This window comes from Chanos chanos, chromosome 6 (assembly GCF_902362185.1).
Source record: "Chanos chanos chromosome 6, fChaCha1.1, whole genome shotgun sequence".
NCBI classification, from domain to species: Eukaryota; Metazoa; Chordata; class Actinopteri; order Gonorynchiformes; family Chanidae; genus Chanos; species Chanos chanos.
Window position 1 is genome coordinate 26,346,980 of NC_044500.1, and position 122,578 is coordinate 26,469,557.

The 122,578-nt window shown below is 41.2% G+C and overlaps 5 protein-coding genes across 5 annotated transcripts; 1 reads left to right on the top strand and 4 right to left on the bottom strand.

The window, feature by feature from the left end:
• Positions 1 to 17,512: 17,512 nt before the first annotated feature.
• tgm5l (transglutaminase 5, like) lies at positions 17,513 to 23,511 on the bottom strand. Its single transcript, XM_030778198.1, has 13 exons — positions 23,505 to 23,511; positions 22,727 to 22,906; positions 22,326 to 22,562; positions 22,018 to 22,136; positions 21,670 to 21,798; positions 21,322 to 21,499; positions 21,005 to 21,140; positions 20,773 to 20,876; positions 20,312 to 20,551; positions 19,660 to 19,923; positions 18,920 to 19,077; positions 18,372 to 18,508; positions 17,513 to 17,666 (listed from the first exon to the last, which is right to left on the bottom strand). Exons 1-13 carry the CDS (start codon positions 23,509 to 23,511, stop codon positions 17,513 to 17,515), a joined length of 2,043 nt encoding a protein of 680 aa, XP_030634058.1.
• Positions 23,512 to 27,865: 4,354 nt separating this feature from the next.
• pxmp4 (peroxisomal membrane protein 4) lies at positions 27,866 to 32,428 on the bottom strand. Its single transcript, XM_030777287.1, has 4 exons — positions 32,272 to 32,428; positions 31,792 to 31,854; positions 30,942 to 31,140; positions 27,866 to 29,524 (listed from the first exon to the last, which is right to left on the bottom strand). The coding sequence occupies exons 1-4, from the start codon at positions 32,382 to 32,384 to the stop codon at positions 29,255 to 29,257; spliced, it is 645 nt and encodes a 214-aa protein (XP_030633147.1). The 5' UTR covers positions 32,385 to 32,428; the 3' UTR covers positions 27,866 to 29,254.
• Positions 32,429 to 33,734: 1,306 nt separating this feature from the next.
• On the bottom strand, positions 33,735 to 55,636 carry itcha (itchy E3 ubiquitin protein ligase a). The gene is made up of 24 exons (XM_030776094.1): positions 55,523 to 55,636; positions 51,168 to 51,214; positions 50,771 to 50,912; positions 50,398 to 50,522; positions 49,331 to 49,462; positions 49,184 to 49,232; positions 48,079 to 48,254; positions 47,552 to 47,750; positions 43,467 to 43,562; positions 41,892 to 42,066; positions 41,334 to 41,403; positions 40,826 to 40,910; positions 39,666 to 39,794; positions 39,397 to 39,469; positions 39,140 to 39,211; positions 38,765 to 38,853; positions 38,131 to 38,290; positions 37,758 to 37,891; positions 37,459 to 37,599; positions 37,126 to 37,246; positions 36,725 to 36,829; positions 36,374 to 36,470; positions 36,162 to 36,234; positions 33,735 to 35,672 (listed from the first exon to the last, which is right to left on the bottom strand). The coding sequence occupies exons 2-24, from the start codon at positions 51,190 to 51,192 to the stop codon at positions 35,573 to 35,575; spliced, it is 2,568 nt and encodes an 855-aa protein (XP_030631954.1). The 5' UTR covers positions 51,193 to 51,214; positions 55,523 to 55,636; the 3' UTR covers positions 33,735 to 35,572.
• A 1,720-nt stretch (positions 55,637 to 57,356) lies between these two features.
• Positions 57,357 to 100,120, top strand: necab3 (N-terminal EF-hand calcium binding protein 3). The gene is made up of 13 exons (XM_030778575.1): positions 57,357 to 57,497; positions 66,902 to 66,926; positions 74,456 to 74,564; positions 77,220 to 77,245; positions 77,857 to 77,954; positions 89,575 to 89,711; positions 90,204 to 90,325; positions 90,532 to 90,611; positions 90,965 to 91,018; positions 97,017 to 97,129; positions 98,687 to 98,764; positions 99,366 to 99,457; positions 100,092 to 100,120. The coding sequence occupies exons 1-13, from the start codon at positions 57,372 to 57,374 to the stop codon at positions 100,118 to 100,120; spliced, it is 1,089 nt and encodes a 362-aa protein (XP_030634435.1). The 5' UTR covers positions 57,357 to 57,371.
• A 12,902-nt stretch (positions 100,121 to 113,022) lies between these two features.
• Positions 113,023 to 121,315, bottom strand: cbfa2t2 (CBFA2/RUNX1 partner transcriptional co-repressor 2). Its single transcript, XM_030777487.1, has 10 exons — positions 121,171 to 121,315; positions 120,675 to 120,916; positions 120,320 to 120,409; positions 117,296 to 117,477; positions 116,527 to 116,774; positions 115,548 to 115,633; positions 114,805 to 115,012; positions 114,210 to 114,278; positions 113,800 to 113,990; positions 113,023 to 113,318 (listed from the first exon to the last, which is right to left on the bottom strand). The coding sequence occupies exons 1-10, from the start codon at positions 121,286 to 121,288 to the stop codon at positions 113,028 to 113,030; spliced, it is 1,725 nt and encodes a 574-aa protein (XP_030633347.1). The 5' UTR covers positions 121,289 to 121,315; the 3' UTR covers positions 113,023 to 113,027.
• Between the last annotated feature and the right edge of the window lie 1,263 nt (positions 121,316 to 122,578).

Sequence of the window (122,578 nt, forward strand, 5' to 3'; positions counted from 1 at the left end):
AAATGAAAGAAACCAGTGCCAAAAATAATACAGGGTTAGTATGAACTATGTTTGAGTACACTGAACAGACAAGGGGACTCTTACAGAGTCCGAGGCAGGGAGAGAGAGAGAGAGAGAGAGTGTTTCTCAAAATTACATAGACAAGACCATTTTGGCTCAACCATTTCCTTCCTCAAATGAGGCAACGTTGTATGGTTTTGATAGCTGAATAGACTGAGAAAGTTTACACATCAACAGCATCAGTTTATTCATTTTGCTTCACTTGCACTGTCCATCATGACACATTTGGAAATGAGGATATCCTCATTAGATACTATTATGAGGATAGATCTTTAAAAGAAAAAAAAAGTGTGCATACGAGTATATGAGTTTTCTTTGCAATGAAATTCAAGCTCACCAGAATACTGGTGACTTAAATAACATACTTCAAAATAGACCAAACAAATGAAGAATTTAGGGCACTATACTGAAATCAGCATGAGAGAATTCACTTCCCCAAACCCCGATAAGAGTAGCTCCACTGTTTTAACCAGGGAGTATTTCCATGTAGCAGATTGGAGATTCTCTCCATTCTAGTTGTGTGTGAGTAACATGGCACGGCCAAAAGGCGTCGGTTCAGGTCACAGCCATAACAGTATCTGGTTGTCTTGTGTGTGGTGAGAAAGTGTGAGTTTCGTTTCAATTTACAATTTACAATTTAGTTATTTGGCAGACGCTTTTTACCAAAGCGACTTACAATTAGTGCATCACTCAGAGTCAGATTTCTAATACCTTGTGAGCAGAGATCATAATAAGACCGAGCGTAAAATTGCCCCTTCGTAATGCGCCCCTGGAATACTTTGACATACTTTGACAAACGCAGATACAAGACAAAGGTTTTTTTTTTTTGTTTTGTTTTTGTTTTGGGAAAGGAAGGTTAGGCATTGGGGGACAGGTGGGTTTTAAAGAGGTGGGTTTTCAGTTTCCTGCGGAAGACGGTAAGAGATTCCGCAGTCTTGACTGCATGGGGGAGGTCATTCCACCACCTTGGGGTAATGGCGGAGAAGAGGCGTGGTCGGGAGGAGCGGTTGCCGGGTTCCCGAAGTGAGGGGACCGTCAGTTGTCCAGACGTCATGGAGCGGAGGGTCCTAGTTGGGGTGTATGGAGTTATAAGAGCCTGAAGGTATGATGGGGCAGAGCCTCTAGTGGCCTGGTAGGCCAGCACCAGTGTCTTGAACTGGATGCGGGCTGCTACCGGAAGCCAGTGGAGTGCAGTAAGCAGTGGAGTGACAACTGAGATTGTGGTGCTTTATCATGGCTGCTGACGGTCCCCAGTAAATTAACCTTTGTCCAGCAGACAAAACAACATAGTTGTCACCCAAATATTAATAAAACTGCTGTCGTGCTCATATTAGATAGAAATATTTCTTTCAAATTCAGACCCAATAGTGTGATTGAATTTGAGATTATGTCATATGTTTTACATTTCCAGTCACAGGAAGAAAAACGCGTACTTCAGAGACAATAAACGGAGACTGCATTCTGTCAGAGAGTGAGCAGGAAGTCGACATCACTGGACACCCTGGAGGGTCTGTACTCCTGCCCTGTTCCTGCACTGACTTACAGACTAAACCTGAGAGATTCAAGTGGACTCAATGTGATCACACTGGGAAAGTGTTATTCTCCACGGAAAACCATGAAAAGCTGTATGATCAGAACAGACACAGAGTTAAGACGTTTAATGAGAATTCTCCAGGAAATCTCTCTCTACTTCTATCAAACCTGATTAAAGGGGACCAGGGAATGTATGATTGCCGGATCAACAGTGAGAATTACAAACGTTTAAATCTTATGATCAAAGGTTAAAGACAGACCACTACACTAATGTTGATGATAATCAGAAGGACATCTGTAAAAGCATCTTCAATATATAAATATAGAGTCTCGATGATCGAGTAACAACTTTCCAACTATAAAAATGCAGGACAGTTCTCATGGCTTACATCATGAAATTTAACCCTCAGAGCCACACACACACACACACACACACACACACACACACACACACACACACACACACACACACACACACACAGCTCTTATATTGTTAGTCACTCTCGGTATCAGCTGACCGAAGGTCTATTTATTTATTTATTTATTTATTTATTTATTTATTTATTTTCTGAATTCAGTAACTGGGTCTTCAGTTTTCTAAATTCCAGTGTGGTTTGGATTTGTGATTTTAACCAAACATAAATTTAGAGCTGTTTAGAGCATACCAGTGTGGAGCCGACTGTTCTACCATCCACATGCAGTAACAGAGTGTAAATGCACTAAATCATCTGCTCTAAGGCAGGGTTCATCCAGAGTGTACAGATCTGACTGTTCCTGACATCTGGCCCTTCTTTCTTTCTTTTTTTATTCATTTTTTGAGGGGGGGGGTGATGACATTTGTCTTTTTTTGGTACACAGGTGTTTCGACGGTGCTGTTTTAGCAGACGGAGATGAAGTCAAAAGTTAACTTCTGTATCTCTCAGAACAAGACCTGAGTCTGCATCCTGTTCCACCAGAATCTCTAACCCACTACTGTAGAAACTGAGTCTTCAGTCTTGTTTGTAGTGTTCAGTCTCTTTTTAATGCAAAGAAATGTGGACTGTTCCAGATTATTGCTTATTTTCTGTTTATAATAATGTCACTTTAACATATAATTCACCCTCCACAGCTTTGGAGAGCACAATGATTTCAGCCTTTTTTTATGTTTGTTTCATCAAAAAGCATCAAAAGTGTTGAAGTCACTAAAAAATAGTAAATATTTTTCTATTTTTAGTTTGGCAGACACGTTTTAATAATTAGGATGTGCAAGTGGTTTACATGGTTAGTTGTGTGATGTATGTGTGTGTGTTTGTGTGTGTGAGTGTTTGTGTTTACGTGTGTTTGTGTTTATGAGTTGTCCTTTTCACAGAGGTTTGACTGTATTGTCGAGTCGTCTCCACACTGTGTGGTCTGTTTTGCTAACTTTGAGAATTGTTGTGAGTTTTGCCCTGCCTATCATTTCAGTGTGACTGTCAGTGTTGTGTGTGTGTGTGTGTGTGTGTGGTTTGACTTTGCGCTGTTCCACACTTCCCTATTGAATTGCATTTTCGTGTTTATTCTCACCTTGTCATCTACGTATGTGCCCAAAATGTTTCAGTTGAAAGTGAGACATTATTGTGAGTAGCGGCTGCTGTGTTCTTGTGATCAGACCAGACAACCTTCAGCATTTTATGCAATGTCCACACTTTGAATGCCTCTAACTTCTCTTGAGTGATGATTCAGATGTGATGATTTGAAAAACAACAACACCAAAAAACAACAACAACAACAACAACAGTGTGACGTTCAAATTACTGTATTCAGTACAATGTCACTGTTTAGGACACAGCTGAAGACCCTCCCCAGGCTCCGCCTCCATCAGTGTCCTCTGACAGGTCAGAAAGGTAGGCAGAGTTTAACCGAGTCATTTTAGAGAATGTAGAGTCATTTGTGCTTTACACTCAGCTATGTGTTTTTTATTTCTGACGCTCTTAACAGCACAGTCTCTAACTTTCAGAAATGTAATTTTTTTACTCTACTGTAAGTGTGTTGCGATAAGTTCTTCATCATAGGTTCAACTGTCTGTATTTTATCTCTTGTTATATTATAATTAAAATTAGTCATTTAATCTCCTTGTTAAGATTCTCAGAATTTTTTTTCTCTCAATTTTGCCTGGACGATAACTGTTGCTTTGTCCTGCTCAAGTCATTAAACATGATTTTGTTTGACAAAGAGTTTTCCACAGTTTTTTCTTTTTCTTCAATTCTGAAACTTCTTTTTGCAGTATGCAAGAAAGCCCCTGCATTTTAAATGTACCCTACTCATTTTGTGAGAGTCTGTGTGCCAAGATGTATGGGGCTCAGGTTTACTGAGGGAAATATGGCTCTCTATATCTTGCTTTTTTAATATTTAATATTTCATTTGAATTTTTAGAGCTGAACATTAAACATTCTGTCTCACTTTAAATCTTCAGGATGGCAGAGTTTTTAAAGGCTCATTCTAATCCTTGTAGAACCTGCAGCTACTGTTGCTCCTCTCTCTCTCTCTCTCAGTCTCTCTCTTAAGGAGCTGACCCACTCTAGTATAGTGTGCAATCATTCAGGGACACCAGCAGATGTAGTAGACACTAGACACACAACAGATCACAGCATTATTAAGGCAATCTCTCTCTTTCTCAGACACACACGCGCGCACGCACACACGCACAGACACACACACACGCACGCACACACACACATACATGATTATAAACCATTTGAATAGAGTATTATTGTCACTGACCAAAGGAGACCTTAGTGTAGCCTGATGTTTCTGGTTGTTTCGTTCTTGAAGATCATCAAATCTTTTTCTGTTTAGTAGTTATTGTCTGAGAACTATGTCCAGTGTGTGTTTGAGTGAGAAATGAATGTTGTCCACTAAAGAGAAACCATACTCCAAGAAATTCACTAATTTTAAGAAGGGAAACCTATTAAGTTGTTGTAGTTTGTTCCCAGGAGCTGTGAAAAGACCACTATGATATCATCACTATAATAATAATAATAATAATAATAATAATAATAATAATAATGATGATGATAATAATAATAATAAAAGCTTTTTTGCTTTGAAATTAGAGAAACAGCCTGAAGTTTGAGATCTCTAACAATTAGATCAGTTCGGTTGTCATGGAGAAGAACACAGTCTGTGAGATGCTTTCAGTCTGTGAGACACTTTCAGACAGTCTGTGAGAAGCTTTCAGAGTCTTTGAAACACTTTCAGACAGTCTGTGAGACACTTTCAGACAGTCTGTAAGACACTTTCAGCAGTGTGGAGTGGAGTCCAGTGGAGTCAAAGTCCTAATCAGGTGGGTCAGACCCCCCCAAACCCCCCCGTAATTTGAATCCTGACTTTCAGACAGTCTGCGAGACACTTTCAGACAGTCTTGTGACACTTTCAGACAGTCTGAGAGACAGTTTCAGACCTGAACCTGGATGAGAAGATTAGCCATGCTATTATGAAAGCCGTCGTACTGAAAGACAGACAGACAGAGTGCAGCTCTGAGCATCATCTATCACCTCGTCTGTAAATGTTTGAGTTTTTTTATGGCCAAATGAAATAGAGTTCAACCCTTAAGGAATACAAGATTTTACACACTCCAATAATGTTCCACTTACTCTTTTAAGAAAGATATCTACTGTTCAGTTTAGCCTTTGTTTTATATTATTGTTTTCCAGTAAGCACAACAAGAATCATGATGGATTTATTATGTCCAGTGAACAACTTAACATAATTATGGTTCTCTTAATTATGAATCTCTTACACTAAGACAACGCTTTATAATTCAGCACACAGTTCTGTAGTTTAACCACTAACACACTGACAGGCAGATCCATGGTCACATGACACTAGGGGAACATGCATGTTTTTGTTAACTAAGATTACTTTGTTTTCAATTAAGAAAGAAAGAAAGAAAGACCTTTCTGACCAGTAAGTTTTGTGTTTGAGAGTAGTGTAGTCATCTCAGTCAGATAAAATACTTTTATTTTTTTTTAGTGTGATCACATTTTGTACCCTGTATGACTAGATTTGCCAGTATAATGAGGAGTATGCTATATTTAAACACTGTAGATTTCACATAATAATTCTCATGACGACCAACAGCGGACAGTGGACCATAACTCGTAGAGATGACTGGATGTTGAGAACAGGAGTGGACTGGGAGGGAAATTCATGAATGGCTTAGTGAATTGGTTTCTAGATAGAGAGTGAACATCTGTTTCAGGGGGCATTTGTACTGTTAATCTCTTGGTGGCCTATGATTCAAATACAGTCTATCCTCAGCCTCTCACTCTATAGTCATGCGTACAGCAGAGCTGGGTTCATTTCTCAGACTTCATATCCAAGGCAACTGAGAGAGGTGTCAGGACCAGGTCTGTCCCTCCTCCCCACTCAGTGACCTCTCCACTTCCTCAACCACATTCATTCATCACTCCTATCATAACTAACATCAAATCTGACATGGCACAATCTGTCAAAACTCTGCCCTCCACAACACCTTCTACCTGTAAGCAATGCATCACAACACCACACAGCGCTCTGTGTGTGTGTGTGTGTGAGAGAGAGAGACAGAGACAGAGACAGAGAGAGAGAAAGGGTGAGAGGGGTGTGTTTGCAAGAGAACGAGAGAGTGTGTGTGTGTGAGAAAGAGAGAGAGAGAGAGAGTTTATTATATATATATATATATATATATATATATATATATATATATATATATATATATATATATATATATATACGTGTGTGTGTGTATTTTATCTGAGTTCACCAGCTGTGTCCCAGTTGCTGTAGTCAGAGAGGGTCTGACTGGGGCGATTTAGTTCATGGTGTTTAAAATTAGCCGCGGCATCGATCATTTCCGCGTGGTAAGCTGGGTTTGTGCCGGCTTGAAGCTTGGGCCATCCGTCACCTAGCGCCCGTCTGTGCCACGACGACGCATCATCAGTCAGACCCACGACCCTGTCACCAAGCGACAAAGGAGCGCCCGCAGGGGAGACGTATCACCACGGGAACAAGCACAAACACTGCCGCAACTCATATTCAGCCAGGAAGAGCGGAATAACAGGCGCGCAGGCACTCACAGACACAACGGACGGACACATACACCGTATGCATTACATTACCATACTCTAATACGACCCACAAACACTGCAAGTTCTTTTTTCATAGCTGTAAAATAAAGGTTTCAGAAACTATACACACAAATTCATTTCAGGATGGATGTATGTACACACACATACACACACACACACACACACACACAAGCATGCATGCACTCATAAGCATGCACGCGCGCACACACCACACACACACATACACACACACACACACGTACACATACACACACAAGACAAATGCGGAAGGTGATGGATGATAAGATTCAACACTGCACATAAACCATGTGTGCAAGTGTGTGCGCACACAACACTCACACACAAAAAAATTCTCTCTCTAACACAATGCTCTCTTTCTCACTCTCTCTCTCTCTCTCTCTCTCTCTCTCTCTCAAAGTTTGTTGATTTTATTGGGTTAAATGCATTAAGTTTAAAAGAGAATGACCTCCATTAACACAAATACGTGAGAAATGACCAATAAAAGGAGTCCGCATCCCTAGTGTTCAGTAACCTGAGCACCATTAACATGCAGAAGGTCATTACGACTTCCCCTGGGAGGCTGGTTTGATGAAGTACACTGAATATTTTGTCATTACCAAGTCAAGCATCCATACACAGGGGTAGCAGGTAAACAAAACAATTCATATTCTTCAGCTTTTAGCCTGCTCAAAGCTTGGATTCAGCCCATATTACCCGACAATGATACATCAAGAAGAACTTTAGTGGGTGTCCACTCTCAAAGTGTCTGTGTAGTCAGCCAAGTCACTTAGCAACCAATCTCAGTCCACAGTACATTACAAAATCAACTTCTCTGTCCTCCATCTCAAGGCAAGTCTGGTCAATATGAGGTTTGTGTGTGTGTGTGTGTGTGTGTGTGTGTGTGTGTGTGTCTGCGTGTGTCTGTGTTTGTGTCTGTGTGTATGTGTGAGAGAGGGAGAGAGAGAAAGAGAGAGAGCAAAACTGCAGGAACCACTGTCACCCAGCCAGGTCCTCTCTCAATCAGTAAGTGCATCTCTTAGCAGTGGAGGAGCTGAAGATGAGAAGATATTGATCTGAGGAGCTGACTGGGGGAGACAGGCAAACACTTTGCTGAGCTAGAAAGAGACCTAACACATTACAGAGATATACGTCTCAAAACGTTTAAAATCTATCATTCAAGCAGAGTGAGAGATTTCTCTAGCAAGCAAATGAGTCCTTGGGGTATGCTTTCCTCCAATTCCTACCTTACCAAATGTGAACACAGGGGTAAACGAAATTCTTCATTTAAACCTATGGTCACATCAGTGAAAAAAATCATTATACACATATGAGGTTAAGCCTACTGTGAACAGGCTATAGCCCTAGTCCTTAGCACAACCTGATCAATATGTTTCAAGCATGTTGCAAGCATGTGTGACATCATCGATGGTAACAAGCTTTTATAGCTCAAGCTTTGTAACCGTGGCAACTGTCAACACTAATCTAGTCAAACAGAATAAAATCCCCTCTATAACAAAATCCCCTCTATACTTTGGGCAGTACCATCAGACCAATTTATTATATAAATATATACATACATACATACATTCCTATATATATATATATATATATATATATATATATATATATACACACACACACACACACACACACACACGTATGTATATATGTATATATGTGTATGTGTGTGTGTGTGTGTGTGTATATATATATATATATACATATATATATAAATGACAGCACAAATAGATGGACCACTGCTACAGCTCACTGACGGTCTGCTAATAGTCACTGTTTAGGATATAAACTCTTCTTTGCTTAAAGTACTCTGACCACGACTATCTAAATATGTTTTAGAAAATGAAAAAGGTTAGCTGGGATTATAAACTAATGAATACTGTGAACACTTTTCTTTTTCATGTCTTTCAGCTTTAACCAGTAAAAAATCTATAGGCTGAGTGGTGAAACAGTTACCTTCATTTCAGCACTGCTTAATGATAAAGTTCTAGCTCTAAAGTCATTTTGGGACAGTGAAGACGAACCACACTAATACCTTTAGTTTGTCCAATTACTGGCTCAAATATAACGGCACAGAGTGGTTGGATTCTCACCCTTGGGGGTGGGGGGGGGGGGGGGGGGGGGGGGGGGGGGGGGTTGTCATCGATCCAAGTGTCGAAAGTTTGCTGAAGGTGTAATGTCTGTCGATGGGAGAGACGGCAAAGGGTTAAAAGAAGGGTCAGTCTTTTCAATCACAACCTAAGGTTTCCTGCAGCCCCTGTAAGCAGCTGAATCAATACCTCATTACAGGGTGCTCTCTCTCTCTCCCTCTCTCTTTCCCTCTCTCTCTCTCTCTCTCTCTCGTACACACACGCAAACACACGGAAACAATGCTTATCTTAGCATCAAAAGTTGACCTTTTGAAATGGAGTGACATCGCTGAAACACGGTGATGGAAAATCAGGCTATCAGGCTATTTAATCAGGCTGAAGTTTACACATCCTCTTGAGACAGTGGTTAACATCACCTCTTAATGAACTTGTTGTGACAAAACCCTGTTCTACTCTGTACGCCAGACGTCTGCATATGATAACAGATATGACAGAAGCTGATCTACGCTGTCACATTACAGCAGGAATGTTGCACTGCACCATTTCTATTCACAGAGGGTTTATCTGTTGATATCAGTTCATGAGGTCAGCACTAACAATTCTTTTTGTAAAAAACAGAACATATCTAACCTGTGCTTTTACTGCCAAAACTACTATGTTCTGAGTGCTGAAAAGATGACAAAACTAATGATAATATCTTTATTTATTTCTATCTATCTACCTATTAATTAATTAATTAATTAATTTATTTATTTATTTATATTTTATTTTTGAAAGCTATGAGACTATATTTGGCTATGCTATGTTCACATGGGAATAGGAATGAATAAACCTTACCTATTGTACCTCACAATCTTCACAAAATCAATGATATTTTATTTATACAAACCATGCCTCGCACATTGCATTTCTAACCCAGCGTGAGAGGGGGAAACAGTCCCTCCTGACATGTGAAGAGTGAGGAAAGAGCTTTATTAAAAGTCACAGGAGCGTCTGCACACCCGACATTACAGCCAATTAAACAGCAGTACTGGAATACTGCTGTCGGACTGAAATATTCCCAGTATAAAACTGGTGTTAGACGTATAGAAAAGCCTGCAGAAGAGAAAATGAGTGACATTCAAGAAGAGAAGAAAGGGAAAAGAGAGAGCGAGAATATGTAGAGAGTGTCAGGAGAACTGAGATTCGCTGAATGACTGTATTCATTTCTCACTGTCAGGTTGAAGATTGTATTTAAGCTTTTACCACAAACTGGTCAGTTTGAGGCATATATTTTTGAACTGAAACAGTATCATTCAACTGGACAGCTAGTTTGGACAGGTGAGATGAAGCGCGAAGGTAATTGGATAGTTACATTCTGAAGACACGTTGAAGGTACGTTTTATTAAAATGTTCTTAAAAGAGGGAAATTTCATCATGTGCATTCCACAATATATTTCTATAACTTCAAATTAAACGGAATATTTTTAGCTTTAAAAAATGTGGCTGACGTTGTATTTGGATCATTGGACACCAATTCTCTTCCATACAAAACAATAAATCATCCAAATTTGAATTTCCCCATTTTAGTTTTATGCATTGTATTGTGTGTGTGTGTGTGTGTGTGTGTGTGTGTGTGTGTGTGAGAGAGAGAGAGAGAGAGAGAGAGAGAGGTTGGTCTTGAAAAAGGTGCAGAATAGCAATGTATCTTTGACATTGTTCTGAGACATTAACTGCAAGCTTTTATGCCACCAGCATTGTGGGGACACACTCAGTCAGTCATGTTAATGTAGCAGTAGCCTTACCCTGCAACTGCAACACTAATGCTATATGAGCACGAGCAATAGAACAGAACAAATGGAGCGGGAAAAAACATGACAACACCATTAGCCAAAGACGAACGATCTCTTTCCTTTTGTTGACTGCATTCCAACTGCAGCATATGTATGTGTGTGTGTGCATGTGTGTGTGTGTGTGTGTGTTTGTGTTTGTGTGTTTGTGAAGCGTGGCATGTAGAACATGTTAATATGAAAGCCAACAGTGAGCACACATTTAGCTAAAGGCTGGATTTATGGCACGTGTCAAGTCATATTTGTATAATAGATTCATGAGACACATATAGCCTCTGTTGCCTGGCCTAACACACACACAACACACACACACACACAGAGGCAAATGGCAGTAATGGATAATGCCTTCATATTGCAGCTGATTTTCATCAGGTATAAAATATGAGACAGTGCATGTGTGCAGTATAAACAGCCAAGAGCAGCCACACACACAAGCAGAGTCAGCTGGCCAAACAATCAGTGTGGCGCTGTCTTTGCTTTGGTACAGTGTGTGAAAGGATACAGTTTGGAGACCAGTGTTGGTTTGGGAAAATGGAAAGTGCACTGTTTGTTAAAAGAGCACAGCATTAGACTGCATTGTTAACCTAATCTGCTTCTGTATTATAATCTTTGGGATCTTAGAAAACATCATCATAATTAAGTTGCTGTTTCGACACAACATCTGTTCAGACGTTCTGGGAAGCGGTGTGCACTGAGGAGAGGTAGCAGCGTTCCCAAATGACAGCTAGCAATGTTCCAGATCACAGGAAATCCACCCTCTTAACACCAGTCTTCAAGGCTTTAGATCCAGCTGATGGGTCGTCTTACCAGCCTGTCTGCATCCTCCCAGCTGTATCCAAACTTAGCAGCAGAAATGGCTTTAGCCAGTTCACTAACAGTTCACTGACGCACCTGTCAAGTTCCTCTCTCTCCACTGGAGTTCAGTGTCCGATGACAGCATTGTTTTTCGTATGTCTTTCTGTTTCTGTCCCTCTGTCTGTCTGTCTGTCTGACTGCCTGTCTTTTTTTTGTTTGAAGGGATATAAGCCAGCCTTGATAAACAGGGAATTATGGGGGTTTAGTTTCCTGGACTTCAACAAAGTGAATCACAATGTGTTTCTGTCCTGACTGTTAACCCACAACCTGTGAGAACCTGTTAGGTATGATGGAATTGTGCCTGTGAAACACAAACCATACATCTGCATGAACTGATCATCACTCACTGACTATCATTCTGAGCTCCTTTAATCAGAATACTTTTCTTTTCTTTTTTTTTTCTTTTTTTTTTAGTACATACATTAGTGACTCCCTGTCTGAGTATTAAAATGTAGAGTTAACAATGTACGCACCAAGACAAAATCAGATAACTCCTAACTTTACAATAGCAACTAGAAAAATGTTTACTGTTTCAAAAACTGCTGGAAAACACTGAGGGTACAGGTAGCTGTCATAGCTGAGTAGTTCATACTTCTCATTTATTACAGTAAAGCTAAGTGGCTTTTATATCATATTTTATTCATTTACTTATTTTTGTCCACTACTTTCAGGTTCAAGTTAAGTAACAAGTGATTGTTTAGCACTGAACAATTTCACACTATTATCAGGTTGGCTCTGAATCTGTGGCTGACGAGCTGGATGGAAGTAACCCTACATTAGCAGGCTAAGGCTTCCAAAAACACTCGCAAAAAAAAATTGCAAAAATAGTAAAAAGCAGTTTACCTCAGCCTAGCACCAGCCATACAGAGATGTCATCATAGGCAAAGGGAACACCAGACGGCCTGTATGTATCTATTCTGCCTTTTTTGTTTGTTTGTTTGTTTTTGTAGTTTTGATTTTTGTGTGTGTGTGTCAGTGTCTGTAAAGTAACTATAAAACGGAAAGTTATTTGTTTTTACCAGAGATTATTTTCTATTTAAAAGTAACTTTACTTTTTCATTGTCAGAGTGCTATCAGCAGAACACAGAAAGATAACAGCAGGTAACTTCAGTAGCACCTGTGCCATAAACAAACAATGCTATCAGATATTTCCTTATTACTTTAAAGCCATCATTTGTGAGGATCCGGCTTTTTGTGACCTTTCACAAATTATGTTGCCTGTGCGTTTGTGGCATTTCTGGCGTTGGACGATAAAATTCCATGCCCCCCCCCCCCCCAATTCATTTAGCGAATGTCTCAGCCAGTCAGAGCGAGATGACTGCTCGGTCATTCCTCTTATTTAGTTAGTTAAACCTTCAGTCATTTTTCTCCTTCCCTGTATATGGGTTATATGTAATCAATGAATTATAAGGGCAAAGTATAAAATACGATAACAGTCGCATGCAAACACGCGCTCAGCACTCCAACAAACACAGAGTACTCAGAACACCTGTCCTGCACTGTTGTTCTTGCTTTGTTTCTCACTATTGATTTTCTACAAACAAGCCCCAACTCTGATTATACAGACAAGGAGAAAGTTCTACATCCTCCACACAGTACTTTGTTAATGTCTTATGCAGTACCTGTGCTGGTTTCATTTGTTCAGTATGTGGAGTTATTGCAAACGTAAATAAAAAAGTTATTCGCAGAGGAGAGAGTTTATTCAGAGGTAACAGCGAATTATCACCTAGATCAAGCTAAATCTATTTTGACTTTGTTTTCGTTGTTTTCAACGGTGCATGGGTAATCCTTTTTTCCTCTTCTTCTTCTTCCTCTTCTCCTTTAAAGACAGTCATTTGGCACCAAAGTTGAAGCCGAGAAGAGTGGCTTGTATGGGCGAATTTGAAAACTGGCAGGGAGGGGTTGGGAGACCCCATGTCGACATTGAGCTGTTCCCTGCTCATTACCCATCCATTAAGACAGGTCAATATCAACAGCCTCTGAAGCAAATAGATCAGGACAAACTTATTCACACTGATTCGCCATTACTCACTCAGAAAACAGAGAGTATCGCATCGTCATCGTTTTCAAATGTCAGATCTTTGATCAATTGGTAACTGGGTTTGATGGTCATGATTAAGATTGAAAGGTTCGGACTACTTCAGTGTATGTCAAGACCCTGTCATTGGCTCAACAGACGTCAACAGAATCATCACCTTTTCATGTCAGATGTGACTAGTGCATTGAATGATGAGAGGCTACAAGGCATATTCTGCTTCCTACAGATAAGCTGTATACAGATACAGAGGCCAAAACATTCTAGTGATAAGCAAAAGAGGGAGAGAAAAAACTGCTTGAGTCAACGTTAACGCCACCTGACATCGCAAAAGTGTTTTGCCACATTGCCTACTGCCATTCGAGTAGCTTGGGATATTACTAGTCTTTTTTAACGGCATTTCCTCAGATGCCAGGTTTCACTCATTGTTTGCACTGCTTTGACAGTCGTGCGAATTATCTTTGAACACAGCACTGAAATATTCATGAGGAAATTATTTTTCCCCCCGGTTTTCCTCGATTGCTTGTACCAGCTGAACCCGAGGTTCATTGAGTTTCAGTCTATACCCCAACATTATTAAAGCAGTGATGTTTCCAACACTGCATTAAGGCATTCGTTTTTTGTTTTTACTCAAATTCCAAAATGATGACAGCCTGCTCTCAGAAAAGTTAGAGCTATCTTGGCAGCATTTCTGCTTAGCCAGTTAACATATAAGTTTTCCTCCGTAGAAAAGATAGTGAAACACGTAGGCTGCTCAGTTCGAGGGACATACATATGCAACAGCATTTTACAGTCCGTTGACTCTATTGCCCATCTCAGTGTTACTAATGACCAGGAGATGACGCCAATGAGACGTATGTGGAGCGTTCCAAGACAATCACTCCATTCGACTGTGTCAGTGCTTCAGAAATACTCGTTTGTGTCGTCACAAGTATTTGACTTTATTCTGATAACAATTGTATAAATTCCTGTCCGCCACGATAGATTTCTTATACACACTGACATATTCAATGTTTCTTCTGCGTTTATATCAGATTAACATTTTTATGATCGTATATTTTCTGCTGTACAGGACAAGTGAGCACCTTTAATTTCTTCACATGATCCGACACCGAGCTAGCAGTGGCAGACAGACTTGGATAGGACAGAAGGTCACAGACGAGAAGATCACCACTTGAGCAGCAATGTTACGTTTCTTAAACCATCAGCTAGCATCCCCTATGCTAATATTCACAAGTGAGCGTTTCACCCGTTCTCGGAATCACCAATTGCTTTCCGATAGCTTTTTTTTTTCTTTTTTCTTTTACCTCGCCCCAAATTCCTCTAGCAACCCTACAACATATCTACTTCATGCACCAGTACCTCACTGGACACGTAAACCTTCAAGCATTACATTAACTGTGTAGAAGCAATTATGTAATCAGAACTATTGACCCTATGTTCCCGAAACATGATCGTATTTTATGGTCAGAGCTTCTTCATGGTACAATAGTTTGGTATTGTTCTACCCATGGCAGTTCAACATAAATTTAATTTTGCTGACACTGGAGAATTTATAGAAGAAAGGGCCAGTTATTACTAAATTTCCAGATTTCTGATTCATGCGGTTTACGTCTCATCATGACACGTCACCTTTTTCATATTTGTTTTAAACCGTCCCCATATCACTACGAAACACAATGTACTTAAAATGTGCTTAAACCTACCTTAATTTATCTTTGAAAATATACCAAACCGCTTAATTTAATTAAGTGGGCCATAATTTGTGAATCGGGCTCCTTAATTTTACCATAAAATGTTATTACATATTTAAAATGTAATTTAATTTAAGGAGTTCATTAAGGGGTTTCCTTTGTTTGTTGTGATTAAGGACATTCTTAAGGACATTCTTAGTCTTAATTTCATTTTGAAGGTGTTAATTCAGGGGATGATCATGGCTGTTAAGATTAAGGGGTAATTAAAGACATTTTAGGTAGTCTTAGTTTTATTTTAAGGTGTTATTTCAGGGGTTGCTTGTGTTTGTTAACATTCGGGGCATTTTGTGCAGTTCATATTTGCAGACGGCTACTTGCTCAAGCTGTACCATAAAATATGCTTACTGCATATTTTTGATCACTGGACTGTTGTGTTAGCGATTGTGAAAATGAGAATTCTGTTTAGAGAAACGAGTTTAAGCATTGAAGAAAATTTGCAAACTCACTGAACTCTTGAACCCGTAAAACGAATCCAGACACGATACAGCAATCTAGAACAAACACCATACTGCCCTCTGGTGGCAAAATGTATACTCTGCTTTGGACGAAATGTGACGGAAGGGAGCGGCCGAGACAGCGATAAACTGAGATCACTACTTACGTCAAACATTGACGTTGCCATGAAAGAATGTTATGACGTTTTAAATTGATTCAGCTATTAAGCGCATTATGTATGATGCAGTTACTATGGAATATCTGGAACCAGCAAGCCGACAATCTTTGTCCAGTTCTGCTGGGATGTACACAGGTGGAGTAACATAATTGCGGGTGTAGTAAAATAATTGTTCTCCCATGTAGGGGCCTAAGCATGATTTGTAACAGGAGACGCCCAAACTACAAAAATAAAATAAAATGTTTTTTTCTTACAAGCTGGGAAGACACCATATCTTATTTCAATTCCATTTAACTATTTAAGCTATCAAACTAACTATTAACTATTTGTATAATACTTATTTACAAAGGACATTGTCACAAAGCAGCTTTGCAGGATGCTAGGCACGATACCTAAGTGTAATGCCAGGGCGACAGTGGAAAGAAAAGGCCGAGACAAGAAGAGGAGGGAGGAGACAAGACTCAAGCAGGGGAGCCCATCCTCCTCTGGCTGGCCCAGGATGGGTAGATTAATTAACAGAGTTACATAAAAATCATGTGAAGCAAGCATGATCTGTAAAAGTTAGGGTCATTAGATACTAGAAATGTCAGCAAAATTTTTAATAAACTAATTGTAGAGTTAGATTACTAAACTAAAACTAAAATAATAAGTTGTTAATTTAAAAAAATGCTCTGATATCAAATTTTCAAATTTCTATCAATATCTGGAATTCCGGTGCTTTTCGCAGTATTTGCTGTTGCAATAGATGAAATTCCCGCTAAAGTAGTTGGTCTATGGAGAGATGTAAATCACTAATCAAAGGTCCCTCGTCCATAATGTTATATTAGTCAAAATTACAGCTTTGTCAGAAATATTGTTGTGGATTGTGCATCCCAGCTGTGAAGATCCACATGAAGAGCTCTGGATCATAAGTTAGACAGACAGATTTAGACTTAGATAGCATCTGCAGGGCTGCACATACACACACACACACATGCAAAAACACACACTGCTTTTTTTTTCAGTTCACACATTGCCTGATTTCACTCCAGGAAACTGGCATTCAGACATTTTCTGATTTGTTTGTTTTATTTCTTACTCCCAGTCATTTACAGATTTCACCCTCTTAAACTGTCCTCTTTCTTTCTCTCTCTCTCTCTATCACACACAAACACACACACAATATAGTATCAGAATATTTGCATCGTAAAGGTTCTTAGGTTAAATAAAAAAACAAGTCCTTCATTTGAGATTTTTCATTATTTATTGAGATATTAAGTTTTTATATATATATATATGAAAAATGCAAAAATGTACAAACCAATACTTTCCAAGGCATAAAGCAGAGCATGTAACTTCACACTGACAAATAGAACAATACAGAGGGAACACTAAGTCAGAAATATCTTAGCACACAAATACTTTAAGTTAGACGTTTTTGTCATTGAAGATGTAGGCTGAATATTTAACTGGTAACGAGATAAGATTTTTCAACTGTTGAAAAAGTAACCCTGCAATAGATACAAATACATAAATATATAAATAAATAAAATTACATCAAAGTTTCATATTTTCAAGGTTACACATTTTGTCACATACTAACAGGAATACTGTTAACTGGTAGGTGCGTGTCGCTGTTTGGTTTGGAAGTGGCAGTGATTAGGCTGGCCTCACTGTGATGGTTTTATATCCGTGGATGACGGCCGGATTATTCTTCAGCGCCAGTCTGGCCTGCAGCATTTTCACGCCAGGCATCTTGGGAAGGAAGTGCACAGCTGTCTCCATGGTGGCTCCAGGCTGGAGCAGCAGAATCCTGGTAGACCAGACAGGAGGAACAGACAGGTTAAAGAACCAGGGTCAACTACTGTAACTGAGGTTACAGCACACACAGTTTCACTGCTGTCATTTGTGCAAGAGGGCAAGGGGCAGCAGATAAGTGTACAACTGAATGTTTAAGTAACTGGAGATGTAAGGAAAATTAGTTTATTTCAGACTTTCTAGGGGTGGGAGAGGGGCAGTGGGGGGTTTGTGAAATGTATGTTTGCCGTAATGTGCACGGACTAGTGCAGCCCAGCCGTTCAGCTGTTGTAACTATATAAACCATCTTTAAAGAAGTTATAAATCGTACAACTTCTCACGCTTTTCACTGCTTAAACTTTTGACATTTTGCCATGCTACATTTTTTCAACACCTGCCAACATAAACAACCAGAGCTATGAGGGCTATTCCTGCTGACCTAAATGAAAACTTAACAACACTGACAAAAAGGAAGAAGAAAATAAAAGTTGTATTCCAAACCGATGATAAACGAAGGTGAAGGTTCAAGAGGAGTTACGGAATGTAAATTGACTGCGTTCCCCAGTCTCAGACGTTCTTTACAGTCAGAGTGAATGGAATCTGAAGTGAGAACACCTCGTATGTGGACGCCTGTCTGAGGTATGTGAAGCGGCGGTGACAGACAGGTGAGTCAGGAGGAGACGAGAAGTTGGTAAATAAAAAAAGGTATGCGGACTCATACCTGGACTGAACTTTGTTCTCCAGCAGTCCCGCTCCTGCCATGGTGAGGATGCCCATGATGGGCATCGTGAAAGGGTTGGTGAATGTTACCGTGGCAACGTGCTCTCTGTTAGCCACGATGGCTCCTTCATTGTCGACCTGGAAAAGATAAAAACCAACATATCATGAGAGCTTTGAACTATTCGCTACCTCGTTATCTTTTACACATCAACTCTTTTCTTCACTTGGTATTTTTTCTATCTGTCTGTCTGTCTTTGATACTGCTCTCTTCTTTTCTCTCCTTTATTTTCTTCCTTTCTTCAGGGCAGGGTGATTTATTGTGCAAACAAAGGGGTGGCTGGTTTGATTAGGATTCTTGAATAAATCATCTTAGAATAACAGAAACAGATGGCCTGATTCCTTTGACAAAAGAATTTATCTTTATCCTTCAAAGGGAACCAAAGCTCTGCTCCCTCCCATTAAATCTATTCTTAAAACACAGTTTCCTGTTTACACAATAGATGTTACACCCCTTTCACGTCGTATTTCGCCCCTTACTGGGAGCCGTACCTCTATTTGGATCTGTGGGCTGGCGATGTTGAACTCCTCGTAGTCCAGATCTCTCTCGTGCGTGGCCACATCCTCCACAACCACAGCCAGGTTAACCAGGTTCTCATTGGCCAGAGTCATGTACTGACTATACGGGATCTGATGCTCCAACACGGTCTCTGGGAGAGGAAAAAAAAGAAAAGGAACAATCAATAAACCATCAGCTCCACATGACAGTACACTGCAACCTCAATACTGATGGACACTTCATAGTTTCTGCGTTGGTGTCTCTGTTGTTTATTAGTGCAGGTCACCATACTGCTACTACTATTACTAATAATAATGATAATAATAATTAATACTGATGATCTAGTCTGTCACTATGGTTAGTGTGAGGTCATCTCTCTCAGATTGTGTGAGATAAATGATCTCCATAGGGTGGGTACAGGAGCGAGGGAATGTGTGTTTCACCCAAACAGGCTCTGACACACCTGAAAAACATGACATCATCTATCAGCCAAGCACTCAAGTTCTCACAAGATGAAAGTGTTTGGGAGAAACTCTCACTGTCCCTCACATCGAGAAGAGCTCCACCCTTATCCTGTACCCCTGACTTTTGGGTCTTCACCTCTAACTGGATTACGTCACACAATGCCTCAAAAGTACTCTCATTAACCCTCCAAAATAAGTACGCTGAAAGATACACATACACACACACACACACAGACATGCAGCCAGACACGATGAATGAAGGAGCATACCTGAGAATGGAGCCAGTTGAACCATGTTATGGACTTCCCAGAACGTGTCAGTGGGACTGTGGTTGTATTCTTTAGCCTGGGCATTTACATGCTCCTTCACTGTTCTCAGAGCATTACTCCTGTTAGCAATAGTGACGGAGAACGAGATGTTCTCCCCCACTGCGGGGACTTTGTAAAGGTGTAGAGACACAGACAGGCCCTGACTGGATCCTTTAGAGAGAGCCAGAGAGAGAGAGAGAGTTATATATATATATGATTTTATGACTGGCAGTCACAAATATGAAAGAGGTGTAATTAGAGTGGGAAAAAAAAAACGTACTTGCGCTGCGTGCTAGAGGGGCTGAAACTGAAAAAAAAAAGGGCAACAACATGATTGGTAAGTACAATATGTTTGAGAGGATGAATATCTATACTATATAAAGTGTGTTATTGGGTTTTTTTCAGTAAGAAAAAAATATTTCTTTGCTCTGTAATGAAAAATAAATACAATGAAGAGAGACTTATAATAACTTACATGCATTTCCAGATCTGGGCATGGTTCCAGTCCCTGCAAAGTCAGAAAGGTAGAGTAATGTGAGTGAATTGGTCACGTATAAATTTAAACAAACTAAATCAGATTTAAAAAAAAAAATATATGTTCCTCAAAACTTACTTTTGACGAGCTTGTAATTGCCAGTGATGTTGTCTAGTCCATTGGACCCCACGCTCTTAGTGCAGATGAGCGCGCCCACTCTTTCCGTGTCAGTGTGTTTACGTAGAATCTGTCCCTGAGTAACGATGATCGTTTGGACGTCCGCGTTCACTGCAGCGTACACAAATGGAATGTCGTACACCAGGTCAATACGCCTGTCTAGAATGGCTTTCACTGGAGCAGGCCCACACCGGAATAGTCCTACACGAGACAAAGTTGGACAGCAGATTTTAGATTTTAGAATAAAGGGCACAAATACAGTTAATTTCTCATATACTGCATCTCTGTGCAGTAATATATGATTTGTGCATAGTTTTCTACAGCTTCCATAATTCTAACAATTATCGGCACTGCCTAATATTGAGTCACTTTGAGCCCACATACATTTATTGCTCAGAGAACTTATATTCATCAGAACTGACCTCCACTCCTTTCCTGTGGTGTTGGGTCCAAAACTTGCCAACCATCAAATCCCACCTCTAGATCGGGGCGGTTCATCCAACACTCAACCCACACGTGGAAATTCCTGAAGGAAGGAGGAGCACATTAGAATATGTAAATTGTATCTGATGGAAGGCACTTCATTTACCCATCACGTGTGAGACAGACTTACGATTTAATATTATTAGAAACTGAGTTGAAAGCTAAACTGACCAGATGCTGTCGCGGCTGACTGAAAGCTTCTGCCCAGTCTCTGAGTAATACTCTTCAATAACCAGATTCCCGTTTGTGTCGTGGGCGGAGTTAAAGTTGGTAATGACGCGACATGGAATGCCAAGGGTCCTCATGACTACCAAAATCAAAGTAGTAGTTTTTGTTAAGTGCAACAGAAAAGAATCAGTCATTTTTTAAAGTGACAAAAATGATGACACAAATTCATTGTAGATGTCAGTTGCATGCCAACAAAATGAATACTGTTCGTCATTCAGTCTTAAGACATACGTAGGAAAAAAAATGTTGTTTTATCCTACCTGTGCACATGACCGCGGCAAACACCCAGCATTGTCCGTATTTGACTGGGTTGAAATTGCTCCCAGCCCACTGTTTCAAAATGTCCCCGCTTCCTGTCCATTCAGAGGGATGAACACCGTTGCAGTAGTCTTCTGACCAGTTCCCGAGAAGAACGCCTCGGTCGTCTTGGCTGTTTATCTATTTAAAAAAAAAAAAGGGTTAAGCGACAGAACAGGGGGAAATAGGGTAAGAGCAGAACAGATAAGAGAAATAAGTGAATAGGAATTGAAAAAATAGCGGGAGGAGTACGTGAAAAGAAAAAAAACCACAATGGGAAAATGAATGGTTGAAAAGGAAAATGGACTCACCATGGCTGAGATGACCCGGCTTATGTAAATAGGGCTGGTTCGATTCAAATAATCTTTCCTCCAGTCCTGCAAATGCTGAGGGCTGACTTGTAGGATCTTCATACAAATCTCCAATATACTGCTCTCATACTACAAATACAACACAATATGTATGTGTTACAATATATCAATACCATTCTGACCATATAGTACAATTAGTAATCCTAATTGTGGGGTTTATATATACATGTATTGCGTTTTGAAGTGCAAACACAGTATGAAAATTATAAACTGCTACTTGCTATATAGTGTATCCCCCCTTCAACTTCCCCTGCCTATTTTCTGTTGTTACATCATTGTTTCGCTCACCTGGTCAAAGGACCAAGGTCTGGCACTGATGTTTTTAGGTGTGCCCATATAAAGAAGTCCAAAGTCATTCCTTACAAACTCCTCTCTCTCACTCTCATTGGGCATGAAGACTGAGTCAGCTGAAACACACGCACACAAACATCAGTTACAAGCTTACCGAAGTTACAAGCTCCTGCTTCTAGTCCTCTGTCTATGAATGTAATGCTTTCATAACACTGCATAACACAAAGAGTGAAATTCACAAGCCACATGAAGTTCCATTCTTTTTTTTTTTTTTTGCAAAGACTCGTCTCAGAGCCTGAGCTTACCTGGGCACCACGGGTTACAGAGCAGGGCAAATTCACCTACATTGTAGGCGTGTTGGCTGGTCTGACTAAACAGCAGCAGCTGGAGATGGTACATCCCCACAGGAGCAGTGACGGGGGCACACATGACAACCGTTGTGGTTAAGGAGGAACCATATGGGTCCTGCTGGAAATAGGCAACCCATCGCGACTTCGAGGAGTATCTATAGGAGGTGACAGGGAGCTCCACGTACAGACGTCCTGTGAGGAGACAATGGGAGAGACAAACATGTAACAAAGTCAGTGTGTTAAATCCAGACAGACTCTTATCCAAACACAGACGCTTAGACAATAGGCCCATACACACACACGACCTTTTGAGCATCTCTTGGTTAAACACGCATAAATATACAATCAAGCTGTACCTAGCTTTACTTTTAGGACCACGCCGTCCCGGGATGGGTTGTATGGTCTGCCCTTGAAGAGCAGAGTGAGTCTGAAAGGTTGTCCTCTCCTCACCACCAGAGTCTGAGAACTCAGTCCCTCAGTCCTGTGGAGTTCATGATTCTGGGCTTGCTCCAAATTAAAATACTGGACTCTTAAATCTGTACACACACACACAGACACACACACACAGACACACACACAGAGCAGACAACACCAGCTATATGTCAGATTATGGTAAAAAAAAAAAAAAAAAGAAAAGAAAGCAAAAGACACACACAGTTCCTCTTCTGAAAGAGAGCCAAAAGTGGGACAGGACTGCACACACATGTACTACATTATGAAATTAAGATTCTGTAACCCTCAGGACCTGTGTGTGTTTGTTTCATCTGAGTTTGATTGCAGTAATAAAAGAGAAAGAAATGGAGTGTTTTATGCTGAATTGTGTATGCACTGAAATGAACTGGAAACACATCACCAGTTCAAATCCCACTGAACTAGAAACTGTAAACTGTTTCTATAACTGTTTACTCAGTGTTCTTCAAATATATTTCTTTTACTTTGTATAAGTAGTATTGGAGCATACACAATCTAATCTTTTATATATATATATATATACACACACACACACATACATAGATATACATATACATATACATATGAATGATTAACAGATTTAGCTATATGAGGACTATTTAAAGGGATAAAAAAACAACTGAAATTAAAAATAATATATACTCAGAGGAAAAAATTACTCACCTTCCATTAGTTTGTGTGTTGTTCTTTGCTTGTTGTCTGTCTGTTGATATCTGCGTTCCGCTTCTCACCATCCCTATTTAAACACTCTGACACTCCCTCTCTCTGCCAATCCTTTCTCGGAGAAAAAGGGAGTGGAAAGTTATCCGACCGGTTCCTTTTAACGACACTATCAAAACGCAAATGCTGTAAATGTGACTCTCTTTTTTACAAAGGCCCCAGGCAAGAGGTCTGTCATCTGGGGTTTGTCTTTTGGTGGTATCACATTGGTTTGTCTTTAATATCCCCTGTCTGCATGTATGCACATGTATGCACACTAAGACATATTAAGGCACACACACACACGCACACATACAGACTTGCTTAAAACCTTTTCTGATCCAGGGAACACAGTATTAACAATATCTGATGACTGTAATATACTGACAAATAAAAAAAAAAGGAAGAAGAAAAAAATTCATATTATCCATTATTTATTATCATTTACTATCTTGTTTATTTTTTATTTGTATATGTGTGTGTGTTTTTGCTGCACAGTGTTTTCTGTTGTGCTGTATCTCAGGTAACTTAGAATTAATACATACTCTGGGTTGTGCTGTTTTGCCTCGCATGCTGTGTCCTGTGTTTGAAACACAGACATGTACATCACAGCAAATACCTGGTGCACACACATTTGGCAGCAAAGTTGAATCTGATTCTCACACACACACACACACACACACACACACACACACACACACACACACACACACACTGTGAGGTGATACTGACATACCATGGACTCTACTAATAACTAAATATCACAAACATGATCTGTAACAATGGATACTGCATGTAAATGAGATTTAAAGTGTATGAGGTGTTTTTGTGTTGTTATTTTTATTTTTAAACTTTTCTATGGCAACACTTATTATTTATTGTCTAAGTTTAAGTTTCAAGTTTATTTAGAGCCAAATATCACTGTTTGCAGTCTCAAAGGGCTTTAGATGCCCACAACAACAAAAAAACAGGATGTGTTAGACTAGACAATAGTTTATGGGAGAATTGTCAATCATAAATCACTACTGAGCAAATAAACTGACGGTGCTGTACAAACACCTTTTTGAAACAGTAAGTGGTTACGGGTTACTGATAAGAAGAAGGTTATGTTTGATTATTACATTTATGCATTAGGGGGACAAAATGCACAACTGTTTAACTGTAGCTTAGTTATCTTAACAAACTGGTTTTACACCAGCAAAACACACAGTTACAAGTGTTCACAATTCATTTCTGTAGAAGAACTCTCCAAAACTGTGCAAATGTAGCTTAAACACATCAGCTGAAAAATGCAGTGCTTTTTGCTTTGAGATATGAGAGAGAGAGAGAGAGCTGGTCTTACTGTACACTGCACTAAACAAACAGAAACAACATAATACCTGAATATGCACAACCGTAATGTCATTTTTGTATATATTCTATGTCTCAGTTTAAAAAGCACATTAAAAACACCCTGCCTCTCTCAGAAATGGTATGAATATTGTACAATGCATTGGGCAAACCAGGGAACCGCACAAGCAAGATGCAGTATGAAGGTAAAAGTAAGGAGATACGGTGGTTGTATGCCTGTGACAGGTATATACCTGAGTGATATCTACATTTCAGTTGCTCACAGGAGCATCCTTGGCATCTAACTACATATTTCCACACCTCTCCTAACCACGCAGAGGAAGGACAACTGCTAAAACTGCTAATCACAGTGAGACAGATACAAAGTTCAGTTTAGTTCACAGAGACGCCACTTGTTATGAATTGCGATCAGTCTGGAATGGCCAAAATAAGGAGTGCAAGAATCTTGTATGCGCTCATATGACCTGGCGAACATATTTACCCCTGAGATTATCATATTTTCACATAAGCATACCACAATGTTCAGAAATTTTACAAAACAAGATACTTCAGCAGGTTGCTTTCAACCCATTCTTTTCCATCTAAATAACAATGATAATGATAATAATAATTAAGTTCAAGTTCAAATTCAAGTTTATTTAGAGCCCAATATCACTGTTTACAGTCTCAAAGGGCTTTACAGGCAGTCAAATCAAAACAGGATGGCACCCCCTGACTTAATCCTCATGGCGGGCAAGAAAAAACTCCCCAAAAACCCAAAAGGGAAATGGGAAAATGGGAGAAATCTTGAGAAGGACCGCAGAGAGAGGAGACCCCTCCTTGGCCAGACAGGTGTGCAATAGGTGCCGACCACGTGGGCAGTTACAATTGAAAGTAAATTGGGGCATGAACAAAGGGGATGGCGATGCAGACAGGAGGCTGACATGGGGATGAAAGATGATAACACCAGGATGGATCGGTCCACAGGGCGGGAGGAGTCAGGATCACTGGTATCTCAGGAGTAGTATGTGTGGCTTGACAGAGAGAGAGAGAGAGAGAGAAAGAGAGATAGAGTGAGAGAGAGAGACACATTGTCAGATGTTCATTTCCACATAATGGTTAAGGGAAAATGTACATCGTGTGCCGAGTGCAGGCAGAGACTCCAGCAAGACTAGCTAGTACAGCATAGTTAAAAGGGAGAGCTAGAAGGTAATACGGACATGATGGCACTCTGGGACACAAGGCGGCTACCCACTCCACCGTCAACAAACCTGAGTGAACATGTTAGAGTGGGGGGGCGACAGCATCCAAACATCCCAGTTCACCAAACATTCTATGCCCGAGAACCCTCCAGATCTGCTCCTTTGCCTAGTAAAGAGCTGTTAGCAAAAGGCTTGGCTAAACAAATAAGTTTTCAGCCTTGACTTAAACATAGAGACTGTGTCTGAGTCTCGAACATTAATTGGGAGGCTATTCCATAACTGTGGGGCTCTGTAAGAGAAGGCTCTGCCCCCTGTTGTAGCCATCATGACTCGAGGTACCAACAAATAGCCTGCACCTTTTGATCTAAGTAGGCGTGGTGGATCATAAAAGACCAGGAGTTCGCTCAGGTACTGTGGCGCAAGACCATTTAGTGCTCTATAGGTTAATAGTAAGATTTTATAATCAATACGAGATTTGACTGGGAGCCAGTGCAGTGTGGATAAGATAGGGGTGATGTGATCAGATCTTTTGGTCCTAGTAAGAACTCTGGCTGTTACTGGTATTCTTTTTCACAACACATAGGTTATTAAGGTTTGGTGTAACGGACTTAGCTGAATGGTGCCCATATGGTGAGGCTTATTTAGTAAACACTTTGTAGATGGTGACAGAGTAGTAACGGTTATTTGGTAAATGTTCTATGGATGATGACGTTCATTTGGTCAATGCTCTGTGGATGGTGACAGTCATTTGGTAAATGTTCTGTGGATGCTGACAGTCATTCAGTAAATGCTTTGTAGATGGTATAGTAGTAGTGGTAGTAGTAGTGGTAGCACTAGCAGTAGTAATAGCATCATTATCATTATTATTGTTGTTGTTGTTGTTATTTGATTTCAGGGTACCTGGAAAACACAATAGAGAGTGTCTTATGGTATTAGTGAACTACAAAGTTTTTAATGATATCCTGCTTACATACAATGTGAGTGAAATTCTGTTTGCTCACAGTATGCAGCTTCTAGTGAAATCGTGCTTAACTACAATATGAGGCTTCTAGTGAAATCCTGTTTTGTATTTTATGAGGATGTGAGGAAGGACAAACAAAAATTAGTTCTAAATTTCTATGTCGTCTGCCCCTTTACACTGAGGAAAAACAAATCGAACCAAGCCCTTCTCGGTGCAGAGCCAAGCCTCAAAGTTGGGGAAAGGGTGAGGCTGTTTGGTGTTGACAAACAGGGTTTTCCCTGTAGCTATAGTCGAGGAATGCAGTACATGCATTGCCGTAACACAGGTCCTTTTATATTTTTATAAAATGATCAAAGAGTACATTTTTCTGTCCTAAAATTGCTCTGCAACTATGCACACAGGCAGAGTTTTTCAGTACTCTCACCATTTTTTCCTCTTCTGCTATTGTCCTAAACTTTGTGCCTAACAAACGTTGAACGAGCATTTTAAAGATAAAAATCCACAAAACCACATTTCATTATTTCAAATCAGTTACTCTACTCAAGTGGAATTTTCTAGAATAATAATAATAAAAACACACACACACACACTTTACAGCCTAATTTTTTTTTCTGTTTGAGCCTTGTTTATATTTAAAACCAAAAACATACTAAAAAAAAAAATCACACTGTACAAATATTACTTTTCTCTGTATGCTATTAGGACTAACATCTCTATCTGAAGACTGCTTATGCAGCATTGTTAAATAGCATTGTTTGTTATTATTATTATTCTTGTTTCGATTACACAATTTCAGGGTACTTGGAATAAACAAAAACAAGGACATTATTCAGTTCAGTTATTCAATATCATCATTTATTGAGTTACATCGTATATTCAAATACAATTTCCGAAAAGAAAAAACAAAACAAAAACAAATAAAAAACACACACACACACACAAACAGATTCAATCGTGAACAATTTACATTTACATTCTAAAATATAAAAGTTACTTTATTTTATTGCTTTTCCTCTTGCCTAATTGACATTTTACATGCTTTCAGACACACGTTTAGAGAGGAGATCAGTGCGTGATCTTTTGAAATGAGGAATGCTGATTGGTACACAGAAAAGATCCTGGCTCTAAGGACCCGTGATTCAAAAAAATTATCCAGTAATTATCAAGTAATGCCAAAAACATGCAAAACCTGTTGTCATGCCAACCACCACTCATTCTGTCTCACCCTACCTCAACCTTAATGTCAGGTTGCTCGACATACGTGGCATTCGCTAAACCTTGGCAAAGAACACCTTTTCAAACACAAGTATCATCGTCATCATCATTAGGCTCTCCACTGAAATATGGCTAGCATTTCCATAGCTTTTTAGAAAAATCACAGAGATCAGCTATATCTTCTCCTTCTTCAGATACCTGAAGACCATTGGAGATTTTCTGTGAAAAATTTTGTTAATGAAATCTGTGACAACATATTGAGACATTTTCCACTATTGCTGTCCACACACACACACACACACACACACACACACACACACACACACACACACAGAGTGCGGACTGGACAAAAAGCCAATCCCATTACTAAAGAGCCCACACTGACACTATAATTCCATCATTTTTACCTGTATATGAATCAGCTATGCAGAATGTGGATTAATAAGGGTTTGGTACAAAGGACTGGAAAAGTCAGATGTGGAATGAACACACCCACACAAACAGAGGGAGAAACACTGACACAGCAATCAAGTCAGTACTGCAACCAACGTTTCAGAGACACAAAAAGGATTCAGCTTTATAAAAACACCACGAAACATTAGGGTCACTCACTCTGCCAGGGGAGACAAACATGTCAAAAGAAAATTCATATGAACTAAGGCAGGAGTTTCCAACTTACAACTCTGCTACAGTGTTCTTTCAAGACCTCTCTTCAGTGCACTCTGAACAGGAACAAGATGGACAGAATCAAAACTGCATCAGTTCTTTCCAAATGCTTGTTCACATAGCTTTTTTTTTTTTTTTTAATTTTTTTTATTACGGAGCACTGTAAAACGAGGAAGACGAAGCCGAGTGACACAGACTTGTGAAGGAATTAAAAACTGGCTTAAACATGCTTTAAGGCAACCATTCTGAATTATGATTCCAAAAAGAACCGCTGGGCTGGGACACAGAGGGTTTAGTGTTAAGAGCGCGGGGGGGGGTGGGGTGGGGTGGGGGGGGGGGCTTCACTTAGCCGCTGTTGTTTTGGGTTTGTTGTAAATGAGAAAGTCTGAGATATCGTGCCACACGTTGCTGTCATGGTACAGGTAGCTCATGGAGCTTTGGAGCGAGGGCTGTAGCGTGTGTGGGTAATACTCAAACAGCCACAGGACGATACCCCAAACCAGAGTGGCAAACAGGGGGAAAGGGTCCCTTTTGGGTTGTGGGATATAGCCCTTTTCCACAGCCAGACGAGACAGGGCGAACAGGATACGAGACAATAAGTACATGTTGATCTGTGAAACAGAAGACAAACAATGGTGTTAGCTTTCCCCACCTTTCATTCAGTTCAACCATTCATCCAAGATTCATACACATTTTTATCAATAAATTTCCATGACTTTTCCATGCCTTTGAGGCAAAATTTCATGACCATACATTTTCTGAAACGTCTGTGTACACATGAAAAATAAGGATAAAAATCCATGTCAAAATTTACCACAGCATATTTTAACTAAAATTAACGACACACTGTGCAGTTTGAAGCCAGACATGATTAAATCGCCATTTTCTTGGCATTGCATGAATTTACATTTCGTTAAGTACAAGCTGCAACACAGGTCGGAGTTGGATGTTACCCCACACAGAGAACAAGGTAAAGTGACGTGACTGATCTGCCCGAATATTGAAGCATTGTTTAACCAATGATAGATTTTTCTCTGTCGATCTTAACTGTACCATATGATGATTAGGATGGGTGTTTGGTTGCAGTTTTAAGGTTACTGCTGCTGTAATACAAGAAATTTAGATGTCAAAGTGGCCTACTTTTATTATCATTTAACATAAACAATTTTGCCGGTAAACAGATTTGCATTTTTTGAATTTCAGTAACGTTTGTTTGTGATTCTCAGTCCTGGACCAGAAAAAAGCCAAAAAAACCCTGGTTTGGAAGCATTATAAGCTTACTGATGATGAAAAAGAAAAAAAAAGCAGAGTGGCAGATAAAACTCATGTACCCTCACTCAACAACAAATCTGGGAAACTATCTGAAAAGTGTAAGTTTACTTCTGATTTTGTAAAATGGCTATCTTAGTAAATTACGGTCTACAATAAGTTTAGTTTAGCCTACTGCATAGATAATCACTGTATTATTTGTGAATAAAGGTGTGTCCTCAGCCATGGAAGGAATGCCAACCGTTGACACCGCAAAGACATTGAACTCTGGATCCAGTGATGTAAATAATGTCTATTAAAGAGTGTCAAACTTAAAAAAAAAATGTGACTTGCAGTTTCTTATATTCATCATCTCTTTATTCGTATTACTGAGTATTCTGAAACAACAGCCCAAAACGATGACGTAACATCACAGACATTCGAAGCTTCGCTCAAAAAAGGCTGGCTAAAAATCAATTGGCAAAAAGTGGCATTTGATACATGATGACTTTTCCAAAACTGTCTGGGTTTATTTATTTTTCCAAAACTTTTCCAGGCCTGGAAATTGCTATTTTCAAATTCCATGACTTTTCCAGGTTTTTCATGACCGCACGAAACCTGTAAATCATCAGCCCATCCATTCAGCCCTCGATCTGTCCATTACTGTCTCTTTTAAAACATATTTTTCTGTCCTGTCAATCATTCGTTCACTCATTCATTCATTCAGTGCTGTACACTGTAATCCTTAATGGATGTAAGTTAAGACAGGACTCTGCTAACCTGGCTGTTTATATGGTTGTTGTCTCCAAACACCAGCCAACCGCCCAGACATGCTGCCAGGAAGGCCTGGGACTGGAGACTTTTCCCCTGGATGTGCTGCTGGAGTGCTTGCAGGCCTTTGTATGTGAACACGAAGCAGGCCAGGTTCCTGGAATGTGTGTACGTGGCTTGGGCTATAGCTCTCAGTTTGTCCTTTAAGCTGATAGGGTATGGATGCCATGAAAAATATGAAATGGAAAAACATTACATGAAACATGAGAAAGACACAAATAGGACAGGTTAAATTACAGTGTATGCTTCTTTGAGAGGGCTATGACTCAAAGAAATGAACTGAGTCCTCAAATGTTTGGTCTATAGGACAACTTAATACTAAATAACACATACGCCATAAGATTCTGAATTGTTCACCACATAATGATTTAATTCTGTGAAATACTTAAGATTAAATCTGTTAGAGTGGTAATCAGTGTTCCCACATCACCTTTCACATCCACTGCAAGGACTTTTCACAAGAATATCTCCATTGATTCAAAAACTTTAAGGGGCTTATCTGTCTGTTAAATCGCACCCTTAAATTCACAGATGTTTTAACCAAGCATTGACATTGCTGATTTGGCGGAGTAGTTCAACATTAGGCACTGGAGCACGGCCAGAATAAGAGGAGTTCAGGAAACCGGGTCCTCGAGGAGCATTGTGCAAGCCGCTTCATTAAGGTGCCTTCACAATAGCTTACGCTTGAAAAGCTTATTTAAGCACGTTTTGGACGTTTATGTCACATTTGCATCATCCTGCTGAGTCACACTTCGACAATTCACTTTTAAAATGCAGGGTGTCACAGCCTATTATTTACCTCCCACTCCGGAAGAGAAACGTCATCACTAGGGCATGGGGCGCGCGGATTTTTGCTCCATATCTAAGGCGCAAGTGGGGGAAAAAATCATTAACATTACATATTTATAGAAAATACGTCATATGGATTTCATGAGTATTACTGCAATTGAGATGTCTTCATTATACACAGTTTTTGGAAAACAAATAAAACAAGCTAAACATTTCCTCTTAGTCCACTGTTAGAATTCAAATAGCGTAATGAGTCAAATTGGCTTGGGTGCAGTTAGTTAAAACTCAACAAAAGTTCATTTTTAACAACATTCATACTTAAGTTCCACCTGATAATAATCGTCAGATTGCGGCCACAGTGGTTCAGCTTGTTCGCTTCCACTGCACTTTGTATCCACGGCAAAGTGACACTGACTGAGCAGCCTAACATGCTAGCCGGGTAAGAATACAACACAGATGACATGACCGAACCTATCTGAGAGACACTTACACGGCTCCATTTCTGAATCCTTTGACAACTGCAAGGGCAGCCTTGTACTTTTCTTGCTGAAGCAAAGTGTTGACTGTGTACAGCACAGTTTTCAACAAATCCGACCCTGCCATGGCTCTAATATCCTTTAGTAGGGGACTTTTACTACTGTGACACAAGTGTGCGACTGTAGCCGTTGATCGAGGCAAAAGAACCTATGGTCTGAAGGTTCCTCCGGCGTGTGACGGAATATCGTTCGATCTGGTCATTTAACTGTTTTTTCTATTTCTTATGGATTTGCGCCAATGCGTCTTCAGAATGACATTTAAATATTTCGTCACTTAATGTGAAAAGTAAGATGCAACAGAAGAATGCCCAAGACACAGTAACCTTTATTTTCCTCCTCAATTCTAAGTAAACTTTTCTTTTACATTAACCATCCATCTGTACATATACACATAGAAAAAAAATAAATATTACTGAAACAATTAATTCCATTTATTAAAACATGTTTTATATTATGAGCTAATCATTACATGATTTACAATATGTTTGTTAAATAGGAAAATAAAGATAAAACTCATTCTTTTTCTTTTTTACTTACATTTTCATAAATTTTAAGACATGACAATAGGAAGGGAAAAATACATTGGGAACAAGTCAGCTTTCAAAGTGACATCAATAACAGTGAGCAGATGTCCTTAAAAGAAAACAAAAGACCTTTTTTCTTTATTTTTTATACATGTGCATATAACTTCCTCTATCTACATTACAGCAATCTGAAAGAAAAGGTGCATTGCTATGTGGACTGCATGGACAGAACCTTATTTCCAGTGATGCAGCTGACAGGTGTTTGTGGGTCAGCGATAACGAGCCAAGTTCTCCAGTTATTATTAAAGTGAAGCAGAGAAACGGAGCGATGATCCAATCTACCATAGCTGGATTGAAAACGTGCTACTCTTCCTCGAACGATGTCCAAAAGTTCTTTTTCTGGCTCTGATCAGTTCATCACTGATCACGTTATATAGGTCAGTATAAGAAACAGCAGGGCTCCAGTGCATTTCTATGCTCTGATATGTTGGTTTTGCTGTGGATGCAGTAGTTTAAATGCAGGCTTGACAAAACACTGAGTAAAGACGATATCTAAGGTTGAGTGCTCATGTACTCTCACTCCTCTGAATGCTTTGGAAAAGGGTTTTATAGTGAAGGGAGAACGAGCATGTTTATGGGCATGTGAATGATGATTAAAAACCCTTGCTTAAAAGCTCACAGAAGGAGTTCTCTCATGATATCAGTTCCTCAAATTTCTCACTGTCAATGTCAACGACCCAACCCAACCAGAAATGACGAGATTACCACAAGAAAGAATGTCATTCTGCAGCACTGGGAAATGATGACTTAAGTATGTTAAAAAAAACAAAAAACAAAATAAACCTCACAGCACTCTGAAAGCTTTGTTTCTCACACACACACACACACACACACACACACACACACACACACACACACACACACACACACACACACACACAATTCTGGAAAACTTTAACTTTATATCACAGCAAAAAAGAAACAAAAGAGCAAAATCAACTAAAATAAGCGTTGTAATTCACAGTAGTTTTGGAAAACAAAAGATGGCCTCAGTCAAAAGAAAAAAAAAAAAGAAGCTTGAGGCAATCATCTGATATTTTGCATGGAAATACTTTTGTACAGTCACTGCATATTCATAAAAGAGCTCCCTAGAGTAGTCAAACAATGGTCAACTCATTCTGCCCCTACCTCAGTATCAACTCACACACGTCTGATGTTTTTCTATGTCCATTACACTAATGAAGCCAGCTATCACCCTCAGGGTTAGAGGCCAGGAGACAATCTTTGGATATATCAGGTTTTTTTTAATGTGAGGTTCATTTATCCTGTACTGATGTGAATTTTCACAACACTGACTATGCTATCCGTAGACTGAGACTAAAAACCTGGATCAAACTGAACGGTCTTGGTTCGGTAGTCAAAATGCACAAAAATGTGACTGTTTTTGTTGTTGTTGTTTAATTAAGTACCACTCAGTGGGAGTAATAAGCAAACGCTGCAGTTATCATGGGTTAACTCCTCCCACATCATCAGGACTTTAAGGGGAAAAAAAAAAACCTGACCACCTCCTGGAGTGATCATGTGAAATTCAGGTTTAGATGCAGAAACTACAAAGTGACAAGTGCGTTTTCAAACTAACAAGAGTAGGCCAATGTCTTAGCAATATAAACCTGCTCTAACCTACCTGCCTGTCTAAGTGCAGCATGTCTCTCTCACACTCACACACACACACACACACACACACACACACACACACACACACACACACACAGAGATTAAGGATTTTCTTTTCTTTTTTTTCTGCAGACAACCAGTCACAGTTTGAAACCTCTGCTCATTAGCCCAGTCCTGGCTCTAAATAAACAGCCTTTACTGAAGCCGTAAAAACAATTTCACACTCTCACAAGATTCTGTACCCCTGCTCCATACAAGCAGGGAATTCCAGTTTTAAGCACAGCCACTCCAAAGACCTGGTCAATTAACACAGAATTTGTTAACTGGTCTTACAGCACTGGTGAGCTCAAGCATCGCGGCATAATAAAATGTCCCAGTTCATGAACCCATTACCCATATGTTTCACAATTAGTTTGAGTTATTTCACATGGACTCTGTGCAAATCACACTGACTCTTCACATCTCGTGGTACACTTCACAAAAAAAAAAGAGAGAGGGAAAGAAGGAAAGAAAGAGAGAGAGAGAGAGAGAGAGAGAGAGAGAGAGAGAGAGAGAGAGAGAGAAATCAGTCTGTAAACAAACTACGAGTGTGTTAAAGGTAAAACAGTTAAGCAGTTCCACACGTTGATCTGGCCAACCAGGAGAGCAGGTTGCATAACCTGAGCAGTGATGTTCATTGGTTCAGTATTGAGCCAGTATGACTCATTCAGCATTGTATGGGCAAAAAAGTCTCTGATGTCTTTGTCCAATTTCTCACATAGTGCATCAGAAAGAAAGGGAGACAAAAGAAGAGATGGGGCTTGCATTCGACAGTCTGAACAAAAAGGATGAAGGATTGAATCTGCCTTTTTCTTGTCATTCTTTGATCCAGCCCCCTCCATGCAGGTGATACCCACAGACGATCCCTGCTGCTACGAAGACACACCACTGATGATGCTGTGTGCTGCTGCTCTATGTGTGTTTTGTGTGTGAATGAGTGTGCGTATGTGTGTACCTGTGTGTGTGTGTGTGTGTGTGTGTGTGTTTGTGTGTTTGTGTGTGTGTGTGCACACGTATGTCACTCTTGGCCAAAACCCTCTGTCTCTTCAATTGCAAACATCAGTTTTTCCTTGAGTTGCTCGTAGCTCTTGTAAGGAGGCAGATCCAAACGATTAAAGCTGTTTCAAAGGGTAAAACATACAAACATATGAGTCTCAATGCTGCACATTACTCCAGTCAAAGCACTAAGCATCAGAGATATGCTAAAGCATGGGGAAAAAATACAATAATACAGAAACTACAATGTTTCAAATTACAACATTAGAAATTACAATGTTTCAAATAAGAATGTTAGAAATTACAATTTTATAGTGGATCACTACTGGAAAAGCTATGCTGGATCACGGGTGCTCAGGTCTGGTCTTGGAGGGCCTGCTGATACTTGGACCTCACCACATAATCAGGGTCTGAATTCTTACCCAGCCAATCAGAAACATGTGGTGGTTGGTAGAAACCAAATTCCGACAGGACTTAAAAGACTCAAGCGCCTCTGCTGTGCACCCCTATCCTACATATACGTGTAATCTATAATCTGTAAACTGTGAGAGGAATGTGAGTTAAAGCTGAGTGTAGCCCTAATGCAGTAATCTCAAACTGCCTAATCTCACCATGTGTGGCTTCTGGGGAGCCAGTTCTCCTTCCCCACTTTCTCTATACAGAACTTCTGTGGCCCATTGCTCCCTGTGGACAGAAAAAAAAGACCAGTCATGAGAAATACCTCAGACAGACATCACTCTGTGTGTGTGTGTGTGTGTGTGTGCGTGTGTGTGTGTGAAAGAGAGAGTGTTTGACTTCAGAGAGTGAGCATGCCATTCCTTACCCATGAGGTCAGTGAAGCCCCCCACAGGAAGTCGGCAGGTCCCAGTCACAAACTGCAGAAGTCTCATCCGTTTCTCGTTGTCCATCTCTCTGACAAACTGTAGGCAAACACACTAAATTAGCAACATGAGTGCTGTCTGCAGCTATCAGTCTTCATCTACAAATATGTAGAGAAATGAAGGATCTCAGCCAATCATCCACTGTGTAATCTCATGACTGTTCTCAGTGTCTCAACAGTAGTTTTGAGTCTCTTTAAATACAATAGGGAACTGCTGAGTCTAAGTTGTTGCACAGGTAATTAAAATCATGAAGAAAAGTTTGATGTATGAGCCCTGGGGAGGGTGGGCCAGACCTGCCAGAACCAGACGATCTGTTTGCTGCTCCGGGCGTAATGTCTGTAGATAGTGTTTCTCTGCCAGTCAGCCAGGTCTATCTCCTGCATCCCACACAACATCACCTGTCCAGCACAGACACACGCTTAACCATGACTCATTAAAGAAACCAGTATGGAAGAGTGGGTTCAGTTAGTCATGGCTTAGAGTGACACAGATAGCCTTAACACGTTAAAGAAACTGGCACAGAAGAGTGTTGAGTTAGCTGCAGAGGAGAGTGACACAGTTAGCCTTAACATATTAAAGATGCTGGTCTTGAGTTGTGTATTGGGTTAGTCATGGAATAGAGTGACAGAATTAGCTTTAATGTTATATAACACTGAGAGAGAGGGGAAACTGTGGAGTGTGGAAGTTACGCTACCTCTAGTTCCTTAGCATCAAAGTACTGTAGGTACTGCTGGGGCAGGACTTCATTAAAGCCTTCAAAGAAAGCTTGAGTCTGTTCCTCCACCCCTCGGGACAACCTCCACTCTGCCACCAACCTGCAGGAGGTGCACATAACACACGCACGCACATATACACATGCATATGCACGCAGGCACGCACACACACACGCGCGCGCACACGCACACACACACACACAAACAAACACCCCGAATGCATGACAATCTTTTTCTCCAGCTTCAAACACAGCTTTGTTTGTTGGGAGTGTGTTGTCTAAATAGAGATGTTTGTAGTGTGTTCAGATTTCTACCTGATATATTCTTCTTTATTCTCCTCTGTGACCTGGATGTTCCCTCCATCAGGTTTGAGTTCATGAGTGGTGACTTCACCCAGAATCTCCTTATCCACAGAGAAGTACATCTCCAAACCGCACTCCTCTATGTTATTCTCCCTACCAGACACACACAGAAATCCTCCATTCATCAAGTCCTCACAACCGTCTTCCAGATCATTCTCTCTTTGAGCAATACTGTACTTCACACAACATCAACATCATCATCTCTCTATGCCATATTTCTGGGTTGTCCACTCCCTGTCTCCCAGACATACTTGATCCAGATGAGGGAGTTGTAGAATTCTGGGTCGATGGACTCCAGGTCTTTCAGAGCAAGCGGTTTGTTGAGGATGCGTTTGTAGAATGGCAGAGAGAATCCAGTGTCAATGAACTTGCCGTGGAACAGGGCCTGAACAAACAGAGAAAGGCAAAAACAGAAAAAAAAAATACAGTGTATGTTTCAAGTACTCCATAACCATAATCATGATCATGGTGATAAAATGCTGATATATGAGACATCTGAAGATAAACCTGGTGTGTCTTGGATGCCCACCTGCCAAAATGCATGATTTTTCTGCTCAGGTGCACATTATAGCAACTTAACTCACAGGTATGAGTGCATGTCAGCTGATTTTAAATTGTCTTTACCATGGCGATGAATCGTCCAATGAACCTGAAGTATTTGAGGTGGTCTGGGTTGATGGAGGAGGCAGGGTTGATCTGGAGACAGTAGTTATCTTTGCCAGCGTACTCAAACAGACAGTACATGGGATTCAGCACCTCGTGAGAGAGCAGGAAAAACCATTCCCTGTGACACACATACATGTGCATGTGCGCGCGCGCGCACACACACACACACACACAGTCATTACAACTGTTCATAGCACTGCTTTCCCTGCTTTCACGCATACTCATCTTTCATTTCCTCTAAACTTGTCTAAAAGAGAGAGGCTGTTATTTCTGGGAAAGAACACAGCTATGACTATGCAAAGTAAGGCATTATGCTGAAATCAGATTAAACACAAACAAACAAAAAAGCTCTTTAATACTCAAAGACAGGAGTCAGGGCTGCATTCCTGAATGCTTCTAGACTGAGCACGCTCAGACAAATGTGTGGCAACATCTAACATTAGCGTGTCTCTCCAGACCCTCCACCGCCATGTCACAGGTCTCAGTCAGCATAACTCACACACCCAGTGACTGGTCAAGCAGACACTGGACAGACTGGAATGAAGAGACAGTAGGATGTGTGGATCAGATTAGATTATGGCATAAAACGCACCTGGCAACTCCTCCGTAATCCAGGCCTTCCTCTCCAGGGAATATAATCCATAATCTCCGTCTCAGGTCCTGAGGATGGAAACTCATGATCTGAAACGAACGGGGAAAGACACATCAGAGTTTAACATCTTAAGGTATTCAACCATTCAAAGGCAAAGGCAGATAACACACTTTAACGGAAAAAAAAATCAAAGTACAGAGGTCATGACAACAAAGCAAATACTGATTAAGATTACGATTTTGACTCATAAAATGACTAAACAAAAGAAAATATCAAAACGCTTATGTAATGTGTTTATAATGTCAAGAACTGAATCCTGGGTAATGTTTTGTAAATGAAAACAGAAGAGAGGGGACAAAAGTATGTCACACTGACCTGCTGAAAGGAATCCTCAAATAGCGTCTTACGGTTGACGTGGATCTTAATGTGCTGTGGCATTGACAGTTGCTGTAATGGCAGAAATTCAGGTTCAAACATGTGAATATCACAGCTAATATACAATTCTGTTCTATTGTTTATATTATTCCATGCTATGCTATTCCGTTCCATTCTAGAACAGGCCTGTCTGTGAGAGTGAGGAACAGGACCCCACACAGATAAATCCTGAACAGTGAAAGTTGTGGAGACAGTACCTGACACCAGAAGCGGAAGTAGTGCACCTTGGCCTTGAAGTCCCGCACATAGGTAATGTGAGGACCGTTCTCCCTGCAGGAGAAAGCACAGATGCGACAAACCATGACAAACGATTTTTTTCATTTACAGGAGACGACCGACAGACAAGGGCAGTGAAACAAAACAGAGCAGGTTTCTGAGGGGTTCTTTACATCTGGGGAGAAAAGAATGAGATACCGCAGAATGTTCTGGTGTGTTTGTGAGGTGTGTGTTCAGGAGTAGGACTCACAGGGAGGATTTGCCGGTACGAGGATCGATGTAAGTGGTGGTTCTCCTGTTATGGTCCACGAAGTATGGGATTCCATCCACAGTAAACCTCATCTCCCAACCCTCAGGCAAAGGCTTCTCGTTCAGCAGCCTGAAACACACACACACACACATAATGACTGTTAGACAAGCTTCTCATGCGACACTGCTTCACTACGTATTCAGATGATCTCTTCACACTCCAGAGACTGGATTAGAGATATGGATTTAAGAGATATAATTCAAAACTGCAGTGGCATAGAATTGCAACTAATGATTATTTTTGATAATTGATTAATCTATTGGCTATTTTTCCAAGAAGTTGACTAATTTAGTGTTTATCTTCCTGATTCGTATGTCCAGACGTCATACTGGCTACTTCCTTAGCATTAAAATGAACAGGCCAAAATATGCCCTGGCTAAAAAAGACTTACCCTTATGTTTAATGGTCTTTTGTTTGAAGAATGCAAAGTAGAGAGATTAAGTATTTGAATGGAAATACCGCAGTATTTCATTAATTTTGACTTCACTGAACCTAACATCACTGAAATATCAAGCCCAACATTCTGTTCTCCGCTGTGCAGAGTAACCCTATGATAAAGAGGTAAACATTAACCAGTTAGTGGCTGGTTAACGCACTATCAGCAGGATCAGGAGGCATGATGTTACACATTCTTTTACATTTGCATCCATGCATCACTGGTGAGCTGCTGTGAAAAGCCATCTCCGTTTTTGCATATGCTATGCTATACCAAGATGTTACTTCAACGGGAGAAAAACTCCCAAACACACCTTGGACATTCTGGGTCTCGCTTTCTTTGGCACCTCCCCCTCTGACATCATCACTCCCTCTCATGGTACAAAGAAAACAGACGCGATATTGCTCCCAGTGGTTCCTGTACTGTACTTTTTTCTTTTTCTTTGTTTTTTGGACACTAAAAATCAACAATAAAAATCCATGGCGATGATTTTTCGTAGTCGAAATCGATGATTTTGTCGACTAGATGTTGCAGCCTTACCTCTCATACTACTGACAAACCGACAGAGAAGAGCCAGAGAGGGAGTGTTTCAGAGTGTAAAGGGAGTGAAATAAATGCAGTAAGGATTGGCTGTGTGTTTGTTTGTGTCTAAAGTGAGACACACCCCTGTGTGCGAGGATCCTCCCATTGCGTGCTGCGAGTTGGGTGGTGTACAAAATACATCCTGCCATTGGTATCTGTCCGCTTCTCTGTGGAGAGTACACACACACACACACATGCGCACGCGCACATGTACACACACACACACACACACACACACACACACACACACACACACAAGCATGTGCAGAACATGCACACACACACACACGCACAAACACACGAGCGCACGCACACACATACACGCACAAACTCACTAAAAGAGAAAACACACAATACACCCTGCCCAACTGAACTTATGAGTAATCTGTTCCAATGAATTACCACAGTATAAATGTGACTCCTTGTGATTACGTAAATGATGAATCAGACAGTCACGTAAACTCCAAACACCACAGTTTCTGAGTGAGCCCTGAGTAAGCTGTGTATATGCGTGTGCATGTGTGTGTGCATGTGTGTGTGCGCGTGTGTGATACTGCTGACCATCTGTGATCTCATGTCCAATGTCTTACCCCATCCCTGTGGTAGAGGACCCAATGGGTCAAATTCTTTATTAGCTGTGGGCTGGAGCTGGTCCTGCAACTACACACGGAGAAAAAAAAAGAGAGAGAGAGAGAGAGAGTGAGAGAGACAGAGATAGAGACAGAGACATCTTACCAATCATGATACTGAGCCAAACTGTGAGCAGTCAGATTAACAAAGCCATGGAAACGAGGCGACAAGGCGCGTGTGTGTGTATATATGTGTGTGAATTTTTGCAAACTGACTTTGTAAATGCATTTGCTTAAGCTGTCACATGGCTCCTCTAAATGTCTGTCAGTGTGTGAGTGTGAGACTGTGTGCACGCAACCTACAAATAAACGTCTGGTGAAAATAAAGCATGGATCCTTTCAGAAGCTGTGTGTGTGAGTGTGCGTGTACGTGAGTGAGTGTGTTTCCATGTGTGGGTGTGGGTGTATACACAGGAGTTAGCCAGTATACACAGGAGTTTGCAAGTCCTAAAATTCTAGTGAAAATGATACACGGATCCTTTCAGAGGCTGAGTGTGCTCGTGGGGTGCATATACACACCTCGTAGATGAATCTCTGGTTAAACTGTTGCATGGCTCCTTGAAGCTGCCGTTGCTGGTTTTGCCACTCCTGGTAGTTACGTACAGACTCCACCGTGGGCCTTTGCCAAGTGGTGCTGCGACTGATGTGGTCCACATAATACACTCTACCCATAGGGTCCACACGGCGTTCCCACCTACAACACACACAGATACATCAACTCATTAAAAAAAACACATCATATGCTCTACCTACAAGGTCCACACACCACTCCCACCTACAACGCACACACACACGCACACACAATCAGCTCATTAACAAAACTAAACACAAAATACGCTATGCCCATAGGGTGTACACGTGGCTGATACCTACAACACACCCACACACACAAACTCTGTAGCACACAAAACACATGATACACTCTCCCCATAGGGTCCATAAACCACTCCCACCTAAAACACACACACATTTACTATTTACTACCAAAGAAAACACACAATGCACTCTGCCTATGAGATCCACGTACCACCATACTCATTCCCAAATAAAACTATACACACTAGGGGCGACCCCAAATAGTCGACTATTCGACGGTTCAATCTAAGGGGCCTGATTCAACTGCCAATCTCGCAGTCGAATCATCGCAAAATGTGGTTATGAAACAAGAATCATTTCATTCTGGCTATATGGAGTGGCTGAATGTCTGATAAAATAAATTCTTATGCTAAGTGTCACTAGAATAAGGGGCAGGCTGTAGTGAGAGAGTTGGGGGCACTCATGAGGAGTGTGGACAAAAGTGTTGATGTAGATGGGGCGGCTGTGTTGGGAAGGTCGAGGGAGAAGTAGTAGTTGTAGTAGAGCCGCGACTGAAAAAGTGGCATGTTTTCACTGTTCCTGTTGGGAAAGGAAATGAAGGCAATAAAAGCTGCCATACTGCACTCCTGTTCCCTCAGTCTCATCACCTACAGTGGGAAGACCCATGTTGTATGTGGGCTATTACCTCCAGAGCCACCGGCATGTTTGTTTTGAAATTTAACACATCAGATAATGAGCCAGCCGGTAGTCTAAGTCCAAGCAAAGAGGCAAAAAGTAACACAAGTCAAGAAGACAAACTGTTTAACTGCATGTTTCAGCTCTTTGGCTGGTGTGGAAAAAATGGAAGCCAAATGAGAATATGAAAAAAACAAACAAAAAAAACAAAAAACAAAAAAACAAACAAAAAAAACATGATTCAATGATGAGTCGACGATAGGCAAGACTTGACAAACAAATTCTTAGTTGGGGACACCCCTAAAACACACCATTCCTGACCTCAACACACACTTAACACACAGCAACTACAATACACAAACAAATTCATTCACACTCTCAAAACTATATTAGCCATTCCCATCTACAACATCCTCATGTCAGCCAACAACACACACACCGACACATTCAAACACACAAAACTATATATGCTGATCCCAACTACAACACACATCAACTCACTCAAACACAACACATAATACAGTACTCAATTAATTAGGGAAGAAGTTAAAAATATTATCTAATCATATGATCATATGAAGTTAGTTAGAAGCACTACGTTACCCAGGAGGCAATGGTTCCGGTCTTTCCCATGTGGTTCTCTTCTCTATGTGGTCGACGTAATACACTCGGCCGTTCTGGTCCACTCTCTGTTCCCAGCTACACACACACACACACACACACACACACACACACACACACACACACACACACACACAAAGCAAACCATTAGCCACTCATGATTTTTCTCGTTCATTCATTCGCTCATTTACTCTTCACAGAGAAGCAGCTGCAGTCAGTAATGCTGATAATGATGATGATGATGACGACGATGGCTAACCCTGATCATTAAGCAAAGGTCAGGTTTTTGAAATAAATGTGCGGTTTATGAGTCTTGAATGAGGCAGTTTGGCTTGGGTCAATGTTTTATCTGTTTCACTTTATCTGAACTCTCAGTCATTACTCTCTCTCTCTCAGAAGGAGACTGTGCACTTAGCCGATGGAAAACTCTTATGGAAGGGTGGAAGTCCTCCGCTGGCACACTGTCCTGCCAAAACCGTTATGTTCAGTTTCATCAGCTGACTGGCACACTGTCGTGTCATAATCCTTGTGTTCAGTTTCATCAGCTGACTGGCACACTGTCGTGTCATAACCATTATGTTCAGTTTCATCAGCTGACTGGCACACTGTCCTGTCATAACCATTATGTTCAGTGCCATTAGCTGATAGCTCTAAAGAGACCATGTCCTAAAGAGGGTTTTAGCCACTGTTATAAACCACATCAAGTACTTAAGCTTCTGTCCCACTTCAACTGACCTTGAACCTGTTTCTCCCAGTTATTTCAACAACTTTATCCAGAGTGCTCTTCTTATTTTTCCTCTAAAAATGCAAGGAGCAAGGCTTTTGTTATTTTTTTTTCTCTTTTCCAGACAAATTCTTTTCAGTGGCAGCAGGCCCATGTATACTGCAGTGCGCGCACGCGCGTACACACACACACACACACACACACACACACACACACACACACACACACACACACACACACACAAAAGACAAGAAAAGATTTCTCTCTTCCATTTTCACATCCATTGGCTAGTCCTGAAGACATTCTCCTGGTTTATCCCCCCACCATACAACCCATACACATCCTCTTTTGTCCAAGCCACGCCTAAAGACGGCCCTCTGCCCAACCATCAGCCACTGCACTGGTGTCTTATTCAAATGTACACACTGATGTCTTCCTGTTTACATCAGCGACCAATCCTGTGTTGAGTCCTCGGCTCCTTTACATTAAACAGAAATCAGACTGGACATTCCATACGATGACACAGGCTGCAATAATTTCATAATTACAATTACATTTGACAGTTTCAGGACACACACACACAGAGGATGTGTGTTGCCAGAAGGGTGTGTGAAATAGCACATCCAGAAGATAAGGGCAAAGCTGTTTTCATTTGCAACAGGGAGGGAATGTCATGGGAATCTCACAGGATGGTGCCTGAGGCCATCTATACCCTCTTCATGTCCTTCCTGTTAAAACCATAACATCATCTATACCCTCTTCATGTCCTTCCTGTTAAAACCATAACATCATCTATACCCTCTTCATGTCCTTCCTGTTAAAACCATAACATCATCTATACCCTCTTCATGTCCTTCCTGTTAAAACCATAACATCATCTATACCCTCTTCATGTCCTTCCTGTTAAAACCATAACATCATCTATACCCTCTTCATGTCCTTCCTGTTAAAACCATAACATCATCTATACCCTCTTCATGTCCTTCCTGTTAAAACCATAACATCATCTATACCCTCTTCATGTCCTTCCTGTTAAAACCATAACATCATCTATACCCACTTCATTTCCATCCTGTTAAAACCATAATGTTATTTATACCCTCTTCATTTCCATCCTGTTAAAACCATAATGTTATTTATACCCTCTACTTGTCCGTCCTGTTAAAACCAAAACATAATCTATACCGACTTCATTTCCATTCTTTTAAAACCATAATGTTATCTATACCCTCTTCATGGCCATCCTGTTATTACATAATGTCATCTATATGTCATCTATAATGTGTCGTCTATCATAATGAACACATTCTAATAAACCACTTGGCAGCACAAACAAAACAAACTAACAAAAGAAATTAAAACAATAAGACACAAAATGTCTAGACATAATGTGATTTCAGTTGACTGGATTGACGCTGTTCTTGTTGTTGATTGGTGGAGTACAGGATGAGGCTGTTCTTGTTGTTGAGTGGTGGAGTACAGGATGAGGCTGATCTTGTTGCTGAGTGGTGGAGTACAGGATGAGGCTGATCTTGTTGCTGAGTGGTGGAGTACAGGATGAGGCTGATCTTGTTGCTGAGTGGTGGAGTACAGGATGAGGCTGTTCTTGTTGCTGAGTGGTGGAGTACAGGATGAGGCTGATCTTGTTGCTGAGTGGTGGAGTACAGGATGAGGCTGTTCTTGTTGTTGAGTGGTGGAGTACAGGATGAGGCTGTTCTTGTTGTTGAGTGGTGGAGTACAGGATGAGGCTGTTCTTGTTGTTGAGTGGTGGAGTACAGGATGAGGCTGTTCTTGTTGTTGAGTGGTGGAGTACAGGATGAGGCTGATCTTGTTGCTGAGTGGTGGAGTACAGGATGAGGCTGTTCTTGTTGTTGAGTGGTGGAGTACAGGATGAGGCTGTTCTTGTTGTTGAGTGGTGGAGTACAGGATGAGGCTGATCTTGTTGTTGAGTGGTGGAGTACAGGATGAGGCTGTTCTTGTTGTTGAGTGGTGGAATACAGGATGAGGCTGTTCTTGTTGTTGAGTGGTGGAGTACAGGATGAGGCTGTTCTTGTTGTTGAGTGGTGGAGTACAGGATGAGGCTGTTCTTGTTGTTGAGTGGTGGAGTACAGGATGAGGCTGTTCTTGTTGTTGAGTGGTGGAGTACAGGATGAGGCTGTTCTTGTTGTTGAGTGGTGGAGTACAGGATGAGGCTGATCTTGTTGCTGAGTGGTGGAGTACAGGATGAGGCTGTTCTTGTTGATTGGTGGAGTACAGGATGAGGCTGTTCTTGTTGTTGAGTGGTGGAGTACAGGATGAGGCTGTTCTTGTTGTTGAGTGGTGGAGTACAGGATGAGGCTGATCTTGTTGCTGAGTGGTGGAGTACAGGATGAGGCTGTTCTTGTTGTTGAGTGGTGGAGTACAGGATGAGGCTGTTCTTGTTGTTGAGTGGTGGAGTACAGGATGAGGCTGTTCTTGTTGTTGAGTGGTGGAGTACAGGATGAATTGAATGAGGAAATATGTCTTTATCTTTACTTCCTGGACATTCAGTAGCTGTGTCCGCAAAGCCAAGGTGAGTTTTCGGAGCATAAAGCATACAATTATGAGTGATCAGATAGCGGAACAGTTTTGTTCAGTAACGCTCCTGTTACTTTCTCACCTGTTCTGATCACTATATGTTTATTTAGATTGGAATACAGAGCACTGATATACTTTGATCATATTCTTATCAAACACTTAAAAATAAATCTGTCCTCAGATGCAGGTCAGCCCGTGCTGGAGCTGATGTTAGCACTGCATGGCCTCAGTAATGCTACCCAGGTCTACACTCTCTAACCATTTCAGTACCAAACAAAAGGATCAGAGTGACAACATCTGGCTAACCTTAATAAACACCATCATAGCTTTTAAATAAAATGAGACTAAATGTACTCTGTGTCCTTCTGTCTGGGCAGCCTTCACGAGGCCATGGTTTTCTGTGAGAGATGTTGTGGCAGAGGTTTGGATCTGACCTGTGAGCTGTGTTTTTGCTTTGAGTCACTGTCCTTGTTAACATTTCAAACTTTCACCAGTTAAACACTGCAAATGATTCATACACTCATGCCCAAAATGAACTCATTAGGACTGTTTTCCAAAACAAAAAAACAAAAAAAAAAAAAGAAAGAAAAGAAAAAAGAGAAGTGGCAAAATAACAGATTGTACCTCACCACAAGTGGATTTGAATACAAATTTGCCTTCCTGCGACCGGAGTCACTTTTTGACTCAACTTTTAAACTGAGGAGAAGAAGCTTGTGTTTTGGCACACAGAGACGGCGGTGAGAAGAGAACCTGTGAGTGAGAAAGGCATGGGAGAGAGCAGACCTACCCGGGGGGCAGCGGGCCGTTGCTGATGGGAGACACTCTGGGGGGTGTGGGGCTTACACTGGGGGTCTGGCTTGACCCCGATCTTGACCCTGCTCTAGAGTCCTGACTCCCTGCGTCTCCTCCATTCACAGATACACGAGGAGATGTTTCTGGACTCGGAGCAGCACTGCCGTGAGACGGAGTGGATCCTGCAGAGGAAGCTGCAGTGTGTGTGTGTGTGTGAGTGTGTGTGTGTGTGTGTGTGAAAGAGTGAGAGAGAGAGAGAGAGAAAATGAGAAAGAGTAAACTGAGAGCTCTGTAGAGATTACAAATCTCTCATAAGCAGCATGTGGGCTGTTTATTTAAACATGAGGGAAGTTTCTGGAAGACTGCTTGTGAACTCCTTCTATTTAAGGGCTTACTTCTTCCTGGGAAAATGTTTGTTTACTTCAGTCTCAGACAGAAATATTAACCAGCAGGAATTCTGGGAATAAACAGTCCATCTGTGGAGTTCTATGGTAAAAGAAGACTGTGGGTATTTAACCATACCTGTGGAGGAGGCAGGTTTTTGTGGAGAGGCGGGGGGTGCGCGCTGAGGTCTTGGAGGACGTGGTGGTCTCAGAGAGTCCCCAGACAGTGAGGGAGACCCTGTACTGCCCCCCGCCAGGCCGTTGGACAGCGATGCGTCATCAGTGACATCCTGTGAGGGAGAAGACTCTCTAGACCTTATAAAGAGAGAGAGAGAGCGAGAGAGAGAGTGAATGAGTGAAAAATATTGAGTGCAAAATTGGGTCCAGGGATAAAGTATGGATGGGGTACTTATCACAGAGAAAGAGCCCCATTCTGGGATTAGGCAAGTCCATTTCACTGACCACACAGAACAGAACAGCAGAATTATATAATTCCCAGCTTGAAGAGTGATAATCTGCCACCTAAACCTGCAAATATTCCCCGTCATCGTAGACATTCTTTCTTGCAGATTTGTTATCAAAATAAACTTGCTAATTTGCATACAATCAGGGGATTATGGTAGGGAACCCGCAGTGCTATGACATACTGAGATTAGGGAACTACTGTAAAGAACCCACAGTGCTATGACATACTGAGATTAGAGGACTACAGTAAAGAACCCACAGTGCTATGACACACTGAGATTAGTAAACTACTGTAAAGAACCCACAGTGCTATGACATACTGAGATTAGAGGACTACAGTAAAGAACCCACAGTGCTATGACATAGATTAGGGGACTACTGTAAAGAACCCACAGTGTTCTGACATACTGAGATTAGGGGACTACTGTAAAGAACCCACAGTGTTCTGACATACTGAGATTAGGGGACTACTGTAAAGAATCCACAGTGTTCTGACATACTGAGATTAGGGGACTACTGTAAAGAACCCACGGTGTTCTGACATACTGAGATTAGGGGACTACTGTAAAGAACCCACAGTGCTATGACATACTGAGATTAGGGGACTACTGTAAAGAACCCACAGTGCTATGACATACTGAGTTATTTCTCACTGAAATGCAATATGACAAAAGGTTGGCCCTCATGAAAAGAGGCTTTTTTTCTTATACGCAAACCCAGTTTAAGTGGTAAATGAAGGTATTAAAACAAAACTGGACATAAATGCACAAAAATCTCACCTTGCAGAGACGTCTCCGTTCAGTTTGGGCTCCCCGTTGGCAAGGGCCTCTGTGTTCATGAAAGGAACCAAAAACGCTGATCAGACAAAGGCTGGTGTAATGATTGAGTTAAAAGTGTGATACTGAGCTGTACTGAGGGTCTCTCACTGTGCTTTCTCTCCTCTGCCGCGAATGTCTCAGGGTCCACCTGCATACCGTCCAAACACACAGACAGATCCCCCACCACCTCACACCGGTCACGATCTGAACTCAACTGCAGCGTCTGCACCACCTCACAGACTGACAGACAGAGAGAGAGAGAGACAGTGAGTTACACATATACACACACACTCACACATTTTCTCTCTCTCTCTCCCCATCACAGACACACATACTTACATATACACATACGCTCTCTATGACAAACATATGCACACAAACACACACATTCAAGCGCACACACAAACACACACACACTTTTTTCCCCCTGCAATGACACTGTGTGGAGCATCACCAAAAGAAACAAACAGTAATACAAAGAAATACATGGCGATACAAAGAAATAAACTGCAATACAGAGAAACCAACAGTACTACAAAGAGACATACTGTAAAACAGACAAATGTTCAGTAATAAAAGGTATTCAACAAATTGACAGAACAAAACAAAGCAACGCACTGCTCTGCAGTATGCTCACTCATCCATAAACACAGGCTTTGCAATTAGACAGGTCATTTCACCCTCATACTCTCACTGTCACACTGTGACTGTCCACCAGACAAAGGTAAAATAATACAGACATCTAACCATGAGAGGCGACTGTTATTTGGCATAAGTTTGTGCAATGCATGTGTGTGTGTGTGCCCTATCTGTGTTTCTCTAATGCAAGTCACTCTAAAGGGTGTTTGATCACGTGGCTGGAATTTCTCAAAAGAGTCTTTGTATGAGGAATGAATCTGTTCTCCTGCCTCTCTCAAAGGCAAATCTCTCTTTCTCTCTCTCTCCACACACACACACACACACACACACACATACAGTCGGGCTCAATGATGAAGGAGACAATACGCATCTATGGGAAAGCAGAAATGTCTCTATTTCACCTCTATCTCTGCTCCAAACTCCCTGTTCTCATTTTTATCTTGACTTTGAAACTGCGATATTCTCACATGCACACACACACACACACACACAAACACACAAACAAAATGAAGGTCAAATGAAAAAGCGTGACTCACTCTTCATATCGTTGGCTTTCAGCGTTTCACTGACGTCCACCGATGCCATTCCTAACAACATATCCGCCTTCAGCGTCTGGTAACTCCAAACTCGGAAAATTAACTTGCTGAACGGGGTGACAATCCTACACAGAACAACAATATCAGCACAACACAGCACGGTTTTCCAAAAGTACAGACAAGACCACAGACAAAATGACACCATGATGAATGTTTATAAACCCAACAGCAATGCATTCAACTGGCCAACATTTCAATCAATATCTATAAAAGATTATCAAAACACAACCAGGCATCTCTGATGAAAGATAAGGGTTTAATGACTCAGAATGGGAATGTCAGGCAAGACACACACAGACACACACAGACTTACACAGTGAGCGGTTGTTTCCATTTGGGGCTGTGTGTGTTGACACATTTTTCTGTCTTTTTAGACTGGCCGTCCACTGACACTTCCACATAGGGACTTGGGCCAAACCAGTTCTTTTTATTCTCCTTCAGCTTGGCAGAGAGCACTGTCAGAGAACCGTCCAAAAAAGTTCAGATATTCAGTCCACAAACACAGACAGTCTTAATCAATCAAATACTCAAACAAAACAAAACACAGGTTTACATCCACATTGGTGTTAATGATTCACTTTTCACTGTCCGATCTTAGTGTGGATTATGGACTTTTCACCTTTCAAAACTTTTCACCTTTCACTTTTCACCTGTTTCAAAAGCAATGCTAACTCCAGTTTAGTCCAGTTTCTGTTTAAGGCCTGACTTACCGATTATCTGTAACTGGGCCTTCATGGTGTAGCCATAGACAGTGAAACTGAAACAAACAAGAGACAGTGGGCATTATTTATCATTAAGACTATTTAAAAAATGTGAAACTGTGACATCATAGAGGTTAATAACGATGCAAAGATCCTTTGCTGATGGATAAAAAGCTTATGTCTATAGAACGGCAGGGAACGGCAAAAGAGCTGTTAACATATCCACAGTCTGCCAGAAAATCAGAGCTGTTTATATAACTACAGTCTACCAGAAAATCATCGTGTCTGTCTGTGGAACGGCAGGGTAAAGAGCTGTTAACATATCCACAGTCTGCCAGAAAATCAGAGCTGTTAATATAACTACAGTCGACCAGAAAATCATTGTGTCTGTCCGTGGAACAGCAGGGAAAAGAGCTGTTAACATATCCACAGTCTGCCAGAAAATCAGAGCTGTTAATATAACTACAGTCTACCAGAAAATCATCATGTCTGTCTGTGGAACGGCAGGGTAAAGAGCTGTTAACATATCCACAGTCTGCCAGAAAATCAGAGCTGTTAATATAACTACAGTCTACCAGAAAATTATCGTGTCTGTCTGTGGAACAGCAGGGAAAAGAGCTGTTAACATATCCACAGTCTGCCAGAAAATCAGAGCTGTTAATATAACCACAGTCTACCAGAAAATCATCATGTCTGTCTGTGGAACAGCAGGGTAAAGAGCTGTTAACATATCCACAGTCTACCAGAAAATCAGAGCTGTTAATATAACCACAGTCTACCAGAAATAAACGTGTCTGTCTGTGGAACGGCAGGGAAGAGAGCTGTTAACATATCCACAGTCTGCCAGAAAATCAACATGCACACTAGCACTGATAACAAGCAATACTGGATTATGTCCTTGGGTTTTGCATGTTTGTTTAGGGATTAAAAATATACTCATGTATTGACAGTGGAGTTATGAGAGTCTTATTGACAGTCTCATTTACTGAAGAAAAGTCAGGAGCCTGGCACTGGTATGGTCCTTATTATTAATGTTAGGGTGTATTAGTAAAGATTAGTCCACACAATTATGAAGTACACTCTAAGCCCTCTAACATCTGACAACATCTGAGCTCACCAGCCTGATTGGGGGGGGGGGGGGGGGGGGGGGGGGGGGGGAATTACGCAAAAAAGAAAAAAACCCTGAAAGCTGCAGCTGTTTGCTGCCTAGGCTCACACAAATGTCAGGAGAGAGAGAAAAAAAGAAAAAAGAAAGGCAAATGTATGAAAAGCACTTGATGCTAGCACAAGTGAGAAGCGTGACAAAGCTGCTTCACAGACTGTGATGGCAGATCAGTGTTTGGATTCCACAGACTAGCAGTGAGTTGACTTGTGTCAATAGCAGGTGCTTCTCTGAAATGGATTCAGTTGTACATGATCCTTGCACCTCTGCTGAGCCAGTGTGTTTTGCTGCGAAATGAAATGACTGTTTCTGAAAGAGCGGCTGCAAGCATGCTGACCAAACATCAGGTTAAGGGACCAATCTGGGAGGAGGTTGTCCTTAGAAACTGTTCAGTGAACGGCTCAACCTGTTTGCTCTTCTAATACAACAAAAACATTAGAAAACATATGCCTGGGGGTGGGGGAGGGAGGGAGGGAGGGAGGGAGGGAGAGAGAGAGAGAGAGAGAGAGAGAGAGAGAGAGAGAGAGAGAGAGAGGAGCGAACAGGCTGTTCGCAGAGAAGTTTAAAGAGGCCTCGTGAACTCTTCCTGAGAGATCATGTCACTTTCTCTGTTGCTGCGAGTGAAGCTCATCCAAGTCAGACAAGCCAGGCTAATGGCTAATCTACAGACACGAGAAAAGGTTATTTTTAATCCTTCCCAGATTAGCCATGATGTAAACCCCACATGGGACAATGAGAGTCTTTTTTGACATCACGGAGTTGAAAATACAAAACCAAATACAACTCACAGACAGTACCATAACAAACAAGAGACAGAACTCACAGACAATAACATCACAAACAAGAGACAGAACTCACAGACAGTAACATCACAAACAAGAGACAGAACTCACAAACAGTAACATCACAAACAAGAGACGGAACTCACAGACAGTAACATCACAAACAAGAGACAGAACTCACAAACAGTAACATCACAAACAAGAGACGGAACTCACAGACAGTAACATCACAAACAAGAGACAGAACTCACAGACAGTAACATCACAAACAAGAGACAGAACTCACAGACAGTAACATCATAAACAAGTAAAGGAACTAAAAGACAGTAGCATCACAGCCAAGTGACAGAACTCAGACAGTAGCATCACAACCAAGTGACAGAACTCACAGACAGTAGCATCACAAACAAGTGACAGAACTCAGACAGTAGCATCACAACCAAGTGACAGAACTCACAGACAGTAGCATCACAAACAAGTGACAGAACTCACAGACAGTAGCATCACAAACAAGTGACAGAACTCACAGACAGCAGCATCACAAACAAGTGACAAAGTGTTGTGCCCACAGGACAGTACTCCGCATCTACAAAATATAAAATAACACGCAGCTATCTTAACTATATATTATAGTTTATTAACTATTGCCAAATCAGATTCCACCCCACTATTTTTAAAGTTATCTCATCAGCTGGTAGACATTGGCTGCCGCGGCTCCTTTGGTTCTGCCAGACTGTTTCCTAACTGTTCTGGTGCTTTCAAGAAGGTTAATAATTTATTGTTGCTTCGTCAAAACAGCTAGGCAAAGGGCATCTTCAGTATTGCAATAAACAGGGATGAGCTCTGCATGCTGCCAACAGCCTTTCCACTCCTCAGGCTGACGGTTACTAAAGCATAAGTCTTGTTGTCTGGTGGTTTGATATCAGAACATGGCTCTGGTGGGTTATCCCTGGTCCTTCATAACCCATATGTCACAGCCTCACTGAGGCCAGGAACCAAAGTCTGTTCATCAGATGTTTATATAGGTAACAGTACTAGAACGAGACGTTAAATTAAAGTCTAAGACCGAACATCAACACATTATCCAGCGGTGGAGATAAGAGAACAAGAAAGGCTGCGTCGTTTCATACACGCAACCACACTCATTACTACTGTGCCACATTAATAACGCCCATTAAACAACTTTTGTTGTGACTTTTGAACTGTACGGTTTCACCCTCATCTCTGGATGCTCGCTAGAGTAAACATAGGACATGAACCATTCAGAGAAAGCTAACTGTAATGCATTACCACGGTTACCTGAGGCCTAAAGCCAGTGGATAAATGACTGCCTGACCCACTGCTATTTCTAGAGAAGCTTTACATCCAGTCAAACAACTGGTGCTTGTGTAAATCCAGAACCTACTCTATACAAAGCTTAAAGAGACTCAGTAAACAGCATGTGGAAAAAGGTTTAAAAAAAAAAAAAGCCTACTGACCACCAACCGTCATGCAAACTCTGAAAATCTGACCCTGAAAGATGTTTTTCTTTTATGCAGTTATTTACCTCAGTATATGTGTTCCACAGTTGGTCTCATGTAAAAAAGATGCAATGCTGAACAATTACATCATTGACCTCGGTGTAGCTAAATCTACCTTGACGTGCCATAACCAACACTAGACTTATCTAACGCGTATAAGTCTCAGTGTAAATGTGAAAAAGTGTGACTGACGTGGTAGTTTGTCACACTAGGTAAAACAGCGGTTGTTAGAACATACTTCTTGGAGTATGGTAGTGGTATGTGCTAAGAGTCACGTTACAGATACAGCCTCAAGTAGTGATAAAGGGTATGTAAACTTGTAGAAAAACACGTAATTCTCTAACTTGTACAAACAGGTCATGACTAAAATTACGCTGGTGCTGTGATAATGTACCAAACGATTCAATACGTGATACGTAACATTTTAAGTGCCGTGTCAGCCTAATACAAGTAAGTCGTACAAACGTCAAACGTACGACGATAACTAGGGAAGGTAAATTAGCGTACCGGAAGGTGCCAAGCTAAAGCCTAACCCAGTAGCTAAATAACTTTTAATGAGCTCGTTAAAACGTTGTTGTTCTTGTTACAAAAAATTATCAGAATGTTTAAGAGAAAGTTGAAGTCCTTATACTGCTTAAATGATAGCCCGTTTAAAATAACAAACTAGCCATTAGCCGACTAGCGTTGGTCGTATCAGATAAGGAAAAGGGAAGAGGCTAACTCGCTAGCTAACGCGGGGTGACAAACAGGCTGAGTTGTGCGTGCTGTCAAACTCCTCTTCGATTAGGACTACCACTCAGCCAGAACCAGTTACGCTAGCTGTGCGTCAGGTGCAGTGAACATACACCACACATCGTTACTTACTGCATTATTGTCTTGATTACTTTCATAATGGCTTACCGATATTTGACGGCTGTGTGTGTTTCTGAATCGTTACGTCTTAATCATACAAGGGAAAGTTTCCAGCCTTTGGCAGAATATTCATTCCATTTCACTCCGCTGAGCAGGGATCCTCCACCATCTTCATTAGAAATTTAATCATGTGACTGGCTGACCCCATGGTAGCGCCGTGACGTAAGACAGAGCTACGTTCAGTAGACGTTACATAACTCGATTTAGGGGTATAATCAAGGATACGAATCATATTCGAGGTTATTTTTGAGGACCACGGCCCTGTTCAGCTAAAACGAACTCTCTCTTTAGACTTTGGGGAAAATGTACGTGCTCCACTTTCTAACTAGGTTTTCTCTTGCTCTGAATCAGACAAGGCAACAATTTCATCCCTGTGAAAATGTCATCCTAACATGCAATACAGTGAAGAGCTTTCGTTCCACCTTTTCCCTTAGTAACAATACGTATTAGCGGTAGTCGCAATTTCTGCAGTTGTTTCAGAAGACAGTGTACAGTATAGTTTAACGCCAATAACTGCTTTACCATAAAAATCCACCAGATGGCAATATTGGCATAAGAGTTTAACGTTTGTGGTATAACAATGTTTTTCAGTCACTCCAGTCTGTGACCAGACCGGCTTACTCCCCTGTGGTAATATGCTGTTGGTCAAAAAAAGGGAAATTAACGCTATTACCTTTTGGACGAATATTTTCACAAAGATTATTTATTTATTCATGTATTTTTTACCTTATCCGATTCAGGACAGGAAGACCCAGATCACATGTGCAGTTTAGATTGTTAAATAACTGTGATAGCCTAAGAAATAAACTGCAGATGGAATCAAAAAGTTAGAGAGCATCCAGAGTGTTTTGACAGATAGCTGTATTTATCTTCATGTTCAAATAGTCGCATAAAGTTCATTTAAGATATAATATTGAGATTGCTACCTGGTTGGAACTAGACCCCTTCTGAGTAAGAAAAAAGTATTAAACACGCCTTTTCCATATCCAGCTCAATGTTCCTTGACTTTTCTCTTCTTTTCCTTTTTTTTTTTGTAAGATTTGGTTTCCTAGGCGACAACTCATGTTTTGAGGTTGTGTGTGTGTATTCTAATTCAGTAGTTCAAATATCAATAGCTGATCTTAGCACTCTGCGCACATTCACACCTTGCAGCTCATTGATTAGGCCTTCATAAGCACAGAGTTGCCGAAGCTGAAACGTGTGTGCTACTGTGTTCTGTGTTTCTCTATTTTTTCTTTTTCTGATAGAAAAGAAAGAAAGAAAGAAAGAAGCTCTTCACAAATAACCATGGTTTGATGATAACCGAAATTGCGGAGGAAAAAACAGCATATTAGCATGGACACTGCTTTTAGAAATACAATCAAGGTGTGTGTTCTATAGCCTACTTCTTCAGAACGGAGTTCTGGGAGGAAAAATCTGCTGAATGATGACGAACTGATCTATTCACTATTCATCTGTCGCTGGAGAAATAAGTGGTATCATCAGAGTGCATATATTCACGTTTGGTAATTGAATGGACGAGTTTGTAGATATCACCTGGAACAAAAAATGCAGAATTCGCATCTCAACGAGGACTTGCTGAACAGCATCCATCGGAAGAACGCTGAAATAAGATACGGACCAATCAGCATTCAGGGAGGTGTGGTTACTGGCCACGGAAAGTTGTTCAGCATCATTCGTTAAGAAGAGCTACCCTGCTTAGGTTGGCTGTCAACGGTTTTCTTATCAAAACCTCCAAGCGTAGTCTAAAACGATTCCAGATTTAGACGAGAGAATCTCTGACATTTTCAGTCTAAACTGTGAAATTAACAGAGAAGTTTACCGAACGTGACTGAAGATGTTGGCGTGCACGGAAATGATAACAATGTGTCTCCAATCGGCGAAGCGCGAGCACCTTCGCTCCAAGCAACAGCAGCAGCAGCTGCAGCAAAACACCGTCCACGGACTTTCCATTTTTCACGACGTAAGTATTTTGGGGTATCTTGGCGTCACCATCACTTTTGTCCGATCACTGACCTGTGAATTCATCTTAGCAAAGGGACTATACAGCTCTGCAATGACTTCGAAATGGTCATTATTGAAGCTGTTTAATGGACTGAGATCGAGAGTTGATGTATGGCTATGTAGAAAACATGTCACATTGGCCATAAAATGAGCACATTTAATACAGCGGGTGACCACAACTAACACTCCAGTGCCATGCGATAAAGATTATTCTTTTAATAGCTTATTTGTAATCTCGAACTGATACAGTTGAAGTCACTGATTACTGACGTGTGAAGCCTCTCCATTACAAAGGATGTATACACACACACACACACACACACCTTTTAGAGCACTTCCAAATATTTCCAATGAAATGTATTCTATTTTGTATTAAACCAGTGCACTACTGGTTGACACTTAATGTTGTTTAACAAGATTTGTCAAGATTAGCAACATTTACTGAAAAACACCGATATTTTCCACATAATCTGAAACTGCCTTTTTGTTGTTCCCATCTTTGCCCTGTCATGGTCCACAGATGAAGCGCTAATGCCCCGCTTTAAGTGTCATTCTTGTTTCTGCTAATGATGTGCCATCTCTGGATTGTGGTGTGTCCCAGAGGGTAGTTGTGTAATTAGTCGTATATACAGAGCTTATGTGCATCCAGTAATAAGGCTGAGACCAGTTTGTGTTGAGTGAACTGAACTGGATTTGTGCCATTCTGTGGTATTTGGCTGATAATGCTTGGGTTTGGAGAGAATTGTGTTCCTTTATTGAGAAGCTTTATACTTCTCTCTGAACGATCCCATTCAGCCCTTTAGTGTCTGTCCTCTGTAAGGAATGTTTTCTTTAAATCTTTTGTGTGTTGTGTGGTATGTGCAGTGATCTTTAGTATGCGGTAGGGAAATGAAGAGATCTCAAATATAAATCTGTTCAGTTGACTTCTGTGTGGTTTACCGGCTTACTGTGCTGTGTGGAAGAGATTGTGCATTGTATTTGTGCAGTCTGATTTCAGTTTGTGTGTGTGTGTGTGTGTGTGTGTGTGTGTGTGTGTGTGCGCGCGCGTGTGTTTTCCATTTCGCCAGCAGCCTGAAGTCTTCAGCGTCTGGGTTTCTTGAGGTGTTTGAAGGCTTCAGCATCTGGGTTTCTTGATGTGTTTGAAGGCTTCGTGGTATTTTGTAGAGAACACAGAGATCAAATAGGAATTTGGGTCACATGTTGGTTAAATGCATTGGAGGGCATGAGGGTGGCATTCTGTGCTATGTGTATTAGCTCTATATGAATGTGTCATAGAGGTGCAGCTGTTCTCTCTGCATGTTTAAGTAAGCCCTGGTCTAGGGGGAGGTCTAGGGATTGCAAGTGTTTTGTGTCTGTGTGTGTGTGTGTGTGTGTGTCAGTGTGCGAGTGTGACAAGGTGAAAGATTTGGGAAGCAGGGTTGGGAGGATAAGGGGACAGATGGAACACACACAGAGAGCATGCATACATAAACATACATACATAGTACATGCATGTGCACACACACAGAAACACACATACACACACACACACAGCTTGCATACATATACATGTATGCCCAGCACACACACACACACATGCACACACACACATGCAGATACAATGTTGCAGAAGTTAAAGCTGTGAATCCTCTCCCTGTTTTGTTACTGTGTGCTGCTTGGGGGGAATTATCAGTCCTGCTTCAACATCAAAACAATAGAAACAGTGTCTGACAATCTGCTGTGGCTGTACATAAAAGACTTCACAGTAACTTGTCTGGGAGACATTCCTTAAGACTTTACAACTGTGGAGCTCTTTCAGTGATGCAAGTTCTCCTCACTCTTACAGAGGCATTCAGAGAGCAGCAGCATTCACACCAACCCACCCTTTTTTTCTTTTAAATATGTTTTTTTTTTTCATTTTGTAACTCTCAAAAAGCCTAGGAACTCCATCATTACAACAGAATCATTAGATTGTTTCTCTCATCATGCTGTGTGAGGATGAGATGAATTTGCTGGGAATAGTGTCTTATTCTACAACATTTGTGATAATGCTTGAAAGTGTATAGAGTCTGTTTGTCCATCAGTAAAACTCATCTGCCCCTGTTTCATTCACCATGCCAAAGACCACCCACAGATTCACACACGTGTGGTCTCAAACTGGCACTATCAAACGGAGAGTGTAAGAAGAAAAATTGATTGTTCATTGGCCTTGAGTGATGGATGACCCTCACAGAGAGAGAAAAAAGATACAGCTGTAAAATAAACACGCTAAATTAGGTTTATAATTACCATTTGTTAATATATTAGAGGTCTAAATCGCCTCTAACATGGCAGCAAGCCTTGAGTCATGATTATTACTCACTTCGTAAAATAGGGATTTACAGAAGACAGAGGTCGTATGTACTCGTCATTTTAGATTATTTGCATGTGCAGGAGATGAATCTCAAAGAATAACCGTAGAGAGACTCAGAGTTCTTTGTATTTGTTTATTTTACATGCCAGATGTACATAAGGGAAAATGGGGATAGATTGATTAGGTCACATTTGTCACTCTCTGTAATCGATAGGCTGATTTTTAAAACCTGCAGCCCCCCGCCCCCTCTCTCCCTGTCTCCCTCTCTCACCTCAGTCCCTCTTTCTGTCTCACTCTCTTTGCCTGAGGTACAGCCTCTCTTTTTATACTGTGTATGTCTCTACTGTCTGTGCGTGTTTCTTCCTCTCTTTCTTTCTTTCTTTCTTTCTTTCTTTCTTCCTCTGCCTCACTTTGTCTCTCCTGGGACTACTGTGTATTTTCAGTCTCTCTCTCTCTCTCTCTCTCTCTCTCTCTCTCTCTCTCTCTCTCTCTCTCTCTCTCTTTTCGTGGTGAATAGTGTCAGTGGGACCTAGGTCCCCCCACAGTCTCAACACCTGCCAGTGCACCATCAGAACCGATATCTCCCCAGGAAAGCCAGGTGACCTTTCAAACACATTGTAAATGATGCATTATCCTCCACTTAGGTCCTGGAATTAAGCACAGATGTCTATATAAAATAAATACATCCTGAAAATAAATACGGAACAAAACATTTAACCCTTACACTCTGTAATCCATTTATCTTCTTTGTGTGGGATCAGAGATAAGTGTCTGAGCCCACACAAAGGACAAAACATCTCTGTGTATAAATGCATCTCAGAAAGGTGTATAGTGTTCGATTTCCGTCATTTTTATACACTGGTGATGGTCACATAGCTCAATGTGAACTGAATCAGAGAAATGTGCAGATCAAGCTGTGCAAGGATGCCACAAAGACAATGGGAAGACACATGGAAGAGCAGGGCCTGGGTTGTCTGAGAGACGTTGGGAGGACATGGAAGAGCAGAGCCTGGGTTGTCTGAGAGACACTGGGAGGACGTGGAGGACTCCGCCCTGGGTTGTCTGAGAGACATTGAGAGGACATGGAAGAGCAGGGCCTGGGTTGTCTGAGAGACATTGGGAGGACATGGGAGAGCAGGGCCTGGGTTGTCTGAGAGACACTGGGAGGACATGGAAGAGCAGGGCCTGGGTTGTCTGAGAGACGTTGGGAGGACATGGAAGAGCAGAGCCTGGGTTGTCTGAGAGACACTGGGAGGACATGGAAGAGCAGGGCCTGGGTTGTCTGAGAGACATTGGGAGGACATGGGAGAGCAGGGCCTGGTTCGTCTGAGAGACATTTGGAGGACGTGGAGGACTCCGCCCTGGGTTGTCTGAGAGACATTGAGAGGACATGGAAGAGCAGGGCCTGGGTTGTCTGAGAGATGTTGGGAGGACATGGAAGAGCAGTGCCTGGGTTGTCTGAGAGACATTGGGAGGACATGGGAGAGCAGGGCCTGGGTTGTCTGAGAGACACTGGGAGGACATGGAAGAGCAGAGCCTGGGTTGTCTGAGAGACGTTGGGAGGACATGGAAGAGCAGAGCCTGGGTTGTCTGAGAGACACTGGGAGGACATGGAAGAGCAGGGCCTGGGTTGTCTGAGAGACATTGGGAGGACATGGGAGAGCAGGGCCTGGTTCGTCTGAGAGACATTTGGAGGACGTGGAGGACTCCGCCCTGGGTTGCCTGAGAGACATTGAGAGGACGTGGAAGAGCAGGGCCTGGGTTGTCTGAGAGACATTGAGAGGACATGGAAGAGCAGGGCCTGGGTTCATCTGAGAGACATTGGGAGGACATGGAAGAGCAGGGCCTGGGTCGTCTGAGAGACATTGGGAGGACGTGGAGGACTCCGCCCTGGGTTGCCTGAGAGACATTGAGAGGACATGGAAGAGCAGGGCCTGGGTCATCTGAGACATTGGGAGGACATGGAAGAGCAGAGCCTGGGTTGTCTGAGAGACACTGGGAGGACATGGGAGAGCAGGGCCTGGGTCGTCTGAGACATTGAGAGGACATGGAAGAGCAGGGCCTGGGTTGTCTGAGAGACACTGGGAGGACTTGGGAGAGCAGGGCCTGGGTCATCTGAGACATTGGGAGGACATGGAAGAGCAGGGCCTGGGTTGTCTGAGAGACGTTGGGAGGACGTGGAAGAGTGGACCCTTGGACGTTTTAGAGACGATGCATTCTGAGTCTGTTGGCTAGTCATCTGGCTAGTAACAGCGTGAGGGTTGAAATGGAGACGTGACTCCAGACAGCCTTGGATTTCTCTCTCAACACTGCAGAGTCCTGTAGCAATGCAAGAGCATTTGTGGCATGACATTAGACTTAAATTAATGGAATACTCCAGTTCTCGTATAAAATGTGATTATTTCCCACATAGAGACAATGTGGTCCAGTCACCCAGAGTCTGACCTGCGTAGCTCTATTCAGAGACTTTTGCCAAAAACAGTCCTCTCTCAGATTTTGTCATGTAACGCAATGCTAACTGTATGGGAATACCTTTTTATGCCCAGTTATGACAGTATTGAACGTTCAGAGACTAAAGCTTGTATAAACCTGCTGTGAATTGCAGAGCCAGAGCAATGCATTGCCAAACAGTTTGGGTTGATCTGCAATACTGCAGAGATATGGAAAATCTATCACCATCTGTCCATGTATCATGGACGTGCCTTCTGTTAGCTTGGACTCTGGATCAAACAATGAATATCTTTTTTGTTTTGGTGAGCATTTTACTGGCACAATGCCAAAAATGAATAAAAAAGATTATAGAACAAAATTACATAGAGAGATGGAAGAAAATAACCTCCAGAATACACAGACATAGATGCTCTTTTCTTTTCCTGGATATCAGTGTTTATAGTTTTAATGACTAATAAGTTTGATTTTAAAGTTTTGGTATGGAGTATGCAAAATTGGTGAACAAAATTTAAAGTGAGTTAAACTCTAGGATAAGAAGATATTTTCCCTTGTGACATCTCGATTTAGGTCTTCTTTGAAATCCTTCAGTTGCCTGTTCCAAATAGGTGCAGCCCCAATGGAGATCTCTCCTGCAGATAGGAATCCTAGAACCTTTATGAATCCTTTAGCCTTTAGACTAAAACTTGTGTCCCCCGTGTGGTGATAAGTTTGTGAACTAAGAGGTGATCTAACACATGGGCCTCCCAGAAAACCCCATTAGTTTTATTAGTCAAGCCAAGTCCAATATAAAGACAAAGAACGTGAATAAGAGAATAAGTGTCCTTTTGATTCTGGAGAGGTCAAAGGCCATCTTCATTTAATGCCATGCAATACATCAACCCTGCTGGCAGATCTCTTAGGTTTTGAGTCTGTTAGTAAAATGTCCATTGGGCCAGAAAGGGTAGACCTTATAAAAGATTGTTTGGATGCTCAGGTATGAAATATCTCCCACTTTTTTCAAGAATGATTAATGACAAACTTTAAACCTATTCTTCAAACCCAGAATTGAGTAATAGTGTAAAAATAGCCTCCTGTATCTGTCGCCATGGAGTGTGTACTGAAAGCTCTGGGCATGATGTTAGAGACCTGAACTGAAATAGACTCAATGATTGAGTCTAAAATTGGACTAAGGTATGTCACCTGAGAACTTGAACCTGACGCTGGTCATAGAGTTTTAGATCAACCATGACTCATTTCTCACTTCAAAACAATATCTGAAAGAAACAAACAGAACTCTCTATTGGTTTTATCTTTAAGAAAACGGTTGATACTTAGGTTCCTTTTTGTGGTCAGCACAAGACAACGAAGGCTGAAATACCATCTAAATTAATGGCTAAATTAGAGTGTAGAGATAACATAGAATTAAGTTTTAATTAAGTGAGCTTTGACTTTGGCTCAAAGCTCACAAACTGTTTTATATTGAAAACCACAAATAAAATTAGCAGCACTATTCACCGTTTGTTTTCATAAACATTAAAATAATAACATAGATAACATAAACACAAATGAGTCTTGAGCAGACAGTGATAGTGATTGCAATGAGCCCAGCACCTGACATAAATATAGGAGTATAGTGTTTCTCTTGCTGGAATATTTTTTCAACCAATTTGACAACCGTCAGATTTTAAATGAACAAAATATGTTGGTTGGGTGACTGTTGACTAAACTACGTAACATGTTATCATGTGCAATGGGCGGATAGAGTCTGCAGACACGACGAAGAGTTCAACTATTTACTGAACTTCAGACAAGTACAAATAATACTGTCACATCGTAGTTACGCTGGAAAATCCATGCAGAAGAAGGAAATAAAGTGGTCTAAGCAGCATTCTGTTTCAAGAATATGCAAATACAAACGTACACAGATTTCAGTCTACGGAGCAATGTCACTGCCTTCCGCCATGTTCTCACTGACACAAAACAAACCCACGTTGTGTGCTGCGCCCATGCACCTGCGTCTGTTGCTAACTTTCATTGATGCTAGACAGTATTTAACGTGACTTTTTCAAGCCGTGGTAATCAACCACGGTTTCAGTGATAATTAAAAGGGGTAGTACTAACTTTTGGGAATTTAACCGTGGTTTGCCGTGAAACCAGTAATCGTTTCATCCCTAGTTCCAAATCGAGGTGTGATGGAGGAAGAGTATAATACCTCTTTTACCCATTTACGATATTACCATGGGCACGTTGCCTGCAGTAATGCCACTTGCTACTTGACTCGAAAACCACACTTGGCCCTCAAAGACCTGAGGCGTTCCTTGGCACTCCTTATTTGCACAGAATGACTTTTGAACAACTGGTCCGATATAAATGTGAAATCTTTGTATGGTTCATGAAGTAATTTTAGCTCAGATTTAATGGTTATTAGCCAATCAAAACAAGCCAATATACATTTAGAAGGAGTTGCCAAAACATCCATCACTTAAAGCAGCTTAAAGTGAGGCATGTTGGAACTGATGGAGTTAGTGAGAGATAAGCCAATCACTGTCTATCTGAAATGCAAAGTCAGAGGCTCTATCTCTCACCATGCTCTCTGTCATCCTGTGTGAAGCTTCCATTTTCTGTCACTGCAGGGGTCAGCCCAATGTGTGTGTATGTGTGAGTGTGACTGTGTGTGTGTGTGTGTGTCTCTGTGAGAGAGAGAAAGACAGACAGACATAAAGACAGAGAGCCAGAGATGGAGAGGGTTTATATGTGTGTGTGTGAGAGAGAGTGAGTGTCTGTTCGAGTGTTTGTGTTGGAAAATTCATTTATGCATAACCATGTCGTTTATGGGATCTTGTCCTTCTTTAGCATTTGGAGCACAATGGCGTGACAGAGTGAAAAACAGAAATCAGAGTGGAGTTGATATGAATCGTTTTTTATGAAGATGACTTAGACCATTACATTACAGATAGGGATGTCCCGATCCGATCCACAGCATAGGTATCAGGCCGATGCTGGACCAGAACGCTGGATCGGATGTTGGAGGGGACAAAAAAAATATTTGATAAGCGCAGCGTGTCACGTGATAGCAACAGTAGTAGCAAATTAGTCGCATGAGCATGAGATAGGTACGTGTAGAATAGTCCTGTTAGTGGTGAGGAAGTTTTTCAACCTTAAAGAGGAAAAAAATCCAACAGTCCAATGCAAAATTTGCAGCGCAAATGTTTCGGGGGTGTTCCGGACACCAACACTAGCACTGCCATGAAGTTATTCGGTGGATTACCGGTAATGTGTCGGTAATGTGTCTCTCTGTCAATATTAAGTAATATCAATAAATATGTATATATTAAGGGTGTAATGGTCTTGAAACTGAGACCGAAACCGCAATACAAACGTCCGCAGTCTCGTGTCGCGGTTCCAGCATATGGAACTGCGATCCCCCGTCCCCTGACAAGATGTTGCTGTTCAGTGTGCCCTTTCTTCTACATTTCTGTATGCGGAACTAAAATTAAAAGCTCAGTTTCCTTTCCGATTGCATAATGGAGCCGTGACTTAGCAACTGAATTAGCACATGTTCAATGACGCAGCCTCGTAAGTATGGTGACCGTAAAGCAAGAGGACCCCTTCAGGATCCTCCCGTATCCGTAAGGTCCTCTGTTTGATAACATTTCGGTTTTCATATTAAATGAAAGGAAATTTCATGTTTTCATGAATTTTCATGTTCTGTATATATATACACCTACACACACACATATATGTATATGTATGTATGTATGTAATTACCGACATCCAAGTAGATTGTATGCCTATACAAATCAGCTACCTATCACCTGGTAGCATGATTCCTAAGTCCCGTAACACCCCCCTCCCCTCGCTTTTTTCCCCTTTGGATCTGCACTGATCTCATACATGGCCTCTCTGGAATCCAGTTGATGGAAATCCATCATAGCAATGGAGAATTTTAATCCCTGTTTAACTTTAAACCTGCTGGTCACTTTAAGTACTACAGTGCCTGTTTTTTTTTTTTTTATTGTTTTTTTTAATTAATTTATTTTTTGTAGTGTTTGAATAAAGGGTTGCAGTCATAACCAACTGTTGTTGTGGACTATATACTGGGGAAGTATTTGTTTGTTCTCAGTTTGAGTGAGATGTTTCCATATATTTGTTCAAGAGTAAAACAAAGTATTGGAGTTATATTGGTATCTGCAGATAGCCAAAGCTGCAGTATCGGTATCAGTATCGGAAGTAAAAAAGTGGTATTGGGATAGCTCTAATTACAGATAAACATATTGTCAGTGTTACTAACTCTTCCTCCCCCCTTTCAGATGTTTCTCAGTCTGGTAATTGTGAGGTTCTGTTGGTCTCATTATGTGTTCCGGTAGAAGCTAAACGGTCATGAAACCTGACCACCAAAAAAAACGGAAATTAGGTTGCATTATTCCTAACGTTCTGCAGACTTGATTGAGGAATTTACTCCTTGAGAGAGTTGTAATAACCATAAAAGTCTCCCCTTAAGGCAAATCCTGTTCTAATGCTGTATAAAAAAAAACTGCAGTGCATGTTGCTCCTGATAAAGCCAGTGATTAACTACCGTTCTTTTTTATTTCCCTTTCTAGATTTTCCGGCGTGCAGACAAAAATGGTAAGTTCAAACTGCCTTCGCCTGTAGGCAGTGTTTTCCGTGGTTTTCCTGCATGTGACAGACACTTTGTGACAAATCTCCATAACATTTTATTTTGGTGTCTTCGTTCCGCAGTGCAGTTTTGTAAAAGTCTTGCTTTGCAGCTGAAAAGAGCTTTTGGAAAAGGTCGATTTTTCTCTCTCATTTGTTATGTTTTCTTTTTTTTTTCTCACTCTCTCTCTCTTTCATAATGGCCTGTTTGTTCGGATGTTCTCATCTTTCGTTCCCTTGTTTAGTTTAGTCATGACATAAGAGACCCATTAGCATGAGGGCCTCCCGGTGAAACACTGACTCATCAATTCAGAGTGTCATTGGGGAGAGTGCAAATTGCAATTGCTCCTGCGTGAAATCAATCATTTCATTAACTTAATTAATTAATTTGCAACAGACCTCGTTTACAGGCGTTTGAATATTCAGATTGTTTCAAAGACGATACACCAAAAGTCCGCTGAGGATTCAGTAGAGGAAGGCAGTGACCCAATTTTTTGGGGAAGATTTCTTGAGAGGAACTACACAGCTTTGCAGGCTTTGTGTTTGAGAGAGTGAGCTTCTACTTTGTTAATTACAAAGCAGACTACAACAACAACCACAGAAGCTCATCATAATTCTCCTCCTTATAAAGAAACACAAACTTGAGAAAGCCAGTTCAGAAAGCCATTGTTCTCAGGTTCACAAATATCGCGCGTGACGGCTCATATCAAAAACAGCAGTCATAGACTAATCTGTTCCGTGGAGAGATCTTTCTTTCCACCATGAAATGACTATTTCAGTTTAAAGAGGAGATAGGAAATGGGAAAAAAAGAGAGAGAGATTAATGGAATAGCACGCCTGTCCAAACAAATCAACCAGCAGTGGATGTCGCTACGGTGACACCGTCCTTGCTGAGGTCACACCCGTTGCGCCAAAACGGCAATTACCTTCTCCTCCTCATGCGTCTCCCCATTACAGTCATGGCAGGAAGAGAGTGAGAGAGAAAGAGGTAAACAAAGAGAAAGAGAGAGAGAGAGAAAAGGATCGATTTTCTCAAGCAGATGATTTCATTAAAGCCAGCTTCAACTCCTTACGATGGAGATGGCAGAGGCCCATTTGTATGTGTCTAGGCAACATTTCTTAGATAGATACATGTACTTGGGTTTGTAAGTGGAGCAAGGTTGCTAAGTAGAGCACTGAGTTAAAAGAGAGAGAAAGCGAGAGAGAGAGAGAGAGAGAGAGAGAGAGAAATGAGAGATGGTCCGACTCCCATCATACTCCTGAGACGTTGTGACACAGTGTTGGATTAGTCCTTCATACAGTGGTTTGAGCTCTCTTTTGAGAGCCATATGGACGCTGACTGGGGAAATACATTTAAAGACTTGCAGAAGAGACCTACAGGTCGTCAGGAAAGACTAAGAGATGATAAAAGCTTGTCCCACTTTCTGTAACCTATTTACTGTTTACTTTCTCTCATCGGCCGGCCCGCCGTTAACGATAAGATCTTGTCAGATGACGCGTTTTAATCCATTTTAAGTCTGTGCTTTGGGAATAACTTTCCCGAGAGCGTCTCTGCCCTCATAACGAATGCTACTGATTAACTTCGTTATCAGTAAAACCTCCAGAGGAATGCCAAGACAACGCAAAGCATCTGTATTTCTCACTCTGACTAACATGCCTGACCCTTGAAGCTACAGTCTGATCTCTTAACTGTTTCTCTCTCTAAGTTGTGTGGTCTTCAGTCGTTTTTTTGGTTTTCATTTCCTTCATTTCCATTCACTCACACTTTCCATTCATTTCCCTCATGATCAGATTGTTGTTTTGAGGTCAAGATCTAAAAGCAAATGGATGCTTTGAAACTATATTCAGTATCTTTGAATGCTTGACATCTGCTTTGGAAATAGGCTAACAGTTTGAGAAGATAGCTTGGCAGTGAAGGCCTGCTCAATCTAATATTCATCAACCCATCAAACCCATTTCGCAAATGTCCCTTCAGATGCATGAATCCAGGGCCCTGAAGCTGGGAAACATATCAGTCCGAGTAACCCTTTACCAGAACAATGTTGTTGCTCTTCACCAATCATGCTGAGGCATGTGGAGCCTCACTTGGTCGATGTAATTACTGAAATCTGTGCTGTTCTGGTTCCTCCTCTGAGAGCATAGGACCAGAACCCAGGGGAATGAAGTCTATCTCTCCCCCTCTCTCTCACTCTCTCTCTCTCTCTCTTTCTCTCTCTCTCTCTCTCTCTCTCCTGTGTTCCGTGTCACTAAGAGCCCCTCGTGTTATATAACAGAGTTGCTAGCCTGTAAGAAGGTCATCCCTAGCCCAGCAGTGCTGGCCAATCAAATGACAAAGAGCATGTCAAGCATCTGACAGCCCCCAAAGACGTCACCCTCTGCTTCAGCTCAGGGGGGCCAGGCCAAAAATACTGCGACTGTCACAATGGGGGAAACAGCCCAAGAAACACAGACAAGGAGAGGAGGAGGGGCACCGTGGCGGAAAATGATGTGATGTTGAGGAATGGTGTGTGTGTGTGTGTGTGTTTGAGAGAGAGAGCGATACATGAGAAATTTTCTATAGAACAGAACGAGAAAGAGACAAGGTGACTAATACCACAGTCGTTTCATTTTTTCACTAATCCCTAAGACTGGGCAGTAGGGATGAGATGTATCATGATATGGTGTTTTTTTTTTCTTAAATAAAAAATACTTTAATTTACTTTAATCTTCTCAATACCTATTGTTTTCTCTACTCTTTGCAGAACAGAGAGAGATTTTTCTGCTTAAGCTTTGCCTGCTGTCAGCTAGCCTGGGGATTGCTGTGCAAAACTACACATCTTTTTTCTTTTTTTTTTTAATGGCAGGATACACTTAGTCACTTTATGTGGTTGTCTGCATTTGTAAACACAGAAATGAAAATGAATGAATTACTTTTGTAAGAACAAAAAAGAAAGAAAGAAAAGATGTTGGTAAAAACAGTGAAACAGAATCCCTGCTATAGGACAGATTACTCCAGCTCTGACCGTTCAGCTGTTCCACCTCTCAATCCTACGTCTCTCACTTCTCTGTCTTTCTTTTTTCTGTCCTTTTGCATCCATCTCTCACTCTCTCTGTCTCTCTCTTTTCTGTCCATCTGGGTCCTTTAGCTCATCTGTCTCACTCTCTGTCTCTCCGGTTCTCTGTCTCTCATCAGTGTGACAGATTGTGAAGAGGCTTGTGAATGATTTGCCACTCTGAGGGCATGTGTTGACTCTGGGGGCATTTGTTGACTCAATCTGACAGTGCTTGTGCTAAAGCTCAGCTACTGAAGCCCCCCCCCCCCCCCCCTTTTCCTCTTTACCACCGGAACACAGATAAAGACAGGAGAGTGATAAGAAGTAGAGGAGAGGGGAAGAGAGGAAAAAACAGGTGAAGGGAAGTGACAGGGAGTCTAGGACAACGACTGAGAAGAAAGTATTAATTTTAGAGGAGAGGAGAGGAGAAGAGAGGAGAGAAGACAGGAAGGAAAAGGGAAAAAAGAGAAGATGGAGGAGAGGAGTGAAGAGCACAGGAGAGGAGCTGGGTGAAGAGAGGACAGGAGAGGAGAGGAGTGCAGAGAACAGTAGGGGGAAGAGGTGAAGAGAGGGTGGGGGTGGGGAGGAGAGGAGAGAGGTGCAAAGAAAAGCAGAGAAGCGTAGCGAAAGGGAGAAATTGGGCAAAAACTGGAGAGGTTTAGAGGTAGAAAATGAAAGGAAAGTAAGGAAGAGAGACAGTAAAAAAAAAACCTGGAAAAGAGTGGATTGGACAAGATTAAAGATGCATGTCTTTGTTTCTTAAGAACATTCAGTAAAAGCTTTAGATCAATAATTGAGGCTTGTATTGTAAATAATAATCCCATCATTGTTCTGTGCTGTTCAATGACATTTTCCCGTGATGGCTGTGTTTCAGCTGAGAGGAGTCATATCCCTGAAAAGCCCAAATATCAAAAGTGATTCACCTGCCATTTGACAAGCTATATTAGAGCACATTTAGTTTTAAAGAGAAATGTCAAACCTGCTTTGAAATCATTTGGGTATTTTTTTACCAACACTGTTTGCCTCGCAAAAATAGGACTGAATTGTTATTTTATTTGAAATGAGCTATATTTTTTCTGTCTAGGTTTAAAATGGTAGATAAATCAAAGTAAACTGAAAGACAGTCCAGTGATTTTTAGGAAATTGTGAATCTGTATTGACTTGTCATTCACCGTGAAAATGATGAGGGGAAAAAAAACTAGAAAACCAATATAAACAATTCCTAGAAATATATTGAGATTTATCTTGTGAGACAGGATTTCTCACAGTAAGCTAGGACTCAAGACCAATAGGAAGGCTGGGAATATCCTCTCCCTCTCTCCTATTGGCCAGTCTTGACTCAATGTTATCTTGAATTAATGTTATCCAGCCTGACTGCTGTTGCTAAAAAAGTATATAGGAGTCTTCACACACATACACACACACAGATGCACACACACGTGTATATATAGCTTGATAAGACCAGAGAGCCTGCTGCTGATCCTAGACTCAGTAAAGCAGAATAGCAGAGTTGATGTGGTCACCAGGGAGCTGAACCTGCTCTCTGCTTCTCAGTCTCTTGGCAGGAATGCAGTCCAGAAGAGAGCAGTGGGTCCCTCTCTCTCTCTGAGTGCTCCACGACTCTCTCACTCTCTCTCTTTTTTTTTAAAGCCTACTGCTACTGTAGCGTTCTGTCAGGTCAGACCTCTCTCAAATAATGTATGAGAACAGGGACTGAGTGTGTTCTTGCACTGTATCTTCCTCTCTTCCCCTCTGGACTCATGTTCTGACCCAAAACTGTCCAGTTAGTGACAGGGAGTTAAAACAAAAAAAAATTAGCGTATAAACGTTGAAACACTTTCAGAGAGTGAGTCATGTTGTATGTCAGACTCGCTGTTGAGCCGTTTTCAGTATATTTAGTATGATAATTCTGGTCCTTCGTTGGCTTTTGCATCTGCAATACTGGTCTCCAGGGAAACTAAACAATCTCTTCCATTCTTTAGAGGTGTTCAATAAAGCACTTCCCCATGGAGACGCACCACTGAATGTTTGTTTCTTCCCCCAGACTTGCCTTTGCTGAAAAAGTAAATTAGCTTCTTTTCCGGTCGTTAAACTTGGGGAAGCAAAGAGAAGAAGAGGTCTCCTGCAGGTTCATTATAAATTAGATATTCTGATCAGCGACACAGCTTGCACTGAAATGGAATAAAACAGATGGCCACAGATCTGGCCGTTCAGCCCAGCCATATCTGTGTAGTTGGCTGCAGCCCTGACAAGCTGAAATGTATCCATGTTCATTTCGTCCTTCGATGTGCAGTTTTGGCCAGAGCCTCAGAACAAGACACCATTTCAGAACTGTTTCACTTTCAGAAGTCTCAAACAACTTAGTTTGTCCTCTCTATTTATTCAAATCAAAAATGCCCATTTTCAACTCTGAGCAAAACTCTTTTATTTGGAGCATCATTGTTCCATCTAGAAACTTCCACAGCAGCAGCACCCACACAGAGAGAAAGGGAGCCGGAGGGGCGGGGGGTGAGGGGGGCAGAGGGCAGGGAGAAGAGAGGAAGAGAGGGTAGGGAGGGGTGGGGGACAGTAAGAGAAAAGAGAAAATAAAGTGCAGAGGGGGGAAGGAATCAAACGGGTGAAAAAGAATGTAGATGTCAGGGAGGCGAGAAAACGAGAGAATCTAGGAACCATGACTTTAATTTCTCACAAAAGTCCACTTTAGATAGAGACCTCTCCTACAGGTGCTGTTTGGTAACAAAACACGTCCTGTTCTCCATAGTGTCAGAGGCCGTCACCATCATTACGTTCACAGTAATGTTTATTTGTGGTTGGGTCATACCTCTTCCCTCCTATTTTCAGTCTCGCATGCTGCAGTGTCTCCCTCTCTCTCAGGGCCATGCCAGCTGGGCATGTGGCAGTGAAATAAAATTGACTGCCTTTGGACAAGTTTGTCACTCTGTATCGACAATTAAACCTGCTCCCACGGCACAGAAGTTTATGCTCTGTTCCGGTCAGACAGGGGTGGGATGAATAATCCTGCCTGAGGCGTGGAGTCAGAAGACTGCATAGACCTGCTAGTCTTCCCCAAGGTCTTTACTTCAACTGATTATTGCCTTCGGCTGAATTTGCTTGCGAAACGATTTACAGACTCTTAAATTCACACCGCATTTCACACTTTGCTCCATGGACTTCCAGCAGAACATTTCTACAAGAAGTGGCTTCCACTTAGTTTTCGATTAGTTTTCGACACAAGCAACAAATGTACAAATCAGCCATGCAATGAAAAACAAACACAAAAAAAGGGGGGGGGGGATTAAAAGCCTTGGGCGTGTTTGTACTCTTTACAGTTTATGTTACACACCAAACAGCAAGATGACAAAAATAGTTTTGGCATTCCGAACATAAACTCTGTCTAACCTCTCAAAACTGTTTAAAACCATTGAAAATGCTCTTGTTTTAGTCAGGATATGAGTTTGGAGAATAGCATTTCAGTTTGCCAGTATATTAACTCTGAGAAATTCTGTGAAGGCCTAAGACATCCCACAGATATCTTATGAATATTGAATGTCTGGAAAGCCACTTATGCAAGAATTTAGTAACTGTAAATTGTCTTTTTGAAGGCTTGGTTTTCTCCCAGTTGACATCAACTTCAGGTTATACAAAAGAAAACAAAGAAAAGCTCTCAAATACACGGCAGAGACAAAAAGGCTGTGTGTGGGTTTCAGAGTGAGTTGTGCTCTCTGATCTGATTTGTCATTTCTACAATACAAAACATCCATCATGACCAATCTTAGCGTGGATGATTCAAACCAGTGATTTGATCTCCTGCATTAGCCCCATGTCCATGGTTTATTTCTCTCTTTCTCTCTCTCTCTCTCTCTCTCTCTCTCTCTCTCTCTCTCTCTCTCTCTCTCTCTCTCTCTCTCTCTCTGGGCATATGATTGATGAGGAAATTTTTTGCTTTACAACATTGGACATCCAAGGGCAGTGGAACTGGATGTTATTTCATGTATTAACACTGATCTGTTACATCAGCCATGACAGAGTTAGATGTATTGCAACTGATTGGTTGGTCAGGATGCTTTCGGCACTTCTGATTGGATGCTCTCAGCCCCACAGCCCAAATGATTTTGGACTTAATTAAACTCAAATAACGTGCCGTTCATGCCTGTCATGGTTTTAGATAAACTGGTCAGTCTTGTAAACACAAAGTATGTACAGCATACATTAATTGTAAAGTCTCTGTGTCTTTATCAAACATTAGCCAAGCTAGTCAAATCAATTATGACAAAGACTTTGCAGTAATACCTAATTTTGTGTTTTTATGTAATATTTTATAACATTTTGCAGTTTTACATGGACATGGTGTGTAAGAAAACACAGCCCTCTGTCAGACGATATCAGCTATGCCCGTAACCATCTATTGAGCTGTAACAGGGCTGACTGTAAATCTGCCCTGTTCTGACCTCCCCTGTCACGTTTCAGATGATGGTAAGCTCTCATTCGAGGAGTTCAAGGCTTACTTTGCAGACGGGATCCTCACAACCAATGAGCTACAGGAACTCTTCTACTCCATCGACGGCCGACAGACTAAGTACGTACGCCTTCCGTCAACTTCACAGCCGATCTCTGAATTTTGTAAATGAGGAAATAAACCATTTTTTTACAGTCCATGTGGATGGTTATAGGCATGGGTAGGAATTATTCTCGACACCGGGCAGTTACTCCATTTTTAGCTGGCATTTCTCACACAGTTCCTCATATACTGAATTTGACCATCACTCAACAGACACATCTGTGTGAAATAACACTTTTTACACAGTTACCATAGTGCTGTCATATCCAAAAAGGATAGCATACACACTCATTATATTTGTGCATGGTTAATGAGCCCTTGTCTCACTGCATTGTCTCTTACTGTTGAAAAAAAGACACCCAAGTGATTATTCTACAACTATTATTGTACTACTGTGTGTTGAATAGATGTAAACAAGCAGTAAAATGTACATGTTTTTAAAAGAAGAAAGATTGAAGTAATAGCAAGTATGTAGTATGCTGTTGAACAAAATGGAAAAATCTAGAAGCCTTGCCTTTCACAGAACAAAGAGAAGTTTCTAACCGAAGACTCACGAGGCACCGCATTGCAGAGCTCAATCAGCGCATTAAAAAAAGAAAGTGAAAAAGAAAAGAAAAAGAAAAAAAGATTGAAGGGCTTTTGCCGAAGTGCAAAAAATTTCTCGAGTTTTTGAATTTTCCAGCGTGTCTCAAAACACTTCAAAAATCGGAATCTCAAAGGGGGACCTGGTGGTCTGCAATCAGGGAGAGAAGGCGCCTCTGAGTAATGACTGAATTCATCAAGGCCCAACTGTAAATTAACATCCCAAAGCCCCAAGGTAGAGAGAGGGAGAGAGAGAGAGGAGAGGGTACAGAGGAAGCTACATTCATGTAGTCCTTCACAGTCAGTCTGTATCTTCAGTACTCATTAGGACATTAATCCAGTCAGCTACTGGAGTACATTAATCAGGTTACTTAGCTTCTCTCCCAACCCACTGCCCTCACATACACATAATTAGCCTGACGCTCTTTGATCTTTTTTCTCCCTCCCATTATAAAAGCTCAGATTGTGTTTGTCCATCAATATTTGAGAGATGTTACACTTTACATGTCAAAATGGGTCATATCCAGAAAAATCTTTACAGCTGCTCAGAGCCGTTCGCTCCTAGCCGTGTTTTTTTTTCTTCTTTTTTCGCCGTTTTGTTCTGGGGGGGAAGGAGAGAGTCATGACTTGACGTTTGACCTTTATTTGTAACGTGGAGCGGCTCAGTGCTCAGTCGTACGTGCCGACGACTCGCTGTGTGAAGGCAGGGGGCTCGAGGCCATCCCAGGAGATCTGACAGTGGCACTGCCAAATCCCAGCCAACTGGCAGAAAGGGGTCAAAAAAGGCTCTTTGGAAGTTCGTTATTAAAGCCAGACAGTCCTGTCCCACCATTCGACACGTACGCAGCGGAAACGCAGCCTCCGCACGGATGACACTGTCTTTTGAGCAAATGATTAACCTTTTACAAGCTTTTACTTTTAACTCAGGCCTGAGTGATTTGCGTCCATTAAAAAGCCCATTAAAGGACTGCAGAGAAACCCTCAATACAGGTCCTGACAATTATTTTGTCCAAGCCTCCCTGGCGGTGCAAACAGAGCAAAAAAAACAAACAAACAAACAAACAAAAAGCTGTGTCACGGCAGAAAAGAGCAGATAGGTAGGTTAGTCAGTGCTGCTCACCCAGTCTTAGGTTTTCCATCAAAACAAAAAAACACATTGGACAGAAGAGCTGGAGCAGTTGATGGACTGAAAACATACTTTTAGGTTTCATCTATTTGTGTATTTTTTCCCCCCCGGGTTAGCACGCTCAGTCATGTTTGGGCTGAGTTTTGCTGGTAAGGTATGAGTAAGCAAGCAGGATAGTACAGGAACACAAGTGGAACAGGTAGGTTCAGTCAACAGGAGTTTGATAGCAGCTTTTTGACACAAGCTTCAAGCTTCTATTTTTCTCATCAAACACAGTTGTATAGAGTCAGTCACCAATGTCCTACTATGAAACTGAATGACAAATCCATATGAACTTTGTGTGTTACTTGATATTGCATGAAATAATGTTCAAGAAAGGTCCAAAAATGTTTTGTATCTAAGGATGGTGTAAGCATCAAATTCTTTGGTTTTCTTCTTTAATGGTGAAACTGACATGCATTAGATTTCTATATGAAAGAGAATTAAAATGTCATATTATAATTCAAATTGAAATCAAATAAAATAGATGAGTTTTGTGAAGTTTATTGATTCTGTTGGCCCCGTGTCTACAGACACAGAGAGGTTAATTTTACATAATTAACATGTCCTGGACAGGTAATGACAGACTGTAAACACTGCCTGTCCTCCTGTGGCTCTCTGCAGCTCTGTGCTTGGCTTTGCTTTTCTGTTCCACTGGAGTTATTATTTCTCTTTCCCTTGCTACGGAAACATGACCTTTGGCCCTTGTTGGTTTCTGAGATATTGCTGAAATTGGTTTATTTGAAGGATTAGGAGTCAGGCAAGACTTCCAGGAATCCACACAACCTCTCCAGCACTTTAATGAGCTCTCCTCACCATTGCTGAATCTGCTCCAGTTCAATTAACTTCTCCTCTCCCAATTTCTTTTTCTCTTTCTCTCTCTGTCTCTCTCTCTCTCTCTCCCTCTCTCACTCTCTTCATCTCAGCAGTCTCGATACAGACAAACTCTCAGGTAGGTGTAGAGAATTCCCTCATTTTCATTTTCATAAGTGTCTTTTTGTTCAGTATTCAATTCACAGTCATAACTAATCTACACAGGTCTCTGTCTCACTGCTTTAGGGACATAACATTCACAGCTGTAATATTTTAGCATGTACTTTTTTCAAAGAATGACAGCATGCATATGAGCTGTTCACACTGGCAATGTTGTAGAGCTTTTAACACTCTTAACAAATCATCCTTGAAAAATGCATCTTTGCATCTTTGACTGGGGAGAGGAAGCCTCCCTGTTCCCAAATTTACCCAGCCTTGTAATTCATCTGCCTTTATAGTCAGGAAATATCGATTGGAGGTAGAGGAAGAGGACTCTCATCAGTTAAAGTGTGGCAGAGTCTGCCTTGTCATCTTGGCACAAGTTCCCTTTGGATAGTTGTTGTGTGTGTGTGTGTGTGTGTGTGTGTGTGTGTGTGTGTGTGTTTGTTTGTTTATGTGTGTTCTCGCTATCAAAAACAGATGGATCATAAAGCAGCTTTATTTTATACTCCCTGATCTGTGATTCAATTAATAATGTGATCTCTGCTATACATATCTAAGCAGTATCTCCTCTGTGTCTGTTATTTGAAGATTATTTCTCTCAGCATCTGGGGGAGTACCTTAACGTGCTGTCAGCTCTAGAGAAACTCAATGTTGCGATCCTAAAGGCGATGGACAAGACTAAAGAGGTACGACCCCTCTTTAAATGGTTCTTTTACGTTTTCATTTAGGTAGGTACAATGTTTCCTCTGCTTTACTGCAGCAGCACTGATGGAATTGTAAAATCTGTGAAGATCATTAAGTTGTGTACAGCTTTTGTACTTTTTTCTCCCTCGTGGACAAACAGTCAGAGAGGGGGAAAACAACAGTAAGGCCTTGGATATGCAGAAGTGTGTTTTAATCACTTGTTTGGAGGAGAGCTTGACTTTCACTGTCGCCAACTCCTCACCCATGCACATCTAACGCACGTTTTGCCATGGTCACAGTCTCGTTAGCTCCAGCCTCAAAAGCAAAGCTGTGCAGCATCCCAAGCAGATTCCTCCCTTTGGAATTTAAAGTATAGACATGAGAGTGGATCCACTGAGGGATAATTTGGTTGGACTTTTAATCAATGCATCATCTTACAAATGGTGATTTTTATGAACAAGCATGTATTAATATATAATAGAGCATTTTAAACTTTCTGACATGTTATTGATTTCAAATGAATTTTGTTGCACTCATTCATTTTCTTAAAGGTGATTTTTGACTTTAGAGAAAATAGCTTCCATTTACATGGCTACATAATAATATTTTGATGAACTTTGTGATGTTAAACTTCTCGTAACAATTAATTTATCTTTTAATCAGTTGTACGTTCAAAGAAACAATCACATCTTTGCAGAAATACACTAACTCTGAAAAATATTCCTAAAGAAAAATAGATTTTCTAGCATTATTTTAGGCAGAAAATTTTGTGGATTTGATAATTAGTGACTGACTGGCTGACTGACTTACATTCAAAGACACATAAGTCATACCATGGACTGAAGAACACTAGAAGTGCAAAGTTTGTAGCTAAATTATGTGAAATTATTGAAAACTGTGAAGCAAATCCAATATCTAAGTGCTACCTGATGAAAGCAGTTTGAGTTTATTCCCGAGAGTGAAACGCCTGATCCGTGTCATGTTAGTTTTGCTCGTACTTTGCAGGACATATGAATTTTCATAGCTGAGTCAGTCTATGAGGGTCTCTGAGGGTTTCTGCATTGTGTCATTTTTTTGCGTGTGTGTGTTTGTTTACTTTAGTATTGCATGTTGATTGCATACATTCTGCAAAATGTAATTCAAAAACAGACCCATATATGCAACGTCGCACAGGATATTGCAATATGAAAAGCTTTGCTTTGTTAGGGATTCCTTGCACACAATCAGTAGAAGAAGAGAAAGAACAACAGCAACAAAACCCCTCAGGTGTCCAGCCGGCACAGTAGGAAATTATACTGCAACCTTTTGTTGAGGTTGTGAGTTGAAACATCATGCGTCACATAAAGGACATTGTGTCCTTTAACCACTCTTAGTGACAGTGGGATGCTTACATAGTCACAGCCAACTTTATGGAAATAATGTAGGCCTCCACGTGTTCCCATTCTTGTAAACTGGTAGGTGAAAGAGATAGCAGTTGGCTCTATTGGAGGGTGCATGAACAAGCCATGACCCAGCTGGATTGGTACTAGAACGTGATGGTTCTAAGTTACTGTGAAACAGGATAAAAGTCCAAAAGGGGAGGGGGGGGGGGGGGGGCCTCCATATGTAGGTTCTAGTTTTGGTTTATATTTTGCTGTTAAATCTCATTAAATCTTAGGGAATGCAGATTCAGATATATTGCAGTGATCATTTACTTTTGACTCTGAATACTGATGAGGAAGTTTTGGGTAAAAAGTGGCAGTTTGTTACCTTTATGTGAGGGAGAAAAGGTTTTCTGCACAGATGGTAACTCTCAGCGTTCACCACATTGCTGATGATTTAAGTAACATCGTTGTCCTCTGAATATTTCAGCTGGAGCAGTTTCCATTAATTAGCATTACAATGTGGTTATGAACAGTCGAGCTTTGGCATGAGTGGACTTTACAGTGAGCATTCTTGCATTGAACAAGAACCTCCCTTGAGGGAAGAAAAAGGAACTCAGTAGCATTGTCAGCACACTAGAGCTGGCCCTGAAGGTAGACATCTGACTAGGGATTTTTTTTTACTGTTTTTTCTCCGTTGGGTTTCCACCGGGCTAGTTAAAATCTGATTCCATCCAAGCTAAAAGACAGAATGGGAACAGAAAAAAAAAACCTGTCAAGTTTCTCACCAACATGTGAAGCCTTTCCATTGCATGTCTGTCTGTTTTTCTCTTCACCCAGTCATGCATTCATTCATCTCAACCAAAAAAAAAAAATGTTACGCTGCACTCTCACAGAAAGAGCCAATTTTTGTTGACAGCCTGTTAGTGTTTGCAAAAAATCTGGAAGATGTACATAATTAAAGGGAGAATTCTCATTGCTTTCTAACTTGCTGTACTCTAACTCAGGAATATCTGATGAGATGTGTGAGAGTACTCATAAAACATCTAACTCATGTACGTTAAAATACTTGTTTTCATAAACGGAGGCGGTGACAACTGGACTGTGTAAAAACATCCATAGATGTACCTCAGAGTAAATACTGGGCTAAATTTCAATGTAATCCTATGGAGTTTACAATAACTCACATCTACCCAAGATCAAGTTTCATTTGCTCTGAAAGGTTATTGTTATGACAGCCAGCATCAACTTGTGCTGGATGGTGTCATTAATTTAAGAGATTGCGTGTGTTGACAGGTAGCAGAGTAATGAGTTTTTAATTGCATAGTATGGTGCTTATTTTATTCTACAGGAGCACAAACAGAAACATTACTTTGAATGTACTACCCTTATTAGAGTGAGACCCAAAACTATTGTTATAAAAGCTCTATTAGCTCTATTATGTGCTATAGCATATAATGTCATTGTTTTCAGCGGTCTTAACTGAAGGTTGGCTGTTAGCTATGTAGACAACACATAAAGTAGTTCAGCACAGCTAACAGTCCAAGGTAGTGGTGAAGGCTTCGGTATAGACAATGTTTCTCCACATCTAAATAGCAACGGTTAAGAGTTTCACCATATCTGTAGTGACTTACTCCTCCCCAAACGAACACTTTAAAAGTAGTGACAATAAACAAGTCCTGACATATATTCTCCCAGCTCTCTGTCCCCAGAGGGTCCAGCCAACAAAAGCAATTATGAAGATAAAAGAGAACCTGACAGAAAAAAGAAAAGAAAAAACACTGTGTTAGGCAAAAATGTGATTGCAAATTATGCAAGGTATCAAAATACAGCTCCACTGTACAGTTAGTGTTAATGATGTTAGAGTGAGAAAAGCCAGTAGCTATTTCTCCCCGTAGACTCATCGTGTGTTGCTGATTGGCCAAAGCCTAAAGTTATAGAATGTGTAGCAAGGACGAATAATAGAGCACAGAAAATTACACGTATGATCAAAAGGCAAAAGCAATCAACATGGAAATGCTAGTCACTTCTGACATTACAATATATTGACTTCAGTTATTCCAATTAATATCATTTCACACATAAACTCATTTCACACTTCAAATGGAAAACAAAATTATGACTTCAATGACAGCTTGACTAATCTGGCTTTTACAATGTCCAAGTTGAACTAAAATGACATTGGGGAAAAATCAGCAGAGCTAAAGAGGGTGGAAATAGAAAGTCTCTTCTACATAATTTCACACTGTTAAAGAGAACTGACTCTTAACTGCACTAAAATCCTGGATGATTTCTGTCTACTGGCAGCTAGCTGCTGTAGTCTGTCATAAATGTCTCAGCACTTTGTTTGTCCAAAAAAAAAAGATTAATGATTGCATTTCTTTTGAGAAAAAAAAAAAAGTGAGCAAAATAAGTGAGGTGAAAAAAGAGCCTAACATCTCTCTGCTTTTCACTGCATCCCTTAATGAGAGCTCTCCTCCTTGATGGGGAGTATTCATAATGACACCCAATTCACATCACATTAAAACGGTAAAGCGTGTTTAAAGACAGTTGAACTGAATATCAGATGATTACTGTGTTATCTTAATGGCCATTAATTGGCACACAAGCTGTAGATCTCCTCCTTTAACATGTAAACACATCTTTAGAGAAATTAGGTTTAATGGGACAATTTACAGAGCAAGAATGACTGTGAGTGAGGGTCTGTGTCTAAATTCTTCATCTGAGATGTTGTGTTGTCTCTACTGAGATATAGGCTACCTATGTTTAGCCTGAAACTCATAAAACCCATTCTCAACGTATAGTACAATGTTTTTATTGTCCTCATAGTGCCAAAAGACCTCTGAATGCAGGCAGAACCCAGCTGACTAAAAGTATGTCTAATGCTGACAGAAACAGAAACAGAACTGGTATGGTGATATGTTCTGATCGATTACATGGAAAGAAACTCCCCAAGTCTTCTAACAAGGTCTGTCAGGTGGAATATTTCCATCCATTGAAACTACAGTGACTTGGGACTACTCTGAAACATGTCCGTCAGAGGACATTTGGTCAGTACAGTGATCCCCTACATACAGATGCAAAGATTTCCCTCTGTCTTAGATAGCATTTAGCATGTGATAGAGACGCTGGAGATGCAGCCAATTCAATGCTGAATACTTGGAGGCTGAATGAGTCTGTACACACACACACACGCACACACATGTATGACATGTGTATAAATGACACATACTCACTTTCAGCTCTGATTAAGAGAGATGTTCTGGAAATTTCTCTCTCATGTCAAGGGTTATCTCAAATTTTCCCCAGACATTTCTAAAAGAAAAAAGATCAACCTTCATTAGGACTGGATAATAGGTGAAAATGACGTGTGAAATGTCTGTATAAAACAGTATGGACATTCATGTTTGGGCAGAAGCACAGCTGTTTCTCACTCTTGTAACCTGTTTTCCAAACTGCTGGAGGTAGGAGGGGAGAAGATAATGGAGCTGCCTTTGAGGAAGAGTCTGGAACTCAGGATAGTGAAGACTGATAGTCCCCTATACAGAAAACCTCCTCCTGCCTGTCATGGATGGATGTTGTTGTGGTTGAGCAGAGGGTGTGAGTCTATCTCTGTTTTAGTGCAGTAAAGTGTAAGGAACAGGCCTCAGGAAACAGATGATTCCTAATATGAATTACATAACTGCACAGCATCCCCGAGAGGGTGGAAACCCACTGGTATTAATATCAATATTCCTCCCTGCTCTCTCTCTCTCTTTCTCTCACCCTCTCGCGCTCTCGCTCTCCTTCTCTTTCCCCACCTGCTGTCTTATTTCTGCAGAATCATGCCTTAGTCAGTGGGTAAAGGACGTAATACCCATAGAGCACCACTTTGATTGATGCCTGTGTGTTTAAAACACTCTCTTGCATTCAGCGAAGAGACTTTGAGAAGAAGTAGTCTGCTTTCCCAATGGAGGCTTGATTGATGGCTCTATAAATCTCTTCTCTCTTAATATCACAGATAGCTATGCACCACAGAGAGTCTTAGGTTTGTTCTGGATCCTCTGCACATGGAGGATTTTTTCCTTTTCTCTAAGTTAGTTACAGCCAACTTCTCCATCCTTCATAAAAACTTTTGGTGGGCACACCATGGAAATGTCTGATATCAGATTATAAACCAACGCCATCAGCAATGTGTATTCGCACCATGCTTGGGAATGAAATGTGTTTTTGGAGGTTAGAGGTATATTGGAGAGATGAATTACGGAGAATGGCGGAGCTCTGAGAACATCGCGAGACAGCGGGTGAGACTGAACATGGCAGCGACTCTCTTCTAAACTCCTAGCAAACTGAAACACTGCAGCCAAACTTTAACCCCGGTTATTCTCATTACTCCATTGCCAACACTGAATCGTCCAACTCTTCAACCCTGGAAAACCTGTTCACATTCATCGACGATTACTTCTACAACCTGTCCATAATGGCAACGAAACCCAGCAAAAAACAACCGAGACGAGACTGGTCTACCAAGACGGAGGAAGAAACAACCACAATCGAGGTCAGTGTACTCCAATCCATCAACAATAGACTCTCAATATTGGAATTATTACACGCAGACATCAAAGAGCTGAAATCCAGTCTTGAATTTTCTCAATTACAATTGGAAACGCTACAAAAAGAAAACAACGAACTAAAAGGAACCGTCAAAATTCTAGACACTCAAATTACCAACCTTGTGAACGAAAACAAGGCAATGAAAGACACAGTCTTGGATCTCCAGTGCCGCAGCATGCGCGACAATCTGATTTTTTCCGGAATTCCAGAACGAACACCAGACAATCCAGAAGCCGCCATCAAACAATTCATGCAGTCAGCCCTGAAACTATCACCAGATACAGTGAACAACATAACGTTTCACAGAGTTCACCGCCTCGGCGCAAAACACACCAGCAATGAAAGACCAAGAGCCATCGTCGCAAAATTCGAACATTACACACAAAAAGAACTCATTAAAAGCAAAGGAAAGGAACTGAAAGGGACAAGTTACGGCCTCAACAACCAATTCCCTAGAGAAATACAAGAAAGAAGAAAAAAACTTCTCCCGATCTTGAAGCAATTTCGGGAGAAGGGAAGACGAGCGACGTTATCTGTGGACAAGCTGTACATCGACGGGCAACTCTATCAAGATCGCAACATCACCACTTGGCTTTAGTCATCCAAATACATAGCCTTACAGTTCATACATCAGCACCAAAATAGTACTAAAACTTACACCCTGCTGTCTACTGTCACTATTTGTCTGTCTCTTGTCTGTCCATGTCTGTCTGTCACAACTAGCCTGGAAAACGTGGGAGAAAGGGAACATTTCTACTTTTACTATTTTTTATATATCATCTCAAAATATCATTGAAACACACCACAAACTAATGTTGATACACCATACATTCAGCACATATTTTTACATTCATACCCACTACATAACACTCACAAATTCCCACTCTCATCACATTGCTGTAAAATTGATCCTTACACATGTCAATGATTTCACTCAAATTCGTAACGTGGAACATCCATGGGATTAGTTCGCAAGCAAAGAAAACTAAAATTATAAACCATCTGATTAAATTACAAGCAGACATATGCCTTTTACAAGAAACTCACATAACAGAATCCGAAGATCAGAAATTGAAAGCTCCAGAATTTACCCAAGTATACTCATCAACTTACAACTCCAAGAAAAGAGGCGTCTCAATTTTAATAAACAAAAAAGTTCAATTAATCCATAATACCACTGTCACTGACCCTGAAGGACGATATGTTATCATCAACGCCACCATTAACAACAACAGCTACACTATTGCTAATATATATGGACCCAACACTGATGACCCTGCTTTCTTCCACACATTTTTCGACTCACTATCTAACTTATCAGATTCTACAGTCATAATTGGAGGTAACTTTAATACAGTTATTAATCCCAATTTGGACAGATCTTCTACAACAGCTAATTCCAGAAACTGGCACTCTACTGAAATATTAAAACAATACATGAATGACTTTGGTCTTGGCGATAGTTGGCGACTGAAAAACCCATTACTCAAAGAATACTCACATTTTTCCCCACCCCATCAGTCTTTCTCTTGTATTGACTTTTTTCTCACCAGTAAATCGATTATATCCGACATAGCAGATCCCAAAATTCATCCCATCATAATCAGCGATCATGCTCCTGTATCATTTAATCTAATCACCAAACAAGTCAAACAACCTATATCCAGATGGAGATTTAACACTTCCTTGCTTAAAGATCCTGACTTTAATACATTTTTCATAAAAGAGTGGGCATCCTTCATGGAAAATAATGACTCTCTGGAAATCTCATCTACCCTACTCTGGGAAACAGCAAAAGCAGTATTGAGAGGAAGAATTATATCATACTCATCATACAAGAAAAAAAAGGAACGAGAACATGAAAATATTCTTGAGCAAAAAATTAAAGCACTGACTGACACACATGCTAAAAACCCCACAGAGCAAATTCAGAAGGAACTGACAGAAACTAAATCACAGCTCAACCATATCATAAACAAAAAACCCAATTCCTGATACAAAGACTCAGACATGATCATTTTGAACATAATAACAAATCAGGAAAATATCTGGTAAATCAACTCAAACGAAATAAAGAAAAATTATTCATACCAGCTATAAAGAATTCCATAGGAAACACTATGCAGTCACCCCAAGACATTAATGACGCATTCAGAGAATTCTACAACAAATTATATACACCCGACAAAGAACCCAATTTAATAGATATTAACACCTTCCTCAGTAATATAGAACTTCCCCAACTTAATAAGGAACAAGCAGATGAACTGGACACACCAATAACACCTAATGAACTCCACAAAGCAGTCAATAAGATGCCAAACAATAAAGCTCCAGGACCTGACGGCTTTCCTGCCGAATTTTATAAACATTTTTGGAATACAGTCTCACCACTGTTGCACAGAATGGTACTCAATATTAAACAAAACTCAGCAATCCCACCTCACATGAACACTGCCCTCATCTCAGCACTACTTAAACCTGAAAAAGACCCAACTCTCTGTTCCAGCTACCGCCCCCTATCGCTCATCAACACAGATATCAAAATCATCAGCAAAGCACTAGCCACCCGAATTGAAACGGTAATCCCATCATTAATCCACTCAGATCAAACTGGCTTCATTAAAGGACGACACTCTTCAAACAACATGCGCAGATTACTTAATCTAATTAATGTATCAAAACAAAACAAATTGAAAACAATAATAGTATCATTAGACGCAGAAAAAGCTTTTGATAGAGTAAACTGGAAATTCTTAATTGCAACACTACACAGACTTGGTTTCGGAGAGTCATTCCTCCAGTGGATAAAAATTCTGTACAGTTCACCAGTGGCCACAGTTGTTACTAATGGTTTAACATCACAGAGCTTCACACTGCACAGGGGAACCAGACAAGGATGCCCACTCTCTCCATCGCTTTTTGCCTTATTCATCGAACCTCTCGCTGCTGCAATACGTCAAAACAACAACATTAAAGGAATCCAAACCCTCCACACTCACCACAAGATTAGTCTTTATGCAGATGATGCATTGCTTTATTTACAGGAACCCTCTAACTCACTACAAGAAGCCATCAAGGTTATTAACTCATTCTCCGAACTCTCAGACTACGCTAGAAATTGGACCAAATCAACAATTCTACCTGTATGTGGTGATGATTGGAATGCTGCAGCTCAAAACCCACCTCTTCCCATCCCTACTGGAAACATTAAGTATCTGGGAATTAACATCTCCACCAGACTGTCAGAGTTGTTCCACCTAAACTTCACCCCAATAATAAAAACAGTAGAGGACGACTTAAACCGCTGGATAAATTTACCTCTCTCATTAATTGGCAGAATAGCTACTGTAAAAATGATCATGTTACCAAAAATCAATTACCTTTTCACAATGATTCCAACCCACCCCACCACTAAATGGTTCAACTCATTAAACTCCATAACAAGCAAATTCTACTGGAAAAATAAAATACCGCGAATCAAACTGGCCACATTACAGAAACACAAAACTCAAGGAGGATTAGAAGCCCCCAAACTTCCAAAATTACTATCTGGCAAATCAGCTACAATATATCACCAATTGGATTTGCCCAAACCGGCAGAACAACTCATGGTTAGAAATAGAACAATCAGAATGTAAAGAAATATCAATATCTGACCTCCCGTTTCTCAGCAACAAGATAAAACACCATAACTGCTTTAATAACACAGTAATTTCAACAACTCTGACAGCCTGGTGGAAAATTAACAAAATCTTCAAATCTGAAATGAAACCCTGTAAATACACTCCAATTTGGCACAACCTTGACTTTCTACTCAACAAGACACCACTTATCTTCAACACATGGAAACAAAGGGGTATCACGCACCTTCACCATCTTTTCCATAATAGCACATTCATCACTTTCCAACATCTGGTCCAAAACTACAACATAGGGAAAGAACAATATCTTCAATACCTTCAATTAAAGTCTATTTTAAAATCCAAAATCAGTTTATCAAATAACAACTTACTACCTCCCCCACTTGTAGAAGAAATAAAAAAAATAACCAACCAGAAGGAGATTCTTTCAAAATTATACAAACTAATATCCACCACAGACTCAACAATCTCCATTCCAATTAAAGCATGGGAAAAAGACCTATCACTTACATCTGATACTGAATTCTGGACCCAAATCTGCAGAAACACCTTCACAATGACAAAAAATACCAACCTGCAACTAATACAGTACAAGGTAATACACAGAGCACACATCACTCAGCACAGGATGTATAAAATGGGACTCACAGACCATGACACATGCTCACACTGCTCACTAAACATCCCAGATAATTATCTCCACTCAACCTGGCTATGCCCTCCAACTCAACATTTCTGGCAACAAGTCATTGACAAAATTTCTCTTATAATGAGCTGTAGCATTCCACTATCACCATCCCTCTGTCTACTCGGAGATCTCTCAGTAATTAAACCACCAATCCAGAACCCAAAAACTATACTCATCGCCTTAACTATCGCCAAGAAAATAATCCTCCTAAACTGGAAAACTAGGAATACATTAAGCATCACACAATGGTTAAACCTCCTCAAAGATTATATATCCATGGAACAAATTTCATCCCAGCATCAAATCTCACACTTTGAAAACATTTGGGGTTCTTTTATGAGTTCACTAGACTTCTCTATTAACTAACTCCACCAACACCAACACCAACACAAACACAAACACACACGCACACACACACACTACAATCCGCCTACGAAATCTTACTTCCTCCCCTTCATCATCTTGCACTCGGATCTCGTACCTCCCACATCCACACATATACTTCCCCATTACTTCCACACAACCCATTGTATGCAATACTTGGTCTTGTCTTGTCTTGTTATGTCAGTCTCTCTGTCTGTCTGTCTGTCCGTCCACCTGCTTGGTTTTGTCATGTCCCATTATGGCCAGTGATGTCAGTCTGTTAGTCTGTTTGTCTGTCCGTCTGCCAACTTAGTCTTGTCATGTCTTGTCATGCTTGTGTTTTTATGTGCCTGTCTGTCCTTTTGCTTGTTGTTGTTATGTCCCATCATTCCTCTATCTGTAGGTCTGTCCTGTCTGTCCGTCTGTCTGTCTGTCCATCTAGGAATTGGGAGGGAGGGAGGGAGGGAGGGAGGGATAAGGAAAGGTGGGGGGGGGGGGTGGGTTGTGGAGCGACTTCACTGAATGTACTGAATTTGCACTTGTTTAAAATAAATAAATAAAGTTGTCCTCCGAAGAGGGGGGGGTGGTGGAGGGCCCAAAAAAAAAAAAAAGGAGAGATGAATTACATCATGGGCCCTGACAAAGTGAGAGGCTGAAAAATTTGTCTTTGCTTTCCAACCAAAATGGTGAGCAGATGTTAACTCACATCTTTTATCAATAGCATATATTTTGGTTAACACATTGACGTGGTCCTGGGTAAAGTGGACCAGTGAAGTTTATGTAGTCTGGAGAATTTCCCACATTCCAAATGTTTAGAGACATTTGTGAACATGTGAAAATGTAAATGACTGGCTGACAGTGTGTCTCTGAAAATGGTAACATAGCATGCAGAGTTCACGATGTCTCCCTCTGTCTGTCTCTCTGTCTGTCTGTCTGTCTCTCTCTCTCTCTTTCTCTGTCTCTGCCTCTGTAGGAGTACCAGGGCTCATCTGTACTGGGGCAGTTTGTGACACGTTTCATGCTCAGGGAGACGTCCAATCAGCTGTTGTCTCTCCAGATGTCCTTACAGTGTGCAATGGAGGCTGTGGAGGAGGAGAGCAGCCCTGCCCGGTGAATTTACACACACACACACACACTCAGTGAAACACTTTTATAGATCCTGAGTCAGCACTAACAGTTTTGTCATTGTCCTGCTCTCTGGCTGTGGCCACCTGCCAGAACATTTAGTGCACATTAGAGAGAGAGAGAGAGATTTAAACCAGCCATTGTGGTGGACTACACATTAATCGTCTTAATCTGAATTTCTAGGATGTTGGTCTTTTTTGTTTGTTATTTCAATAATGCAAAATACTAGTTCAAACGTAGAACCCCTACAGGTGTCTTCTCTCTCACCATGTGGAGAACAAGTGACTTGGCACCAGCCCAGCCACTCTCTCTCTCACTCTCTCTTTCTCTCTTTCTCTCTCACTGACCATTCAATGAATAAACAAAATGAGGGCATTTTTTCTTTGTCTTATTCTTTCCTGTTTTTTTTTTGTTGTGCTTTGGTTTTGTCTGCTTACTCATAAATCCATACTCTCTGTGAAATGATGTTGCTGGCAGTAATGAAGTGAAGGTTCCAGAGCATCTCTCCGTGCAGAAAAACAACAGGAGATGTGGCCGCAGAGTTCAGAAGAACCTGTGTCTGTCACCAACAGACCCGTACTCTGGCATCCTTACTACAGGTAGTCACTGTCTCTGAGTCCTGTTCACACAAACACACACACACACAAACACACACACTCATTCTGTCCTACTCTGGACTCTGGCACTGATGAGAGAGAGATTTTCCATTATGAGACGTTAGTCATATGTAATATCAGCACGTAAGACGCCCACTCAGAATTAACATCAGTTTAACCTCTTTATATTGCCATGTGTTATTCATCAGGCGTTACCGTGGATACAGATGAACACTGGTGTTCTCAGATCAACAGGCTTCAGCAGCTCATTGACAAACTGGAGTGTCAAGTGAGTTTATTCTACCACTTCGTCTTTGTCATCCATCCATCCACAGACTCATCATTTTATCCATCCATGTTTCCATGTCTCCACCCATCCCTCCATCCATCCCTCCTTCCATCTGCCCATGTGTCCACGATCCCTCTATTCATCCATCCATCTGTCTGTCCATTCATCCATCTGTCCATCCATCTTAATCATAAGTATCCCTAACTCACTGTGTTTGAATTATACAGGTATATTTCCACATCATTTTCTCTCAGCTAAGATTACTGATGGTAGGTTATTCATATGTATGTCATGTATCTTAGGTCTTGAATTGATCAATAACCATCATTTTCATTTTTATTTTTCCTGGTTAGAGTCCAAAGCTGGAGCCCCTTAAGGAGGATCCCCTGGCTAGTACATACAAATCTGTGAGTAATTACGACAGCAGAGAGAAGTGAATTCATGAGTTTTAAATACTTTTCTTTCTGAAATATATTTTGGAGTGACAGCTTTTTTCAGCAGCAGGCAGAAGGGGAGAACCCCCCCCCCCCCCCCCCCCCACACACACACACACACACACACACATACACATACACATACACACACACACACACACACACACTTTACAGGAGGTATTACAGCTTCATTTAAAAAAACATTTGAAAAATAACAACTGAACTTCTCTCCACTTCTCATTTTATTCCATGCATTTCTGGAGGGTGTTTTTTTTTCATGTTATTATCAAATTCTGTGTGTCTTAGCCTGCAGTTCTCAGGTCTTTGCTATATCATAAACACAAAACAGGAAGTCTGACATTGTTTGTGTACAACGAGTTTCTGTTTGAACAGCACTGTGGTCTACATTTTGTTTGTCCTTTTTAAAAAATGAGCAGATTGTGGCATGTTTAATGTTAGACACGCTTATCCAAATTCATGCACGAATATATACACGGATGGCAAGGTTGTTTTCTGTATGATGCTGTTGGCATGTGACTCTTCTGCTTATGTGGTGCTTACCAAAAAAAAAAAAAAACTCATGACATATCGTAGGACTCTTTCCTGCAGACATCCTGCACTTGATGGTGATACTGTATATAGTCAGTTCTCATCTTCTTAACATGAATGCACTGCTTATAACTCACTCTAGATGAAAGCGTCTACTAAATAAACAAAACCATAAATTTTACAATAAAAGAAGAAATGAAAACAGCATAGAATGTGCAGATTGCAGAGGGAATTATGAGTATGAATCACATGAAAAAGACACAAATGAAAACGAAACATGAAGGAGGTAAGCGTAGGAAGGGGGCTTTGGATCTGATGACTTTTGAAAAAGTGAAGAACTCATGTGTTCAATTATTTAGTGCTTTAAGAGCGAAGATGACAGGGTCTGGTACCATATTCAACATGAGGCTAAAAGTTTTATTCAGGATTGAAAACAATAACACCAAGATTCTTTACCTCTTGAGTTTTCATTTACATGTAATGGGTGTAATCGATGTAATGCCTAAGGTTTATGGATATGAGTTTTTTCATTTGGTTTTCCTAAATTCCTATGTGGGCAGTCAGGTGAGGGGATTGTGGCACATGTCAGAATTTTTTTAAAATCAGTAACACGTTTTAATTTGCTTTGCCTTCTGTGTCGTCTTAATACAAACAGAAATATAGTTGTCAGTGAATGGTTCAGCAGTAGTACTCTATGTAATTATGTATACCATTTCATTACAGAAATCCAGCACTGGAGATTTTACTTAGTATGTCCAGTGCTGTATAGGATTCTCTAAACATTTACAGTATGCAGGTATATTTCATTATATAAAACTAAACTAAACTAAGCTAAGAAAAATTAAGGCTTTCCATGTACACATGAATGAAACAAAATTGTTTTGTAATCTGACAAAGTAATCTGTACACACGCACAAATACACACATGCGCATGCACACACACACACACACACAGACTATTGTGTCTAAAACTTCTGTAATCAAGATTAAAGGTAGTTAAGTATTCTTGATTTACTTCAAAATAGCAATAAGGGTTACATCAAGTTTTAGTTTTTGGGAAACACAAATTCTTTCTATTCTCTCGTCTTACGGATCACTGTGCATAGAACTTAATGCATTTCGCTGGCTTGAATGAAAAATGTTCTATGAAAATATAAAGACCCAAAAGGACCCCAAACTGACATATCCAAGATGTTGTCCAACCAAAAGTCAATGTAGCCAAGAGCTGTGTGTACCTTTCTTAGAGCAGATATTTGAGTTGGTTTACCCTAGGTGAACAGTAAGCAAATTACATGATAGAGAGCCAGTGTATCCTCTCAAACTGTACATATCATAAATGCAGTGAGCCAAGGTATTGGTCAATAACACAAGAAATACTTCTAACTTAGTTATGAAGCCGCCTTAGTGGAAAGGTGATTTAAGAAAAAAAATCTTTACAGTTTAGTGGCAGTTCTATGAAACCAGCAAGTTAGAGCAAGGCTCTTCCTTTGAAAGACTTTTGTGGAACATTGTGCAGTTTTGCCTGAAGTTATTTTCTCTTTCTTCTTTTGGGTGATACTGTGAAATAGTCATAGGAGATATCAGTACAAATTCATTCACATAACAGATAAAGGCAGTGGCTCTTTTAGATCTTCTGACAATCCAGAAATATAGGATTGAACATTAGTGTACTGTGTGCTGTGTTTGAATACAGCACTGCCTGATAACTCTGCCTAAGGGGAACTTCTCTTAAAAAAAAAAAAAAAAAAAAAGACACACAGTTAAAACTTAGAGTCCCAATCTTAACACTTTTTTCCTTTGAAGTGTAATCTCCAGTGGCAAGAACAAAGGAAACGTGTTTTAGATCTGTCTGAAATCGGGTAGGCTAGCACTGTTTTCAGAATGATGCAAAAGAATTAATTCATTCACTATCAAAAGCTGCCGAGAGATCTGTGTTTTTAGACTGTTTTTTTTTTTTTCCAAGGACTTAACTCTGAAGGGAGGACAGTGTTTGAAGTAAACCTGAGGCAATGATAACTAAAAAAAAGTCAGCTGTCTTAAGAAGAGTTTGTTATCTAGATAAGTGTGTAAGTTCCTATAGAGCAACTGAAAAAAACCAGCCTGAATATAATCAGATAGCAAATTAAAATTAATGTTCTTTTAAGCCTTGTAAGAACAGGATCATGAGAGAACAAAGAGATTCTTGACTGCAGTATAATTTTTTAATTAAATTTTTGCTCTTCTCATGGAATAACAGATGAACTATAATCTTCTGTCAGGATAACCTGGTCAGGTTGTGTGTGTTTGAGTAATATGAAGTCTCTTGAAAATATTCTGCAAAAATGTGATAACTATTTGATGACTGAAAATTGGTTATTGCAAAAGTTGGCCCCCAGACCTGAGACTGGATTTGACTGGTGACCAGTGGGTAAACTAAAGGTGCGCCATTGATGACAGTACTGAAATTGGTCACAGTGGAGAGAGAAGACTGATATTTCTCCAGACTTATTTTCTCCATTTCCGTGTCTCTCTATTGCAGTAATGTGCTAACAGACCTGATTCTCAGTCTGTTTATGGAGCCTTTTGTTTTGTGGAAGATCTTCTTCAGTCAGACTTCCCTTCAGAGGCACATTGTCAAGGACAAACTGAAGAGTGCTTTAAAATCTGCTTTAAATCACATTTTTTTTCATGCTATGTAAAAAATATGAATTTCGTTCTTCCTGAGGTTCCCATAATGTAAACTGAAATGTCGTGCTCGGAAGCTGGATATAATAAGCCATCATTTTTGTCCACCTCATTGTTGTATCCATCTCCATAGATAACACATTTGGCTCATTGAGTCAGACATGCAGGTGATAATTACATGATAAGGATGTCATGAAAAGCTTAGCTTTCAGACAACGCATTCAATATGCAGTAAAACACTCTGCTCTACCGTCCTCTCTCTGTCACTCGTGTTTCACCTGTCATAAATATCCTTAATCATCCTTTCTTTTCCCAACTGTGTGACATGAAATAAAACTTAATTGGAAGACCTGTAGACTGGGCACTGTTAAAACGATAAGGACAAGCTTGTGCAGCTGAGTGGAAAGTGTTTTGATATTTTAGGGATCCTGCTGTCTGCAGTGCACTATTAGGCTGAAAGGAGACACTCCGCAGTGGTGCTGTTTTCATCACTTAAGTTTTATCACCTCTATTATCAACGAAAGAAGAAAAAATGAGAATGGCATGTCCAGTATGTTCACAACGATTTAACAGCCCTGTCTGGACAGGAAAGACATTTAAAGATAGGTTGGTCTTGACATCTGTAACCATAATGGAGGAAAAGCTATCAGGCCATACGACATTTTAAAAAGTTTTGTGACAGCGTAAAAGCACTTCATTCCTTTTGTTTTGTTTTTTGAAATCACAGAGGCTAACCAAAAAAAAAATCCATGCTGTCTATAAACGCAGTCTGTCCACTGCTGGGCTGTGTGACACGCTGTGAATAGTGAATAATCTTAGAGAATGCGTCTCATTAGACATTTTCAGCAACACTCTTGTCCACTGATTTAAAGTTTACATATCCCCATATATGCATATGCTTTCCTTATCATTTTCCTTCTTACTGCAAAGAGAGAAAATACACAACAAAAACACAAACTACTGAACACCAACAAAGCAAATGTGTTCATACAGTGAAGAGAAAATAAATATTTAATTAGAAAATGCAATTGCAGTTACAAATGTTTACCGATTACAAATATTCATTTGTGTTTAATATAGAGAAATACATACTGCACAAACATAGTGGGCAAAAATCATATTAGCTTTGAACATGACCCATTTTTGTATTTGTAAAGATACTTTTCAGTTTCAGGGGAAATTCTGTTTTACAGTTTGTCAGAAACAAGTGGAGCGGTATCTAAATTGTTGTTTGGATCTAAAGTAGGTTGAGGGTTTATCTGGAACACATTAAGAAAATAATTAGATAAGATTAAGATCATCTCTCCTAAGCCAGCAGTATGTGACCTAGGATCAGTTTCTGTAACCCACTGATTAGAAGTTTCTGGGGTGGTGGATAAGTCACACCTGTGAGACTGCTGTGTGTCAAATCTCCCACAGTCTGTCATTGTCATACACCCATATGGAACCATGGTTTGCCAGCTACCATGGCCCATTTAAATTCAATGAAGTCCTCTGTCATGCTTTCTCTCTGAATTGTACAGACACACATGTAGTGAATTCCTGTGTCTACTCAAATGTCTATCTCAAGGAAAAAGGATTTGGACCTCATGAAGTGGCTGCCTGGTGTGTAACATAAAAAACACATTTATTTAAAAAAAAAAAACAGCTCTTTAGTGTTCTGTGTGTGATAGCAAAACCAGGTAGCTATGACATATCTGAGAACTCCTTGGTCTGTCTTTCAGAGGACTAAGGCTTATATGAATTATAAAACAGCTTATTGCATTTGTTCCATAAGGACATAAATGAAAACCTTACTCACAGCCTTGCCACATTCAGTTCAGTTCATTACCATGGCAACATCACCCCACAGACGTTGTAGTCTGTCTCTGAGGTGGTATGCACATGACAACAACTGACAAAACAAAAAAAACTGACAAAAGAAAATCACAATAGTCTGTCAATTTTATATTTTTGACCTTATCTGAAATATCGCTATAGTTGGACCAATATTGTTTTGGTAAAAAAAAAAAGAGAGAGAAATATTGTTCTTTTTTATATTGTGGGTATTTAATGTGACTTAAGACTACATTGGATATTTTATCAGAGACACAATTTTGCAGCTGACAAATTCAAAACACCCAAAGCCGATGCCTTCTGACATATAGTATATAATGAGAAACCATGTAACTGAAATACTGACCCCATGATATCTGTCTGCACACAGACCCAATGCGCTGATATTTAAGGTTTAAAAATGAGAAAAATAAACCAAAGAAATCCTAAGATGTTTTTAATATTCAGAACCTTATATTTTGAAGCTAATTAAGCTGTGGTATATAAGCAGAACTGAAAACACAATGGGATACTGGTGTGTGTTTACAGAATCAAAAAGAGTGTGGTCTCAGATAAACATCTTAAAAGGCCAGACATTGCTCTTTTCTGTAGTAAAGTCAATATGCTTTGAGGAAACTGTCAGAAACGTTTAGCTTTACGAAACTTTTTTTACTGTCTTTTTCAATGTACTTGTCTTTTCTCACAGATCTGAGGGAGAAAAAATAGTCATAGAATTAAAAATTATATTTTCCCACCGTACATTCAGGGGAGAAAAGAACAACAACAAAAAAGTCTCCCTTCTTTCCGACACTCAGATAATTTTCTTTCTGTCTCCCCTCTCTCTCTCTCTCTCGTGCTCTCTCTCGCTCTCGCTCTCGCTCTCTCTCTCTCGCTCTCTCTCTCTCTCTCTTTCTCTGTGTTTTCTTCTCCTCGTTGGTTCCAGAACATTCTGCTGGTGCAGAGACAGATGATGGTGAGAGAGGGAGATTTAGAGGAATTCCAGAAGGCCCTGAAAAGCTACACAGACTCCACGACCAACCAGAGCAACAACCTCCAGTCAGTCTCCCAATCCTCAAAACATTTTTACATTTTGACACACTCAGAATACGTTCGCTGTCAAACATCTGTCCATGCCACACATCTGTATGTATCTACAGTTTTATCAAACAACATTGTACCAGCGACACGACTGGCAGTCATGTCAGCAATCACGACCCAGGATGCAAAATATGTGTTGCTACGCTAATGAATTTTTAGAGGCATTATTCCAGTTGCTCTGTGAAGCATCTGTCAGTAATTCTGTTTGAATAAGTAGCTGTCATTCTCACACTCCCCTGACCAAACCATCAGAGCGCTGAACCTGCCTCTCAACTATAATTACACACACACACACAGCCCCTCTTCTTTTTCCTTCAGCTTGTCAGAACAAATGTGTATTTCTCTAAGTGAGAAAAGAAACTACACATAATGATCATTAAACACGACTCCTTTCTCTTGCTACTCTCTTCTCCGTGTGTCCGTGGTTTGGCACCTCTACAAAGGAACTGAGTCTCTCTCGGCTGTAAATTGTAATTTGATGTGTGTGAAAATGAGGTAGAAAGATAACAAAAGAAACCTCTTATGGAGAAGACTGGAGCCATGTATTAAGAGATATCCCAGTTGTCATTACGTTTGGAGCTGTAGATATTAAACTCATGCCAAAGTTATTAAGTTTGGAACTGTACGTATTCTAGTAAGGCCAAAGTTTTTTTGTTAAAATTTTGTTTTCCGGATAATGTCCGGGACACTTCATTTCAATTCACAGTTGAACTGTTTTCAGAATAAATGTCATGTTTTCCTAGGGAAGTGATGTCAGTGGTAACTAAGTGACTCTTGCATGATCAGAGATGTCAGAACGTTTTGTTGGCAAGTCGGTTACTCACCTGTCCTGTTGGACTTCAGGTGCTTTTTTCTCCCATTGTCTAGCCTGGGGGACTCACTGCCTGTGAAAAACCAAGAGGCATTACCATAATCCCAAGGGGTCAGAGTGTGTGTAATGTAGATGTTAAGTGTATGACATTTCAAACGTAGTGGAGGATAGGAAATTCAGATATTGTTCTCCTATTGCTCTCATGTTTTTCTCATATTTTTTACTGGGTTTGGTCTCATCTAAGCAGCGAGGAAGAGATTGCACCTTAACTGTAGTGTCATGTTTCTGAAATATGATTTCCTAATCTCATTAATTCTCCCTGCTGCTGTTTGTAGTGTAGCAGCTAAATTGTGTTACAGCTGTGTGGTTGGTGAATACAGAGAGAAAGAAATAACACAACATGTTGGAGAAAAAGAACCCTGAAAACCACTGATTTCACACAAAAAGAAAGAAGCAAACAGAAATTTGAGGCTGTCATTGCCTTATGAGTCCAGACCGTGGTCTCAGGTTCATTTCCCTGGTACATAATGTAATCTCTCACTCAGCTCCTGCCAACAGACCTGTCACAACAAGCTCCTCCCACACACTGGACTCTGATTTACAGTACAGCTGCCAGGAACAAGTCCATGAGCTCTCTCTCTCTCTCTCTCTCTCTCTCTCGCTCTGTCTCTCTCTCTCGCTCTCTCTCTCACTCTCTCTTTCAGTGTGTCCATCCAGAAGCTCCCAGAGAAATCTTGCTACATAATGTATGAGTTTTGGCAAGACCGCATCTCCTGGATGAGGTGGGTGTGTGTGTGTGTGAGCGTATGTGTGTGTGTATGTGTTTGTGTGCATGTGTGCGTGCGTGCGTGTTTGCGTGAGTGTATGTGTGAGTGTATCACTGTACCCAGATAGACTGTTGACACTCAGATACAATGAGCTGGTACAAGTCATTTCCTCACACACAGACACACACACACACAGCTGTTTTCCCATTGTGTTGTATTCTATAATTAATACTGAGAATATGATTAATGATATGAGAATATGTTTTATACCTGCACAATGTATGAAATATGAGTGTATTTAAAAAAGAAAAGAATCTGAAATTTGCATAAAACTCACTGTAGATTCAATAGCTCTGCATCACCACATGTCTCATCCATTCAGTCAGGGAAGGAATTATGTCGCCTTTACTGAATGTTATCTTTAAATGCATCTAACCCATTACATCAGTCACTCACCAAATACTTATTCTGTTAACTATCGGACTATTCATCTAACTCTGGAATTACATACTGGAATAATAAGAGAATGGACAGCAACAAGAGTTTTAACCCCTCTTTCTTTCTCTCTCTCTCTCTTTCTCTCTCTCTCTCTGTCTCTCTCTCTCTCTCTCTCCAGCTATCTGCAGTCTGAGGCCAGTAAGACTTTCCAGCGTTGCATTATAGACATGCTGGAGGATCCAGAGCTGGTCTCCACCATGCTACTGCCAGGTACAGAGTGTGTGTGTGTGTGTGTGTGTGCGTGTGAGTGTGTGTGTGTGTGTGAGTCTGTGTGAGTGTGTGTGTGTGCGAGTGTGTATGTGTGTGAGTGTGTGTGGGTGTGAGTGTGTGTGTGAGAGTGAGTGTGAGTGTATGTGTGTGTGTGAGTGTGAGTGTGTGTGCCAGTGTGTGTGTGTGTGTGCATATATGCAGGCACACATCTGTTGAAAAACTCAATCAAGTAAGTAAAGCCGTTAATACTGAAGCAGCGTCATCGTTCCCTGTAGAAACAGCCTGTCAGGAGCGGACATGAGAGTGACGTGTCCATGACTGATTTGATTAAGACCTATATATCACTGCTGTATGAATGTCATGGAGGTTCAGGTTTCTGCGGTGACTTATCTCTGTAGGTGGAGGTGTTGGCGGATGCGTCACTGAACTGATATTCTCTTTTAATCCTCACTCAGTTCCGTGACTTGTTTTCTGGCCTTGAGTCTACAGCCAGAGCCTACATGAAAGTCATAATCATCACTTTAGCATGAAAAAAATCAAACCTTGAATCAGTGGGAATTTGAATGTTTTCAGACTTCCTACTATAGCAATTTTTTTTGCATCGCTATTAACTCTCTTTCCTTTTCTTTTTCAGCTTCTTGGTGGATTATGACAAATAACTAACGGCAGTGATGCTATAGGCACTGTCCTTGTCAACCCTTCATTATTTCACAATCTTACCCTGCCCCCCCAGCCCCCCCCCCCCCCCCCAACTCAGAAATACAATGTCTTTAAACCATACACTGCCCCGAGGTAGACATCCAATGTCAACCTTAGCCCATTAAAATACAGAGACACTGTTCCTCAACCCAGCAGTATCTCTCTACCTTACCTCACTCCAGTCCAGATACAAAACATTAACGAATACAGAAACCCAAAGTCTCTCAACCCTACAGCAGTCAGAAGTCTCACTCTAAAAACCCAAAGTCTCTCAACCCTACAGCAGTCAGAAGTCTCACTCTAAACCCAAAGTCTCTCAACCCTACAGCAGTCAGAAGTCTCACTCTAAAAACCCAAAGTCTCTCAACCCTACAGCAGTCAGAAGTCTCACTCTAAACCCAAAGTCTCTCAACCCTACAGCAGTCAGAAGTCTCACTCTAAACCCAAAGTCTCTCAACCCTACAGCAGTCAGAAGTCTCACTCTAAACCCAAAGTCTCTAAAACCCTACAGCAGTCAGAAGTCCCACTCTAAAAACCCAAAGTCTCTCAACCCTACAGCAGTCAGAAGTCTCACTCTAAACCCAAAGTCTCTAAAACCCTACAGCAGTCAGAAGTCTCACTCTAAAAACCCAAAGTCTCTCAACCCTACAGCAGTCAGAAGTCTCACTCTAAACACAAAGTCTCTCAACCCTACAGCAGTCAGAAGTCTCACTCTAAACCCAAAGTCTCTCAACCCTACAGCAGTCAGAAGTCTCACTCTAAACCCAAAGTCTCTCAACCCTACAGCAGTCAGAAGTCTCACTCTAAACCCAAAGTCTCTCAACCCTACAGCAGTCAGAAGTCTCACTCTAAAAACCCAAAGTCTCTCAACCCCACAGCAGTCAGAAGTCTCACTCTAAACCCAAAGTCTCTCAACCCTACAGCAGTCAGAAGTCTCACTCTAAAAACCCAAAGTCTCTCAACCCTACAGCAGTCAGAAGTCTCACTCTAAAAACCCAAAGTCTCTCAACCCTACAGCAGTCAGAAGTCTCACTCTAAACCCAAAGTCTCTAAAACCCTACAGCAGTCAGAAGTCTCACTCTAAAAACCCAAAGTCTCTCAACCCTACAGCAGTCAGAAGTCTCACTCTAAACACAAAGTCTCTCAACCCTACAGCAGTCAGAAGTCTCACTCTAAAAACCCAAAGTCTCTAAAACCCTACAGCAGTCAGAAGTCTCACTCTAAACACAAAGTCTCTCAACCCTACAGCAGTCAGAAGTCTCACTCTAAAAACCCAAAGTCTCTAAAACCCTACAGCAGTCAGAAGTCTCACTCTAAACCCAAAGTCTCTCAACCCTACAGCAGTCAGAAGTCTCACTCTAAAAACCCACCATCAACTTTGTCCTCCTACGACACAGCAGCGAAGTATTAACTCTACTCCACTCCTCTGCACAAACACCTTAACTCTACCCCCACTCCTCTACACAAACACCTTAACTCTACCCCTACTCCTCTACACAAACACCTTAACTCTACCCCCACTCCTCTACACAAACACCTTAACTCTACCCCCACTCCTCTACACAAACACCTTAACTCTACCCCCACTCTTCTACACAAACACATCAACCCCAAACTGGAAGCTCTAATCAATGTGTGTATATTAATTCAGCCCTAAAAGACATTAAATGAATGTCTTTAAAACAACTCTTACATCCCCCCCCACACACACACACAATCCCAACTCCCCAACACTGTCCCTGAGCCCAGGATCAATTCATAGATAAAGAACAAAAATGAACTCTTCAAGCAAGCATGGTTATAATCTTTTCTCTGGCATGTATAGAAAATCAGAGAATCAAAGCCTTTTTTTTTTGGTCCCGTGCTGATGCCAGTAGTGATGCGTTTGAAGCAGGGGAGACTTTGAAGAAAACACTGTGCTTGCTAATTAGGAGATGTAAATTCTCACTAGAAAAAAATCATATCCTACTAGTAAAAATAAAATTATATATATATATATATATATACGTATGTATATTTGTGTAAAAAAAAAACACTACAGATCCTTTTACTGACTTAGTGTTTGCTTCTCTGGGTAAAGTTTAAAGAGAATAACAAGCATAGTAGATTAACCTTGCATGTGTATGAACTTTCTTTCTTTGCCTCGTTTCTGACATAGTTAGTTTTCATGGCTTGCTGAGGAAAGTTATTTCTCTAAATAAAAGGGGGAAATGTGTGATGTACAGATTATAGTTGTTCTTTCCACTGGAACTTAAAGTAGATGTCAGAACTATGTACCTCCTTCCAGTGTTAAGCTTAAGTCTTCAAACCTTTTTGTGTTTTTTTTTTTAATTCTCATCTTAAATAATAATTTGCTTGTCTCTGGATGATCTCTTGCCTGATTCCTGTTGGTTTAAGAACATAGAGCTTGTGCTAACCTGATCTAACCAGATATAATAATGAATTTCATGTGATTTATCAAGTCCATTGTATCTATTCATTGTCATGAAACATAAAGAAATAAAGCTTGAAGGGTGGTTTGGGTAGAACTTGGTGAAGTTGTTTTATCATTGTGTCTTCACTTCCTCACTCTCTTTTTTGCCCCCAATTGAAGTTTTAATCAGCTATCCTGCTGTTTGCAGACATGAGCTTTTTTAGCTTAGGCTTCCGAAGTGTCTTTGAAATCTTCTTTCTTTTTTGTACAATTTCACAAACATAAAAAGGAGGCAAAAAATATTTTACTGTTGAACAACAGGGTTTCAGAAACTTTGACACTTATCTGAGGGAGAAAAAATAGTCATAGAATTAAAAATTGTATTTTCCCACCGTACATTCAGGGGAAAAAAGAACACCAAAAATCCCCCTTCTTTCCGACACTCAGATAATTTTCTTTCTGTCTCCCCTCTCTCTCTGTCTCTGTCTTTGTCTCTCTCTCTCTCTCTCTCTCTCTCTCTCTGTGTGTGTGTGTGTGTCTGTGTCCAGAACAGTCTTACCCTTATTCACCTCTAGCTTTCAGCGAACTCATTACGGCTCTGCAGATGCAGAGAAATCCTAAAGAAAAGCAGGACACTGATTCCCTCTGTGTCACAGACCCACTGTCCATATGACAACAGGGTTAATTGGTGTATGAGCCACTGTCACTGGGTGCAGCTCCATATCATTACACGTTAGCTCCTCGATCCTGGTTTCGGCAACTGTTTATTATGATTACGGACCAGAGATTGAAGGTTAATCAATTTATGAAGGAATATATGACTGAGAGAAGGGATGAAATGAATGTTTAATCACTAAATGTGTCTTAATTTACAAGACATTATGTAGGCGAGATATCATAGAAATGTAGATTAGAAGCAGTGCGTGTGTATGTGTGTGTGTGTGTGTTTATGAGGGGCCACAAGAGGCTGTGAATAAAATGAACGTCATCATGGCATGGAAACACAGAGGCAGTGAGCCAATTTATTTGTCAGACCACTGGCCTCTCTGGAACTGTTTGATTTAGCTCTGAAGATACAGTTCTGTTATCTATCTGTGGTTTAACATAAATTACACACACACAGATACAGATGTACCAAATGAGACTTCTGCTTCCCTAGCTGAAAAATAAGAGAAAATGAATATGAGATGACATGCATATATAATCTCTCCCTGGATGAAGATTTGATGTCATATTTGTGACATATTATGGTGCGCTATGACTTAGTGAATACTATTTTGTTAAAGCTGTTGCAGTTTTGTGCGTACGTGTGTGTGTGTAAAATATTCCCTGGGCACACACTGCAGTGAATAGGTCTATTAGAAGTCTTCTATTCAAGCTGACCTTGTCATTTTAATTCTCAGAGAAACAGCCAGGGAAAAATCAGAGAAGACCAGAGAGAGAAAAGCTGCTGTAGCACTCTTATTTCCTCTGTCTTTTCCTCTCTGTTATTCCTTTCTTTCCTCTGTTTTCCCCCTTTCCTTCACATCCTGTCTTCAAGGCCTCCCATGGACACCTCAAGCAGTTTTGTGTCAAACAAATAAGTTAATGTAAAAATTTGAAAATGACTCATAACTGTATTATGCCTGACCTCCCTCGCTTTGTTTCTTTTTTCTTGCTTTATTTATTTATTTATTTTTGCACAAACTCTAGGAGAAAGAGATAAGCTCTCTCTGCTGGAGTCTGCTGTTTGAGCACATCTGCAGAGATAAAGAAAGTGAGACAGCACAACATGCTCCTCATCATCTAGAATTTTCTTGAAAATGCATTATTTGTTATTTGTGATATTTCACAAGCTGTACAGCATCTCAGAATTCATAGAGTTTATATAACTATGTACTCATTGTTAGGAGAAGAAATGTTGTGCTCTCAACCCGCACCTATCTACATGAATAAGCACTGGTGGTCTAGGGAAATACAAGAACTAATCAAGACCACGCCCCTAACCTTGTACCACCCTTTGTGTTGTGTATAACATGTAAGTATGCCTGTCTATATGTGTGTGTGAGTTAACTAGAGAGATGCTTGGAGGACTACATGGCCAAACCTGGGCAATACAGGTGTCATCTCCAGACGGCTGATCCAGGGCACTGTGATGTCCATGCATCTCGCCCAAGCAATATCATTCAGTTTATTTCAACGAAATAATGAAACCAAAAGACTTTAGACAACAAAAACTGAGTGTCCAAAGGGACTATCAAAAGGGAGTATGGAACACTATATATCAAAATGGAGTTCGCAGCAAACTATTTAAAGAGTCCTCTCTCTCCTGTGAGAGCTTGCCAAACCTCTCCTTAAAGAGACTCAACACCCAGGTAGGCAGCATCCTCCAGCATCTCCTGTGTTAGTCAGTGCCTTTCCTCACTCTACTACTACCATATCCTAACACACATATCTATATCCATATTTATATGTATGTGTGTATCTGTCTATATATGTATATGTACACCCTAAACTCAGACATTTATATAACCTTACAATTTACATAATCTGTTTATAAATATAAATCTATTTAAACATATATAACTCATAAATAGTGTATAGTCAGATATTTACATATAGAACTGCTTTATAATTGGAGTGTGCAGTTATTACTATAAGTCACAGTGAGCATGGTCTAAACATGGGTGGCCAGTGTAGTGTTTGCACTGTCTCAAACATGGCTCCATTTCCATGGTTTTCATTCACCACGGTTCTGTGAGTGTAAAGAGCTTATTGATGAAAGAGGCAGAGGGAGAGTGGCAAGAATCATCTGTACCAACGGACGAATTTCGTACACACAAAGCTACATCCAGTGGAATGACACGTGCCACAGAACAGCAGTGGTGGGCAGACCGGTACATCAGAACACACAGCTCCTCAGTCTTTATCAGGGACAGGTTACAGCAGCACAGGGCCGGCGCAAACCTTCTGTCCAGGTGCGAGATTACACAAACCCCCCCGCCCCAACCCCCACCTAAAAACTTGACTCGTCGTGTCTTGGCTGCAGCAAATCTTGCGATTACACCTTCATAATCCGCTCGTATTCCTGTGTGATTCTCAATGGATATTAAAGCCTGTGCAGACCGTCTTTCCTGAGACACTGTGGAGGTCAGGTATGTTTTTATCAACTTTGCTATTTGTAGATGGAATTGTCAGAAACACTTGGCATGTGATGGCATTTATTATGAACTGTCCAATGGCAGTTAGATATTTTGAAGAGAATATGCCATTAAATGTAAATGTAAATCTCTGTGATCACACACACACACTATGAACAATGAGAGGTGAATTTGTCCTCTGCATTTAACCCATCCAACACACCAGTAGTGAACACACACACCAGACGCACGAGCAATGGGCAGCATTCCTTGCGCCCAGGGAGCATTGGGGTTAAGTGCCTTGCTCAAGGGCACACAGCCGGAACCCCCCTTAAGACTGGGCCCGTGTGCGTCTGCATCCCATGGACCCCTATAGTGCTGGCCCTGCAGCAGCAGACCACTGCACCAGGTTAACCTTCTGTCAGCTAAAAACACAAACACGCGTGTGATTGCCCACACCAGACATCTGAGAAGCTGGAAACAGTCACTTGGTTCGGCCCATCCTCATTCCTGCTGAGTCATACCGATGCCAGAGTGGAGAGTTTGCAGATGTGTCAAGTACCATCCCAGCTGGCGTTAAGCACGCAGGCTGGGGGCGCTGATGTAAGGGCGTGGGGACAGTTTTCCCCTGATACCAACTGTCAAACTTTGACACCGACCAGGTGTGTCTCTGCATGGTTGCAGTGACACACTACGTCTCAAAGCAAGTATCATCTCAGAATTGTTCCAGGGACATGACAGCAAGTTCGTTTCTCTGAATGGTCTGTGTAGTCATCAGACCTTTAGCCAGTAGAGGACCTTTGTGATGAAAGGGGACAGGCAGTAGCAGCAGCTGCTTGATGGTGTCACATGGGCACAGGGCGGCATCCAAAAGGAGCATTTCCAACATGATGCTGAACCCGTGTTCCAAAGAACCCAGGCTGGCTGGGGGATGAGGGGGGTCGGTCCTGGTTTTGGACAGGTTTACTTAATAAACAGGACGCTGAGTGAAGAAACTCAATATAACAGGTACGTAAACCGCAACCTGTCAAACATTACAGGGTTTGTTTTTTTATTTTTGGGTATGGAACTGAATCATTGTGCTTCGTTTTGGTGAAAAAAAAAAAAAATTGAGATTCAAATAAATAATTTCCCATACAGGGTATATTTGACTCCTTGTAGTCCAATCACACTTAATCTCTGATTAGCTGTCTGTCTCCACTGAACCGGCAGTGCCATACACGCCCCCTCGCCTAATCCTTTAGTGTGTGTGTGTGCACGGGTGCATTTGTGTGTGCGTTTGTGTGTGGGTAATCATTACAGCACTCAGAAGATTCTCTCTCTCTCTCTCTCTCTGTGCTTTTGGTTGATTAAAAAGCTAAATGGGATTTTTCCAGTTTGTGAACTCATCATGTGCTGAAGCCAGAGAGGGTTCCTGTTGAGCAGAAGCGAAGCAGAAAAGTCTAAAATGACCAACTCAAATGATGTGTTGTGAATTGCTGCCTAGAATTCTACAGCCCAAAGCATATTCTTGACCTAATTATGCATTTATTTTCATTTTTTCATCGTTAATCCATTTTTACTCAGATTCAGTTGAATGAGAAGAAGACTGGAACACAAATTTGTCTTTCTAATCTCTCCAGTCATATGTTATTGCCAAGAGTCTGGTGAATAAAAAATGGATTTGGCTTAGAGAATGAATAGCAAAAGATATATCCAGTGTGTGTGTGTGTGTGTGTGTGTGTGTGTGTGTGTTAAGAGAGGTGACACTTTGCTTCTGATAGGACAAGAGTAAGCATTCCACTGCACGACAACCAATCAAATGCCACAGAGAGCCAAACAAACACCACTGTACAATAAGCCTAGTAAGATATTTCTTAGGAGAGAGTTGAGAGCATTTGTTGAAGTCGCTGACACAAGGGAAAATCTCTAATGAAAAATAAAAGGCTCCCGCCTGTGTCTTTCGTTGCTTTAGGCATGCTTCGCAGAGATGAAGAGGAAAGACGCTTGCATTGCTGGGTTTCTGAAAACAAATAAGAAGAAAAATAAATAAATAACCTGAGCTGCCTTTATGTTCTGATCCCGCATCAACCTCTAGCCATCTTCCCAAGCACAGCCTCAAACACAAACACCACATGCCTGGATCCGAGTCAACTCTCTTCAACTGATATAATGTTCCACTGACGGATGAAGCAGGGAATTGGGAGGGGGGCTGACTACACAGTTTTACTTTCATCTCCACTCAATATCACACACTGCGTTGGCGGAACAATGTTCTTCCTAACCTCAAATGCATTTTATCACAGATTTATTCCTGTGAAAAGATACTCATTTCATTTTATCTTTTTGCTTTTCCATATTCAAAGTCCGTTTGTCTTCAACCAAAACGCCAAGATATTTGTAGGATATAAACATCCCAGTTTGGCACCAGTCAGACCACAGATATGCGGGTCTATGGTAATGGCACCAGGAACTCTGAAAAATGGCAAGTATTTAGTGCTATTTTCACCCAAGACTAGGTCAGTTACTGACTGTTGTCAAAAAGAGAAAGATTCTCTATAGTTCGCTGCTCAACTCAGGCAAATGAAATTATACTAGTGTCATCCACATATGAATCTTATATTTGTTTAAAGAGGCGCTGCCCATACAAATGGTGAAAAGTAGTGGGCCTAAAATGGAACCTTGAAGTACCCCTTTTGGTACTGTTTAAAATCTAGGACTGCAGACCATTAGATACATTGGATGCTGAGTCTTTTAAGATCAGTCATTCTGAAACCATCTACAGCAAACAGTATGGTCTAAACAAGTGGTAGACTAGGCAATAATCCACACAGTCAAAAGATTTAATTCAATTTTTCAATTCTTAGTCATATCCATTGTATCCTACTAATGGATAGTGTATGAAGTATTGCAATACAGCAATATTACGATATTTAATCATTTGGATAACATTATGGAAGTCCTGCATTGGCTTATTACTAAGACTGACTGTGTCAACTCAAATTTGCAAAAGGGCTGAGCAAAATGTTCACTCTGAATGCCAGGTATCTTTAAAAGAACCAGAGAGCAAAGGATGGATAGACTAGATGAGGAGGGCCGTGGGAGTTCAGAGAGGAGAGAATGGGTAGGATAGATGAGGAAGGCCGTAGGAGTTCAGAGAGGAGAGAATGGATAGACTAGATGAGGAAGGCCGTAGGAGTTCAGAGGAGAGGATGGATAGACCAGATCAGGAAGGCTGTAGGAGTTCAGAGAGGAGAGGATGGATAGACCAGATGAGGAAGGCTGTAGGAGTTCAGAGAGGAGAGAATGGGTAGACTAGATGAGGAGGGCCGTAGGAGTTCAGAGAGGAGAGAATGGGTAGACTAGATGAGGAAGGCCGTAGGAGTTCAGAGAGGAGAGAATGGGTAGACTAGATGAGGAAGGCTGTAGGAGTTCAGAGAGGAGAGAATGGGTAGACCAGATGAGGAAGGATGTAGGAGTTCAGAGGAGAGAATGGATAGACTAGATGAGGAAGGCTGTAGGAGTTCAGAGGAGAGAAAGGGTAGACTAGATGAAGAAGGCCATAGGAGTTCAGAGGAGAGAATGGATAGACTAGATGAGGAAGGCCGTAGGAGTTCAGAGAGGAGAGAATGGGTAGACTAGATGAGGAGGGCTGTAGGAGTTCAGAGGAGAGGATGGATAGACCAGATGAGGAAGGCTGTAGGAGTTCAGAGAGGAGAGGATGGATAGACCAGATGAGGAAGGCTGTAGGAGTTCAGAGAGGAGAGAATGGGTAGACCAGATGAGGAAGGCCGTAGGAGTTCAGAGAGGAGAGAATGGGTAGACTAGATGAGGAGGGCTGTAGGAGTTCAGAGAGGAGAGAATGGGTAGACTAGATGAGGAAGACTGTAGGAGTTCAGAGGAGAGAATGGGTAGACTAGATGAGGAAGGCCGTAGGAATTCAGAGAGGCAGCCACCTGCCTCTAACATTATTCTATTAGAGGAACAATCAATTGTTCATGATCACTCTGTGTGATCAGCAGTGTCCTGCATCCCATTTCAAACTCTGCTGGAAATCATCCCTCGGCAAATTCCAACTCACAGAGAACATCAGCTGAAACACAGCTAGTGGAAGGAAACTGGTTTTATGGCTTAGAATTCTGAGGACATGGATTCAAAACTCTTGAAACCATTTCATGAGGTTTTTCGACCCCGCAATTTGTTGTGCTGTACTGTGGTTATTCACTTGATTCAGTCATTTTAAAGTGACCATGAGGAGTTGAGCTGTGTGAGAGCAGAGGAGATAAGACGAATGTAATTGGAAATTGTTTAGACCCACGGGCACTGCACTGTACTAGCAAATGTTCAAAATGCAAATGTGGTTATTTTTTTTTTTTAACTTAGTCGCCGTTTCAGTTTTTTTTAATCGTTTGCCTAGTTTAATTAGCACATGTTAGAATTACGTGGAATTTGTCTATCGTCGTACAGTTTTAATGACTGTGTTCCATCGTTCCCCATATGGTATTATATTTTTAACAAGTTACATTTGCCAACCGAGCTCTGCAGCGGCGTGTATCGGGGAGAGCGGAATCTGGCACAGTTTTATCCATATTTCTACGTACAGTAAATTGAAGAACTGTTTCCTTTTAGAGAAATCGTGGAGAGGGAGAGACAAAGACTGAGTGGATATCGAGACCACACATACAATCACTTTATCTTTCACATTTGGAACATTTCCAGTTTCTATATGCACTTTCCGCTGGGCTTCTTGATACGGGTCAAACAGCATTTTAGAGCAACAGCGTTACGCCGATCGTGTTACGATTAATAAGGTTATATAAATTAGACTAATGTGTTTTGTGCCCAATGGCCTACTTTCAAGACCGTCAGATGTTCAGAATATGATACGATCCGAATTAAACTATAAATGTTCGCAGGACACTATGCAGCCGGACGGCAAAGGCTAAGCTTATATTAGACGTGGAAAAAATGTTACTTTGATGCAAAATTACTTAAGGAACCCATTAAAACAAGTGTAGGAAATGAAGTTGCCAGTGGTACCTTTGTCTTCTCTCGTTCGCAAAAATATTATTGCTTTGTTAAAAAAAAAGTTTCGGGACCTGTGCCTTTTTTTTTACTCCTATATTTATTTATTTATTATTATTTGTTTGTTTATTTTGAGAGGGCTTCATTACAAAGCCCAGTACGCACAAAGATCCAAAAATATGAATAGGAGAACTGCGATCTCGCGCTCTAATCAGGCAACAAAAATAAAACTTCTGCGAATCACTGACTTTCCGATTGTTTGTGCTGATTAGCTGTCCAAACTGAATTACTAAAGGAGGGTCCATCCACAGAAACTAGGAGCATACAGCGACCTGGCAGAAATCTAAGGCATGGATAAGCGGCGCCACCTGCTGGTAAAATTCAGTATTAAATATCCGTTATCCGTTTATCCGAAACTCGAGGCATTTCGGGCCTGCCTCGACTGTTAGAGCCTTGTAAATATTTATGGTTCCCTCTCTCCGAGACTTTGAATTATATATCGCAGATTAAGAGTGCTTGGCTGAATTAACTGAATTTTAATGAACATTCACACACACTCCATATAAAAGGTGAGACTGAGCTGTAAGGAGAAGGAAAATGAATAAACATAATTTACATAATGATGTTTAAATTAGCTCATCAAAAGTTTCGGTGGTGTGTACAATTTTTGATATTGCCAGATACGCAACTTTTTATCTAAATCGACATATTCCGTTAAATTTCAGAATTTCATAATAATCCATCTTCGCATTTTTTGTCAAGTCAAAACAGATACCCGTTAAAGAATAACAACACAGCCAAATAGCATTTATTCCTTTATTTAAATTCTCTAGGTCATACCAAGACTCCTTTTCCGAACAAGAGTTGTGAAGGGAGAAAAGTGTTAAAGAACATTGTGGCTCACAAAATAAAGATATTCATTTTCTCATATTCTTATTTTTACAGATAACTCTTTTTATAATGAAAAAATAATGAATTAATTCCATCTTGTAACAAATGAGAAAAAAAGGTAGTTGATGAAAGACATCAAAGCTAAGAGAAAAAAATTGTTTTTGTTTTTGTTTTTTTTTTTTTACTTTTTTTTTGTTTTTGTTTTTACTTTTTTCTCTCAAAATGCAACAGAGGCATTAAATCTATATACATACAATGTACTCAATATACTCCTGAGACTTAGATTTGTTTTGACTCACAACATACACATGTACCAGGAAACTGACCATGCTATATGAGCTACCAAAACCTGGTTTTGATGGATCCCTAAATAAAGACAGTTTTCATTAAAAATAATTTAATTCATCACTTAAAACCCTTAGGATATGCAACCAATGAGTCCTCCAATGGCTGAGGTGTCAAGCTGTTCAAAGTAGATGGTAAAAGCATAATGATTGGTGGCCCCTCAGAACCAGGTTCTAGTAGCTGTGCTTTTTAGAGGCTATAAACTGATAGTCCATTCAAGTCTGGTCTGATTCAGTTCTGTTCTTATCATTTTTTCCTGTAATAGTTTCATTTGTGCTTGGCAGCGCTGAGTTGTTCCTCACTGTGTCCTGAAGACTGCTTTTGTGTATCTCACAGCACGGGAATGAAAATCCTCAAGCCTATGTAACACTACACACTTTCAGCAGTGAAAACTTTGGTGACACACAACTGCATTTGACACCTGTCTGTATCATTTTATATTGCTCTGATACAATACAAATACTTTAAATGGCAATTAACAAAAATTAATTGTTTAAGATTTCGGACCCTTTTACAAACAGACACAAATACACACACTCAAGGTCTTTAGAAATTAGTGGAAGCAATGGGATGGACGACATAGAACAGTCACTGTGAGTTGTGGTCAGCCCTGGAAACAGACATCGGGATTGCTGTAAATTATTTCCATAATGCAGAAGGTTATAGATGGACCTTATGTAAAATGTGTCGAGACGAAAGCTTCTTGTTTGAAGAGAAGAAAGCGGGAGGAAAGGCCTGAGAGTTTCATCCGATTGTCTGCCTGTCCAAATGGTATTGCAAAGTCTTTGAGTCAAAAAAGTACCATTTCATCCGTTTACTGTTGCAATGTCTTTCTACTTTCTACCTCTATAGAGTCGTGAGTTTTTTGGACTTTCAGTCTATCAGAAGTCCATTTCTTCTTTTCATTCCCATTTCCCATTCTCTTTTTCCTAAACTCTATCCATTGTGACTCATCAGTGTCTTTTCCGCCTCTTCCATTTTCTTTTAAAGACGCCCGTGGCTTTATCCTCTACTAGTGTCTGCTCACATTTCTTTGTCCATTTTTCTCCATTCTGTCTCCCTCTCCTCTCTCTTTCTCTCTCTCTCTTTCCGGCTGCTCTTAGTGTCCGTTGCTCTCGGGGGTGGAGGAGGCCGGTGTGGGTGGGGTGGAGGCGCGGGAGGTGCTGGAGGTTTTCTCCAGGCCTGGGCTGGGAGCGGGGGCGCTGTCGGGGGTTTTGGCCAGACTGCGGATGCCCAGGGCGGTGACGGGTTTGGGCTGGGCCTGCAGGCCAGGGCTGCAGATGAGGTGGTGACGCTCCCAGTCTTTATGCTGACAAAATGAACCGCAGTACCGAGCCGCGTTACAGCCGCTACAGGTCTCACTAGCTTTACGCCCGCAGTTCCAACAGCACTGCAGAGAGAGACAGAGAGAGAGAGAGACAGAGAGAGAGAGAGAAAAGGGGGGGGGGTTTAGAACTCTGGTTGCTGTCCTCCATTCTCATTGTAATTTAGTATGTAATCCCAGATAACACAGTCTCAATTATGTGATTTCGGAAAAAGACAGACTTTTTACTTCAGACTTGGAATGTAGATTGGGCAAGCATGTCTGGGATTATATGTGATAAAAGGTAATAAATTCAAAATGCTTTGAGAGAGAGCCAAGCTCCTCCAGAGTGGTATGTCAGACCCAGTCTGACATAATGAAGCTTTCTCTGTCAGAAAGAATCACCATGCATTGCCTAAACGCCACCACTGACTAACACAGACTCCCTGTGAGGGCATGTGTACGTGCTGTGTTTGTGTGTGTGTGTGTGTGTGTACTTTATGTGTGTGTACTTTATGTGTATGTGTGAGTATGTGTGTTTTATGTGTGTGTGTGTGTGTGTATACACCTCACTAGAGTCCTCTTGTTCATTGATGACCTGTATGGCATCTTCGGTGGCTTTCCTCTTGGCCTCGGCCAGAGTTTTTTCCATCTTGGCCCTCTCTGCAGTGATCATCTCAAAGGCTTTCTGTTCGGCTTCAGCCACTGCCTTCTGTACCTCATCCATGGCCTGTCTCTTCACCTCGTTCACTGCCTCCTCTGTACGGGTCACACAGACAAACCCACCGATCAGCAAACGCTTACATTCTCCTCTACTCCGGCATAGCCTCCGTCATTTGCTCTGCTAAAGCGGTCACTGCCTGTTTCATGACGGCCGGTAAGACGTGATCAAACTGAGGAACAGGTGTGAGGGCACTGGGCTAAGGTAGGGAGGACACAAACATATATCCCAGGGTGCACCTGTGTTCCTGCTCTTACCCGCTTTCCTCCAGATCTCATCAGGCACGTAACCGGTGCCAGCTCGTGCAGGGAGCTCTCTCTGTGCATCTGAGAGAGAGAAAGTGAGAGAGAAAGCACGAGAGAGAGAGAGAGAGAGAGAGAAACATTACAGATGGCCGTATGGGGAGAGAGCCAGAACTCAGCTCTCAGATGGTGCGCTCTCCTTCTGGACACAGCCTGGACAGGCCTATACAACACCTGCTCCATCAGCAGGCTAACACACACACACACACACACACACACACACACACACACACACACACACACACACACACTCACACCATGATACACTCTGGTCTGTTCAACAGAGCGCAGTTCACTTAGCCCTCAGCCAAAGCAGTCATACTTCTTTCTACCACAAGAGGGCAGTAATTTTATACCATTCATATGGACTCTGCTAATTTTACCATCAAACTTGGGTAAGCTGTTCTAAATCATACAAAGCTGATTTTGATTCAAAGATTTGTTGGTAAGTCCTTTAGTGTATTTAAAGTGAACTGGACAAAGTGGACCAAATGACTCACTGCTAGAGAATCCAAATGAACTAACTGAGAACAGTGAGTGACTAACTAACCAGAGTTGACTGCTTCAGCAGGCAGAGGGCTGTGTGTCTTTGAGAAGGGCAGGATGCCCGGTGCCACTCCACCCTTGCGGCTGTCATCGTGTTGGCTGGAGCGGCGTCTCCAGTAGTTGAGCTCCTCTCTGTCTGACTCCTGACAACGCCGCAGAACATTCACGGAACGCCGCGTCTTCTCCACCATATCCACAATACAGTTCAGCACCTGTAAACACACACACACACATACACAGACATGTTTTACTGCCTTACATGTAAAAACTCATACATACACTCACAGACACGTTTTAGTTCATCACTTACAAACACACACACACACACACACACAGTTATGCTTCATTTCATTACCTATAACCACACTCACACACACACAGAGGCATATTTTAGTACCAGGAAGCCATAACTGGATCTTGAAGAGAAGCTTGAAGAGAAGCTTTTCTAGAAATGTATCTTAAGAACCAGGCCTTGACATTGGGTATTTGTTTACATTCCTGTCCTAATTTATAAAAGGTCCAGTCAGGAACACTCTGTGTAATCATCTGACCAATCAGCAAAGAGACAGTAAAAACAGGGCTTATGTGCCTTCAGCTCCAGAACCTCCACAACCAGACAGAGCAAAGCAGTGATCTAAATCTAACATTTTAACATTTATTTTTGGGGCCCTGGCCATAGCACAGGGATGTAGAATCTAAACCAGGGTTTTATGGTCCAGTTGTGATTAGAAACTGTGACTCTCTTACGTGGTCTAAATGTCTCCATTCCTCTGCCCACTCTCTCTCTGTCAGTCTATGGTCCACTGGTTCCTCCCGGTAGCCTCCGTTAGTGCCTGATTGAAATAAAGTACAGCTAAAGAACATTGTTTCACTTACAGAAGAACGGCTCAAGATTACTGTGCCCAATGGTCACCATGACAACAGCACCGTAGGGAGCAATGCAAAATACTTCAAATAAATCATGCTTAAATAACATTTTAATGAATGTGGTGATTAATCGCTTAGAAGCACAGAGAGAGAGCGAGAGAGAGCGAGTGAGAGAGAGAGAGATGAGGTAAAGAAAGGGAAAGAGAGAGAAGAGAGAAGCAGATTGTCTGATGAAAAACAACACTGCGGTGGGACCACAACACTCAAATTCACATCTGGAACTCAGCTGTCAGTGTCCACCTCCCAATGACTCCACACACACACACACACACACACACACAGTGACATTCCTTCAGGGAGCCGCTCTGGCTGAGTTGAGTGGACTGCTTCTAAACAAAATGGAGCCTGGATAAGTGGAAGTGACAACAGACTCTCTCTCTCTCTCTCTCACACACACACACACACACACACACACAGAACCTAGCAGACAGACACACACACATACACACACACCACACATCTTCTAGCACCAGTGTCAGGCTGCTTCTGATTGTGGTCAAGTTCAAAACCCCCCTGCCCTGAAAACCCCTCGAGTCTGAAACCATTTGCCATCATGTGCTGTCAAGCTCTTTAGCCTGTCTGTTTATTTACAGTGACGGAGTCATGAACTACAGCACTAAGTAATCACACCAACCAAATCACCGGTGGAAACCCAAACAGGCCGGGACGGTGTGTGTGTGTGTGTGCGTGCATGAGAGAGACACAGACAGAGAGATAAGGAGAAGAGAGAGTCAGAGAGAGAGAGAGAGAGAGGGAAGGAGACAGAGGAAGACAGAGAGAGGATGGAGGGAGGGTTAACCTGGCAGCCGTGGTCTGTCTTTCAGGTCTCTGAGCTCCAGTACCCTGTGGGGGTCTCTGTACAGGTGTGGTGTAGCAATCTCCTCTATGGCATAGTGCTGGAGGGGTGGAGGCGTGGGGTGGATCTGGGCGGGCAACGGGACCGGGTGGGCGGGACTGTGTCTGGGGGCTGGGCTGATGGTGCAAATACGTTTGGCCGGGGGTTCCAAAGGGGCGGGGGGTCGCTCATGGAAACCATTCTCTTTCCCTCTGATGAGAGAATATACAAACTAATAAGACACGAGGAAAAAAAAAACACAAGCAAAGAGAGAACTCTTTCTCCATAAGGTCCTTGAGAGCTCAGCTAGTAGAGGACTATCACAGTCACATAAATGTGTATGAACGCTTGAGATCTGGTAGAGACACACTTATAGAGATGTTTGTGTGTGTGTGCATGGGCCTCTGTGTGTGTGTGTGTAAGTATGTGTGTGGATGTGTGTGTGTGTGTGTGTGTGTGTGTGTGTGTGTGTGTGTGTGTGTGTGTGTGCGCGCACGCGAGTGTGTTTGATATTTGTACTTGTGTATTGTGTACCTGTGTATTATATCTGTGTATGTATTTGTGTCTGTGTGTGTAATCTGATGATGAGTGATACTCATGTAGATGTATATGTGCATGTTTGTGTGTTCGCATGGGCCCTGTATGTAAGCATGTGTGTCTAAGTATGTGTGTATGTAAGCATACGTGTGTATGTGCGTATGCATGTGTCTGTCAGAGAGAGAGAGTCCCAGACCTGGCGGGGCTATGTCTCTTGGCGTTGTCACCGGTCTCCAGCAGTAGTTCGGTGGAGTCTGCGGGGGAGGGGGCTGCGGTGCTGAGCAGAAGGTGCTCGTGTTGGGACAGGTACTGGGCTGGAGTCTGCTTGGCTGCTCGGGCACAGTGCAACAGTTCTCTCTGCAGCAGTGGCAAATTAGCCTGAAATACACACACACACAAAAACATCAGACCAAACCTCATACAAACATCTCAGAAATGTCAAGGGAACACCAAAACAACATTGCTTAAACAGACCTGATGGTGTTCTTGGACACGCAACGAGCAAATCAAAGAAATTAAACACTTGACATGAAAGAGATGCTACAGAAATGGAAAAAAAAAAAAAAAAAAAAAAAAACCTCTGCAGCAATTCCACTCAAACCTCCCACGCATACTCATTAAGTTCTCTTTAAATCTTCAGATGGATGTGAAAAGTTTACAGTAACACGATAACAGTTTCATATTGACCCCATAGTAAGGCTGCGGTTTAATTTAAATTCAACCGAACGCTGAAAATCTGCTTAGAGAAGCCTCGGAAGAGAAGCTAGGGGAGCAATTTTGTCTGGGAAAAGTTAGAGAAGCATTATGCCCACGCCTGGTGTGAGGCAGCTCCCAGCCAGCAAGGAGTTTGTCTCAGAAGGCGCTTTGTCTGTGAATGCTTCGACTCAGTAGAGTCTGTTTAATGTGTCCGGCCGATCTGTCTGTCATCGTTGGCCCAGACAGCGTTTTGCTAAGATCGCCAGGCAAAAAAACACGCTAAATCATTTGTATAAAAACAGTCTGACAGCAAAGAAACAGAGGAAAACAGCCAGGAGACGACTGGATGGCCTACAAACAGATCCAAAGCATTCCAAACACAAATGCCTCACATAACATCAGAATGCACTGTTTTATAAACACTAAAATGTTGGATGTTTCTACAGAAATAGCCCTGAAATCACAAGCTGCTCTGCAGCCTTTATAAATGCAGGACTCTAAGAGTAGACAACAATAATAATATTATTCATTTTTGCATGCATTTCTTTTGAAACAGAAATTCCAATGTACAGTTCCTAATTTTAGTATTCTATCTGAACTCAAGACAACACACATGCATACACACATGCACACACATATGCAAAATGTCTGTCTTTCTTAATGAAGTCCAGACTTTCCTCTAAGCATAATTATCCCTCTCTCTCTCTCTCTCTCTCTCTCTCTCTCTCTCTCTCTCTCTCTCTCTCGTTCTTCTCCTCTGTAGGACCCAATCGGCACATATGTTGTCTGTCATTCAGATGTTTTTCTTTTTTCTAAGCAGGCATATGAACCGGACGCCTGTGTTAATCTGCATTGGAGTCCATATGTCGCCCAGGAACCATAAAAGAGCTGGGATAGTTTACAGTCATGTTTCACACTTCCGAGCACTCTGGATATGTCTCAAATAGATCCACCAATGAGAGAGGGAAAAAAAATCAAAAACCCAGGGCACGCACACCAAGTAACTGTCATAAATTAGAGTAAAGGGGAAAAAAAGAGAAGTCTGCCTGTCTCTCTCTCTCTCTCTCTCTCTCTCCCTTTCACCCACTCGTCCCTCTCTCAGGGACAGCTTTAAAGTTGGTAGAGTATTTTTTTTTCCATGAAGTGTCTCAGTCTCTCGCAGCCACAATGACAAAACCAGACCTCAGTGAGATTCAAGGAGCTAGTCCCTGAAAAGCAAGCAACTAATCAGTCTTCCATTTCATACACTATCAAATGAAGCCTTTTCGCAAAAGTGCTCTTCACAGTGTATTAGGGGGGACAGCTTTTGTTCTTCCTTCACTTCTTCTCTTTCATCATCTTTCTCTGCTAATTACAGGCAGTGCTCTTGAATAACACTGTTGAAGCAGACTTCAAATGTAAAAAAGGGTCAGCTACTTTCAAGTCGGTCACCTGCGTTTTTCAATAGATCACACATGACTATTCATTAGAAATGTTTTTTTTGTGGTCAGTCTGTCAATAGTTTAATAAAGAAATATAACTTCAACACAGAGAGAACTTGAGGGAGAGAGTGTTAGCCAAAAAGCAGAGGTCTGGGCGAAAATCTAGCCGACACTGGTGGTTTGAGTAATATTCAGATTTAGCTGTGCAGAGAGACACTTTTGGACTCAACTCTCTGTCTCCTGACAGTTCACAGCCTCAAGTTACACACAAGTTAGACTCCAGTTACTTTTTAGATCCAGCACGCAAAAAGCAGAAGAGAGAGCTGGACAGAGGGAGGAATAAAAAGTATAAATGGAGAGATAACAGACAAGTGTAGTATTACAGAGTAAGAGTACAGAGAGATAACAGACGAGTGTAGTACTACAAAGTAAGAGTACAGAGAGATAACAGACAAGTGTAGTACTACAAAGTAAGAGTACAGAGAGATAACAGACGAGTGTAGTACTACAAAGTAAGAGTACAGAGAGATAACAGACGAGTGTAGTATTACAGAGTAAGAGTACAGAGAGATAACAGACAAGTGTAGTACAACAAAGTAAGAGTACAGAGAGATAACGGACGAGTGTAGTACTACAAAGTAAGAGTACAGAGAGATAACAGACGAGTGCAGTACTACAAAGTAAGAGTACAGAGAGATAACAGACGAGTGTAGTATTACAGAGTAAGAGTACAGAGAGATAACAGACGAGTGTAGTACTACAAAGTAAGAGTACAGAGAGATAACAGACAAGTGTAGTTTTACAGAGTAAGAGTACAGAGAGATAACAGACGAGTGTAGTATTACAGAGTAAGAGTACAGAGAGATAACAGACAAGTGTAGTACTACAAAGTAAGAGTACAGAGAGATAACAGACAAGTAAAGTACATAAAAGAATGAGAGACAATGAGAGAAACAAACATGAATGACTGAATGCTAGAGAGAAACAGACGTGGAAGGTCTGTGTGGATGGATGCTTAATAGAGGAACAGACTATTTGGGAGAAAGGCTAAAGGTTTTTAACCAGAGATAGTGAGAGAAGAGAGGGATGGACTCTTTTATTACCTTCAAGAAGGGGATGACAAACGGCCTCAAGGGGAAATTTGTGGCCTCCTGCAGTCTGGAATGAAACTCTTCGATGGTAACGGTGGAATTCTGTGGAAGAGAAAGGAAAGGATCACAACTAATTCAGAAACATAAATGAAAGCTACTCTGTCCGTGGGAGTTAGTCTGTTCCGGGAAGGTCTGGTTGACGGAAATGTTGGCCCTTCTCTGGGTTTTGTGCTTTCACGTGTATCTATCTGAATTATTACTGATTCTGAGGGGACCTGGTATTAATTTAATAACCAAAATTTTCTCATTTTCTGAGTCCAGAACGGCCAGAGTCCATCATGAAAAAACGGGGAGGGTGTGTTCGTACCACCAGGGCCAGCACCAGGCTGCGGACGCTTTCTCCGATCTCAGGTGAGATGTCATTTCCAAACTGCTGCAGTGTGGTCAGGAAACGCTTCAATTTACTCAGCTGTCTCGCCCCGCATGTGGCCGGCAGCTGCTGATTGGCCAATGAAGACGAGGAGGAAGAGGATGGCCCATTGCTATAGCGCTGAGGAGGCGAGGGGATTGCATTAAGTGTGGGTGGGGAATGGTTGATCCCATTGGTTACTGGACAGAGAGAGAGAGAGAGGTCAAATATGAGTCATGGAATGCAGTTCCAAAGATCGGCACTAGGTATTCATCATGAAATCTACTGTACAGTAGAGAGATGGGTTAAAGAATAAGAGTTCCCATTAGTTTATCTGAGATATCTGTGTGTGTTTGTGTGTATTGTGTGTGCGTGTGTGTGTATGTGTATGTGACATGCATGCTGTATGCAGGTGTAGGGTAGTATGGGAAAGGGTATGACTGCATGCACTCACAGGCTGTGCTAGAGAAGGCTGCAGGCCTGGGGCCACTGGGGTTAACCGAGGGCAGAGGGGGCATGGCAGAGACGGGCGGTCTGGAGTGACTCTTTACATCCACAGGAGAACCGGGCATGGCAGGAAGCTTCTTCTCTCCACTGACTGAAAGAAGCAGAGCGAGAGAGAGAGAGAGAGAGAGAGACAGGGAAAGAGACAGGGGGAGAGAGAGAGAGAGAAAGAGAGAGAGAGAGAGAGAGAGATCCCTGTTATTTTTAACATTAGAAAAGGTCTCAGTCTCTGTTGCTCTGAGGAGTCTGTGTGAAATGTGACATGGTCCTCACAATACACAATTCTTTTCCTGAAGAGTCTGTGTAAAACGCAGAACAGTCCTCACAATACACAGTGCCTGATATTGGGAAACCAGTATTTTTTTAGGAATCAGAAAAAAACCCACTAAATGTCCAAAACACAGTCTGCGCACACACCTATTTAACATCACTGTGTCCAAGGAAACAACACTCGCAGCAAAAACAACACATTACAGTTCTACAAAAACCAACAGTAACATTTTTACTTCAGTGCCACATGGCTATTTTAGAAATTAATAGCTGTCATAGCACAACTCCTTTCCAGCCAACAGTTTCCCTCAACACATTTTAACTTGGGGGGGGGGGGGGTAAGCTTAAGGCTGGGTTTTGTCACCTAAAGACACAGGCCCCCCCCCCCCCCTCGCCCCAGCTCAGCCCAGAGTCCTGACGGAGAGCAGATGTCTGTGTGGTTTGTGTTAGAAGTTCGTGGAGCTACGGCACAGCTGAAGTGCAAATGAAGCGTCTTTTGTCGGTGGAGAAGAATCGGCTGTTATTGAGCCCGCTACAGAAGGGCCCGCGGTTTCACGCTTGCTAACAAGCCCACAAAAGCTACCGAGGGCACGATGCAACCTTCTCAAAACACTCGCTGCTCCTGAATGGACCACCGGTCGGGGGGTGTGGCGGGGGGGGGTTGAGTCCCATCAGAACAGCCCCCTTGTATCCATTTGGAGTTTATTAGATGTCTAAAAAATGCTTTTAGAAGAGAAGCTAATAGACAGCGAGAGATTTAACTGTCAGAGGTCACAGGGGTGATTCTTACTAAGACTGCTTTGAGTTTTTGAGGTCAGGGGTCAGGGGAGGATCGGGGTTGGGGGTGTGGGGGTGGAGGGGGGTGCACTTTAATGCGCCCATTTAAAGTAGGTTTTGTCCACAGTTTTATTCATTGAGTGTAACAGTCTGAATGCAGTAGTTCTATAGGTTGAATCACTCTGTATTGTAATTGGCCACTTAACAATAAAGAAATGGGGCTGCTTTTAATGCGATTGTAAGTGGCGTAAAACTGTCACACATTCACAATTACACCAGCAGACACACAGCAGAGGGAAACCGACAGAGCC

Excerpts from the sequence above, each read along its gene's own strand:
- itcha (XM_030776094.1), bottom strand. The coding sequence starts at position 51,192 with ATGAAGGCCCAGTTACAGATAATCG. Across the intron at positions 43,563-47,551 it reads AACGGCCCGCTGCCCCCCGG|CTGGGAACAGAGAGTGGACC; the intron begins GTAGGTCTGCTC and ends GTGTGTGTGTAG. Across the intron at positions 39,212-39,396 it reads ACTTCCGCTTCTGGTGTCAG|CAACTGTCAATGCCACAGCA; the intron begins GTACTGTCTCCA and ends CTGCCATTACAG.
- pxmp4 (XM_030777287.1), bottom strand. The coding sequence starts at position 32,384 with ATGGCAGGGTCGGATTTGTTGAAAACTGTGCTGTACACAGTCAACACT. Across the intron at positions 31,855-32,271 it reads GGATTCAGAAATGGAGCCGT|ATATGGAGCAAAAATCCGCG; the intron begins GTAAGTGTCTCT and ends CTTGCGCCTTAG. Across the intron at positions 29,525-30,941 it reads ACAACCATATAAACAGCCAG|ATCAACATGTACTTATTGTC; the intron begins GTTAGCAGAGTC and ends TCTGTTTCACAG.
- cbfa2t2 (XM_030777487.1), bottom strand. The coding sequence starts at position 121,288 with ATGCCCGGTTCTCCTGTGGATGTAAAGAGTCACTCCAGACCGCCCGTC. Across the intron at positions 120,410-120,674 it reads GCCTGGTGCTGGCCCTGGTG|AATTCCACCGTTACCATCGA; the intron begins GTACGAACACAC and ends TCTCTTCCACAG. Across the intron at positions 115,013-115,547 it reads AATGGAGACATTTAGACCAC|GTGCTGAACTGTATTGTGGA; the intron begins GTAAGAGAGTCA and ends GTGTGTTTACAG.
- tgm5l (XM_030778198.1), bottom strand. Across the intron at positions 21,799-22,017 it reads GACCTTGGTCCTTTGACCAG|TATGAGAGCAGTATATTGGA; the intron begins GTGAGCGAAACA and ends TTGTATTTGTAG. Across the intron at positions 19,078-19,659 it reads TCAACTGGCTCCATTCTCAG|AGACCGTGTTGGAGCATCAG; the intron begins GTATGCTCCTTC and ends TTCCTCTCCCAG.
- necab3 (XM_030778575.1), top strand. The coding sequence starts at position 57,372 with ATGTTGGCGTGCACGGAAATGATAACAATGTGTCTCCAATCGGCGAAG. Across the intron at positions 77,246-77,856 it reads CGATACAGACAAACTCTCAG|ATTATTTCTCTCAGCATCTG; the intron begins GTAGGTGTAGAG and ends TGTTATTTGAAG. Across the intron at positions 90,326-90,531 it reads CTCTGGCATCCTTACTACAG|GCGTTACCGTGGATACAGAT; the intron begins GTAGTCACTGTC and ends GTTATTCATCAG.